Genomic DNA, 122,477 nt, shown 5'->3' with positions numbered 1-122,477 from the left:
GTTCACACAAGAATATGTTGATTCCACTACAGGAGAGACTTAATGTGCTCTGCTATTAGGTGGATGAAAAAATTAGACTTTTCTTTGGAAATCACTGCTCTGAAATGCACAAAATTCTGGAAAATGCACATTTTAAGTCGTTTCAACTAGTAACAACTTCAGCAAACAATTTGTGAAAGAAATGGAGCTCACTTTGCAGCATCGGGTACTCTGTGATGGCAAATCTGGAGCATGTGAACCCTCTTCTACAAAGTAAGTGTGGTTTTTCAACTATAACATCTCGTGCTGAACCTTACTTCATTAATGGATAATTAAATTTAAAAAAATTCCATTAGATATAAATAAACTCTTCATGGTTTAGTAATTATTTATCCAGTTGAATGAAACTTTCTCTTTGATGGTTACGGACGAGTTGATTAATCAAAGATAAGTTTATACATTAGTAATGACAGTAATCAGCACTCTGCTGATGCTCTCTAAGAGTGATGTTTAATTAAATGTTGACTTTGTGTTTCCATTTCAGAGCAGCTGCAGCTCAGCAGAAGGAATAAACGACCGGTTGTAGTAGCGAGCGTCTCGCTCAGCGCTGCACACAGGAGTGGTTGTGTTTGAAAGACAAGGAGCACAGATGAGCAGCTCTGGCACCACCTAGTGAGTTTTAATGCCTAGTTGCCTGTTCTCGTCTTGTTTTGTCCAGACCTGAAGCCTCCATGTTGAAGGTGTAACATTTTTCAGGATTAAATATTTTAGACTTTCTCCCTCAAACTCCTTCAACTCATTTTTATATATCAGTTTCTGTACAGCTTCGACTAATGAGATATGTTGTGCTGTACGGACGTGCTGGTAGGTTGGATTTGTAACCTTTGGACAGAGTGAGGCTAGTTTTCAGTCTTCATGCAGAGCTGTAGCTTAATATATAATTGTTTTAACTTTTTTACCAAACGTTCTGCCAGGAGGTTAATAAGTGTAATTTTCTCAAAATCTTTTACTTTCACCTTCAGCTGCGAAACTACAGATTCAAGTGAAATGTATTTATTGACATAAAGACGCTGATTTCTAGTTTGTAACCTGGTAATTTATAGCAAGTATCTGATTGTTCCACCGGCACAGTAGTGGGATGTAACCTTGATATGATGCAAAATACATTATACAATTGTTTTTAAAAAAGAAGAAAAAAACACCGCAAGATCTTGGCACTGATAAAATTGAGGTAAGAGGGAGGAAATGGTAGAAAAAAGTTTAATCAGTAAAAACAGGAGTGTCAGAGTCAAAGAGACAATTCTCTGTGGGGACACCAGAGTTGATATGATTGACCTGGTAGTGTTGATTCTTATGGCATCAATTCTATACATTAAATTCATATGGTTGGTAAAATGGCATCCACAAATATCACATCAACTTGAACTGAAAGTAGTAACTAAGGTAAAAGATATTTCCTCTTGAGTCTCAAGAACGATTCCTAAAAAACAGGGAAGTTTACATATTTACTTACATTTAAAGATATGTCCTCGGTTCATTTACAGGCCACTCTGTACAGTAGAAATGGATTACAGCTCAAATAGTATTACAGCACAATTTCAGATGTATTTTCGTTATTTTACAAACGACAAAAGCTCCGTAGCTAATCTATAAAATACAGCTGTTTTAGTCACTGAACTCGAATGAATGCGTTCAACGATGAAAAATGAGAGCGCTTTTAACGTCCATATAAAATGTGCCCTCAGTGATTTACAAAAACAAACAAACAAAAAAAAAAAAAGATGTATCAAAAGTCCATTTGAGTCCTTTTAAGGTCTGCACATGCAGGTTTCCCTCCTGGAAGGCTGAGCAGTGCAGAAGGCGGCGAGTCCGCTGCCTCTGGAAACTTCCTTCATGAGTGAGAAATAGCTTATACGGAGCATCCATCAGCAGGCAGGTACCGTTCTTTCTTCCTTGTTTTAAAGTTCAGAAATCCTCCGAGTCTGTGGACGACCTGCACTCGACCATTTTTGCCTCTTGGACATTTTCAGGCAATAACCTGAGTCTGAACTCCTCCGACGTCAGACTGGCACAAACACCAACAGAAATGTAAGCAGGCGTACGAGGAAGACGTCACAAAGTAGTGATGCATGAAAAAAAAAAGGAGATTCCCTGAATGTTTGCAAGTCTACAACTAAATGACCCACCCAAAAACAAAACAAAACAAAAACATGACCTCTTTATTGTTCCACAGTCTTCAAAACAAAATATATATCCTGGAACAAAAACGACACTACAAAAAATAAAATAAAAGAATCGACCACCAACGCATCCTGGTGGTAATTAAAAAAAAGTGCATTGCTTCAAGTATGTAAACAAAATGATTCTTTAAAGGGACAGTGAGACTCGTTCTGTCAGTGTGCGTGAGCCCGGGCCAGTGCAGTGACTCCTGAGGTTTGGCACACATGTATGAACTCACACACACGCACACACACATACACACTCACACAATACACACACACACTTCTTCAGAGGATCATGATGACGACAGGGAATTCCTTCTTTTTCCACATTTTGTTTTTAAAGGAGAAGTCCAGTGCTCCCAGTTTGCAGTCAGTGTTGAGGAAGGAGGCTCTATGACCTGCAAAGACACACCCCTCCGTCAGCGCGGTCACATGGTGGTGTTGCAGTGGCTGCTGGGAGAACAGGGTGGTGCATGGAGGAGGTGGCAGGTGGATTCAGGATGGATGGAGAGGAATGCAGCGCAAAACGAGAAAGAACACAAAAAGAAAAAAAATGAACAAGTGAGGCGATGAAACACTTCCACACAAACACACACAGACACACACACACAGGTGTGAGTGGTGACAGATGCTGAAATGACGCACCAATCTGAAGACAGTGATCCTGATTGTTGTGAATGAGGATCAGAGCTTCATGGGATAAAATTAAAGAATAAAAATCTATGATTTTTGGAAAGAGAGAAGGAGCAAAGAAGGTTGATTAGTTCACTACAGTTTAGAGTTTTACTGTAAATTAGACTCAAGAATCGAGCGTTGTAAAGTTTCTTTGATGAACGCCCTCATCACGAGGGACATAAATATACACGGAAATGTTTGGACCAGACGTGGTCCGGTTTGAGGCTCTGATCTCTACTTTATACTCACCGCTCATCTGCAGCAGTAACTAAGCTTTGATTTCGTAGTGCATCTGCAGCTTTTCTATAAGTGCAGCAAAAGCCTCGCTCAGAGTAAAAATAGTTCTTGCTGATCACAGATAATTCTGGTGGATATTTAAAAGATTACTCTATTTTTTATTCTTGGCAAAACAGAGGCTCTCTCTCCTCACCCTCTTGGAAACCATCAGCACTTTTTGTTGGAAAACTTTCTAAGAATCAAGAGTTGGCATCAAATATCAGATTTATCGGGCTGTTCTTGATTTGAATCAAAATGTTACCAATTTTAAACTTTCCTGTAGGCAAACAACAGCTTCTAGTCACATGATATAAATGTTTGTTAGTATATAAAATATATATTTACATTTCTCAAAGTGTTGATTGGGTATTTAATCAGAAACCTGGGCACTGTGTTTATTATTAATACAATTAATTATTATATTTCTGCTTAGAGAAGCAATAAATCGACTATACTTTCATACTATGCCCATGTGTATGTGCTTTAAAGGTACAATATGTAGTTTTGAGCAAGAAATTTGAACCAGAAGAGAAAAATCTTCATTAATGGATTCTCATGATGGAAAAACAAACTACAACATCATTTCATACTGTTTTACCGTGTGTATATTAGCAGGACGCTGCTAAGTTGCCACTTTTCTAGCTTCAAACTGCGTTCACAACAGAGCAACAGATGGACGACGTCTGTGTGCTACATGAATGAGCAGTGAGTACAAAACAGAGAAATACAGGACTGGTCCTTTAACAGAGATGGATAGAGCAGCTGTCAGTAATCCATCCAGAACTCGTACAATTCATGTTACTTTATCGATTCATTCTCAGGTCCAATTATTAAATCTGTTTAGATCCCTGCACACTGTCTGATGGCAGGATGGGCTCTGTCTTCATTTGGTTTAACACTGAAGACAATCAGGCGGATGTGAGACAGACCACAAGCAATGAAAACAACAATCAGGGAGGACAGCGGCACGAGTCGTAGTTTGACGCAGACATTTGAGGGAAACACTGAATGACTCACAGTGATACGACACTAGACGAGCTGACAGGTGGAAAAACAACACCGTCCATGCTGGTGCCTGACATTGTTCTGTGTGTGTCGTCTTGTGTTAACACTCACTCTGATCCTGATGAGTCACCGTCCACCGTCCCCGCCTTGATGCTCATGGCGACACCGTTCAGCTGATCCGGCAGGTTGGCTTTAGCCGGCGCGACTCGACTCTCGCTGGAGGAGGATCCCTGCGGAGACGCCGTGCCGGGGATGAGCTCGTTGTGGATGCGGTTGAGACCGTTCCTCTCTACAATCGGAGACAGCTGCTTCTTCTTTAGGATCCCTGCGCAGGAAGAAAACGATATGTGACGTCTTTTTGAAAAAAGAAAAAATGCAGTTATACTTGTTCCATGTTTTCGTGTCATTATCTTGAAACAACTCCTAACTGAACTTTACCTTTGTGTGGGTGGGCGTTGAGGTTTGGCAGACTGGGCAGCAGCGTCATCATGGTGTCATGCATCCTGCCGTCTGAAAATGTTCGGGGGTCACGTCCCAGACTCAGCTCTGGATTGGCCAGAGCGTCCGCCCTCAGTCTGTCTGTACCTGCGAGCTCGCTGTCACCGCTCACTGCTGTTGCATAATCCATAGGCCAGTGCATCTTACTCAAACCGTTGTCTGGTCTCTTGCCCGTATTAGATGCCAAGTTTTCCCAGCATTCCTCGGGGGGGAGTGGACCCTCCTCGTCCTCGCTGTCAGACGAGTGCGTGGAGGCGTAGGAGCCGCTCTGGTCGTCCTCTAGAGACAGGTCGCTGTCCGAGTCGCTGTCACAATCTACACACAGACAGAGGAGAGGTTGATGTCGCCGTATCGTTACAGTTAAACGTAATGAGCGAGACTGAAGAGAAATAATACCATCCAAGCGCTCTTTAGTTTCATGGAAGAGTGACGCGTGGTCGTTCAGAGCGATGTGCGCCTGACTGTTACTGAGCCCGTCGTCCCTGAAAAGATGCAAAAGATCCGTTTAAAGCTGCTCCCGTCACTCCGTCAGGTCATGCAGCATCTTCATCTTTAACCTTACCTGAGGACAAACGGCACGTAGCTCTGCTGGCTCTTTCCGCTCTGCATGGTGCCGTTCAGAGACACACTGGAGTCTCCAAAGGGAAGGTGGTACAACCGGCCGTCCATGTAGTTAGCGTTGCATTTGTAGCCCTACAGAGACGAGGAGAGCAAATATGAGCGTTTTAAGAATCAAACAACACCCGTACAGAATTAACAGTTGGAGCTGCCGATAAATAACACACACTTTGAGTAAAATGCTGAACGGATTGGTCTTATTCTATATTTCTTATCATTAATAAATCCCATAAAAACACTGTATATATATTGGAGAAGTTAAAACCTCCTGACATCCTTCTGTCTGTGGATATGAGAGCAAAGAAAGTTCATAACAATTAGAGTTTTTTAAAAAGCAAAACAATAAATAATAACAATAAATGTGAAACATTTTGCTTTAAAAAAAAACATCTATCTGATTTAATGCTGTTTAAATTTCCCTCCCAAAACTATTTTTTTTTCCTCATGTGAAGAGCGCAGCGTCGCTTATCTGAACTTTCTCTCTCGGATCACGGGATTGACAGATTCCTTTAGGCTCAATTGATTATCCTTCACAGCTTTGTGGTTCAAGTTTGAATCTTTCACCCTGAATGTTTCTGGATTCAACCAATCTAATTTGAATTGCATGTTTTTTTGTTTTTTTTTACTTTGGATCTAAAATGACAGATTCAGTCTGAACAACTTAAATTAATATTAATTAATTAATTAATTAATTCGCTAAAACAGCTTGTGTGTGTGTGTGTGTGTGTGTGTGTGTGTGTGTGTGTGTGTGTGTCAGCAGCTCCCAACATGTAACTAAAGCCGTCTGACTGAGTGAATTTTCTCAGAGTTTCCGGTGAGGGACTCACTGAGGCCTTGGATTTGATCATGTGATCCGGGCGCTTGCGGCTGCAGCAGTACTTCATGGCATTCCTCGCCTCCTTATTGAAGACAATGCGGAAGAAGAAAACAAAGGGACCCTGGACGACAGAGGAAGAGAAGAGGGTGAGAAAAAAAACACAGAAAGAACCTGTGAATACGATTTTAGAGGGGAAGTGGAGGGCTCACCTGGACACAGTTGAAGCCAGCGAACAGGTAGTGGAAGATGATCATGTCGCTGTTGACGGAGAGCAGCGCCAGAAAACATGTGACCGAAACCAGCAAGAGGACGCCACATGCGGTCTTCAGGCCCGAGCTGCAGAGTATGAATCACATGAGGGGGAACAGAGAGAAGTTATTGAGCAGCTGTCAGGACGATTTCTGCGCATTCACTGAACTGTAGATGGAGCTTAATGATAAAAGTGCACCGAAGCGGCAACATCAGCAGAAACAGAGCTGCACATTGTCTCATGAGGAGCTGTTTCCACCATCGTCTGTTATTTAGTGAATCAGTCATTTGCCAGTTACTTACATTTTAAAAAGCCACAATAAAGAATGTATAACACGGCTGCATCTTTTTTTTTTTATAATAACGATTTATTGTTTTGTTGATCAAATATCAAAAAGGATTTTGAAAACTCATGTACGACTTTGCATCGTCCACAGTGACGTCCTCAGTCTTGTTTTGTTTGAATAAAAGTCGTTTTATTCCCTTTTTAAGTTTACTTTCATATCTGATGAAGAGAAGCATTAAAAGAAGCAACTTGACAGGCTGGAAACTGAGAACGTGGTGCGTTTTTTACATTTTTTTGTTAGAAATATTTTTCTTGTGAGATGACTGACACGATTATTCGATTATCAAAAAAGCTGTTCAGCTCTAATGTTTCCTAGAAAACCCCTGGGGTGGACAAGTTTAGATGAAAAAGACTCAACGAACACTAAACAAACCCAAACTGAAGTTAAGAGTTCAGATTGTCTAGTTTGGATGTTTTTTGAGGCTTTGTTGCAAAATCTGTGGCCTAATTTTGTGCATTTTTGAGCATCAAGAAGAAACAGCTGGAACATTTTCTCATTGATGACGCCACAGATTTGTTTTGTGCTTACTCTGGTTTTATTGCTAATAAACTGTCACTCTAGTGCAGCTGCTGTAGCTTCTCAATGTTTAAAATGAAACATTTTGACGCACAAAATGGGTCACAAACAAAAGCTTTTTCCCGTTGTGTCTTTTTATATGAGCCTCTCTGTCTCAAGTAGTCCAGCAGGGACAGAGTATTGAGAGAGAAGGTTGGATCTGATATCAGTGTTATTAAATGCTAATGGGAATGTAAATATCGACATCCTTTAAATGGTAAGTCGAGTTCTTCTGGTTTATATAGAAAGTTTGAGGTTAGGATTTTTCTCCCACCTGACAAAGCCTAAAGTACTTTAACAAAATTACTCTAAAGAAAGCAGTGTGTGAACACTGAACAGTGTTTGTGCTTAATAGTTTGATGAAAACGTCGGGACACTCACACACGCGGCTCCTTCTTCTCCATGCTGTGGTGTCTCAGTGTGCAGGACGCTCTGGACGACAGGATGTACAGGAAGATGTTCATCTGTGGACACAATAAAAAAAAAAACGCATCACTGCTAACATCAAGACAGGACTTTTACTTTGCAACAGAGTACTTCTACTTAAGTATCAGATCTGAATACTTCTCCACTGTGGTTGTGTCAATATCTGTAAACCCTCAGTGCCAAACAACACAGATGCACACAGATGCTGTTAATGTGCATCTACATGAGTCGATCGCCGGGACTCACCGATGCCACCATGGCGATGGGTCCAGCAAAGCTCCAGATGAGAGTGTCGTACATTGACAGCCAACAGAAGTCTGGGTTCCCGTAGCCTTCAGGGTCCAGTCCCACCGCCAGACCTGCAGAAAGACAGGAGCACCAGAGACATGTCAGAAAGCAACTCTATTACCATGAATCCATCTGTTGTTATTATTTACCCAACTTTTATTTAATTTTTAAAATAAATTTCCCCGTTGAGAATCAAGTTGTAGCTTTTGAGGATTTAAGATACTAAAAGACAAAACCTGGATGCAGAAACTTTCCAGGCCCCTCCCCCTGTGTACCTCAGGTACTTTTCTGTGCTTTTAAGTGAAATCATGAGGGTTCAGACCTGTGATGAAGGCGGGCACTCCCCAGCCAATCAGGTAGTAGAATCTCATGGGTCCGTAGTTGATGTCTCGCACTTCGCTGATCATGCGGTAGACGTGCAGCCCCTCCAGGAAGAGCCAGGAGAACGTGCAGAGGTAGAAGAAGTGCAGCAGGATGGCGATGACCGTGCACACAAACTGAATAAAAAAACAGAGCCGGATGATTAAAGAGATAAACAAAAACATTAAAAAATAAAGTCGAACAGATGTAAAACTAAGTGAATACCGGGTTGTCTGCCTGGTTGATGCCCAGGATGAAGATGAGCTCAGAGAGGAAGAGCGCGGTTGCGCCGTTGTTGATGATACTCGTCTTGTTGCACTGCATGGCTCTCAGACAGAGGAGGAAGATGGTGGTGAGAAAGAGGAAGCTTAGCGTCACTCCCACTGTGCTCCATGTCAGGATTTTGATTGGAAGAATCTCTCCATTCTGGCACAAACGTCACGATTAGGACAGGAAGAAAAGTTTGAGTCAGAGAAGAGTGATGATACGTGTTGTTTAATAAAAAAAGTTAAGTGTTTGGTCGTCACTCACCTCCCTCCTGGAGATGTCCATGAGCACGGCGAAGCTGGTCATGTGATAACACTGACAGCTGATGTGGGTGCTGTTTCTGAAAACCACCTCGCAGCCCTTCGCCGACCAGCCGCCGTGTCCAGCACTGAAATGTATACAAGGATGAGACGACAGTGTGAGAATGACTCAACTTCATGCAGCTTCATCATCAGCTTTGGGTGTGTGTGTGTGTGTGTGTGTGTGTGTGCGCGCGCTGCTCACAGTATGGAGTGGTTCCAGAAGACACAGATGGGTTTAGAGCGCTCCTCAGTGGTGACCAGGCGGAACTGCACAGTGATGGGCTTGTCCAGCGTGTGCTGCAGCAGCTCGTCATTGTCGTGGACGGTGATACTGACCACCGGCGTGTTGATGACCGGACGCTTCGGCACCCTGATGACAACAAAGAAAGTAAAACCACAGGATTAAAGGCATGAATTCAGGGAACAGTTTTAATTCTGTTGCTCTTGGCGTGAGTGAACATTATTTATATTCCCTTTAAAAATTCAAATAAAAGTAAATATGTAAGTGAATAAAAGTCGATTTATTTGGACATTGACAGATAATCATGTCCCTGCCATCATTTTGTGTCTGTTTCTGTACTATCAATCAAAAAATGGCCTGAAAAAAAGAAAGATTTAACTACTAAATCACAGAACATCTTGTTAGTTTTATTATTCGTTCTCACCGCAGACTCCTCTTGTCGGGATCGTAGCTCTCTGGTAGCAGCGAGGCCAGGCTGTGGAAGATGATCACACTGGCGATGGCGTCCTGCTGGCTGTCATCAGGGTGGCGTCTCTTCCTGTTGGCAGAGCGGTTCCTCATCGAGGTCTCTGGGAAGACGTCCAGGTGCCTGTGGCCCTTTGTGTCCACAGGTGGTTGGAAGACAGAATCGGGCAGCGTGACAGCCGTCTCCAGGTCAGCAGGACGCGGGCCCCTCAGGGACTGGTACCGCGGGAGTTTGGCTCCGGCGAAATTCATCTTTTTCAGACGATCCACAGAGATGACTGAGGAGAAAAACACACGCAGAGTCAGAGGTGTAGAAGAAGAAACCCGCTTTAATCAGATCACTGCAGGATTATTCTGTAGCTCACCATGATCTCTGACTTTTACACAGTTTATTTTTCATCAAACTGTTGAATTAAACTGTATTTTGGTAAATGTTATCTCTCTACAACTGGTCTGAATGCTGTTTCAGAGACTTCTTCACACTAGAATGAGTTTATTTTTTGGTAGAAAATAATAAACTCCTTTACTTTATTTTAATTTGATCATATTTAATACTATGCTGTGCAGAAAAGTATCAGTAAATATCTGTGATTTAAGGAGTGTTTGACAAACAATGCCCAATTCTGCTGAACGGGTTTAAATTAATGACAGCATTCCCTCTCTGTGATTTTCTTTGTGTAGGGATTTGTAAGTTTTCCCTTAGTAATTTCCCCCTAGTAATTGATCCCTAATAAAAATGATCTGTAGCTTTTAACGCACCACATTAAGGTAAACCTCTCACCTATGTGTGGTGTGACGATGGTGAAGGGGCTCAGGTAGGTCTTCCTCATGTTCTGTGCCACTGTGTTTGCGTATTCCTCGTAGTGGCGCAGCAGCGCCGCCGTGCCGCCTTCCGAGTGCTGGATCAGCTCCCAGTGCAGCCGTGTGTCTGGAGACAGGATGGCGCTGCCCACACGGACCAGATTCTGTGAGGAAACAGTGAGAGTTCAGTGTGACAGGATGCCACAGCGGAGAGTGAAATGAAGTGTGATGTGCTCCCTGCAGATACAGCATGAAGTCCCGCCAGGCAGGACTGGCTTCCTGTTTGTACACCATTTTGTTTACTGGAAAAACTGCAACTTTTTTTTGCTTTTATTTCGTTTCACGCTGTGTTGTGAAGTCTCCGGTGGAGATATACTGAACGTATGTGGCTGTTCACCTCAGTGAAGTGGACGTCCTGTGTGGCTGTGAGGTTGAAGCCCTGCTGGTTGCTCTCGTGCTGCAGCAGACTCTGCGTGAGCCGATATGCTACTTTCACATCGCTGCCGTAGAACTTCTCTGTGTGCAACGTGGCGTTGGCCAAAATGGCTGCCGTCTGCTGGACTTGTCCAGAGTCCAGGAGCGACGCGTTACGGTAAAACTTGTCAGACTGGAGAAAGAGAAGAAAAACACATGCATTTAGTAACTGAAACATATTGTTCACCATGCTAATGTTGTGGCTCTGGGGATGGATGTCTGTTGGTCAGTTCAGACTGAACATATCAGGTTAAAACATATCTTTCTTTAGGACCATCAGTGTCAAATTAACGTGAATTTATAAAGTTACAATTTACAGTTTTTAAAGTGTTTTACTTCTCGAGCTTCATGTAATCATTTGGTATGTTTACGCTCAGTTAGGAAGTTGATATTTGTTATTCATCTTTATCTCATGTGATGATTGTGATTGGTTGTAGCCACTCCTTATTTAAGATGTCCTCTCTTTTTTAACAAACGGTTTGTCTGATGAAGGTCTAGTAACGAAACATTGCAACACAGTCACACAGTGTGCAGGAGTTTGCTTGCAACTTCTGATCCATTCCCCCACATCCTTCCCAGTTGTAGGAGTTGTGATTTCAACGTGACAGTGAGTGAAGCTACACACCAGAGCTTTCAGCTTGCTGAAGGTGACGGAGGTACAGTTGAAGAGATTGGGAGGCAGCCAGCCCTTGTGCTCATCACAATGTCGAATGGCTGTGCCTGAGAAGGAGGAGAGAGAAAGAGAGAGGTGAGGAACAGACTGCAGCTGAGAGACGGCTTGAGGCGAGTTTCATATATTGCCATTATTATATGGTAATTAGATGAGCTGCCTGAAAAACCATCATACCGAGCGTTCCCTTGGGACAGGGAACTGCTGCAGGGAGACCAAACTTCGTCCTGGGCCACCAGATCCCAGCCTCGATGGCCTGAGGGCAGCTGTCATAGATTACTGAGGGAGATGGAGCAAGAGGGAGAGGAGAGAGACGGAGGGAGGTGATGAGGATAAAAATGGAAAGTTATTTAATATATTTGTCACCATAATGAAACAGGGATTATAAATAAAGCATTACAGTGACTAGATAATATGACATGTCCTGACCTTCGCAGCCGTTAGGAGAGACCTCAGCGAAGGGGTTGTCACAGCGGTCACACTGGCGTCCGATGACTCCGGGTTTACACTGACACTGGCCGCTCTCTCGGTCACACGCTCTGGAGAAGGAGCCGACAGGGTAGCAGTCGCAGAGCAGGCAGGTGTCGCTGCCTTCAGGACGGTAGTGGTTGTCCTGGAAACGGGAGCGAGGAGAGGGAAGTGCTGATTAACAATTTCTTTTGTTATCAATGTTTCCACACATATTCCCACCTGAAGGGTTTGACAAGCTGCAGCTGCCTGTTCGGGAACATCTGGCTGCTCATTTATGTTCCACACCTGAGTTCTCCTAGTGAGGCTTCGGCTGTGTCACAGCGACATACTACACACCAGACAGCAGGTTTTAAATGTGTTCACAGTGACACCGTCAAGTTTACTCCAGAAAGTCAGTTTGCAGAATTTGCTCATTATTCTCCCACAATACAGCGCAAAAACTCAAATCCTGCCAGGGATACTTCCTCATGAAAATAAGACATGACCACCTTTGAGGTAATATTAAAATGAGATATAGGTATTTGTTTTATGATCATTTTCACTTGTTCCATTGACAGATTGATTTTTCTCAATACAAGCATGAAACACCTGTGTCATTTTTTCCAGTGAAGGAAAGGCAGGAGCTGCCGATCGCTGTGAAACAGTGCTGAAATGTTAAATCAAATATTAAGATAATTGAGGATCAGAAGGTCCCATATTGTCTATTTGTGCGAGGACATCCTTCCACTTTTAAAGATCAAATCCATCATCGCTCACTGAAAAGGTTCATACGACCATTCTACCACCATCAAAGGCCACTGTAAAATGTGCAGTTTTATTATACAGCACAAAGCTACAGATGTCGCCAATTCTGTGCAAAACGAGGCAGTGTGAAGGGTTTTCATGCTCATCTTATGCTATTTTCTTCTTGTTGTGTCTGTCACGTTCACACTCTCTTTAAGTAAATAAAGTATTTTAATCTCTGGAAAATATTTGTCTTTCTTCTCTTTCTGAAATTTAATCTTTTGATTAAGTTCTATTACTCTGAGTGTCGCCTCATTTTCAAAACAGCCCAGCACATTTCTTGTAAACTACTGTACTACCGACTGTATGTTATTAGCATGCTGACGTGGTTTAAGACTTTCATTTCCTACATCATGCACGGTGATGAATGTCATGGATCAAAGCCACAGGTCTCACCTTGCACCGACACTCTCCACTCGTCTTGTTGCAGTCCGAGTCGAAGCCCTTATCCGTCTGACAGTTACAGGGGCCGCAGGTCTTGTGGCCCCACCAGCCTCTGGGACACGGCAGGTCAGTCCTACACAAACACAATAGATTACATCATGCTGCAGAGGAATAAAGCCCATAACACACAAACAGAGTGTGACATAAATGTCAGAACCGTACTTTTTCTCGCAGTAATAGCCGAAGTAGTTGTTGGGACAGTCACAGGAGTAACCACGAGAGGTGCTCAGCTTCCTGGTGCAGGTCGACTCGTGCTCACAGGGGTTCAATGAGCAAACATCAGTGCAGTTGGCGCCATAGTAGCCTGTGAATTTAAGAGAAACAGATGTGAACAAGCTGCTGTGCCCTCGCAACATGACCAGTAAACTGTAGTAAGCAGGGATACAGACAAACATGATTTTAAATAGGCTGAATATACATTTACAAGATGATGATTGAACAGCTTTGACATTTTTATGTGCCTTTCCAGCCTGTAAAATGTTACGTTCATGTACGCAGACTGACCAGCGAGGCAGGTGCAGGAGTGGCTGTCCCAGTCGTCGCTGCAGTAGCTGTTGACAGGACAGGGGCTGGAGCTGCAGGGGTCGGGCACGCTGCAGCCAGGCTCCACGTTCACCTTCCTCGCCTGAGACAGACTCAGAGCGCCGCCCACACGCAGACCCTGCAGGCAAACAACCAAACACGTGTACAACTCCATGGAAGCCCTTTATGCATTATTCATTTTCAGATATTACAGGCAAATCTGCAATTTCTACAGGCCTCTCAGGTGCTGTGTTTGTGTTTTATAAGTGAAATGTGCAAAATACGTGAAAAATGCCCCACTATGTGCTGCAAACACAGAAGTTGCTTTTAAAACACTTTGAGGTACTTGTCTTTGTAGCTTTCATGCTGCAGATGTCAACCTGCACTCCATCACCAGCTCAGGAAGTTAAAGCTTTTTTCAAACACGCTGAGTGAGCATGACTCAAGTCAAAATGAAAGTATTTGTGTTAAAGTAGGTCAAAGAGTGTTTTCACATATATATATGTATACACACACACACACACACACACACACACACACACACACACACACACACACACACACACACACACACACACACACACACACACACACACACACACACACTTGCTGTGTCTGAGTATGGGCAAATTTATCAGAATAATTAAAAAAAGCCAGTCAAAATGTAGTGTTGGATGAATTTTTCTCTGCATCTGGCCTTTTCTAAGCAAGTTACAGCTGTAGGTTTCTTTGACAAATCAATGCTGCAAAACATGATGGTGTGATCATGTTTACTACAAAGCCCCTGAAAGCCCAAACAAGATGTGAAGGTTATTAAATGTTCCAGAACAATTACTATTTGTAGCCGGCAGTGGGTGTCTCATTCTTTGAGTGTAAATATCGCTATTATAATCTCTGACTATTATTTCACCCTTGTTTGTCTTTTTTAAATTTTTGTATAATGTCAAATTAATTGTTTTTCCTCTGTCTGTCCATCCACATTACCCCTGTTTATCACTCTTACATTATTAAAGTCACCAATGTTTTGTTTTTGCACCAATAAATAAAAAAAGACATGTTCATGAAAGCTGATATGAATAGAAACTGCAGTAGGGACCGACCTGTATACAGCCACGGAAGCCATGCTGGATTTTCCCATCAGGCCTCGCCAAACCACCAATGCTCACAGTCTTCAGCTTGGAGTCCCGCAGCTTCCCGTCCACCTCCATACTAGCCTGAAAACATGCACGACACAGACTTTTATGGCTGCAACACTACAAGAATAAATTCATGGTGATTGAAAGTAACTTGGATACAACAACTCACAAGGTAGAGCCCCTGATCTAAAGATAACACTGCTTTGTGCTGGCTCGCCACTCCCCCCAGACTGCTGATATCCAGCTGCAGATGATGCCAGTCTCCGTCGTTCACCAGCACCTCCTCCACGCGGGAGAGAGTGGAGTCTTCCCCTCTGTGCAGCCCCATCAGCACACTCCCCCCGCGCAGCTACGAAGGCAGGACGAGAAAGAGTGGAGGGAAAGAGAGGAGACAGCAGGAGGGAGATTGAATCGATGTTCAGTAACAGAAGAGATAAAAGACCACCGAGAATCAGCACTGTATCACACGATGAAGAGAAACATCCCGCTCTGACAGTCTGTTGTCAAAGTTCAAACCTTGAACTACGTGTGCAGGGCTGGAAATAGATTAGCAGACAATTATGTAACATCAAAGAGGCATCAGTCTAGATGGGCGCAGAAAGCAGCCGAAGACTGGGCTGAAAACGCCTCAGATGTTACAGTGAGTGTCTGATCAGCAGGGTTTTCTGTCAATGTCCTCTGTTGTTCAGTGACATTGCTGCGATGCAGATGGCCAACAGGTGGAGCCTCAATCCTACAATGTTTTATCTGTTTGAAACTTCAGGTGAGGGCTGCTGTCGTGCTCCCGCTGGACCTTTGCTCGTCAGATTAATTGACAAATAACCGAGAATTTCTTCAAAATGTTTCTTTTTCTTCCCCTTGAGGATAAAGTGACATTTCTGTGCATTGACTAAAACTGCAGAATCGAGACCTGAATGAAGCGACAAGGCGCGTTTGTGTGCATCGATGTTACCTGCAGTGTGAGGTTGTGCTGCAGGCCGGAGGAGATGTGCAGCAGTGTAGCGCTGGCCTGACGTGTGCGGAACATCAGCTCTACATGCCAGGGGACGGAGCCCGCCGCCGCCGCCATGTTGTTCCACTGCAACAGACTGTTGCCCAGGAAACGCTGCGGACTCGCCATAACTACAGCAAAAAGAGGTTAAAGAGCAGATGAAATGTAAGGAGACAGTGAGAGGTCCAGTTTGTTCTCTGATCAAATCCAAGTTATTGCAGCTAAATGAAATCTCAGTTTATCAACATAACGATGCTTTACTTCATCATCTGCATGCACAACTGCACTGGAAACTCAGACGAATAAGATACAAGGATATCGAGGTAAAAATTTAAAACAGCATATGTTTTAAGTCTCCCTCCAGTCAAGAAAGTGTTTTCCATCGCGTTCGATGTTTGAGCTTCACTGTGCAGAATGATGTACATGCAGATTTTCACATTCGTCTGCAGTAGAGGGAAAAACATATCAGACATGAATTATTATTCAAAGCAGAGTATCTTTATATGACTTGAAACATGTCTTGTGGGCGTCTTTGAAAACCCCAGTGACTTCTCTGTTAGTGCAGCAGAGAAATTTTAATTTAAAATAATTTCAAATGTAGTTTCACTCGTGTTTGTGTGCACTCGTGCACCACCACCGACTCTGAGGTCTGAGAGAAGCTTTCTGGCTCTTTCACACGTCGAAAGTGACACGAAAGGACACCCTGCCTGATGTGAGACAGTTTCGCTCTCATTACTCCGTCTCTGTACAAAGTGAAGAAAAGCGGCCGATCGAAATGATTGATTAAGGACGGCAACTGAACTCGATGTACTGCGGATGTTGTTGTCGGATGGTGAGAGGAGAGAGATGCAAAAAGAGAAACTGCAGCACAGTTTCAGACGCACTGTTTTGACATTTACACAAGAATATAAAGTTTAAAGAGTAAAATTCAAGCACTTTCAAAGACCAAAGCCAAAAATGCCTAGACACGACAATATATACAGTATATTGTCATGTTCTAACCCTTTTACCAGGGTTTTGTTTTAACTGTGATTGTAGGTTTTCATCATGATTATTTAACGCTGTGTTACTCGGTGTGAAACGGCAGGTGACAACAAACAAATATGACGACGGGAGTGTTTCATTTTAAATATTGATTTTGGTTTATATGTAAGTGTGGCCAGAAGACAAAAAAAGATCAATATTTGTGGTGCCACATTTTACATACACACATCATACTACACGTACCACTAATGGTTGTTTTCATTATCGCTTCAGTCGAATTAATGTCCGAAAATAATGTAAAATTCTCATCAAGCTGAAAGTGAAAGATTGAAATAACTTATCATGTCCAACTTAAAGTCTAAAATCCCAAAAGAGTTTATGATCATTTAAGACAAAGGAGAAGCAGCTGCAAACACTCAGTTTGTGTCATCTTTGCTTAAAAACTTTTAACTGGTTATTATCAAAATAGACGGCTCTTTATCTTTTGTTGAGTCACTAATCAGCTCGGCACCATTCCTCTGCACATATATACATAAACAAGTACATTTTAAAAAGGTGTCTCTAACTGTGTTAATGATTGTTCAAGACTGTTGTTGATTATAACACATTCAAGCTATCAAAGCTCATTAAATTACGTTTTAAGATCAGGAACATGAGATCACATTCTCATTCAGCCTTTTCCCGCAGACTGATGTGCTCTAAGCGACACATCTGTCCTCATTTCAATACTCCAGAGCAACTTCTAATCTTCAATTGTATAGCTGATATGCCTGAATTATGCTCTCTTAAATAAATCTTTTTTCGATGTCAAACATAAAAAAAAGCTTTGCAATTTTGCCACAGTCATTTACATTCCTTCTCGTCTCTTCTCAAACTGCTGTAAACCATAAATCAGCACAGACGACAGCTGCAGAGGATCAGATGTAACAAATCCAGACACTGGAGAACATGACAGAAACATAAGAAACATGCTGTATGTCTTCAAAAGTCAAAAAGCAGTTAATCTTAAATGGTTCAACATCATCTAAACCAGAGGAAATTCAACCTTGAGCAGCTTGATTCTCACAACTGAAACTGAATCCGTCATAAATTCGGCATTAAAACTAGTCATCAAAAGGCTTTTTATGACTATGAATGTCTGACATCAAGTCAGGAGCATCACCACTTACAGCACTGCACATAATGGATGTTCCACCTGTTATTTTCAAATGCAAATGCAGCAGTTTCTGCAGCAGTGCGTCTGTTTCTGTTTCCACTCTGCTTATTTTAACCTGACGGACGACAGCTTCACGCTCAGTGATAAGTTCAGTCTCAGGTCTCGGGTCAAAACTGCAGACAAATCCGTGTCAGGTCTCGTCTTTCCGCCCTGATGCCCCGCACTCTTTCCACTTGACTCACTCACCTCTTTGGCAGTTTTGCCCTCCGTATCCGAGCGGGCAATCGCAGCTGAAGGAGCCCCACAGGTTCACACAGGTTCCTCCGTTCAGACACGGGTTGGTGTTACAGAAATGTCTTTTTGCAGAGCATCCTGTAAGGGTGAGGGAATAAGAGGTTGATCTATCTGTTTGATCTGCTCTACCTCATTATTCCATCAAAGTAGCAAAGAGTTAGAGGGTAATAAAGTATTCATAGCAGGTACAACGATCATTTCCCACTGACTCTACTTCCCGCTGTGCTCATTATACTCATTGTTATTTTCTTTCCTCTGCCAGTCTCTCTCACTTGGCTGCTCGAACAATAAAACACTGTTTGACTGCAGAACAGTGACAGGTTTAAGAGATTAAGTAAAGGATAAGCTGTGGATGCCAAACAGCAGGTCAAATCGTACCTGGCAGAGTGCCGTTGTTAGCGATGAAGCTGGCCATGTCTATGTGCTGGTTGTCGATACGCAGGTTCTTCATGCAGCCCACGAACTGCCGGTTGCGTACGGGGAAGTCCTCTGGGAGTTTGGGGACTCCTCCGAGGAGCAGCGGGCCGGTCAGGTCCAGTGATCTACAAAACATAGAACCCATGAACATTTACACACCCAGGGTTTTAGCTCTTCCTTTACATCATCAACACTAATAGGAGGAATGCATGAAAAATTCATCACAGAGAGAGTTTTGCAGTGTTATTTCTCCCCCTGGAGATGAAAACAGAAAAAAAAGATAAACATCCCGATAAAGGAAAACAGCAAAGCAATAGCTAACACCCTGGAGATGTTGAACTTCATTTCAAAACAAGTTTACTCTCTCTCTTAATGAGCCAGCTACGAAGAAAGTAATCAAGTAAATTACTGAAGTCAATACAGGAGTAAAGAGGGGATAAAGTATTTGCAAAGAGTGAAAGGTTATTTATGAAATTCCTGCAGCAAAAATAAGATTTTTCTTCCACATCTTCATGAGAGAACTCTGCTGATGCACACTTACTTTTTGGACCCTGATTGGCTGCCCTGAGCAGAGCAGGTGTAGTTTCCGATCACGTGACCGAACCTGAGGGCCACGGAGGTGTCGCAGTTGTCCACCGTCACTACGACGACCTTCTGGTCCGAGGGGCCCTGTGGCAGGCCAGCCTGGTTTAAGATCGGCTGTGGAGGGAGAGACAAACTCATGAATAGAAAGATAAATTATGGAGCGCCGTCCTTATGTTTCTGGGGAGGCTTCGGACAAAACAATGAGATTAAGAATGCACAATGCCTCACTGAAGTCTTTGTGCGCACTTGAGAATCTGGAGAAATGTTTGTGGCTCCTTGGTTAAGTTTTTTTTTATTTCATCCAACGGAGAATTAACAATGCAATCTATGTTTTTTTGTGCTTTTGTAATTGAGAGAAAATTCAGTATATTATCAGTTTTATCTTGATGTTTTTTATCTGTATGCACAAGGATTTGTATTAGTTTTGTGCAGCGCAGCAAAAGTATTAAAATAGCTTGATTTAGATGGACAGATAAGAGAAGTTATCATCCTCCTATAGTATTATATTAATTTGACAATTCCTAAAAAAAGGTTTGTCAGCATAAAGATAACGAAGCAGTGGAGGGAAAAAAAGAAAAGGGAAGAAGAAACAGACGTATCGTGCTGCTATTTTTAAGGTGCTGAAGTATTTTGGTCACCCAGGATTTATTAATAGGACTCAGGAATAGGTTGTTTTCTGCTGAATTTAACAAAGAATGAATCCATAAAGCGGTACAGAAACTTGTGGGACTCTCAGCCAGTGCTTAGCTGTATGAAACTTTCATGAGGCAGATTAAAAACTGGAGCTTTAAAAGTGAAAAAAACAACAACCACATAAATGATCTTTTGCATCTTGCTCAGTTCAAGCCCCGTTCATCGTTAGCTCGCTGTTGTTGAGTATTTTAATAATTCATATCATAACAGCTAGAGCTGAAGGCAACGGCTGGCAAACGCACACACACACACACACACACACACACACACACACACACACACACACACACACACACACACACACTCACAGACACACACAGGAGAAGAGCTCTCTCTCTGCAGGACATCGTCCTTGTCCACAAAGGATCTTCTTCATTGTCTGAGAAATCAATGCAGGGAGCAACAAAAGGAGGAGGGGTCTGCGGGGGTTAGAATGATGATCCTGTCAATAAAGGTCACAACCTCTTTTCAAACCGTCCAGTTTCTCTGAGGTCACGTAGAGCTCATATTAACCCGAGTGTAGGTTCAAGCTGGTGTCGCGAGCGGTGACCGGCTTCACTCGGGGCCGCCTGCAGGCGAGGACAGGCCGCTGAGCTGTCAGCTGGTCAGACAGGATTTAGGCAGGATTTAGCTGGTCTACATGAGCAGAGATGATATGAAGAGTTGGCTCATTGCTGATGTCTTGACGGCAGACATTAAGCGCTGTATTGTCTGGCTGTTCAGCTCTCTGTGAGGTTAAACTAAAATAGATCCTCATGAGCCTCAGGAATGATAATTTCCTGACTGCTCTGCTGATATGAAGCCTTGTCTGCGCTGTCTGATCCCGTCATTTAAAAGCTCAGAAAAACAACACCCAGTACAGATACAGTGTCGTTTTCATCGGCTGGTACAATGTATTTAGCAGCTCTATCACAGGAAATCCATTAAGACAAAACACACTTCATCCAGTAATACAGTCATGACAAATATGATTCAAGCCCAAGGCACAGCTGCAGTTAAATTTCCCTCACATGGTTTTCACATAGAGTAGATTAGATGAAATCTCCATGAGCCTCTAATAACATGACTCTGTAACGGAGAGGCTGCAGTTAGTTACATTCCTGCGCTAACTTCGTGTCTTGTGATCACAGTGTGTGCTGAGTGTTAGCGATGTGAATGAGATGAGACCGATAATAACCGTCTCGCTGCAATGTTATCAAAACACCTCACCTGAGTCACTTGAACATTCTTGGGCAAACAGAGATGTCAGAAATATGTGCAGGGTGCAACATTAACTTTTTTGTCTACAATCCAAAATGCAGAGTGAATGATCAAATTCTGGCAGCTATTCAGTAGATAATCATTGTTTTTCTGGCTGGTGAGTGAAGCATATCTACCAGGCACTTGCATATTTTAACACTAATTTTCAGCCATGAAAATGTATGATGCAGAATAGAAGGATAGAATAAAGCTTTATCTCACCAAAACATAAAAGCAGCACAAGAACATGTAATTTATATAAAAAAAAGAGCGTAACAAAACACTGTCAAAAGTGCTAGTAAACAATGACTCAAAGTCTACAGCCATGCCAGATTGTCAACTAATCGGAGGGTCAGTGGTTCGATCCTCAGCTACTGCTGCGTGTTGAAGTGTCCCTGCGCAAGACTGAAAACTAATTTGCTCCCTACCTGTGTGTGAATGTCTGACGATCATAGAAATGTCATTGGACAGTTTGCTTAGCAAGTGTGTATCACTGCTGATGAGCAGGTCAACGCCTGCATATATGTTATGTGAGTGGGTAAATGTATTGTGAATTGTGAGTTTTATAGTTAGCACCTACGTTATGTCTGACAAATTGTCAGACAACGGTGGTGTTGCACTCTGTGTGGGGCACCAAATCACACAAAGTGCCAATGTTTACATAAAATTGCTTTAAGTGATGAGCAAAGTTTTTTTTATCCAAAAGCTGTCAACACATTACAAACAAAATTAAAAATGTCCTAGTGGCACTAAAGGAAAAGTCAGAGATCATGAAAGTCAGTTGGATTCAGTGTTTGAGAATCATGAGTGTCTGTGCCAAATTTTGTGCCAATCCATCACCTAGATCTTAAGATATTTCACAAAATAAGTGAGAACTTATGGATCAGCAACGTCATCCTCTGGGGACCACGAATGTCTTTACAAAATTTAATGACAATCCATCCAATATTTCTCAAGATATACAAATAAAGTGCTTCAAACTAGAGCTTCACAATATGGTAAAAGAAAATCATAGTGCAATTATTTTTGTCCATATTGCGACTTCAATCAATTGTGCAGCCCTCCTTAAAACAAAGCATAAACCTGTTAAATTTAGAATAAAACAAATCAAATGTGATGTGTGGCCATCGGCATCTTAAAATGTCTGCTATGTTAGCCACATTCCTCCTCAGTCTGCAGTTCAGGTGAATGATTTCTTCCTCTACAACAGGCCCTGTTATCAAGCTCTGTTCCCACAGGAAGTCTCACCACTCACTGCTCAACACTGAAATGTTAAGTAGATGGAAACAGACACTAATAGTCGCTTTTGCTTTTCAGTTGATGCTTCAATTTGTTACAAATTTGTTGATGATGAAACAAGTAAACATGCAGTGTGAACTGCCAAAGGTGAAATCATCCGACATGCTTTTTTCCACGGTTTTCCCGTCGCTGTGAAAGCTCTGAAACAGGCAGCGCTCCAGATTGGACGCTCCTTTCACTGACCTCTGCTGTCATCAGTCATGGCTGTTGACTCTCCAATAATGACTCTCTGTCAGGACGTCTTTCTGCGGCACAAAACCCTGTCCTGTCAGCGCTGATTGGAACGCACATATTTACCCAAGGCCACATTAAACACTGCTCTCACTCGCCGCTACAGGGGATTATGGGAATATGAGTTCCCTGTCACAGAGGGTGACAGGGGTTGCGCAGGAGGAGCATGGCAGCAAGCAACACAAATATGGGATCTAAGATTGACTGGAAAAACCATAGCAACAAGAGGGGTCGGCCCTGAAGCGCAGCGTCCCCGTTCAAAGCCCGAGTCAATACTTCTCTCGGCTTTTCTTTACCCTCCTTTCGCTCCTCTCCTGCTCCGCTTTTCTGTCCTCGCTAGAGAACAGAGAGTGAGGGGCACCTTCCCCGGGGCCGCATCATTCACTGCCCATGGTCCCAAAGGAAGCAGAGCCAAACACAAAGGCAGCGGTCATTGCCATTCTCCACAGTCCCCCGCCATCCTGAAAGCCACATTTCAATCTAAAATGCCCCCTCCCCGCCTCACCCTGCCCCACCCCCTGCGGACAGGGACGGGTCAGAGTGGGCCACCATGGGATACCTCCAGAGGGAGGAGCCATGTTTCTACCTCAGCGACTCACAGGATGTGGAACATGAGAGGAGGATTAGTTCAGCTAGAGCTGGGGGCTAGACCCCGGAAACTTGTGCTCATGTTTAATACTAAAAGTATGCCATGTATTCAAAATAATGAACGCACTGGTCAGGGACACAAATCATGAATTCCTGTTGCTCTCTATTTAGAAATAATCAAGTAACTATGAGTTTTTAATGTTATCAGTTACTGTTTCATGGGTCATCAATTAATAAAAGTTAATTCACAGCTATGTTTATTTATATTCCACCAAATCCAGCTCCACAGAAAAGTGTGTTTCAGTCCAGTGCAACAAAGCAGAACCTGTTCTCATAGAAGTATGAAGCTGTTTTATCAAACTGGTAGTCAGATGATGAACATCTACATGTTGAGATGAGATTAGTTAAGACATGATAAGATAGAGGAAAAGGAAAGGAAAGATAGGATAAGATTTGATAATATACAATAAGTTGCGATACAGTAAGATGAGAAAAGATACTCTAAACTACGATAATATATAATAACACTTGTGCCAGAAATTGTAAGTTTTATAAATGGGATTAACCCTCTAAAAGTAGGAGTTTGACTTTTTCCCACTTCTAGTTTGCCTGGAAACAAAGTTTTTTTTCCTTGTGTGTTGCATTTGTGATGACACAAAAGTAAGGAACAGTAGAAAGCAGCAGATCATATACCTCATCAGACTACATCTAGAAGATGTTAAAACTAGTTTTAAAATGTCTTAATAATTAAAATTCTAAATAAGACCCATTGTTTTTTTTTCTGAACTGATAACGGAAGTTTCAAGGGAGTGAGACATTTTGTGCACATTCATGTAGTAAGACGAGTGTAGTGTTTTTTTTGTCCAGCGTGAAAGGGGTATAAGTGATTCCAGTATGCTATGTCAGGATTTTAAGCATAGTTTAATGATTATGGGCATATAATCATGAAGTGGAAAAAATGTTGGCCTGAAAATCACAACATGAAATGTTCAGACTTTCTCATGCCTACATCTGATATTAAAAAAGTAGGATTGCAAATAATATTTGGAAGTGAAAAGTAAAACTTCACTGTCAGAAATCTACTCCAGAGCTCGCTCTGCACCTGCAAACCTTAACAGATCATCTTCAAACATGCAGCACACACACAGATGTGAAACGATCAGGTCAGGACACCAACAAAAGTTTTTTGGTGTCATTTGATTTTAGGGTTTTGTACCAAAGTGATTAATGAGCCTATAATGTGTTCATGGCAAAGAAAAAACTAGTTTTCATCCAAAAGTTGACAAAATTCCCCCCCTTCATCACTTCTTCTGGCTAAAATCTGACACGGACGCGTTATCATAGACACTGAATAGAAAATCTGAACAGCAGGGGTGTTGCCTGGCAACATCTTTATGATGCAAAGTGACTTCCTCAATAGCCTAAAATGTGACATCCTGTGTTGTTGGTCCTGGCTGGGAAAGTAGTGAGAGACAACAGCTCCATACATTCATCCACTGATTGAGTTGTTGTGATGTTCTTATAGAGAAATGTATTAATCAGAACATATTTAGTCCAGTCTGAACATGTCTGGAGAAACACTGCCTTGCTACTCTCTAGCTTTCATTCATTCACCCTCTCCTCCCTCCCCTCTCTCGTCTGAGTTTCTCCCTCCATCAGTGTCTAGTTGGCACGTTGGCTCTTTTCCAGATCATCAGCCTGTCAGCAGCGATTCTTTAGTCTGACAGCGCAGCAGCACTAAAGAGGCAGAACGACAAACTTACACAGCTCAGGGTTTCCTGTCTGCACTCTGGTTTACACCCACTACAGTTATGGACGTCCTAAAGACGAAGCTTTTTGTCGAGAAAGCGCGTGAGCTGCCAGTCATCGCTGCAGTCTGCAGAGCAATAAAACTACACTGTCTGTCGTCTGCGGCGGCTCAAACCTGTGACCTGATTTCACTCTGAATATCTTCTGTAACTATGTCTGGTATTGTGCTGCCACACCTGATGAGAGGAGCAGTAGCTGACAGACTTAACCAAAGGTATGTCAGCTAATGTTTGGTAATTAAAGATGGAAAACCAAATCACAACATAGTGGTGGTTTAACATGCACACTCTGATTAAATAAAAACAGTTTGACATTTTGGGAAATACCCTTTTTTGCAGAAAGAAACCACTGTCATGAATGTACAGAAACTATGACGCTACAGCCAGCAGCCGGTAAGCTTAGTTTAAGACTAGAAACAGGGGGAAACCGGAAGCCTGGCTCTGTCCAGAGGTAACAAAATCCAAACAAAACCTTCTGTAAAACCACAATGGGTTGTTTTTACACGTGTCAGTTTAAACAAATCAGATATAATGTGCTAATTTGTGAGTTTTAGTGTCGCTGGTGGATGGATTTTGTTGTCTTTGGACAGAGCCATGCTAGCTGTTGGCTGGAAAGATAGTACTTGCATCAAATTGGGTTGTTTGTGCATCAGAAAGATGCAAATATTTTTGAAATCGGTGCAACATGGCCAGAGAAAACACAGCAATGCAACATGAATGAAACACGCCGCACCGGAGATAATAAACGCTCCCACTGATGAGTGATGTACTATGTGCAGTGATGGTTTCGGCTCCGAGCTCATTTTGAAACAGTAAACAGTAAAGCAGCCAGCTTGTCACAAACAGTGTTGTATTACATGTAAACAGCACACTAAAATATGTTTTTGAAAACATTTTAGATGAGAAATAGACAATGAACACTGTCTTGTTTTACAGTTTGATCAGAGTTTGACAAGTCTGAGAGATGCCCCTCAATCAAAATGAGAAAGAGACTGAGGGATGGCTGTCTCGATCTGACTACACTCTGTGTCTATCGATGCGTGCATACAAAATCTGGAACAACAATCTGTAGTTGATACAACAGCCGTCAATGCGTCATCTGTCACTAAACACCTCGTCTGTTTTCACTGGCATAAAAGGCTCTGGGTGCAGGCAAAATGGAGAGAAGTTTAACACTGTTCATTGCATTTACTACCAATGTTATAGATATACAAAGCTGGTTTAAGAAGTCCCAATTTAAGCTAACCATGTGCTGGCTGTAGTTTCATATTTACTATACAAATATGAGAGTGGTATCAATCTTGACATCTCACTCTCTGGAAGAAGGCTAGTCAGTGTATTTCCCAATATGTCAAACTTTTTATTTAAACCAGAAATATTGTCAATGTCTTAATAGAAGTAAAATTAAGAGCTCTCACTTGTTATTACTTATATGGGAACACTTTATTTATAGCACTTTGCATAAGACTGACATGTCACCTGTCATGGACATGAAGAAGTCTTGGTGAATGTTAATGACTGTCATTATTAAGTGTCATTAAGAGTCATGCAGTCAATTAATGTCATTTCTGATGGGGTAAGGGTCAGGGTTAATTGAGCAAAAGACACTTAATGACAACAGTCAAACCATAATCGAGATTCCTTCATGTTCATGACAGGTGTCATGGCAGTATTACAAGAAAGCAAATAATTGTTGAGACAATGCCCATATCAGATGCAAGCTCCACACTGAAACGTTATTTAGCCGAAACGTTTACACTCGTTACGCTTCTAACAGTGAAGAAAAATATGAGCTCTACAAGATTTGAAAACATAATCATGATCCAGCCTCTGTAGATAAATGGTGTTTATGGGGTTTCTGTTCATTTATTCTGGATCATACCTTGTTGTAGTAGTGCACCTCGACCACGTGCCACTGGCCGTCGCTGACTCCTCCGGGGATGTACGGTGAAACTGTTGTTTTGGTCTCACCTGCAAAACAGTCAGAGGTGAAAAACCGTAACACACTCAAGACAAAAACGACATAAAACCAAAAAAATAATCTTTGCAGTAAATCATGATAAAGAGCAAATAAACCAACAACTGTTCTACCTGCAGAGAAGGTGAGCTGTATCTGCTCATTGATGATTTCCATGGCGATGAAGTCGTGTTTCTCATTGAAGCGTCCATTGTAGAGTAACAAACCGTTGGGCTCCTTAGTAGCAAATCTGTAGAAAACAGACAACATTTTAATTTAATTACATTTGACACGCAACAATCCTTTTACTGTTTTGTTCATGTATTTATCTCATCCATATGAATCAAAGGTTGGGGCAAGATTATTTTCCCTTGGAGTTAAAGCCTAATGTTCACCTCAGCTCCAGACATGATTAAAAACACATCAGTGAGCCAAACTGTTGCACCGGGTGACTTATTCATCAATAATGATGAACCAGGACCTTATTATATATTTATTTCAACTCAATCTCACATACACTGCTGCTGTAAAAATACACACACGAGCACTAAATGTGTATTAATCCACGGCAGGAAATAGTCCCAAATGAATGCACTATTTACTCAAGTTTGAGTAATGTTTGCTAAAAACTAACAGTGCTGCGAGTCTTAAAAAGAAACCATACATTTGTAACCTGATGTCTTTACTTTACCTGATGCCACAAACAGAAAAACAGCCAAAATATAGTTTAACAGCAGCCTATACACATAACAACACCAAATGACATGATTCCCAATGTGTGCTGTAACAGAGCACATGCTGTCGGCCGTGCCTGCACTCCACGTTAACAAATAAAAGAAGAGAGAAAGGAAGGAGGGCAGTGGTCGGGTTTGACCTATTTAAATATATCTATACCATCCCCTCACATTCACCTTGCTTCCCTTCAACACTGAAGTGCTCGTGTTTCACACACTAACACAGCGTGACGTGCAGCTTACTGTGGTGAAGATGAGATGCAGAGGTTTCACAAAGATCACTGAACAGATAATGAGGTTAATTATGAACACAAGGCCGAGTCAGAGGGAGAATAAGTGAAGGAATACAGAATCTGCGTGCCATGAATAGATATCACAGAGGCACATTAAACGACACACTACAAGACAGAGAAAGAAAACTAGGGCAATGTCAAAGCAGCAGGGTGGGGGAAACGCATTACCGCAAGTAGGAAACACAGGAAGACAGTTCGGAATAACAACAAGACAGTTTCAATATATATTTTCTCATGGAGGGGAACACAGACAGCCGCCAGTGCTGCAAGCGCAGCTTCAAATTCAGATGTCTGAAACCAGATCGCCCAATGTTGTATGAACCTCGGGTACTGAAGCACATTTCGATATATCTGCGCACACGTGGTTGAAACTCTGAGACCAGACGGCCGACGGTGCCTCGCACTGGGATCAAAGCATGTGGTGGAGCACATGGTTTAAAAATATCACGCTTTACCTGTCAGCTGTGGTCTGCGGTCGTAAATCTGTCCCGTGGAAATGGGTCGCAGTGATGTGTGAAAGTGTGTTACAATAAAACAGAAGAAAATCCAGGACTAACTAACAGATTTATTCATTATCCCTCCCACAGGGGACCCAACAATGAGTCTCCTGTGCACATCTGCCAGCTGTGAGGCCTGTGTGACTTATTGGCATCTGTATTCATTGGTCATTAAAAGGATTAAAAAAGAGGCTCTGAAAACCACAAAGTTAGACAGATTTTCTTCGTTTTTAAAACCAGACAGAGCTGCCGTCTTGATCTCTTTGAGTGGAAGGATGTCATTCAAGCATCCAAATATCTATACATGCTCTCAGACGACATGAGCAGCCGCCCACCCGCCCCCCCCTCCTTCTTCAGGGATCATGGTTTGAGGGTATCCTGTAAATGATGCTGTTCGTGCAGTATTCTTGAGCTGGAGAAGAGCCAGGGGGCACGGCACCGCTGACCTGCTTACTGAGAAAAACGATAATCATGACCTCAGAGGAAAGAGGATGCCGATGCTCCAGCTGATAACAACAGCAGAGACAGAGTGCAGACAGAGCAGGCTTCAACATATCCAGTAAAAAATACTGAATGCCACCTAGAATCACGATCCAGAGTCTATTACTCCTCCTCATTAGGCTTTAAGTCTGTGATGGATCGATTTAAAAGGCTTCCCCTCATTGCCCCCCTGAGCCCTCTGAACTATGAGAGTAATCAAGCGGAGCTAAATACTGATTCAGCTGGCATCACTGCGTGTCACATTAGGCACCCATCAGTAAAAATAACAACCAGTCTGCCCTTATGTAGGGAACCGTGTCACGCTATGCTAACATGCTGCAATGTGTGCAGTGAGGAGGAAAAAATAAAAAAGAGGCCATCATTGGTATTTTCCAGCCTATATGTGTGAAAAAAAGATAGAAAAATCTATGTCAGATGATATTTCAGAGGATCTGCTTGAAAAGATGAAGGCAGAGTTATATTATTAATACTTTAATAATATAACTTTAGCTCGAGAGATGTTTGTGTTAGTGTTATTCACAACCTCGGTCCAGACTGAAATATCTCAAACACTATTAGATGGTTTCAGATTAAATTTTGTTTATTCTACTGACCTTGGTGATACTCTGTGTTCCTCTATGACCACCACAGGACTGACATTTTAGTTTTTTAGTGAAAGGTCTTATATGTTGGATAGATGCCATTATATTTGGTACAATCATTCATCTTTGTCAGTGTGTGAATCTACAATACTTTTCCTCTAGACTTTTTAATCCCCCTGTTTTTCAGCACGATTCACACATGAAAAACTAACGAAGTAACACGAAAATAACAAAAAAAAAAGTCAAACTATAACAAAAAGCTTTTCACGCGAGCTGATATAGAAAAGTTTGTACAGTGGAAACAGATTTAGAGAATTAATTATGACATACTTGAAGCGTGTGACTTCACATTACAACATCAAACAAACATAAATTCCATATTTCCATCATTGTTTAGCCATCCTAGCAAAGTAAATATCACACTTTATACCTGCTTAGCATCAGAATGTTAGCATTATCACTGTGAGCCTGTTAGCCCCACAGAAAGCATGGTCAGTCTTCTTGAACATATGCTCTTATATGAGTTGATGTGGTTTGTGCTGATCCAATAACTCTCTGTAGTTTTTAGTGAAATCTCAGCCTTAGCTTCAGAGCTCAACAGGCAGAGCTGTGACAAATGAAACCTAAAATTAGCCATCACTCTGAGTGAACAAGATCCACATCCTGGGCCGTTCATCATAACAGAAGCTCTCCCTGAGCGAACCTGATCCGTGCTGGCTCAGGTAACAAAGTCATTTGTTGACCTCACCTGCCTCAAGCTCTCAGCATCGGCACTTTTTACACAGCAGCTACTTCACAGCTTCTGTGACCTGCCAGTGAAACGCAGACCACTTTCAAAACTGGTTTGAGCAGTTCTCCATCAAAAAAGACTGTCATCTGAACCTCGCTTAAAGAAGGGCCGAGTCCATAAAGCTCACAAGGTGGGATATTATTTCCACGGGCAGCCATTGTGAGGGGTCAGCCCCTGCCAAACACGTCTAAGGTGACATGTTTCACAATGGGTGAAGCAAAATGGCAGAACACATTCCCTGTGATACCACCCGAGAGGTGATACTTGTTGTCATTTGTTGTGACAGATATCAAACAGAACGGGCTGCTTTTATCGTTGATTACATTTCATCACATGGTGAATTCATGCTGATTGGAGGTCCTGCTGTCTTTGCATGTGTTCAGTGTTCACAGCTCATCTGCTCATTTGTAAAACACCTCCCCCTCCGCACACCAACTCCAAATGATCAACTACACACATTAAACGCCTCAGCTTCAAACTGCTACACCTGCGTCACAACGATCCTGACACAAGTTCAGTGGAAAAAGAGAAAAATGCTCATCTGTGTGGAAACACCTTCACATTTACATTCATAATGACTAGAACTATGATTTTATTATGAGGCACTGCCACAAGGTGAAATAAAAGCAGAAATGAGACCTTGCAAAAAGGAAAACTGAACTTAAACTCTCTACTTCTAAAACTAATGTTATAAATTCTACATGAGGCCTTTGCAGTTTTTTGCACTTCTTCTATTTGTGCTATGTAGGAAGAAGAAGGAACCTTGGGCTCAAATCTTTGATATTTTTCATAAAATGCTAATGATGGCTCACGTAATAAAGTTCTGCCTGAAAATAGTCTGAACGGAGAATTGTTCTCAGTCCATTAATGTTTTCTTCAGAAGTAATATGAAATCATGTTGTCCCTATTTTGACGAGGTAGTTGAAGGAATAGTGTACGAGCTTACTCACTTTTGCCAAAGTTAGCCAAGGAGATCAATACCACTCACATGTCTGTACATTAAATATGAAGCTACAGCTGGTTAGCTTAGCTTAGCTTAGCATAAAGGCTGTAAATAGGGGGAAACAGTTTGCCTGGCTCCATCTGACGGCAACAAAATCCACTTACCAGCATCTGTAAAAAAAAACTACACTGATAACTCGCCTGCAGCTCGCATCAACATTATTAAAGAATAACTAGGTCTCCAAAACTACAATAACAACGTTGCAGACATACATAATGGCTGCACAGTCATCCAAAGACGGCCTCTGTCAGGCTTCACCTTGCAGAGTAAGACTGTATGGAAATAGGCCAAGCGCTGACTCACGGCTCAAAGTGACCAGTGACACTGACTGTAATAAGATCAGACTCACTCTTGGCTGCAGGATTAACATCTTCATGTTATGCAAGTCTCCTCTTCAAAAACGCAGCACCTTCTGCTCACCTTCTGTCCAGCTTTAATGCCACAGCTGCACTTCAGTACAGTATACACACCTCTGATGCACACTATGTTGGAGCAGTGGTTCTGTATTTATAGCACAGGAGCTATAATCTGACACCAAAGTGGCTCTAGAGAAGATGGCTGTTGTTCAGTGAGCCCATTGCTGCTATTCAACACCATTATGTTACATAAATGTGAGGGAGAGGAGGCACTTTAACTGGAGTAGGGTGTGGGGGCGGATGAAGAGTGAATCACAGATTACAGGTGGTTCAGGTGAGCTGCAGCTTGTTGCAGGGGAGGCGGAGGTGCTTACGTGAGAGAGAGGGTGAAGTGAAAGCGCTGGCGGAGGCCCTTGAAGGTCAGGAAGGAGTGCGGGGGGAAGTTGCGAGTGGTCATCTCGCAGTAGGGCTTCTCGTAGCCGCCCGGTGGACACTCGCACTTGAAGCCGCCGACCAGCAGGTTGACACAGGAGCCGCCATTCTTGCAGACTCCCGGAGCACAGCGGCCCGAGCGGGACGACAGCTCGCAGCGTTCGCCTGGACACAGAGAGAAATGATGATTTATATTGTTTGTGACAAGTAGCATCACCTCAGTCCTCGCTGTGGCTTCCACCGCAGGGACTCAACACTGCTATTTGTGGTGTTACAGAGGTGCAACATTATCCAGCTAAAATACACAGCTGTACTGCTTCAAACACACAGGAGTGGATGATAAATAAATTAAGACGTTTTCAACAAAGTGTATTAGAGGACAGTTTTCTCTTCGACTGCATCTGCAGTTTCTCTCTCCTTTGTGTCACACCCAGCATGACTCCCCTCCTCCCTCTGGGGATTTGTTTGCAGTTTGTGCTGCATTTATATTCAGTGGGACACTGAGTTGGAAGTGTTTATGCATTCAGACTCCAAAGCTGTCAACAAAATTATTGCGGTTTCTGCAGACCGTGGTGGCTCATGATGATTACTTTCAGCTTTTTCACACTGAACTGACATTTGAGGGGTTCAACTGAATATCATTGGGTTTTGGACGTCTGAAGACCATTTCCTGACATTTTATAGGCAAAACAATTGATTTACAGAGAAAACAATCAACAGATAATCAGTGATGTAAAAAATTGTTTGCAGAGATGGGTCTAAGCTGTGAAGGGTAGAATGTGACAGACGACTGCAGGCCAACAAAGCAAACAGTGATCAATCTGAAGGGTTAGACCAGTACAGCAGTGTGCCAGACATCCACAGACAATGAGACTGTGTCCCTGTTGGACCTTCATCCTTCATCCTCCTTCCTCCTTCCTCCTCCTCGGCCTGCAGTCTGGCTCACATGTGCTATTTGTCTGGATCCTCCGGATGGGAGGCTGCAGCAGCTCAGGCGAGACTGCACACTCTCCCATGCGTGAGCTGGAATTTGTGTCAGGGCCACTCAGTCAGCAGCGTGCAAGACTTCCGCTGCGTACCACAGCTCTACTGTAACACTGACACACAACCCACATCTTCATCCAACACCACTCACACACAGGCCTTTTATTTACTCTCTGACTGTTAATCACTCTATTCACAGTCTGCTGAAGGCAAGTTTCTTTGTCTTATTACTGTTGTTGGGGTCTATTCAGGCAAAGTAAACTCAAGACATGCTGGATGAGACGCTAAAGTTGTTGATAATGGCAGTTAACATTTTTTAATTTACAGAGATTATTTGGAGCCGAAGAGACAAAGAACTTCATTTAGAAAACGAGTGATTAAACTTTCAGTTGCAGTTTACAAGAAGGCAACAAATTACGACAAATTTTAAACAGTGACTTCATGTTTAGACATGATTAATAATCGCTTTACAGTTTAGTAATAACATGTTGTAACACTTTAAGGGTAATTGATGGACTCATTATGGACAGAAATTATTACCTTTTAATCCCACACATTCTCATTTTATCATTTTCAAAACCTGGCGCCTAAATTACCCACAATGCAATTTAGCCACTGAGTGACATCACCACGTGAAATTTATCAGATTACACTCAGCTTCCTCTGGAGCCATAAAAAAGGTTTACCCTTCTTTTGTTCCACATATGCAGCAGTACTCCACAAGACCTGTAAATACACTTTAATGTGTAAGATCGGTGGAGTTACCCTTTAAATGAAAATGTTTGGGTTGCCAGGTTGTGGGCCAACACAACCTGGCAACATTAGCTGGTTTACATGTTTGTGGTTTACAGTTCCTCCTGTGAACTGTTGACCTCCCAGAAGAAAGCTGCAGAGCATCCAGGTTAAAGATTAACTGACATTTATAACGGCAGCATCGACTGCTTATTGTAAAGCCAGAAAACTCTCAACCTTTTATCAACAAAGCTTTTTTAATGGAGGTTTCTTCAACTTGTATGTATCCCAAATTGAGTTATTCTTTATAATGATTTACTGATCTGTAGCAACAAATTGTCTTTTAACTTAAAGCCATCACTGACAACTATAAGTATTCTGAAGTGGTATTAAACCTCGTAGCATATCTCAAAGCCGCTCTGTTTCAGAAGCTACAAAATGGAAAATAATAGCCGCTCTCCTCCCAGGACAATTTGCTGTTATGTTCTTACTGATGCGTCCTGATGATAAACAGCCACTGCTGGCCAGTCAGCTGGAAAATAAAGCCTTTCTGTTACAGTGCTGTCTGCCTCGTTATTAATTCAGCAACTCGCTGTTGGCAATAAACTACTTGTGTTTCTTTAAGCAGTCGCGGTGGTCAAACATTGCATCAGCAAACATAGCTGTATTAAACAGAGACGCTCAGATGGTGTCACAATGACACCGAGATCTGCTTTATACTTATCTAACAGTACATTATGGTACAAATGTATTCCAGTCTACGTCACCGATACCTTTTCAGTGTTCAGTGCATCCCTGTGGGGCGTCTCCACCACAGCAGCTTTACGTTGCCAGGTGAGCAGCACAGCGGGGCGGAGATGGGATCACAGTCACAAACCTACAGTATATCCTGATCAATAATTCAAACACGTCTCCACTGCTCTGTGTACGCCCCTCTGTTAGTCCATCCAAGTGCCCACACACTGTGTCTGCTGCCAGCATGAATCATCAAGGCAGCAAATCAAAAACAAAGGTCCTGTTTTCATTAAGACAGGAGGAGACGCTTCAGCTGGAGTTGATTAATCGTACACTGACAGACAGTCCATATATACAAATACATGAACTGTGCATGAGCATTTGTGGTCAAATTAAGGCGCGGAGACATATTCAAAACCACTTTGCAACCACCACTTTGTAAAACTGAATTAAAAGCTTCTCCAGGCATCAAATAAAATCACATCATGTAATTAACTCGTCTACCAACACATTAGCTAAAATATTCATGTTTTTCTCAAACATACAATCCAAAAAGCAGGTGATAATTTATCTGTAAAATGGATTTGAAGCATTTAATAGCTCTTCCAGTTCATCATTAAATGATCCAAGAGGACCTTTACACACACACACACACACACACACACACACACACACACACAGCATAATGTGACAAATAAGCCTAATAAGTATGTGGTTTTCTGAATGAACAACTTCCTGAAATTCAAGCCATTGCTGCAGATATTCACACTCAAAGCTCTTATTTATCTAAGACCAGTAAACAATCTAAAGTAGTCTTGCAGCATTTACTGTGCACCACCTGTGTGTGCAAACTGCTCCTGCAGAGGAAGTTCCCTCAGAGAGCTTAAACCTGACCAGGTGTGTTTGGGCTGCTAGGTAACAGATGAACACCATCGAGTGGGTGGATCTCTCCAGACACACCAAAGATAACAAGCTCGAGGAGGCTGGGAGCAGGATCCACCTTCATGACTGCAGAGACTCGACCACTCAGGATTACAAGGGTGAATAATGAGAAAAGGTGATCAATAACAGAATAGATACATGACCTCAAGCTGTATCTGTGATCGCATCTTCTCATCACATTGCACGTCCTCCACATTCACACGGGAAAAGCAAATACTGCAGCAGTTATGAGACACAGCAGCCTGCATCTCCCTTCTCTGTTTGCTGTCATCACTTTACTGTCTACTATTAATAAAGGTATTAAATCCTCAAAAAGTACTTCAAAATGAATAACACTTCAAAAAAGACAGAAACTGTAACAGTGAGATGATTGTCTGACTTGTCCTTACAAAGATCAGGTATCAGATGTGACTGATACACATTAAACAGCTGATCCACATTTGGGTACATTAAACGTCATCACGCTGAACAGAGACTCATCTACTCACTAGTCCGTCTTTACAGGCCGACTTTAGATCTAACTATTCTACCTCGAACTTCACAACTTTTAGATTCACTGAGCGCTGATCTGATAGTGGATGAGGTTATGTGAAGTTTGGAAACAGAAGTAAGAGCACATTAAATACCACAATATCTACCATACACCTGACACTTAATTTTGGATGCCTGTAGGCTCGATCTCAATCTTAAAATCATCATACCTCCCACCCTTATAGTGAAGTATGAAGATTTTAACTTTGAGAACAAGACAACTCTGGTAGTAGTTCAGGAATCAGTATTTGCTGATACCCTGATGGACCTTCTCATGAGATAAAACGTTGCTTTGGTGCATCCGAACACAACAACAGCCTGCAAATATTCTGATTTTAAAAGCAGTCCATGTGTCTGGCACCATTTTGTTTCATCCATGCCATCTCTCAGAGACTAATTCTCGTGGCATTCAGTGTTTGGCAGGTGTTGATTTCAAACGCTGGTGTGAGGTGAAAAATCGGGAGTGTTAACATTCCCCAGCGTTTGTTCCAAAAGCTTGTCTGCACATTAAAACACAACCCGACTGCATTCTCGATTACTGAATGAATTACCAGAAAAAAAAACAAACAGACTTTCTCATCACAGACAGACGGAGGTCACGATTCACTCATTTTCACACAGACGTTTTTCTTTTTTGAGCCTTTAAAGCGAAGAAAGGGAGAAAAAAAAAACCTCCTTACGCCGTGTGTTTGAAGAGAAACGTGTGTGAGATGTAAAGGAGGATAACAACCTGTTGTTCAGCATCTGCAGAATGACTCAGTCGGGCCAAATCATTCACTCGCTCCTTCTGAAGAACGCCAAAGATGATGGCTGTTATATTTTTTTCATTTTATTTCCCGCTACCATCTGGCAACGCCTACGGTCCAACAGTTACACACAAGCACGCACACACACGGACACATGCACGCACGCACACACACACACACACACACACACACACACACACACACACACACACACACACACACACACACACACACACACACACACACACACACACACACACACACACACACACACACACACACACACACACACTCCCTCCTTGCACCATTAACACATAAACATACCACAGATTGTCCATCCAACTTTCTTACACACATAATAGCTGCTATTCAGCACTTAGCTACCCACCCGAATCACATAGAGTGAGCAATTTAGCTCTCTCTCTCTCTCTCTCACACACACACACACACACACACAGCTCCCCAGCCTCACCACAGTGTGCGACTCAATGCTCGCTGAAGCAGAACAGTGGGAGTTGTGTATCACAACGAAAAAAACATTGAATAAAACCTGCCTGAACGACCCTGTTTGATCAGACAGTCTAACAGCGTTATTCAAACATCTTAAATCACCAACTTAACAACCGTAATCAACTCTCAAGATAACTTGACAAGTCCTGCATTGCTGGGTCTAACAGCACCTGGGTCTAAACCCCCCGCTGATGGTGATTAATGTAGTTGACGGGGGTCTATGCTGCTTTCAGTGTAAGCAAGTCAAAAATACGCCCACTTCACCCACTCACGCATTCGCTCTCCGTCTCTGCCGATTCACGTTAAAAGCACCCGGGGTTCAACTCCACCACCCACAGCTGTGCATAAGAATATGTAAGTGCCACTCAACCTGGACTCTGAGTGACTGAGCCCACACGTTCAAAAATGCCGACACTATTTCAGGCTCTATAAACAGCAGCATAAATAGGTGAAAAAAGCTTTTAATGTTTGATGAGGAATAATGGAAGTGGGGCCATTACTGTGAGCACTAAAACAACAAGAATGTGAGCATCGACAGTTTAGATTTTTTTTGTGAACCGGAGACCTTTTGTTTTGGAAGCAAATGTGATCTGTAGTTTAAGTTAAAGTCATCACGTTTCATGTGAAAATCAGATCGAGAAAAGGAGAAAGTGAAGTGCTCCTACAGCAACTTCAAGTGCACACAGCTGCTGAACATCTGCAAATACATATAACGTTACTGAAGTATCACCTTAAACAACGACTTCAGAATAAATATGTAACCCTGTCTATATCACTTTATTTCAACCTCCCATATTAGCATCTACAGTTTGTGCTTTATATTAAGTCATAAATAGTGTAAAATGTGCTACACTTAAGTTTAAAGCTGATTTAAGGCCATTTTCAAGTGTTTATTAATGTATTTGTCAACAACTGTAACTCCTTGTGTGGAGCATTTATAATTTGTGTGTAAACCCTTATTGAATGATTGGCATCATAATATAACAGTTATAATCATTTGCGTAAGTCTCTTTATGTTTGATTTTAATATGCATTATGTAGCATTATAAAGTATTTATTTAAAAAACACTCAAAATACTTCCTCTTGAGACTCTCTCTGCTCAAGAGGGCTAAAAGATGCATCTGAACGCTACGTAAAGGTACTTGACTAAAGTTACTCTTTCCAAGGTTAGGAGGGAAACTTCATGTTTATAAGTTGTGACACAATTAAAAACATTTATAAACCTGACTATGAATGGCTTCTACATTTCTAAATATTTATAGCACATTTAGTTTTGATACGGTTCGTTATAAAATATGCTTACAGCTAGGTTACACACTGTTATCACAGTGTTTATAAGCACTTTCAAATATTTCGTAGCAGAAGTTATAACTGTTGACAATTACATAAACACTTCAGAATAAAACACAAAACAGTTCAGAATAATCTGTTAACATCCATAAACGTCTTGTCAAGTTTGACTTGAGTACAATGACAAAAGAGTTAACAGCAAAACATATTAAAAGTACCAAAAGTACAAGTACTCATTTTGTAGAATCCCCCTATTTCTGAATATTACACATAAAACTAAACAGATTATAATTCTTAATTCATAAGCATCACTTTAATGTTGCAGCTGGTAAATAATTTTAACTACTTTATATAATGCTGGGTATCTTAATCTACTTTGGCAGGTGTTTGTTTACTGTGGCTGTTTTTGTTCCTGTGAGCTTTTTATACCATATCTCTATATTTATGTGTCCTTCCTGTACTGCACTGTTAAGGAGTAGCGCTGTATTCTGTACAATCACAATAAAAGCTTTCTATTCTAATATATCAGAACTTATTTGTTGCTTATATCTCATCTTAAAAATCTGTAAAATAAGTGTTGTGTGTATACTGTACGTAATTGTGAGAACTTAAACTGACAGATTAATCTAGTGGCGTCAAAAGAACCATAAGAGTATCAAGTATCATATTATTGAAATACAATAGTAAAGTTCCAGTTCCCCAAAATGGTACAGAAGTACAGGTACTTACGTAAATCTATTTAGTTACTTTACACCACTGCGTATAATAAACCAACGAGCATGGTGCTTCAAAGACAAGATGAAACTCTGAACCACATTAAAAAGTCAGGGTTTGACCCACTTAACCTCTCAACTAAAAGATGGGGCAACTACCCTAATATTCATGCTGTATAAATTATCATAACTAATTCACTTCCTTTTTTCCCCTCTTTTTCAAAGTCTTCCCTTAACCATAAAATGAGTGAAACCGTATTTAACCCTTTGAGGATGTGAATAATTTTTGGAGCAGAGACTGAATAACAAATCCTGCAACTGGTTAGCAATTCTGCTGCCAACAGTAATAAATTAGTTCTTCATTATCGCTGAAAAATAGAAGCTTCTGTCCTCTCACTGTCTGCTTTGTGATGTGTTTTTTTTATCTAAGGTATATTAACCACGGGGCATTTTACAACCAGGGGACACTCTCCATCTGTAGCCATCTATAATTGATAATTTCCTTCCATTATTCCACTCAGGGATGTGACTCTTGACGGAAAAAACATACTTGTTTTCTTTCTGCAAAACATTCAACACAAAGTAAAGATTTCTCTGCAAATCCCCAATCTTTAAATAGACATCAGCGAGGTAACAGAGGTTGTTATATCATCATTCATCCTGTTCTTTGAATGTTGGCTTTGAGACCAGTCCACTCCTACAGCTCAGGATGAAGTTATGAGTGTAGGTGTGAATATCTATGGAGGTATACAGGTTATTCAATGGCAGTAAGAAGCATAAATAGATATTGATTTTGATCAAAAATGCAGCAAAATGAAGCGTAAACAAATATTTTCATCATTCAGAGACAAAAAGCCACTCCAACATGAATAAAGAACAAACAACAAAACGCGTAACTACTGTTTATAGGCTCATGTTTGTTTGTTCACTTCCTCTGTGGCTGACTGCAAGGGATCCTCAAATCAATAACTCATCACTAAGTCTTTGTCTGCAGAGCGGCGGTCATCAGTGTACAGGACAGTCTGCGTCTATAAAGAGCCAGGTTCAATAGAGAGCTGAAGAGGGGAGTGGAGGGGACAGATGCAGACATTAAAGCCCCCATGGGATCTTTGTGAAGGAGCAGAAATTAACATTTTGAAGGCTGCATGTGGACAGCACTGTGACCTTTGACCTTTTGGTGGCAACACATTTGATGAAAGGAAAATTATTCAGTGGAACAGATTTGTAAATCCCTTCTGCCCCAAACAGTGACTGTCCAATTATAGCTTAGCAGACGTAGGCTAACTACGCTGCATGGTGCAGCAGTAGGGGCGATACTTTTTATCTTAAGAGACTGTTTTTTTATTTTCCTATTAAATGTAAATGTTTAGTAAGGAAGGAATGGAGGCTAACTAGCTTACTACCTTCAGCAGCTAACGTTAGCAGCTCTGGCCTGCTTTTTATTTGTTTTGATTTGGGGAAGTTGACACTACAGCAACCCCAAACAAACCTGTTACCATGCCTAACTCATTGGTTAGTCATCATCATCCTTAAAGTCTTTTCTCTTAAAAAAAATACAAAAAATAATGTATGAATCTAATGCTTAGCTAAGCATCCAAACAAGCTTGTAACAGTCTGAATTTACATTGTTCGTTGTCATACTCATACTAATAATACAAGGATTAACATTAACTGGCTACACACTGCAAAACATAAACATGCTTTGTGTCTTTGTGTCTTTCTCTGTCAGCCTTAGCGCCAATCTTTTAGCACAATCATGTATCATGTAGCTGCAGCTGTAAGTGCTTCTCATTTCAAAACAAATCAGCTGGAGATTAGCTTTCTAGCCATTTGAGGTTAGCAGTGATTAGCTAGCTAGCTACAGCTAGTAGCATCTGCTAGTTATAGTTGTAGGCTAACAAGCAACTTTTTGTAATAAGCAAATCATCTTGCAACTTTTGTAATAGGCTACTTGTTTATTCTTTTTAAAAATATTTTTCCTTGTGAAAAAACTACTTGGCAATTAACCTGAATGTGACTCTGATTGTTATTTCATCCAGCAAATCTGACATTTTTCCACTAGAAATACCTCCATGTGTAAAATCAGAGATCTATCTTTTTTCAAAATGTACGTCTGAGTAGTAAATCTATCACTGTTATGATTGTTAACTCCATCATATGCTGTGTGAGAATGGAAAAATTAAGAGGCGCTGCAACAGTAACAAAAGGAGGTCAATTGGTTAATGAGGCCAAGAGAAAAAAAACAGCGTTGCTTCATCAGTAATTAAGTCTATATAAAATGAGGGCTCTCACCTGTGTAGTCCTCGAAGCACTCGCAGGTGTAGCCTCCCTCTCTGCTGCGACACACACCGTGGGCTCCGCAGGGTTTCGAGTAGCAGAGGTCAATCTCCGTCTCACAGTAGTCTCCTGTGAAGCCGGTGGGACAGCGGCAGCGCAGCCCGGCGATGGGGTGGATGGGTCTGAACAGGATGGTGTCTGATGCAACAAACGGCGCCAGGCTGTCGAACTTCAGCACGGACACACACTTCATGTAGTTCTCACATGGCTCACGGAGGCAGATGTTGTCATCGAAGGGAAGAACTTCCTGTGAGGAAATCTTAGCGAGAAGGCTGCGGTTCAGGTACAGCCTCTCCTGGAGTTCCTCCGAGCCAAAAAACTCTCCACCTCCACTTTCAACCCCTCTCCCAGGCCGGTCCCCTTCTTGGCTGAGCCCTCCAGGCCGCTGGTGCGTCTCAGCCAACACGGGCACGGCCACAGACAGGCTGACGTTGAGGATTCGAGCGCTGACGTCGGTGTCGTCCTGGATGTTAAAGATAACCACGTCTTCGGGGGCAGCAGAAAGGACGCGGGCCACACCATCCAGGAACTGGGCAAGCAGCAGGGAGAGGAAGTGCTCCTGGGAGGTATTGGCCAGCCTCAGTGTGATGCTGTTGGACAGCATTTCATCAGTGATGATGGTGACTTGGAGAAGGCACTGGGCCGAGACTGAGTGGACACCATCTGAAAAACACAGGAGGAAAAGGAAAAGAGTGATTAACTTCAGACTAATGGAACTTTTGATTTGTTGGAGGTTGTGTTTTTAGCACGTGACTTAGTCTTTTCTATAAAATCAGTGAGAATCATTGATGATCGAGTTGGATGAAGATGGCTAAATGTACTCCAGGTTTTATGCTGTGTTGTCACCTGATGTATATTGTTTAATGTTTGCTTGCATGGTGAGTTCAAGCATTGTTTTTACATATTTTGATCACCTTTTATGCATTTTATTATGTTTTATGTATCCTATGTTCAAGTGTACATGTTTGTTCCATATTTCAGCGGCTGCATGACAAATTTCCCCTCAGGGAGAGCAGAGCTAAGCTGAAGAATGATTCTTAAACACATTCTGACCAGGAGCGAAACCACTGACTAAACTGACTCGCAACCACATCACATGGTGTTCAACCGCTGACAAATCTGTTAACGTCAGAGCGCAGCAGCAGGCATGATTTCATCCACAGCACTTGCTTAAAAAAAACTTAAATCAAACTCAATCTGCTGATGAAGTCTGTGTTATACGATTAAAAATTCCTGAAATAGTTAGTAAGTGAACTAGATAGTTAAAGGTGCAATACGTAAGAATTGGGCACCTTTTGAACTCATAGCATATCAGCAGAGGGCTGATAACTACCGCTAACTGTAGCTTTCAGAAAATGTTACCCAGACATGAGTAAATACTGTATCTTTTGGGGACTATTTTTAAACGCAGATTAATAAACATTTGTTACTCTAGCCTAGTGAGTATTTACAGCGGTATGGTGGTGTTTGTTGGATAAACAGTGCCCATGTTCACATTAATGAAGGAAACGCCATCCAGTATAATGGTGCGGCTCATTAATGTGTTTTCAATAGTTTTTAGACAACAATGACCCTCTGTGGCACAGAGAAACAAGATATATCAGGCTCTGGACACATACAATACTTGTTTGTGGACTGAGTGCACTCTTGGTTTTGGTCTTTTCATGGGTTTTGTTGACAATAACAAACAAACCTATCCTTTAAACGACAAGATGTTTTCATCCTTTTTATTTGATCTTGTGTTGAAAACCAAAGTTGCCAGCAGATGAAGTAATAACACACGGAGCAGCTAATACAACAGGAATGCAGGATGGATGCAGGTACAAGCATGGTGGAGGAATTACAGTATACAACAGCTGCTCCAATGTCACTGGGTTCAAGTATTTACAGACTGAGTAACAACATAGTTGTTATGTAAAATCAAAACCAGATGACAATGAAGGACTCACAAGCACAAATTGTATATAAATTCACACTTTGATGGACACCAACGCTTGTTTTTTACTCATATTCTTGGCTCAGACGAGTGTTTTTTTCCCCTCAAGTGCCAGGACAGATAACAGACGTATGCCAAGACTAAAGAGAGAACAAGTGTATGTTTTCTTTCAATACATTCCAAGTTTCTAATCAGCAATTTCACGCCTGTATTCACAACTAACGCTTTGTTTCCTTTGTCCGGAAGCAGAGATGCTACTGCATTATACATGCCATACTGAGAGCCTAAAGTCTCAAATTCACCGGTTACAGCATTTTCTCAGCTCAGCAGATCTCTTTTATCTTGTTTTGATAGCAGATCCTGTTCATGTTTTATCTTCTATACATTCAATTCTTCGGCTTTGACTGTAGACATGTAGTGCTTTGTCTGCTATTATACAGTAGGCTTGACTGTACAATACATTAATGTCCGTGTTAAGTAGTATTGTAATGTAGATGTTGCTGTTGGTGAATTAAACATAAATGATTCTGTTTCATTATGTTGCTTTGCACGACAAACCTACTTTAGCCAATGTACTCCGTTTACAATGACTTATGTCTCCATTAAATTTATTTTCTTGCTTGTTTTTCTTCTGCTTTTCAGCAGAAAGTCACTGTCTGGAGAACTCAGGGCTCTGTTCACTGAGGAGTAAAATTATAATGAAAACAGTCTCGATACTAAACCATCCAATAAACAACAAAGAACACAACGGGAACTCCTGTATGTTGCTAACAAGCACAAAAAGGATGGATCTGAGTCATTTACAGCTTCAAGGCTGCTCTTCATCCAGCAGATCAAATAAGTGCAACAAGCATAAAACTGAACCGGGATCATTGAGTTTCTGCCCAGTGACAAGACGTTAAAGTCGTCTCATAGTCGTACGACAAACGTCATCCGTCTAAACTTGCTCTTCCCATTACCTGAAATCATATCCATTTTTTTGTAAATCAAGTTTAAGATAATATCATGATTAATAATATGATTATATGATCGTCTGCAGGTGGAGCTTTTAATGACTGGAGGGAGGAATGATTTTCATTTAGTAAATGTTGTGTTTTTAAATGTTTAATTAAACATATATATCTAACTAAAGTTTGCTAACATTAGCTGCATTAAGCTACTGGTCACACCAGACCAAGTAAGCCTGAGGCAGTAAATCCCCGATTGTATTGAACTGAGCGATGGTGCGTTTAATTGCTTATGAATTAAGCTTTTCACTTGTAAGTGGAAGATTATGCCATTTTGTCTCTAAAAAGTCTCTCTGAGGTCACGGAGAGAGGCCACTATCATTTTGTCCTTCTCACCGCTGGAAACTTCAGGTTTCTGTACCCTCAAGAGCAACAAAACAGGCTTAATCAAATCAAATGTGTCATGAAAACAAGCCTCTGCCTCTCCCTCCAAAATAATCAATGGGACGCTTTGTTTGGGATGTCTGGACGCCGGCCAGAGAGCAGAACCTGCAGCAGAACTCACACAAACAAACAGCGCTGCCCAAAGTTACCAGATCCCTGTTTTGGCAGTGGGCGAGTTTAAACACATAGTGCCAAGGGAGGGGAGAGGAAAGGGAGGAGGAGGAGGGAGGGTCATAGAGGAAGTGAGACAGAGAAGCATGTTTGACACGGCTTTAATCCTTCTGCTTTCAGTCAAGCGCTTCCAGCACAGTAATAATACAGGGCCTTAGCAGAGGAAGTGGGGAAAAATCAAAGGACGCAGACAAGCAGGATCGCTCCTCCGATTCACACTTTACTGTAAACACACTCACACTCACACACACACCTGTGTACACAAGCAAACACTTGGAAACACACGTAACAGGGAGCCGTGACAAAGGCAGAACAGCTCATAGTTTGGGATCTACACTTTTCCAAGAGAGAGGGCAAATTTACATACAGAGATGCTCCTGATGATCGTTTTTATTATCAGCTAATCTGCTGATTATTCTCATAATCCACTGATTGATCCTTTAAGATAGCTGGCGGTCAAGAAACTACCAAATGGTTGCGAGATAATCAACAGGATGAGGAAGAAGGAGAAAAAACTGCTTCACAAAATAATATTTTTCTGACTTTACTTTCTCTAATGAAATGCTGGATGGTGTAAGCTCACCAAGTTCTCTAAAAATTATCCAATTAAAACAATCTGATGAAGGAAAATCACTCTTTTGTGTAACTGCTCACATTTCATTGACATAATGTGTGACCAGGGCTGACAAGTACTGTAGACAGACTTTGTTTTAAAGGTTCTTGGGGTAAAAAGATAATCACCAATGTAGATTAAAATTGTGAAATATGCCCATCATAATTAAACACAGCCCGAGGTGTTGTCTTCAAAAAACGTGTTTTGTCCAACAGTCTGACACTCTAATGTCTGGCACTTAAAAGGTACAATATATAAACAATAACAACAAATATAGCAGAATATGAAGAAATAACAGTTTTGACATTGTGTCAAAGACGTGTATGTATTGTGTAGCTCTAGGCAGTTTTGCTTGTAAAGAGGCTTAAAAGATTGATCAGTTATTGAAATTTTCTTTTCTGGCAAATGGCTAATCAGTTTTGCTCCAGTTTTTGGAACAAAACTATTACCACACAGGTTTCAACAGTGGTCTTCATCTCCTCAAGATGTTTATAGCAAAGGTCTTTAAAAAATCCTGATTCCTCAACTGTCACTCAAATACTACAGCTCAAAATATACACACACACACACACACACACACACACACACACACACACACACATTAATGTGACAAATAAGAGCTTTTTGATATGAAGGTGAGTGCTCGTGAGCTCTTACAATTCATCAGTCAAAATCTGACAGTTGTATTCATTATGATTCCAGGTCAGAGGAGTCCTTCAACTGCCTCATGAGAAACAGACATAATATTTGGTACTGTACAGTAAAGCAGAGGAGCTATTACACTTTCACTATTGTGAGGGCAACATTTTACTGAATGTTCTTGAGCTCCATTCTAACAGAAACCCAGCGACCAAACAATCTACTTTCTACCGCAGCCAAACACAGAGTAACAGTTTTCTCTTCATCCATTCAAGTCATATTATAACTGATACTGTGCTGCAACAGTAGCCAGAGAAACACAGCTCTCAGTGAACAGAAGCTCTTAAAGGTTAGGCCACATATAAGGACAGACATCGCCTTAATTATTTCCTCTGCCAATTCACATTCTTGGATGGGAGCTCGGGCAGAGATCCAGACGTAGACGCAGCGCTGGGAAACTTAGCGCGAGGAGAATCTCCCCTGAAAAGAACCAGACCATCCTTCAAAGAGGTCATTCTCCACGGAAGGATCCTTCGCTCAGGAACGAAGGGTAAGCGGGGCATTTTTTGGGGCCAGAAAGGAGGAAAAGAGGGATGGTAACGAGACGAGGTGCCAGCTCTGAAGTGTGACACTGCTTTCAGCGCAGAGTTCGACCCCCTCTGGGCCTCTGGGTGCCAGGAATGCTCTCAGCTAGGAAGTGGCGCCAGGGAAAAGATTAAACACACACTGTGGCTGCAGGACTGCCAAGGCTGTGTACGGCATTGTGTGTTTGTGTATTTGTGTGCGAGTGTGTGTGCATGTGAGTGGGTGTAGGAGATCCATACGTCAATACAAGCAGAGCAGAGAGTGTACATTGAAGGAGTGGAGGTTTAGTTATCAGAGAATCACTGAAGGGAGGACAAGAGCTTCATGACATCAACATTTTAAAAAGTCTGTATTAAAAACATCATAACTCACTGACTCTGGAGTATCGCATTTTTAAATTTAAATATTGGTCAATGCCTCACCAAATACACAAAAACAAAGATGTTTTAACGTATTAAAGGCTGTGGGGTCGACTTTTCAACCCTAAAGGCACTCTTTGTTACACTCAAAACATCAGCATGTAAGCAAAATATTCTGAAGGTTATTTGCTCATTTTCCAGATATAAAAACAGATAAACAGAGCAGAGAAATCCTACAGGACATTGCTGAAAGCTAACTGAGCCATGTATGCAAGTTGACTCATTACGATTAACAGAGAAGCGTCTCTCAGAGACACAAAGGCCACGTTTGACTGCAGGTCGAGGCCTCCGCACGGAGAACATAAATTATCAGCCAGAAGGTTTGTAGAGGGGAGGTGTACGGCTTTTTATCTCTGAAATATTAATGATGCCCAGTTTGAACTGTCAGAAAAATTATGGACGACAAATACTCCACTGACACAGTGCTGTATAAACACAGGGGGACGTTAGGATGGAGTGTTTGCTATGATCGAGCAAGGATATATGGACCACTCGGGATCTTAGTTTTGGTGATTATAGACCGCTGAGAGAGAGACAGAGACAAAGACAGAAAGAACAAATCGGTGAGACTGGCCTAATTAGACCACAAAGTTGCCTCTCAGTTGAATCCCAGAAAATGTCAACAAAGTCATGGTGGATAAAGATCAGAAGGACTGTGTGACCAAATTACTAAGAACAGAGACATCACCCATGACAGTAACCCCGACCCTCTCCCTCAGAGCTTCAGCTGCTGAGTTTATCAGTTATTTATGCTCCTATCTCTCTTTTTAAAGAGTAAGTTTTTGTCTGTGTATAAGACAGAATTAAGGACAGACAGCAGAGAGAACGTAAAGCAACTCTGATATGAAAAACTGGACTATGTGGACACATAAGCAACCAAAGGAAACACTGTATGAAGGTATGACCTTCAGAGGACTGAAGGTTAGTGGGCTGAACCTGAACCGCCTCCAGATACAGTCTACAAAGGATCATTAAAGTGGTCCTCATCAACCTATACCAGAAATCTGTATTCAAATGACTGAAAGTGGTTGGAAAAGCAGCAGGAAATCTAACTGCTATGACACCCAGTTTATCAGTTGTCACGTAAACAAGCTAATGCTAATCTTAAATGTACAGTAGGCAACCTACAGTACAGTAATAGTGCCTGTTCAATTTGATTTTACATGATGTAACCTGACTTTACACGATGACAAAGATCACCGAAATGCACCATTGAGTGCACATGGTGGGATAACGATACATCCCGTGTGTCCTAAATATTTAGGCAAAAGAAGGCGGCTGCACCACATTTAGACGAGCCTTTGTAATAGAAGAGAACCTTGTTGGTCCATTATTATCTCCACCAAGGAGGTAATATTTCCATCCATGTCCGTTTCTTGGTTGGTCAGTCAGCAGGATTAGACAAAAACTACTGAACAGATTCCACGACACTTGGATGGAGGATGGGTCTCAGCCCAGAATAGACCCCATTAACTTTTGGTGCAAATCCAGATAAAGAAACGGATCCAGGATTTTCTTCTCACTTTCGCTGACATTGCAAGATAGGGGGAGCTTAAATTATGGTTAAGCTATAACGGGTGGTTTAAGATTCAGAGCCATACAGGGCTAGTGAGTTTGGTATTGGATTTTGCTTGATTGAATAAAAAGGGCCTTGGTGGAGGTATGCACTCTACTGTACAGTGTGCCATTCCAGTTACATATGTGGAAATTCAGACTTTGAAATTGAACAAAGACATTGAGTATCTGAGCCTACGGAGGCACAGAGAAACACCATGGTTTTATTTAGCCCTTACTAATTTCAAAAAGTTAGCATGTTTGTATGCTGACATTATAAACAATGATGGTAAACAAAGTAAACATTATACCTGATAAACATCAGCATTTCAGCACTGTCATTGTGAGCATTTAGCTTTAAAGCACTGTTGTTCCTAACTAGCGTTATTTTTTTCCAACTCTACTCTGCCTCTGATTTGGTTAATTACCCCCCTTACCCTAACAAACCAAACCAATGAAGGCAATGAACACTAGCCAATCAGAGGCAGAGTAAGTCGTCTTCATGGAAGATCATGCGCCTGAGTACAGCTTCACAGCTTCATGGCTGCAGACTTGTTCTTTAACACTACTCAACGTGAACAGCTGCAGACAATCCTGTGAGAGTAAAATCTAATGTCACTATCATGTTGAGGTCTGTGAAATATTAGCTCATCTTACACTTGTGAGAAACAACTTGTGAAAAATGCAATCTGTTTAAAAACGGTCGATGTTAAAAGAGAAGCTGTGAAAACTGTGCAGACCGTGAACTTAAGATAGCTTTTCCCTGCAGGTTTGTGGACCAATCAGATACAATCTTTAGGTGACGAACAAGTAGCAAAGTTAGTGCAAAAAGGCCCTTATTGTCAACTAAACTACTTCCCCAAGATCACCTCGTCCAGCAGGTTAAAAGACAGAAAAGATATTCACATTATATCAATACACTAGCTGTTATTGATTAAGTGTCTTTCTCAGAGAGGCCAGAGACCTCAAACGTGGCTGCTCCACCTCCTAAAGTGCAGGTTAAACACTGAGCCAATGAAAACACCGCTTCCTTTTTGTGGGGAGGGGAAACACATTAGAGACACTATAAAAATACCATTTATCATCGAGACAGTGCAGAGCCGATAAATAATCGCACTTGAGCAGCTCTCTCTAGCAGCCATTCATCACATGTCTCATGGTACCACGTTAAAAACACCACAACCAAACGAAAGCACGTTAATTCTGTGATCCGGAGCGGCCGATTCTCTCTCACAGGCGATTGTGTGTTTCTCTGCAGAAGTGTGTCATGATGAGGGGAACCTCCGGGTAAGAAGGTAATGAGGTTGAGCAGAGCCTGTCTTAGTTGTTCAGCATCAGTACACTACTGTATGTGCAGCACGCACCGAGTACTCACTACATCAAAGAGCGCAAAGCCAGGGTCCCATTTCCAAGATCAATAGGGAGATCATAAATTAAAAATCATTTTGGAGGGATAAGGGCTCTGCATGTCTTTGCATTTCACCGCTTTTACAGCTCGAACCAACGAGCCGCTCCGCAAACTTACAAGCTTTTAATGAGTTTATGATTTGGAAATGAGCATGCAGAGTGTTACTTTCTGTTTGGTTGTTTGTTTGAGGACTGAACAGTTAGATCTTGGCTCATATTTATCAAACTTCTAAAACTTCTAAAAGTTGCACTGAAAAATGCTCTAATGAGACATAAAAAGAAATTATATGCTGAAAGTGAAGAATTAGACACATTTATCAGCTGACAAACTCCTACTTACAGCGACAAGCAAGCGTAACCTTTAAGAGCAGCTTTGAAGTGATCAATCAATTAAGGTACTTTAAAACCCTTAACGACTGATTACTGCAATTTGTATCAACTACTTAGAGTCAAAATTAAAATCTGAACACACAGATAGGATTAACATATTTTTAAGTTACATTTATACTTCTATACTCTTTCATTGAAAATAAATGTCCACAAATTGGCCCAAAAAAGAGGGTCCTGAACTCCTTAAAGAAGAATCAAGTTTTTACGTTTTCTTACGTATCAAAGTAATCCAGTGGTAGTTGTCTGTACATTCATGAGTAGATTGCAAACAGGAACTGCCTATAGCTCATTCGGCATACTTTCAAAATAAAAAATAAAACTAAGTTGGAGCATGGAAGAAATTCTGCTGCTTGGTAATGATGTAGTGAAGAGAATGCAGAAAATGCAGCTTTATTTTTATTGTTTGTAAACTGGGGGAACACGGGGTAACATCCTATCAAATGCTGACATCCTATGCAAATGGTAAGCTAAAACGACCTTATCTTGAATAGAGTATACATATAGCTTCACTTCATGTTTTATTCATCTAGATATAGAAATTGTATTTTGTACTCCAGAGCACTCCAGAACATGTCTCAGAAGATGTCCATCTCAGTTTCTGTACTGCCGACTAAGGAAACCTCTGAAAGCTCTGTTTAATAAACAGCTCTGGAAATGTAAGAGCAATTTATGACGTAAGAAATTTGATAAATAGCCTTTATTCCTGTGTTTTAGAGTGGGAGTAAAGACTATTTTTACTTTCATCTCTCACTTCAAACCAAAATCTCCTTCTTAAAGTAGTTTAATAGATGCAGGACTCGGCTCTGAAATTGAAAGAGCAGCTGTGTCTGCCAGGCCTCGACAGTAGGTATTAATGGTAAATTAAAACATTTTTAAAAGACTGTTGACAAGATAACACAGTGTGAAGCTCTTGTCAAAAGTGTCACGTTTGCATGTTGCTGACAAACACAAAACCACACAGGGTCACAGAGAGGCGACACATCCATACCACACAGCGACCAAACAAACCACAGAGCACTGACCTGAGTACAGTCCCTGTGGGGCCACAACAGGACACAGTTTAATTGAATTAGAATTAAATACTCTGCCCTTGGAACAGCCTTGAATCACACACATTAATTACTGAGACTCTGCTGCTGTATGTGTGTATGCGTGTGTGACCCTGACTAATTCATTACATTTCACTTGTTCCTTCCGGAGCGCTTTCCCTCCACACTCACACAGATGAGTTGTGTCGTCACCTTGACACGTTTATGGCTGGTGTGAGACTTAACCTTACAGGTGCTGGGTCCCGTCAACATGGGGCCCACTGGACTGTAAATCTAGCCAAGAGTGAAATCAGACGAAGCCGAAACACTTGTTTAAAACTACAGAAGACAACTGGAGCCACAACTGTTCGGACACACACTGTAACTGAGAGGCCCAGACACCCTAAACTAACTAGGGCAACTGTTGCGCTGCCTCATGCCTCGGCCAAAAAGCTGCTCTTGAACACACCGCAAAAGCTACTGTGGGTGGCTAACTAGCTCGTACGTTCTGCCATTCAGAAAGGGAAAATGGTAGACATGGCCCTAAAGTAAATAAAGTGTAGTTTATTTAATCTTTTGTGAAATTGTCAAAATACGATTATAATTGACTAACGTGCCAAGTGTTTTATTTATTTTTATTTTTTATTAATTCATGGCAATGGACCTTAAGTGGACATACAGGAACAGAAAGCACCCAGCAGGACAACATGCTTAATCCTCACCTTCATACCAGTCAGCACGCTGAGGTTCAATTAACACCCCCATTAAGAAGAGAGAAAAAAAACAGTCCTGGACAGACACTAATGCGTGCTGATGAGGGTTAAAGACCGAATGAGCAGGAGTTTATCATGATGCTGGAGCTCTGTGGCTCAGTGCTCTGGCAGTGTTTAGAAAAGTCTTATATCTGTTAGATCAAGCTTATCAGATGTCTCCTTCATTAAAACCAAGTGCCCTCTGTTCAGTGTCGATTTAATTTAAAAGCTGGAATCTCAAGATCCGGTGATCAAAAGGGATGCAGTAAAATGCGGCCTGCTTGAATTAACCGGGGCTGAAAGGTGAAACACACTCAACTGCTGCTTGAATGGGGCCTGATGACTGGTTGGGGGGTGGGGGCTATGCATTGCTATGCGACGCCTGCCAGGGCCTCCGTGCACCTACAGCAACTCACATCACCATCGAGCCAACAGGAATCAAGAGGAGCTTTTCAACAAAGACCACAGCGGGCTGGTCCATGGCCACAGCCAGGAAGAGTCCAAATTCTAACCCACCTGCTCATTTTTGACTCAATATAAACGCATTTGGGTAAAATTCTCAAAAGATTTGAAAAAAGAATCACATAATTTCTCGTTTTATTCATTTTCTAATCAGATTGTTACAAAGCCATGTCTAGAAGCTTGTAATCCTGGTAGAAAAAAATCATGTTTTTAATAGTTTTTCACTTAAATCAGTTCATTTCTAGATATTTAATCCAGTCACTCAGTTTCTGTTTTCATTTTGTTATTCTTGACATTTTTTTTATAAGATTCAATTTTACTGTTTTTATTCTTTTGTTTTCACGTTAGAAATAAAAAATAACAATCAATCAAAAAACACACACATCTTTAACAATTAACTGGGACAATACATTTCAACTTGAAATTGTTATTTTTTATTTCATTTTGTCTAAAATAACACAAAATACACTACTCTGCCATTATCCAATCTAATTTAAACACTATTATGATTGGTGAGTACTAAATTGCCGAGCTTTAGAAGTCAAGAAATTGGTAGCCTGGAGGGTAAAACGTGCCATCAGGGCTGAGAACGTTAAAGCTCCTCTAATCACACAAAACACTCTTGAACAACCGTCGCTTGGGAAATTTTCAGCTCACATTGACAGCAGACCGAAGTGGATTTGTGGTAGGTCTGGGATAAAAAGCTCCTCACCTCCACCAGGCTGAAAACTGTATTAACGGTTCCATTGTTGGGAGAAGGCTGAACCACAAAATCAAACACATCTGAACGCCAACAGATCATGCACAACAGAAAACCTACTTGCAAATCACACTCTCAGAGGAGGGAACGGACAGCATGCTCAGACTCCTACGCAGCAGATTTGCTGTTATCTGAGCAATGTCGAGGCCGTTACATCAGGCAACACAAATTACAACGAACATCATAATATGCAATTATCAATTCCACTGTGTGCAAGTATGTGCATGAATGTCTGTTTGTGTTATTTTGCTTTAGAACAGAAAAATATACGGGTTAAATAAATATTCATACATCCCTGACCTTGTTTTTGAAATGATTAGAAAACCCAGATGAACTGTAATTTGCTGTTTTATGTTCTCTGCAGATAAATTAAGCTTAAGCAGTTAGAAAAAAGAAAGATCAGCTGTAATGATAAACACAACACAAAAACACCTAATTCCTGCAGTGCCTGTGAAGTCAATAATGAAAACTGCTTGTGCAGCTCAATGTCAGCCCAAGGATTTCAATCCAGAGGATTGAGTGCAAACCCACAATCCCTCTACTGATTTCTCCATTCAGGAGGAAAGCTGACTATGTTGGAAAGAGGCCATTCGTACTCATTTGCGGACCCTGCCACAGCATCCCCTGATGACACTTTTCTGCTCTATCTGAAAACCACGAGAAGAGGACATTCCACAGATTCTTCCTCTATGGTGAAGCGGCTTTAGAGCCACAGAAAAGGATCTGAACTCTTCCAATCAGAGCATTTGCATATCAAAGGAAAACGGCTGTCAGCGCTGTAGTAAAGAGACATTAGCATGCAGGGACGTGACATGACCAGAGGCTGTTATTCAAACGTACCAATAGTGATTTGAAAGATATTGGATACTTAGCATCCAGCAGCACAATCATGACTTTGCCTTTATTAGGAAGCTTTCAAACAGAGCAGGCAGCAGCTCAAAGTTATATACCAGGTTTGATACCAGCGCGAAAAAAATAAACAAGCTATTATATTAACTTATCCTGACAGTTTAATGTCTGAAGTAAATTATTTTTGGAAAGACAAACTGGAAGACAGTCTGCTCAGATCAGCAAATATAAAAAAAAAAACTTAAAAAGAATCCACCTGCACCTCCTCAGTAAACGGTATAAATAGTCACTCTCACTCAATCAGTGCCACCAAACTGTGAAAGCACAATCATACCACTGCAGTATATCACGAGGAAACCATCTGTTTTGTCAGCCTGATGCCCTCCTGTCAGTGTTAATATAAATTAGACGGTGATGTAACATCTAAAACTCCTGCAAGGTACGGTTCACCACCTCTACCAGTCACACCTCTTACCCTCGTGTCTTAACAGCCTAACATTGGCAGTTTGCACGGCACAGTTGAAGCGTATGAAACCAGGTCACTGTGAATTCTCTGGTTAGGTTCAATGCTAAATGAGCGCAATGTAGCATAAAGGTAACGGCCTGTTAAACAAACACAATCTGTCACGTTAACTGTGTGAAAAACATGTACTCTCTGTACGGAGGTCTGAAATTGTTTTTCCTACACAGAAGAAAAATACTTTGTCTCGTGTACCAGAACAGGAGTTACCAAACATGAACTCAGGAACCTCTTCATCAGCACCACCCATCATGTTCAAAATGTGTTCAATTAAAATGATTTGAGGTACATAAAAGTGGATATTGTGAAAAATACTTGCTTTATTTTAATTTAACTGTCAAAGTGAAGCAAAGTCTGTTTATGTTTATATTCGTACTGAATATGGAGGGGCAGAAGAAGAACACTTTAAACATTCATAGATATTTATCCACTGCTTCTAACAATGCCAACCATTTATTCATTAGTTTTAACTATATCAACCATTTATATTTGACTTGATTGAATACTTTTATATAATTCAACTATTTATCTAATAATTTTAGCTATCTATCTAACATTTTTATACTACTTTAAGCTAGCCATTTAGTTTTCTTTTATCACTTGTGTAACTTGTTTTCAATCTCTGTAGTGTTTCAGCTAACTGAAACTAGCCCCTTAAACAATTAGCTCTGGATCTGAATCACTGTACTGGAGCTTTATTATACTGTACATGCTCAGTCAGAAGGGACATTCTTTTTCCTACATCAGACTGTACAGTAAATAGGATAATTCATGGATGAACAATAGGCCCGGTGAAACTGTCGTGAAGACAGCAGCACCGGGGCAAACAAGTGGACACAAAGACAGATGGAGGGGGGGAAGCCCCAGACAGAGCAAACTCCTATTGTCTGCTGGGATAGCGAGGACAATGCAGGACAACGCTGAGATATATGCAAGCACCACAAGGTCCTCACCCCAGCGATGCACTAGCCCTAATCCCAAACGCGATTTCCCCTCCTGACACATCTAGATGATGTCATCCCCTCTCCTCATCCGCACCCTCACCCCACCTCAGCTCCTCCGGACCTTGAATGCAACCAAGCGTAGCGGAGAAGAGCCCACAGCAGGATGTTCTGCTGCTGAGAAACAAGCAGGCAGCAAGAAATCGGATACCCTTTTGAGCGCATCTGTGTCACAATTCAAAGAGCTTAGAGACAACACTATCATATCACCGCGAGCTTTGCACTCGCGGGGGCCTCTGAAGTCTGTCACACGCAAGACTAAACTTTATCCTTCAAAAACACAGCAGATGGAAAGTTTATGTCTGAAGTCAGGTGTCGGCTGACTTGCTGCATGTCCTGTAAAAAATGCTTACAGAGTGAAAGCAGGACAGGTCAGTGTGTCCCGGAGCATTACAGGTCCAAAGAAAGCCTTACATGCTTCACTGGAAAGAGGGAGAGGGGGACAGTTGCTCTTTAGAACTTTATGTGCCTCCCCTCCCCCCCATCTTCACTCCACAAAAGGGACCTTACCCCTCGTCCCCACCCACAAGGAATTTCTCAGGCATTGCTGGGTTCACCATGACAACTGGGTGCTTAACAAAGCATTTCTCTTAGGCATTCTTCCTTTCACAGGGGAGAGAGGGGGGGACAACAGTCAAAGGAGGGAGAGACAGAAGAGAGAGAGGAGGAGGGGGGGTTAAGAGGGAGGGTGGAGGAGCTTGAAATGATGGGAGGGAACAGTGGAGGTTGCAGGGGTGAGAGCTATAGACCCGGCTAGATAGGAGAAAAATGGGGAACGGTGACAGGCAAACAAAAAGAGGGAAAGAGAAACAGGATCAAGGTGATAGGTGATGTTAAAGGGAGAAAAAGAAGAGAAACAGTGCTACAAACATTCCAAGCAAGCCTGCAAGTGTGACTAACGCCGACCAGGGAAGCACGGAGAATGAAAGGAGCGCATTACGGATGACTCCAGTCGCACAAAACACGGGCCGAGCGTTTGCAAGCTGTGACTTTGAGTCCTATGAATCAACCGTAAGGAAAACAATAATGCATCAAGCATGAAGAGCACAGAAATACAAGGTACACTCCGCTTGGGTGAAATAATTACATGAAGTGGCGAAGAGAAAAGCAATCAGAGTGGTCCAGCTGTTGGAGGCCACACGCACCCACATACACACACAGAAATATACCAGATTTGTACAGCTTGATGGGCTAGTGTTACAGGAGACAACCCCCTGAGAAAGTCCCTCCACAGACAGCTTAAAGGTTTAATAGATTATAATGAAATTACGCCGGCTGTGAATGTCTTGGCTCTTACTTATACAGTAATGCCACTTCGCTGTCAAACTTGTCTGAGCCAGACCTAAAGAGAGTTTTCTACATTAATATTCCAGTCATGTAGCATAATCTTATGCAAGAATGGTGAAAGGCAGGGGTAGAAGGGCTCTAAGACAACATAAAAATATATCCAACGACATGGGATGATTTGAAGAAATTATCCCACAAGGAAAACTAAGAATCTAAATGTCTACAGGAGACATATTATGCTCATTTTCAGGTTCATAATTTTATTTTGGATCACTACTAGAACAGGTTTACATGCATTAGTGCACAAAAACATTTTCTCAAACTGTATCTCCGTCTGAAACATTCTGTTTTAGCTCGTCTCTTTAAAGGTCCCCCTACCTGAATAACCCAGTCTGCTCTGATTGGTCAGCTCACACACGCCTGAGCAAGCATTGCTAACAACAGAGCAACTGTGCTAAATATATTCTTACATGCCAAACTAGCTGCTAGGCAGAAGTTATGCAAATGTTGGCGACGTTGTGAGATGTCACAAAGTCACTGAATTAAAGGAGGGACTACTGACGAGGTGTTTCAGGAGCTGTGTTTTCTGTTGGAGAGAGAAGCTTCTGTTGGTGCGGACTTTGACCTTTTTAACTTTCAAGACATTTTACATGCACAACAACATATAAAAACACTGAAGGAAGGAAAAAAATGAAAAAGCATAATAGGTGTCCTTTAAAACTAACTATAAAAGGACCAAATAACCTTTGAGAAACCAAACAACTTGAAACACAAGCCTATAGATTGTTTGCTGAATGTGGCCGAATGCCAGCGAGCAGGCTCACACGAGTTTGACAGTGAAGTGCCTTAACCTTGGAGCATCCACGGCCACTTCACACTCACACTTAAAGGGTCTCTTCTCCCGACGGTGAGCAGAGAGAGAAAATATATCTGCTGTCCGTCCACCATGTAATTTGAGCATCTGTACAACCTGCAGTGTGATGTGAGCTGAATCGAACTGCCATCATTAGTCGTGGAGGCGTGTTTGTCTGTTAAATCTCTGCATTGGCTTTTGCTAAGTGAGCATGGGGGTTGATATTGGCTTGGACTCAGAATTTGATTAAAACAAGGACAAAGTGTCCTAATGGCATAGTTGTGATAATGTATACATTGTATATCTGCCACACAGGAGCTTCATATTTAAGCGTGTAACTCCTACAGAGGCGCTTCTTAGTGCAAGAAATGTATAGAAATTGACACATGAAAATAATAGTGACAAAACTACAACAGAAACAACAAATTGGCCTCATATTCAAACTACCCGGCATAATAAGGTGTTGAAGATTGAAGGATAATGAAGGATTAGCTACACTTTCCACATGGAAATTAAAGAGGGTTTTAAGAATGAAAAAAAGCAGGGGGAAAATCTTTGCCATCAAATGCAAACACCTATTTATGCAGGCTCACGCTTGCCTGGGAACAGTAGATCAGCCCCGGAGTATGTCAACACTGGTCTGACAGATCCCAGGATGCAGCAAATCTAATCCCACAGACGACAACCAGCCTCTCGCTCTGCAGTGTGACCACAATACAGAAGTGACACATGGCGAATTATATCATCACATATGTCAGTTTTATCTTCAATGTGGCAGAGATGTGAGCTAGCATTCAACAGATCCGTGAAATCTGAAATAAGTTTCAGTACACTAATTAATTCACACACAGCCCTAATATGACTCTATCCTTTTCCATTCATTTAGTACGGAGGAAGGCCCAATGCCCACGCACCACTGCTGGAAATCTGACTCTTTCACTAACATAATTAAATAGTTATAGGCACTAATTTATGCCAGAGCACACAGCCAATGCACAACAAGGCAGCAGGATGATCAGGTTATGTGGCTGTTGGATGAGTTTTTAAGTGCCTGCTTGTGGTTTTAATGACAAAAGAGTCAACCTGAAATCTAAAGAGCAACACTCTCTGTTGAGAAGATCAGTCAAACTATTGAGCTTGTTTGGAGGAAAAAAAGGTATTTCTTTTAAATAACTTTAACATAAAAAAGGTGATTTTCGTGTTTCTCAACAGGCTTTGTTGCTAGGATCAATAGGTTTTTTAGTGACCAGCAAATCATAAAGAAATCGATGAGCATATTGAACCCACCCGACCATGTCTGTAAAACTGTTATTTCAAGCCATTTATCCATCTTGAGCCATCTTCTCAATTCTTTATAGGTAATTTTCATGCTTTGCAATGGTTTCTGAGTTACTTTAAGTGTTTTTTATAGGGCAGGAATGTAAATGGGGGATTTCTTGCATATTATTGAAGTATTTATGACCATTTCACACAGTTTACCTGCCTGTGTTTTTTTTCCTTCTATTTCTTTTAAGTGCATTTGTTCAACTGGGTGGCAAACTGCTGCCTTTGCAGGGATGATAAAACCACATTAAATTGAAATGAAATTACTCAGGCTGTTTCTTTAAATATAGTTCACTACACACCACTTAACTCTGTTTTATTTTCACCTCAGGTAGCACGACGGTCGCAATTATCTTTATGGTGCATTTTTATATAAGTAAAGAGGAGAACTCCTGAACAGTTCAGCATGAAGTGCACATTGAGAAGCTTTCAAGATAATGAAAAAAATCAAATGATACTTCATATAAAACACTTATAAATCATATTTATGGAAAGTGAAATTTGCCAGTTAGACACTCATGTCACTGCCAGACTATCAATAATCTGACATTTCGGCCTTTAAATGCACAATATATAATTTCTGCTGCTAGAGGTCTCTCACTCATAACAAACTAAAAGATGTAAGTAGTGTGGGGTCATGGCAGTCTTCATTTGTTAAACAATATTGTATATACCTCAACTCCTCCATACAATATTGTATAATATTGTGATTAATTAAATGTTTTTTTTATTAATGTAACGTGACCACAAAATTGATCATTTAAAGACTACACTGGAGTTAATTACATCATAAATTTAAACATTTAAAGCCAGAGTGAGGTCCAGTTTTTTCAGAAAGTAATTACTGTACCTCAGGGAGTTGGGTCAATGTAAAGGATTATATTCCTGAATTCAACTTTAAGAAGATCATCCTAATCTGTGGATTATTCAAAGGTTACCTTCCCAAAGCAACTGCATAGGAGACACTCTAAACTTGAAGCAAAGTGTAGCTACATTAGGGCTGTTACATCCATGTCAGTCTGAAGAGCGGTGCTCAGAAACGATGTTAATCACAGTCCAACAACATACAAAAGAAGCCCATCAAAAATCGTCCATCATATGGGGCCTCTTAAACGACAGAATAAAGAGAGAGATAATGGGAAGACTTGGGAGGTCCCTGGAGGGAGAAGCCTTGGAAAATTGGGGTCAGCAGCATCCATTGGAGGAGCTCATCTTCCTACCTCATCTCCTCCTCAGACAGCCCCTGTCTAATGACTTTCCTGCTCTGTTACAGTACGACTGTATTTTCAAACATGTTCCCAGTTTATACAACCGCAACTTAACCCCTCCTTCCCTTCCCCCCTCCGTCCTCCTGCCTCCCTCCATGTCCCTCTGTCTCCTGCAGGGGTGCTGACACATAAACCCCAGCAGGTGCTGGACGCGGTGGGGAGACCCAGCCTCTAATTGGTCCATGTTGGAGTCACAGCTGTTGCCCCCAACCACAGCCTGGTATGAGCTCTAGCGCCTGCCCCTGAATCGACAGCTCACTATTGTTCTCCAGAGAGGTAATGCTCAGCTTCAATCCATTATAACGACTGCCCACTCCAACCATACAGTATCTGCTATTTGGTCTCAACTCATCAACAAACAGGAAAGGCTGCCAGTCACTCAATTGACACCGTCTTCAGAAATCCCAAGGTCCCTCTCACTGTTATTGTTAAGTGTCTGATTTCATCTTTAACCTTGACGTCCATTTTTTTAATAATGCTCCTTGGTTCTGTTTCCTTTTCTCTTAGGTTGTGCCAAGGTCAAAGAGAAGGCAGATTTACAGCAGATCACACTGCGTCAAATAAGCTCCAACAGAGGTTTACAACAACACCCCCCACCTCTCTCTCTCTGTGAAAAGCAAGTTCAGTCACATTTCTGGAGCAAATAAAACTCTGCAATTTGTGCAGGCATGCAAAATTAACGGTGAATGGAAACACAAGCGGCTTAAGACACGCAGGTTAAGGAAGGCAACACAAGCAGTAAAATGAACACTAAAGAAGTGTCAGGCTGGTTTTGGATCTATATCACCCTTCTCATCAAGTCCAAACCAATTGACCAAATACTGATTTACTGGTAAAAATACTGATTTTGATCCGTCTAACACATCAACAAACCAGCATCCTCTTTTTGTCAAATTAGAGCAAGAAATACAAGCCAGCAAAACAATACAACACTTAAAAAACATCAACTCTTTAACCTGACTCTACACAAGCTATAGAAATAGACTATAATCGAATTAGGTCTTTCTTTCTATGTGGGAGAGGAGGGGGGTGTGGTGGGCAATTATGGGGCATGATCAGTCTGCCCACTGGAGTGTGGATCCCACAGGATACAGACATGCTCAGACAAACAGCTATTTAAATCTCCACAATAGACAGAGCTAAATCAGGCCGCTGTACACAGGAAAGCTCCTTAATGAGGGGTCCAAAAAATTACAGAACCCAGAAATTAAAACAATCCACCTCGAAGAATTTCAATTCTTCAATGCATCTTTTGTGACTTGGTAATCTGAATGTTTTTTGATGTGGGTGGAGTGGCTTATAAATATCTTTCAGTGAATATTAATCCTCCTTCATGAATATTTCTATTATGGAGAACTCACTGTGGAACACTGAAGCCAAGAAAGACATACTTAAGTCATCATCACTTCCATTATCTGGTGAAGTGAAGCGAAAATGTAAATGAGGAGACAGGACATGCTGGTGGAAATAGAGCGGGAATACACCTCAGTGAGTCTATTTTTTTACCTCACTGGGTGGAGTATGCAATTACAAAGAGTTATCTAAGATTCTCACCTGACACTGAGATCCTCATGGAGGCCTCCAGGGGACGGTTGTTATCCAGAGCCTGGCTCAGCTGGATCTCCCCCGTGCTTTGGTTCAGGAGGACTAGGTTGAGCTCATTTCCCACCTCAAAGCTGTAATGGAGCTGATCTGAGACATCGGGGTCATGCGCGGGGATGCGTCCGATCACTCCGGTGGGGAAGCTGCTCGATTTGTCGGTCACGTAGTTGTTGAAGATGATCTGGAAGTTTTTGAGCACAGGCACGTTGTCGTTCTTGTCGACAAGTTTGATGTGGATGGTGGCACGGCTGACCAGAGGGGCGGACGTGGCCTGGACCACGATGACGTACTCAGATCTTAACTCATAGTCCAGGTCTATCAGTGCAGTCAGTTCTCCAGAGAAGATGTCCAGCTGGAACACCTCTGGGATGTTCCCCTCCACTATCTGGTACATAATCTGTGCATTACTGCCTTCATCTGGATCTGTGGCAGAAATATGAGCAACTACGAGGCCTATAGGGCTGTTTTCCTCCACCATAATGTCAAACTCATCCTTCTCAAACACAGGGGGGTTGTCGTTCACATCTAGGATTGTAACATGGATGTTTACTGGTGTTTTCAGAGCAGGAACGCCTTTATCTACAGCGAAAGCCTGCAGGGTGTAAACGGGTACATTTTCTCTGTCTAATCTGCGAAGTGTGCGAACAATCCCAGAAGTGGATTCAATTATGAAATCTCCATCGCCGTCCTCCCCACCTTGGAAGGTGTAAAAGACGCGGCCGTTGAGTCCAGAGTCTCTATCGGTGGCAGAAACCTGGACCACGCTGGTGAACACCGGAACATCCTCCATAACAGAGCCCACGTATTGGTCTCTGAGGAAACGGGGGGAGTTGTCGTTCACGTCGTTCACCAGTATCTCCAGGTAGGTGGTGTCAGACTTTTGTGGGATGCCGTTATCCCGAGCAGTGATGGCCAATGTGTAGGAAACCTGGTCCTCGTAATCCAGCTCCATCTGTGTGGTGACAGCTCCTGTGTCTGAGTCGATGTTGAACTGAGGGATGCTGTCGTCCATAATGTAGGTGATGCGTGCGTTCTCACCTGTATCTTCATCTGTGGCACTTATCACAACAACAGTGGTGCTTACAGGCCTGTCCTCGTTGATGTTGACGGTGTAATGTGAGCTCTGAAACACAGGTCGGTGTGTGTTGGCGTCGGTGACGTTAACAAACACTTTAGCCGTGTCAAAGAGTGTTCCATCGCTTGCAGTGACAGTGAGGACGTACTGGCGTTCTAGTTTGTAGTCTAAAGGCAGCGCCAGGGTGATGAGCCCCCCTCCACTCTGACTTGTGATGGAGAACCTGTTGCGGGTGTTTCCGCTGGATATCTGATAGGTCACCACACTGTTGATGTCCTGGTCCACAGCTGACACTGTCACCACGCTGGTCCCCACGGCTGCATCCTCATTCAGTCGCATGTAATACGCCTTCTGAGTGAACTCTGGGTTGTTGTCGTTGACGTCCAGAATAGTCATGCTAATGCTGGCTGAGGAGGACATGACAGGGTAGCCATGGTCACGAGCCTCCACTCCAAAGTTGTAAAAATCTACACTCTCCCTGTCCAACTCGGCTGCCACTACAATCCACCCCGTGCTGTTGTTGATGCTGAAGGGGAAGTTTGGCGTGGTTTCAGTGAGGCGATACTCCAGCCTGGAGTTGTCCCCAGAGTCTGCGTCCACTGCCTGGATGTGAATGATGGAGTAGCCCAGGGGCACGTTCTCCAGCACAGTGGCCTGGAACGGAGTGCTGACAAAAATGGGGGCATTGTCGTTAACATCCAGCACCTGCACTGTAACCAGACCGCTGATGTTGGACAGCGGAGGGCGTCCTCCATCCTGAGCTCTGATTCTTAGAGTGTACTCTTTATTCGCCTCGTAATCCAGGTGACTCACCACGTCCATTTTACCTGTCTGAGCATCAATATAAAACTGTCCCCTGGTGTTTCCGCTCATGATGCTGAAGTGAACGACAGCGTTGCTTCCTCTGTCCTGATCTGTGGCGGTCACCTGCAGGATCTCTGTGTTGGGGTTCATGTCCTCTGGCACCTGGACCACATAGCGTTTCTCACTGAACTGCGGAGCGTTATCGTTGTCATCCTCAACCACAATGTGAACTGTAGCTGTGGCGCTGCGGGGCGCGGGGTCACGACCTTGGTCATTTGCCTCTACTAAGAGCATATAGGCCTCCACCTCCTCTCGGTCTACCAGACCTCTGGTGCGGATTACACCAGACCTGGAATCAATCTCAAACACATTATTGGACCCGTTACTGTTGATGATACGGTAAAGGATGTTTCCATTAACAGGTGCGTCCCCATCTGTGGCCCTCACAGTCAACACCTCATAGCCTATTTCTAGATTCTCCCTGATGCTTTCCTTGTAGTCCTCCTGCTCAAAAACAGGGTCATGATCATTGGTGTCACGGACTGTGATAGTGAGGGTGGCCATGGCTGTACGTCGAGGCGTGCCATGGTCGACGGCGGTCACACGGAACACATGGGTGTCTTTAGTCTCCCGGTCCAGCACCTCTACTGTGGACACAGCACCGTTGGCCGGGTCCACAGCAAAGAGGTTGTTGGAGCGGCTATCAAAGAGAGCCTCTATGAAATACTCCAGCCTGCCTGCCTCACCCTCATCCGCATCCACTGCTTTTAAAACAACAACAGCCGTCCCAACTGGCTTATTCTCTGCCACAGACACTTGATACATGGGAGGCTGGAACTGGGGGCTGCTGTTGACGCTTCTCCTCCTCCTGCTCACAATCCCTGAATCAGACTGAGCTGCCTTTTCTAACAGCTTCTCTATGTGGCCCTGCCTGAAGGGGCCCTGCCCCACACGCCAGTGGACAGTAACAGGTTTGACTTTAGCACTCAATCCATTTCCTGTGAGCACATCACAGAGCAGGTCTAACTCCAGGAGCGTGTCCAGCCTCCAGCACAGCGTCTCAGACACAAACAAGTGCCCCTCAGAGAAGTAAAAGTTACGGCTGTTGGCGACTTTGCAGCGGATCGGGGCTCCTGGTAGCAGACCCCCCACTGAAAATAAAGCAGAGCCTGCTTGGTGGCACTCTGAGCGGTGTTGGCTGTGGCTGCTAAACAAACTGAGGACCTCCATGTCCCACTGAGGTTTTCTTTTACGCTTGTTTGAACAGTTCCTACCGTGAACATGCACCTCGTACTGGCTGGTGACGAGGTGCCTGTAGCCGGAGTCCGTGCAGTCAGATACAGTGTACAGGGTGAAGGGGTTGGAGCGCAGCGAGGGGCACTTTATAGAGTCCGAAACAAACACAATGCCCGCAGCCGCGTCCGTCTCCACAAACCGCTCCGTGAATTTTGGAGCGAGGACCTGATCCAAAGCGCACCGTGCGCCCCGCTCCACGCCGGCCACCACTGTCCTTGTCCCCGCATCCTCACTGATGTGAACGGTGTAACAACGCGCCAGCGAAACCAGTTTACACCACCAGAAAAATAACAACAAATCCCATTTTACGAAGTGCATCGCTCCTCAGTTAGTGTTCAGCCGGCTATCCGAGTGGGAATGTCTTCAGCTCCGTATTCCTTTAAACTTTCCGCCTGTGAGTTTCCCTTTGTTGCAGAGGAGCCATGCTCTCAGCGGGCGCACTTCTCTCCGGTCACTCCGGCTGGTTTGAAGAGGTAAACCCGCAGTAGTCTTGTCCGGAGCGGCTCACACACCATTCACACGCGCCGGCAGCAACAACAGCAGCAGCAGCAGATGCAGCACCTCCGCTCCGTCCGCGCAACTCCGCTTGAATGGTGGAAAAATGGCTCCTGCCCCCCCCCCCCCTGCGCCTTGAGGCTCCTCATTATCATAAACCTGTGTGTGTGCGTGTGTGTGTGTGTGTGTGTGTGAGAGAGAGAGAGAGAGAGAGAGAGAGAGAACAGCTCTGTTAGGGGTCTGAGCACTTGACAAAAACCCTGCCACTGGAGATAAATGGAAACTTCCTAAAAGCTTCATTTATTAACTGAAAACAAAAACTTTCATTAGATATCATTAGTTAGTTTACTTGACAACATGTTATTAATTATCTTTTTTGTTTTTGTTGTTGCCAAGATTGAATGCTACTTACACAACCACCACTGACATTTAAAGCACCTCAGCTTGTGTTATCTTAACATTGATTCTTTTAATAAAAGTTTTTGTTTGTTTAAGAATAAAACACTTCAAATGTCAAAGAGAGATATCTTGTAGATTAAGCCGTGGTAGCACATACACAACCCCAAACTTCTATTACTTCATCGGTGACAAACATATATGTTCAATCCACCACTCCTCTCCAAAATGGGTTTACTTATTAACAGGCACACATTCCTCAAACTTCAAGTGTTTCAAGTGTTTCAACCCAAAACAGTGAGAGTGTTGAAGTTGCTCTTTCACTGGCTGCACATTGTTCAGAAATCTGCCAACAGAGGATCATTTTAATTCAGTTTAGAATCAAACCAGTTTGAATTCATTTGCATTCATCAGTTGATTTCAGATCAAACACTCGATGTGTTTCTTGTAGTTAAATGTGATCTCTACAATACACATTGGTGGAAGACGCTTTTCCACCTATACACTTAGGGGACGCAGGAATAAAACATATGAATGAATTTGGACTGAGTACAGACCAGTAAAATCTTTGATGAAATAAATAAATTAATAAATAAAAAGTGTAAAACAGTTGAGAAAGTACTAATGTGCTGAATGTCAGTGACACCTAGTGGACAAACTGCAGTCTCGCAGTCTCCACCAGCACAGACATTATTCATGCCTGTCACAGTGTTTCCATGATGACATTTGCATCTGAACAAATGCAAATGTCATCATGTTGTGCTGAATGAATGAATGAATGGGGCTCTTCCTCAGCCCCTGTTACAAGTAAATCTGCGAGGCAGTTTTCACGCGCTACACCCGGTCTTATTATGAAAAAAGCACTGAGATAACAATTTCACTACAAGGTCAAGCTGTCCTGGAGCTGTCAGTCATCTCATATCATCTTCATTAGCGGATGGATTTTGCCTAGTTGTCAAGGATAGATGTCAGATTTCTCATTTTTTCCTAAGCACTTTAAGGACTTTATCACCATCTTGGCATAAAAGCTGAGGTTCAGTCTTGAGCTTGGAAACAGGATATTTCAAGGAGATAGAAAAATCAGCTGGCTGTCAGTGAAACCCCCCCAGGGCGTCAAGAAAATGAAAATGTTAAATAAATTATAGTGAAGACGTGACTAAAATGAAAAAATCATCAAAGTGACAGATAGATGTGGCTGATTCCATCATTTAAAGATTATTTTACACAGATTAATTTATGCTTAAATTCGTGGTCTTTATATATAGCCTTCATATTTTGCATAGGACATAAAAATATCATTTTTCCCACTTTAATTTGTTTTAATAGTATCAGCCGCTTTTCCCTAGTATAGAAGTCATTTTCAATCTCATCAAAATGTAATAGAGACGGATAATTTATTCAACAGCGGCTTCTCACTCAAAGTTCAGATGATATCTAATTATGAGAGTTTAGAGATGATAGAAAAATTAATCTTTAAGAAGCAGAAGATGATATTTTGGTTGACTGCACCTTTAAAGACACTGCAAATAAGAACTTTACTACAACAAAAATGGGTCATTTTTAAATTGAAGCAAATCAGTGCATGGAGATATGCAGTTTTTGTCAGCAACATGAGTAAAATGTTGCTCCAAAAAAGCTAAAATATGTCACCTGTTGCAGGTGATTTGGTCAAGAGGATGGGAACTTATATAACATTTAAAGGAAGGAGCCTCAAAAAGTTGAAACCATCGTGGAGATGGAGAGATAGACAGATCAACCAGCTGGGCTGATACTCCATCAGAGGTGGCAAAATTAGGCTTAATTAAAATCAAAATATCACAGTGTAAAAATACTGATAGAAATACATTTGTTCTGTACAAGTAGGCTTTACGACTTAAAAATGTATTGGGTAAGAGGACATAAGTACAGTCATTAGGTGTATACCATAACATAAAGTGACCAAAAATCCGTTTTAAGGACCAAGACTAAAGGCACTGATTAAGCAAAATAGCGCCATTAAGCATAATATAAGTATAATAAGTGCAGCATTTGATTATAGGCTAATTATTGATCCATTTTTGTGTGTATCATTTAAATGTTGCAGCTGGTAAGTTTATCTTTAATCTATATCAATGCATCATAATTTATTTGATTATTTATTGTATTATTCATCTGAATCAGTAACTAAAGTTATCATATAAATGTCGTTAAGTAAAAAGTGCAATATTTGTCCCTAAATTGAAGAAGTAACATTAACATAGCTGGAAGAAAGTTAACATTATATGCAACGTTAGCTACTTTAGTCAAGTCAGAACTGTACAGAACTGAGTAAATAAGTCATTTATTTACATTACTGTCTATTAGCTACAGAGTTTGTTAACAATAGTCTGAGCACTGAAATATTTATTTTACAACTGTGAAAAAAATAGCAAACATTAGCATGCTGAACTATGATAGTGACCGTTGTAAACATTTTACCTGCTAAACACATTAGCGTTGTCATTGCGTCCATGTTGTGAGGCTAGTATTAGCATTTAGCTCCCTCAGCCGTTACAGACTCACAGTGTCGACATCTTGTTTTAACTCTTATCAGCCAGTCTCAAAAAATTAGTATCGGTCAGATTATAACAGACAAAATAAAGAGGAAGTTGACAAATGCTGCTCACTAGCATATAAGCGTCCGTTAGCTACCACTTTACTTTCAACTCCCACTCTTCAACACTGACAGGCAGCAAAAACGTTTAAGCTAGTAAATATTAATTCAAATCAAAAAACTTTATTTGTCCCTGGGGGGCAATTAAAGACAATTATAATTAGCCTACTTTCTATAGGCTGCTTGGTAGCCTGTGAATTTCACTAAGGCATTGATAAAGTTTATCCTTTATCTATATCAATGCATCATAATTTTTTGATTATATATTGTATTATTAATCTCTATCCCCCAAATATAAACATAGTAAAACAGCATGAAGCTGTGTTGTCCTGTGCAGCAAAGGGTCACAGGTCAGACTTGAGCCCTGGGGTGCAGCAGCGACGACCCAGCCTCTTTACATGGGGCACACACTACCAACTGAGCTACTGTGGAGCCCCACAAATACACAAATCTGATCACAGCTGCATCAAAGTGCGTTATAAGCAACTTATAAAATGTTTATACAGCCTATAAATGCTTAATGGGTGTACTCAAAGTGAAGTGTTGCCCTCCTGCAGTGTTTTGCTAGTTTGTTATTTTGCCCTCTGCCTGCATGGTGCGGCACATCAATAAGAAATGAAGAATAAGACCCAGAGTAGCTTTTTACTGTTTTTATTGTTGCTGGAGGCTCTAATACAATATGAATCATAAGCTTTACAAAATAAAAACAAAACAAAAATACAACAAAAGATTCCCCTCCAAAAAAATGGAAACAGTTAAAGGTTTCCACTGAGACACAAAGACAAACTGTGACCCCCAACAAAGACATAGTAGGTGAGGAGAGAGAAGAGTTGAGTAAGCAGAACAGAGGGAGAGGCAAACTGTCATGTTATACAACGTGTAGGAGGCTGGGGTTGACGACGTGGGTGTAATCATCACCCAGTGATTATAACAGTCCATCCCCATGTTTGATAAGTCTTAATTTCCACTTTCTGCAGCCCCATGCTCCCACACAGGCTCACATGCATGTGGAGTGGAATAAAGAGTTAAAACCTTCCAACACAAACCGAAGGCCGCCCTCGTGTTCACACCGTTTACATCGCCCAGAATAATGACAGCTATACACGGACAGTAATAATTTTATACAAATATATTCGGGGGGTGTTGTAGACAAAAATAGGTGCAAGAAATAAATTTGATGTCCATAATAATGACAGCCCCGCCGAGCCTACACCGCCTAAAGCACAGTCTGTGTCCGTTTCCTCGTCACGGAGGAAGAGCGGGGCCAAGGTCGCTCGTTTGACACCGACTGAGGACACGTCAGCTGTGAGAACATCAGGGATTATTAACTACAATGACCCTCACACTGTAAGATTATCATTAACCGTGGTAATACTATCATAATATTGGTAACATGGGAAAGAAGAGAGAAGAGAGGGGTGAAGAGAGACAGAGGGAGCGTGAGTGAATGGCTTCATGGCAGATGAGATGCATGAAAACAAAAACCTGACAGTAAACAATAAACAAAACCAAAAAACAAATAAAAAGCTAAGCATTTTCTCCTTTTTTGTTTTTCCACAAATAAACGAGTGCAGCACTGAAACAGGCATGGAGGGAGAGACGTAAAGAAACAGAGAAAAGATGGCAGAGATGAGGCGCGAGAGAGAGAGTGAGAGACAGAAGAAAAAAAACAACAGTAGCATCTCTAGCCGTTATGTTTGCGTTTGAGTGCATCCACCAGGTCGTTCCTCAGAGCCTCCTGCTTTGACTTGTCAGCCAGGGTCGTAACACTCCTGTTTGAGACACAAAGAGAGGAGACTGTCAGTGAGTACGAGGTCAAATATGAAAACAGCAAGAGAGACGGGGAAAGTTTCTCCAGCAAGACGGAAACAGGCTGTAAGTTCAAGAGAAAAACTTGAAAGTCTTAGTATTAGTAATGTAAACATCACAGTACATTCTCCTTCTCTGTGGGGAGAAACGTGTATTATTACTAAATGTTTACACACTGCACACATGGAGCATTAATGTCAGGCAAGTTTAACCAACAGTTACATAATGTCATGCAGTTCAGTTGTGTGTTCACCATCCTTTACATTTTGCACTTTGTTGAACTATAACTATGTTGAACGACTCCTTTTGATGGGGTTTTAAGAGTTAAATATACAGCTGGAAATAGGAAAAAGTATTTCTAGTGCAAATATATATATAAAAAAAACATACATAATGAAATGAAACCAAAAAAACAGACATGAAAATGGAAATTTAAAAACTCTTTACAGTTATGTGTACAGAGGTAGCTGCCACCACTTTCTCTTCTGCTTTCGCCAAAAAGAGAAAATAATTTGTCTGTTTACCCGTCTTTTCGCTGAAATCCAAAATATTTCCATGCAGCTGATCTATTCCCGAGAGGAGAGTATATATCCGAATAGTCTTTTTCTGGGTTGCTTGCCATTATCTGCTTGGCACTAGCACCGTTTGAATGTTTAGGAAGGAGGGGGATTTCAAAATAAAGCCGATCCTAAATTCGATGATATTTTTTCACTTCGCCTAGATGGTATTGGATCATTAACCATTAAATTAAGATATTGATCCCTGAACACTGAAGTTACTTAAGATCCATAATAAATTAAAGCAAATATACAATAAAATAAAGGAAATCTTTACTCGGTTTGCTTTAATAACAGAAAAAGGGGTGAATACTCAATGCTAGTAAGATTTTTCTGTTGTTTTCATTTCAATGCTGTGCTTTCACACATACACTTCCACAAATGTGGTTTCTTCGATAGGACGTGCCCAGAATAAACACACTATCTTGGCAAACCTTATTAGGGCAACGAACCTCAAAACATGAGGGTCTGTGACTGCTTTGAATAATCTGACATGGTTAGTTTGTCACTCCCTCACAGAGATCATCTGTTAGACTCAAAGGTAAACAAAACCTGCACAACATGCCCACACAGCTGCTCAGTGTTCAACACTCTGAGGAGCATGCAAATATGTTCATGTAGCATAGAGTCAGTCACACACACACACACACGCACAGCCACCCACACCTGGGAGCCTGAACCCTGACGAGCACGAAAACCTTTTCAAAATACTTTTTTCCTATTTGTATCATTTGCTTCTTTGCTGTAACAGCTGTATCTCAGCTAATAACTGTTGCATTACATGAACAGCACAAGACACATAACAAGACATTTAAGAAATTGCAGTATGCAAAGATATGTCTGAAGTATTTTCGCAATTCAGAAACTATGTCTCCATTAGATAATTTGTCCTGTATATCAGTACATATTCTATAAAAACAAATCGAAGGGATCTTTACCAAAAAATGTGTTGATATTTTAAAAAATGTTTTAGCAAAAATTTTTGTTATTAGACTTTGTAAAATTCTTAAATGTCAATATCAGTATGAGCACCCAAAATCCAGTATCTGTTAGTCTTTGTAGACTTTACTTCTTGTATCAAACATGTTATTTTAAAGAAAAGGTCTTTCCGGTGCACTTTTATGCTGTTATCCACATAAAATGGAAAAGTACTGCATGTTGCAGGTCATCCTCAACTATCCTAGACTATGAAAGTACTTTTAATTTTTCAAACAGAAGCAGGCAAACAAACTCTGCATTTTCACTTGTTCATTTTCTGCTTACACATAAACACAGACATACAGTACACAAGCAAACACACACACACACACACTCAAAGCCCCATGCCAGGATATACCTCTGACCCTAGTCAATGAAGATCTGACGCTGGGTGAGGACCTGCGACAGCTCCTTCTGGAGCTGCCGGTACTTTTGGTTATCAGGCAAAGACTCAATAGATCTGGAGCGCAGAGGAGAGGCAGCAGGGGAGGAGAGGTGACGGGGGGATTGACAGGAGAACAGAACGTGAGAAGAATGGCAGCAGAAATGTGCGAGGACAGGCAATAACAAAAAAATAAGATCGGTAGGAGAGGTTGAAGAGAGGTATAAGGGGAGGAGAGGGTGAAGTGAATACAGAGTAATACAACTGAATTGAGGAGCAGCAAAGGTGTAAAATATGAGACAAGAAATGACAGAAATTGACAGAAGAGGCAAGAAAACATCTGCGGAGCAACAGATGGAGAAACAAAAGTAAACACACTATGATCCAAGTAAGACTGGTACAATGGAAAAAAAGAGTTTCTGCAGACCCCTCCGACAGGAAGTGCTGTTAAAGGAAAGAGGGTGGTCAAAGTCATCCAGACAACTCATGTAGCGTTACCTTAGACCGTTGACAATGTCCTTCGTCTTGCCAAAGTAGATTTCATTCAGTGTGGAGCGAATCTTGTTCTCCATATCCTGGAACAAGAATCAAGACATTCTTAACTCTTAGAATGATTCCCACGTCTATCCTCAATTTGCCAACGACGACTAGAATTGGAGATGTGCTAATCATGACAAATGTGGATGACTGTAGGACATGTACAGATGAATCTGGGTTCTAAGTAGAAAGTAGACAAGCTATGTGATGGCTGTGGTCAACACACAGGTCTCTTGCTACCTGCTCTTTGCACACTGGCCTCGATTCCACTCTTGAATTCCATGCAGCTGTTTCTGTTATTTGGTCTACGTTTGTTGATGTAAATGAGGTGGAAAAAACAACAGAGACACCTGCCACTGTACTGCAATACAATTCACTACACCACTCCCTCCAACTCTGTCCTCCAAAATGAACATGAGGTTGAACACCTCTCCAAAACTGATTGTGATAACCTTAATGAAGGGAGGCTTTATTGAAGGACTGTTTTATTAGACTGCATTAGTTTTAGGTATGTGTAAACTGAATGCATTACATTTGATCACAATGAAAGAAATTTACGTTATGTTTCCCACTAGTGTTTGAAGACTACACTGGCTGACTTTATCTTTGGGAGAGTGCGACTACCAACCTTCTGAGCCCAAACATCCATTCTTTCACTGTGTTCAGCTTGACTGATGACTAATAATGGCCTCACTGCTGAAGACTATGACCCATAAATCAGTCATCAGATCTCTCTACATATGACACTTTTAAATATCATCAGAATATTGTGTAGGAGACCCAGTCATGTCATTTTATGGCTTTAGCTTGGCAGTTAAAAAGGTTAAATGAGAACGATCATCATCATTATCATCCGTCATACTCACTTCGACAAGGCGGCCGATGTTGGCGATGTGGGGTGCGGACTCTCCAACTGACTCATCCCTTTCCATCTGTGAAAAGACAAAACAACTTGAGTTCACAGATGACATAAGAAAGGTTGCACATATCAGCAGTTGTCTTCTGTTCAGTTTGACAGCGTACCTGTCTTGTAAGGCTGCCACCCAGGTTCATGGTACCAGAGCCGGTCTTGGTTGTCTGGAGCCACAGCATGACGGTGGAGGTGAGTTTGTAGTGAGCAGTACGACCGCTGGTCTTCTCCTGCTCGCACAGCAGACACAACAAGCAATGAGACAACTGGAAAGTTTTACTCTGGATCAATGTCTACGGATTTATGGTGGTGCATCTCCTACATGTCCCGATGTGATGTAAACAATCACCTGTACAGTTTTATCTTTGAAATAAAGAATAAAGAAATGAAGAGAAAACAGAAACACTGTGTAGGAACAAGTTCAATTTCATATCAGCTGCTTCTCACCTGCACCTCCACCACATGGATGGAGTCCCAACACCCTTTGATCTTCTTGGATCCATCCCCGGCCTTCTTGATGAGAATAACTCCAGCAAAGCCATGATCCAAGTCCCAGAGGTACACAGAGGACACACCACCCTCAAAGTACCTTAGAAACACAGATATGAGAGGTCACAAGAGGGCATCACTGGACGTTTATTAAAAACTCCAGGTGAGGCTGCTGGTCTCTGGTACTCACAGGTCTCTGTACTGGTCGAAGGCATTATTGGCTTCAACCTCGAGTTTCCTCAGGCGAGATGAAGGCATTGCACCATCTTCAATGGGAGGGTCATACTTATTACTCCACGGGGATCTGATGGATTAAAGAGGACAACAGAATTCAGTATTAACATCATATATATCTAACTAAATGTTTAGAAATGTCTCGACACCCACTGAACTGGTTGTTAACCTTTCTGAAACTTTTAAAGAAGTTTAATATTTTCCCCTTTTCAGACACAGATTAACATTGCTGGCTTCATCGATCAGTTAAAGTAATGGGTGTTTGTTATGCAGACATGGGTTTCTTCGAGGCTTCACTCAGATATAAAAGGACATTTACAGAAAAAGGCTGCAATATTCCATCACCTAATATGTTTGAGGAAATTGTGCTACAGCTTGAGTATAGTACCGTGACAGATGTGAGGAGGTGGGAAATATTTCTATCACTTATCATGTGGACAACAGTTCTTAATGTAGTTAATGTTCCTTGTATATGACTGAGGCGCAGTTATAAACTCGACCTGTAGGAGTCGCCGTCTCTGTTATAATCGCAGAGCAGATAGTCTTTCCCCACAGCCTTGTCACGGGCAATCTTCAGGGGCTGGTCCACAGAGGAGAGGAGGTCCTCACACAGGCTGGGCACCTGGATGCAAACACAGAAAAAAGCTCAATGCATGTACTAAACATTTTCTACAGCACAGATACTTGAACGCGCTCAGAGATGGAAACTTCTGCAAAGTTTGAAACACATCTCAACTCCTCGGAGACCTTATTGAAAGTATTCTTTTTGACTTGAGGGACAGAAGAACATGCTGTGTGAACAAGCAGATGGCACCTTAAAAACAAACTAACAAACAAACAAACAAAAACAAAAGTAGCCGTGTATTTGAAGCTCATTTTAGGTCAAAAGTAAACTGAAAGTTCTTGTTTTGTCTCTCACTTCAACTTCCCTCAATAAGCAGAGGTTACTGAGCGGAGCTGGAATAAAATATCAATGGGAAACATAATATCAGGAGGATAAGAGGGTACAAATTACTTCTCACAGACTGACATGGACGCCCCTCTCTATGTCCTCCTACATCAGAGCATAGATACAAAGGAGGCCCTGTTTTCCTGAAAAAGCCCCGAACTCACACACACCTGGCAACTCGGGGGGGAGAGTGTGGGAGGGGAGAAATGGAGAACAGAGTGGAGGAGATCCGGGGCAAACAGGAAATAAAGAGGTGATTTCAGGTGATGATGAACTAAATTAAAACAGGGAGAGTCGGAGCATAGATGATGGAGCCAAGAAGTGCCGGCAGTGACTGACAGCTGCGATAATAATCACTAACAACCAGACACAATGAAACTGGTGAGGAGAGAGCCAATTCCCGGGGGGAGAGAGGTTAAAGGTGAGGGAAGAGGAAGGTGAGCAGGTGGGGGTCTGGCTGGAAAGGAACTCTTACACCCACAAATCAAGGTGCCGTGGAAACACTGGTAAAAGTGTGATTTGATTCGTGTCTGATTTAGTGTGTCTTAAACTGGCAGACTCAGCTGGCACCGCTCTGTTAAAAGAGCTTAGAATTTCAAAATAAAAGTCCTTCTTTTACTGAAAACTAGAAAGAAAACAAATAATTAATTTATAGGCAGCATTTTTAGCTGTTTAACTTTTGCACCGAGGATTAAGAAATAAAAATAGTCACTTCGACACTTTGCTCAAAAATAACACTGAAATATTAGATGCTGAAAATAGCTTCAGTTACCCAGATGACACAGTGATATGCAGCAACTGTCACACTTACATAGTTTGGAACAACTAACGCTCACACACCAGCGAAACCACAGTGACCACCCACCCATTCACACACAGGCGCACACAGACACACACTTTTCATGTTACCAACCACACTATTGAAGTAAAACAAGGGCCCCAAGAAAATGCAGTTGCAATTTAAGTGTAATTGTGTTTTATGACTTGATATATTCTTGCATTTGGGAAAAAAATAACCCCAAAATATGATCAAACATGAATGATTTAAAATAAATACTGTCTACTGTGTGTGGCAGCATCTTAGCCATGTCTACTGTCATTATCACATTCTATTTTTTTCCCTTTCAAGGTAACTTTTAAGACTCAACCAATAAAGGAAAACTCTGGAGCATAACGGCTTCAGTGTGAGTTTTTCATCAAAAGTTCCCGCTGGACTGCTCTGTCATGTTAGAAAATGTTTATTAACAGTACTATAGAGGGACTGACGTTTTTGTTTATTATTCAGAATAAACAAAAACTGAATTTTATTTACATGCTCCTCCACTCGGAAATGTGTAAATTCCTGAGGTGATATCCGTTTTCAAAAGCTTGTTACCATCGTAGTGTGGAGTTTCGAGTTCGCTTCAATTAATGCCACATTGCAGTTAATTCAGTGTAAAGTTATGCAGACTTAAATTATTCCAAATGAAAGATTAACAAAATGTATCCAAATGTATCTGATATTTGTGTAAGATGCAACATATCAAAGGGCACTCCAGGTCATACTTTCTGGTTTTGTTCTTATTTGGCAGGATCCTTGAACCTGCTGCCTTGTTTGGTTGTTCTGAAGCTTCTCTTATACTGACATGTACTGTACAGCAGTAAACACTAAACACTCTTATGTTTGGTATGTTAGTAGCAGGGTAGGGTAATTCTCAAGCAATGGAAAGCAACAGGCGCTGCTCGTTTCTCCAGATGGGATACATTCCAATTACTAAGACACCTTGACTCTCAACATTCTCACCTTAAGTCCCTGCTGCGCGAAATCCAATTTTACTTTTCTTAGCCACATTGCTTTCCTTTCTTACCTTAGGCTGATATAGGCTGAAACACTGTTGTATTTATCTCTCTCTGTGGTTGTTCTCTTTTTGGATTTTTGTTCCGTTTTTGAATAGGGGGCTTTTTACAAGAAGAATATTTTTGTATTCTTCAAACATGTCTGAAGGGCACATAGCCAACACTGTATGTGTGTTTGATCTGTAAGGAAATCACACATGATAACGAGATGAAGACAGTAACTCACCAGGTCAATGAGGTCGCTGAGGTTCTTCTCGATCTGCTGAGGAGGCAGACGCCTCATCAGGTCCAGAGCACAGTCCAGCTGCTGGTCACTCTGAAAGAGAGACGACACTTATTAAACTGTGCTCTTCGATTATAGTGACAAAAATCAGTTCAAAAGCTTCGAAAACACAGTTGTACGTTACTGTATACTGATATGGTAATGAAAGTATGTTAGTTTTCAATATGCAGTTTGACAAAAAGACAATAAAAACAAAACAAAAATCTTACTATTTAACTGTGTTGAAGAAAAAACCTCCCAAGATAATCCACGTTTTTAGTTTTATAAATCTTAACATAAAAATGATCTCAGCGATGAGTGCAACTACATCTGTAACACACTGTTCTGGTAAACTTTTGACTGCTTAGGCCAAATATTGATTATTATATAAATGACAACACTTTGCTTTTATCTTGTGCTGTGTTTCCCACTACAGCTGAGGTACAAAGCCAACAGACTCGGCTGTAATTGTGTAAGACAACAATATAAACTTTTCATCATAATTACAAATTGGATTCATCTTTAAGTGGATTCTTATGAACTGAATACAGCTGCTCTCAACAAGTGTTTACACTTTGGAGCACATTTTAATATTAACTGTTCATTAACAATCATTTTTTACATGTTCAGGAAGAGGTACTGCTGAAACTTCAGTAATATGTTCATGCTGACGGTCAGAGAGCTCTCCACTGAAATTTCTCTATCCATGGACTTTATGTCCAGTAGAGCAGGTGTCTCCTAAAGGGTCCTGAGGCTCTTTTTTATCTGAATGTAATATGAGGCTTTAGCTGCTGGTAAAATCAAGTGGCAAGTTTCCTTGGCACAGCCTTTTTAGTACAAAATATCCTCCTTCAGTAACTGTCCCTCCACTGCAGCTCAACAAGTAAAGACAGTCCAGTAAAACACAAACTTCAAGGCTTCAACTCTAAGAGGCATTCATTGATTTGACAACCTCAAATTGCTGAAGCTTTCTTCAACTTGGAAATTAATTTCTGCACAGAATGAGGACTGAGGATTTGGCACCACATTGAAAGCCCATCAAGAGGGGATCTCTTCATGGCCAGAATGATTAAAGCAAGTAAAATCTGCTTCACCGTTCATGTTGATTGATTGTTTAAATTCAGATATTAAAAACTGTGAACCAATCCTTTAAAGAAAAGCCAGGCTGCTATGCTAATGAAGGGAATATTTAGCAAGCATAATTTTCAAACTTGAATTGGCTCTCTAGTTTTAAAGCAGGCTTACTTTAAGAGTGCACTGAGCAGCTGTATAATGTAGGAAAATATATGCAAGTGTTGGATCACGACAATTGGCAGGACCTCTCCAAACTACTTCACGTCTCCAAAAGAGAACAATGATAAAGGCTGGCAACATTCTGTATGAGGGCATGAGAGGAGTTGCTGTGCAGGAAATATTCACACCCTTGCGGGCGAACACTGCTCTCTCACTGTGAGAGTACAGACACAACATTTCCAGCTAATTTCCAGCTCTGTAGACTGAACAGCACTCATGATATGTCATGTGAGAATTTGCAGACAAAAGATCTGTTAGAAATTAAAGAGACTGAACCCCAAGAACTCAAAAGTAAGAAGAAATTGAATCGTTCAAGTGAACAAAACTGTTCCAAGGGTAAAACAAATATGTGATAGGTTTGACAATATCCAAATCAGTGAGGTCAGTGCAGATGTCATCTATCAGCTGTCAAAGGGTGCGCCTCATTTTGCTGTGGCAGTGTGACGTCTGTTTTATGAGGAGGAGTTGTACTGTGGTGAACCACAACAGGTAAATATTAGGTGCAACACAACCAAACTCTGATTTTATCTTACGAGAGGTTTTGCATGTTGGCAGGGCTGACAGTAAAGCACACAAAACTGTCTACTAAAAGGCAATGCATGGCACATGCTATTCAAGTTCGCCACTTAAACCTGTGTAGAAACTTTGCCCTCTGTGCTGAAAGGGTTGTGAAGCGAGCAAAATACATCCGTTCAGACATCACCGGGTGGGTTGTGGCCATAAAAGTGAAACATGTTTGAAAGTTTCATCTTGTCATATTTTTTATTTTGCAAGTACAAGAACAAGCTGAATAGATACGGAGCCTAATAAATGAATCAAACAAAAGGCTGCTGGGAAGGTATGAGATCCAGAGGTCCTCATAGAAAATGATTATCAAACTAACTTCATCCTGACGTCTGTCCTCACACATCAGCATCTGATCAGGTCTTCTGGGGTTATCTCTACTTTCTTGACAAAACTGAGAAGGTTTTCTGTTTCCTCCAACATATCTGGTTAATTAATTGCAAAGCAGATTGTACTATGTGTTCCAGAAATACACATAAATGCTCAGCTGAATCAAACAGATCCTGATGCATCTCATCTCTCTATCAGTGTAATTATTAGATGAGGGCTAGGTGCTCTTTGTTCTAGGTGAGACTGGGCAAATCTGTCATGCAGAATAAATCGATATAGCAAGTAAAGGTAGGTTGTGTAGAGGTGTTGTCAAAAATATTGATGTATCGATACATATTAAAACGGAATATTTGTAACAGTTTCAATACTCAGTCTCTAAAGTATCAATACCAGCTGCACTTTCTTACTTTTCCTCTCCACTACAGCAATTTGTGATATTTAACGTTTGCTATTCTTTGCTGCCATACGTGACAAGTTGTATCTCGTCGTCATGGTATAACATTATTATATATTACCTTTAAAAATGTCCCCATTTTCCCCGTTGTATCCAAAATGGTATTTAATATTTTCCAAGGTATTGACTTAAGATTAGAAATTCCAGTAATGTGAGAAAACCCATTTTGTAAACTGGTCAGAAATACTGTGAAGTATGTGTGTTTTTCAATTAAAACAATCAAAACTGCACTGTCATCACAGTCAACAACAATGATCCCAAAGTCAATTCAGAGTCTTTAAGCAGTGTGAGACTAACTGAAACTAATTCCTTTTATGGTTACTGTTTGAACTGTTTACTGAGGCTTGTTTGCTTATGTACTTAGTCACTCAACATATGTTTGATAATGTGGTCCCAATAAACTACAGTTTGTGAGGCAGCAGGCCTGGTCTTTTCACAACATTCCTGTAAGATGTATCCAGTAAGTAACATTCCTTAAAGGAAAAGTATTTTACTGTGATGGTCTCTTTGTTGTGCAGCAGATTAGGGGTAATTAAATGTAAATATTAGTATTCCTTAAGTAGGGAAGACAAATTAGACTACAGGGTTTCTACATCTTTCCAATAGGCAATTTGCCCGAGGAAAAGATGTTGGAAAATAGGAACTCTTCAAGCATTTTTAAGTGACATTTTAAAGCTTTTAGCACTTTGCAGCTGTGGTAAATTACGGTGTATATACACCCAAAATGATTATTTCACATTTAATCAGATGTGTTTGTGCTATAAACAACCAACATTTTGTTTCCTGGTTGCACTCCACTGCAGGATGACATAATAAGGGAAAGCAAAAAAGTTTCCTGTTTCAAAATGTGTCACCTGTCTGTAAGTATTGTAGACTTTCCATCCTATAGCCTGGCTGAGCCAATACAAAGCCATTTAAGCAGTTTCAAGCTCTTTATCTGAAATCCAAGCACTTTTCAATCCTTGAAAAGACCACACCAAAATGAAAAACTTTTCATAATGACAACCGTAGAAGACACAGAACAGGCTGGACTGCATAGCCTAGCCTTCCCTCAAGGGGTTTCTCTCCCTTAAAAATGCAGCGAGTGAGCAGCGGGATATTAGTGAGTATGGGAGGACAGACCAGCCACAACATGAAACTCTGGGGAATGTGTTAGGAGATGTATGTAGGCGTGTAATAGTAGAGGGACAAAACCTGTCTCTCAGTTGACTCAAGGAGGAAACTGGCTACTCCACAATCATTTCTTTAACTGGTCATCACCAGATAGTACTGTTAAAGACACAATGCACTAACGTCTACCAAACAAACAGAAAGGCCGTCCCAATATCGTGCAGCCCTACAAATAATTCTGATTCATACGCATTATGATTCGTAGCAATATGTTTTTGCATTGCCACATTAATTGTTTTGTTTACCTATTTAATCCACCTCCATTTTAGATGTCAACGTAACCATCCATCTTGGCTTACATATGAAGTAACTCCTCTTAAGTGAATAAGCCTAAAACAGTATACTTATACAGCTTCTTGCTGGTCAAAGGACAAAGACGTGTTATAAAGTAGAGACCCCTCTTTCCATAAACATTTTCCTTAAGGCTGACCCTGACCATAACAGAAGTTTCGAGGCAGTGTCTCCCATGCGGATTCCCCTCCTTCTGCCTGTTTTAAAAATCTCTCTCAGCTGATGAATCAGCCTGCTCCATCAGACACCTGCGCTCCTTGACGCTGTGTTTACCAGTGCTCCTGTCTCCGTGTAAACACTAGCTCAGACCAACAACCCGCGGGGTCAGGGGAGAGCAGCGGGGCTGAGCCAGCAGGATGGATGAGGTGAGGCCGAGGAGAGTGGGCGACTGTGGAGGAAAACCAGCTGCTCTTCCCAACTCAGGCATAACACTATAGGTCATGTGAATGCACTACAAAAGCACACTTTTATAAACAGTGGGAGAGCACATGATGGTGCTCGGTTATGTTGGAAGAGTTCAAATCAAATACTAGTTTCAGGCATAAATAAATGACCAATTACTGGGGGAGTGGCAGGGAAATGTTCAAAACAAGCAATATGTAAACAATACACTGGTACTATTTGTTTGGATGGTAATCTGGCAGGTAAAACATAAAGTCACGACTCAAACTCGCAAGGCAGGAAAAACTCAGCAGAGGAGGCTGACAGCTTGTCATGGTTGGGAATAGGAGGAGCAAGCAGTCTTATTTTAGCTACAGGCAACCCGGCGCTTGACTATTTTAGCCAGGGTGTGTGCGTGTGAAGTGCACGACTGGTGAACTATGTGTGTGTGTTATATTAGGACACCTCACTTATACTATTCACGAACTTGTGTCAAATCCAAAACATCCTGTGCTAACTTTATGCATACGGGGCACCTAGCTTGGCTAACAGCTAGCTGCTAGCCGACTAGATGAAAGAAACAGTTGCTAACTTAGCCGCGAAGCTAATTCATTTGGTATCCGACATGCAGAAGTTTGGCAAACAGAGCCATTTAGATAAGCATCGGTGATTTATACACTTGGATCCCCTGCTGCTGCTCTCAGGTTACCAGTCAACACCTCCAAGCTAGCGCTAGCCTAGCTTAGCACCCCTAGCCGTTAACGCTTAGTTAGCAGTAGCCAGCAGCCCCACCAAAACCCTGTTACCCCGTCCCCATCTCTCCCAACAGCTCCACCGCGGCCCTTACCATGTCTGCGGCGGTCTGCGGCGGTCTCAGCGGGGGCAGGGGAGCACGATTTCACCGATGGCTGTAGAGCTTAGCTTTACGGTGGTTGAACAAGTCGCTCCTCTCGGCTCTTGTTGTTTTTTTGACTTAAGATGTTTTGTTCGCCTCTCCCTCACTGAACCCAGCCCTGTCAGCGAAATTCACTTCCTCAACCGGGCTACAGGAAGGAGGCTGCGCTCACAAAACAGGCCCCGGTTGCATGTCCGGGTCACTCCGGGCTTTCTCTGCAGCAGCCAATCGCGAAGGAGCAAGAAAGGCATTGCCAAGTATGGAAAGAGAGGAGTGGTGCAGTAAGCGTGCAGTCAGAGAGGGCAGCAGATAGACACACACACTGATGGAGCTCTGCTAAATCCTCGCTTTATCACTCATTACTGGACCTTATTTTCCTCTGAGAACAGCTGGTTTATTAAGTTATGGAAAAATATATATTTCAGAGTTTGTATTACTACCTCATTAATATTGTGAATATTAAAATTCTGAGTTTGACTCACATCGTGCCCCTTCAACATTTACTATTTCCAACTTTATTTTCTCTTCTCATTCTGTTCACAGAAACATCTTCAATGAGAAGAGTGATTATCATTTGTTGATTAAATTAGTGTTAGTCATAATATAACTGTTATTTGCTTTTTATTCTCTATCTTTAATTCTACTTAATGCTGGCAGTGTCCATAATTAATATGTTTTTATTCAGAGCACTCCCTGAGGTTTAGTTTTATTGTTTTTTGCGAACTTGAATTGAATATGAAAATTCCCTCGTTTGCCTTACAGTGGATGATGAAACTATACAAGTAGACATAATAAATGTGTATAAAATCATAAATTTCCTTAACTGACTGAGATTATAAAAATAATTAGGGATACATATTAAATAGCATTTTACCTCACATAAAATAAAGGGACACAGTCATTATGATATTTTCTAAAGGTGCAATATATAAAAAAATTTGGTTGAAAACATTCAATACTTAATTCAAATTATAAGGAGAGTGTAGAGGAATAATTGTTTTGACATTACGATGTCTATGTATTGTGTTGCAATGTTTAACATGCTAACCAGCTAGCCCTGGTCCATCGCAGAGTAAATACCAACCGGGCTCCCAGCCCAGACTGTTAACTGCACGGCTAACTGAGCTAACTGGCTAACGGCAGCTGCAGTTGGCAGTAGTTAGAGGTAACTCTTGTCATATGCTGCCCCTATTTGTTATGGCTATGAATTCAACAAGTGGCCAATTATTACATATTGATTAAAAAAAATAATTCTCTAGAAACATCTGGCCAAATGGTGATCCACTGGCCACAGTGTGGGCAGCTCTGGTATCGATGATAATTCAGTATAAAAGTGGTGTTCTGGGAATTTAGCAAATCCTGTGGTGACAGGTGGTTTATTTGTGCATGTTTTAATTTAAACTGAATTAAATGAGTCCCTGTAATGTAAAATGTTGTCTTGTACTGTCAATCACACTGATAATCAACCTGCTGTTCTGACTATTTAAGCTCTCTCAGGATGAACTTTCACTTTAATGACCTGAGTCTGTAAATCTACATCTTTTATGATTTCCATGGGGAAAATGATATGAATAAGGCTTTTAATGTTTAACAGCTCTGCATTACATACGCTTATGGACTATAATTTCTACCCACTTCCAAAAGTCTGGTTTAATGTTTTTACTTTGATTATAGCTGCCATTTCTCAGGGGTTAACTAGTGTGAAGTGTGTCATGAAAAACTTGGTCAAATGACCCATACATGTGTACTTCCAAATATTTAATTTTTTTATTATTTATAAATATTTGTCATTTATTTCTCAACATCTCAGTATCAAAGCTATCATGACATTGTATGAATGTACTCTGCCTTGAAGCTGCGTGTGCATCCTGGACTGTTTGTAAATGTGAAACCTGCTTGTAAACCTTACAAACATCTGTATATTATTGACTGTGTGTCACCACTTTAGCTTCCAGCATCTAGTCTGCTGGATGTTTATAAGAGGAGAACAAATTCAGCAAAGATCTCCAAACAATTAGTGGTGCTACGTGCTAATGAATCATGTGTTTTTGAAAAAACTAGGTGAGGCTCATTTTCTTCCTCAAAATATGCCACATCTAGATTAGCTTCGGCCAAAACATATCCTAAGAAAGAAAGATAGTATTGCCAAACACAATATTCCTCCCTCTTTAAAATGGGAACTGCTTGTTTTCTGTAGTAGCAGATGTGCAACACGTTGTGCATGCATGCATCATTTCCTGTGCATATAGTATGCATATGGGCGGGATGGGGAACACTTCTACCAGCAGTGAAAACTAACAAGAAGTTGTGATAAACAGAAGAACTTTTATCACATAATGTCAGATGTAGGCCTGATGAAATTAGTGCAATAAAAGTTATTAAATTAGTTTTGAACAGTCTATCAAATCCATTAACACTTTAAAATACATATTATTTCAGGAGCTGAATAACTGTATGGCAAAAAAACTACAAAGTGTATTTATCATAAATAATCTGGGTATAATGAGTGGAGGAGATGACTTCAGTGCTGGTGGGGGTGAGTTCATGTGACTTCATATTTCTCTCGCGAGATTTCGTTGAGCTTCCTGACAGCAGAAAACATGGCGGACGAACACGGACGGAAATGGGACCGCTGTCTTGCTGATACAGCCGTGAAAACAGGTTAATGTCATTTCATAAATGTATTATATTTATTCAACATTATCGTGAAGCATGCTGCAGCATATTTAACCCGGTAAATAAGCTTCCCTACGGGTCAGAGGCTGCAGTCAAGGTCCTTATCTACGGGACATCTGTATGACCATGCCAGTTTACTGAGGTCAAGTGTGCACTTGTCCGCTGAATGGATACAACTAACGTTACCTGTTTCTTATTTGGGGGGAACATTATGATTAAAGAAGACAACATAGTCTTTGGATACAAGCTAGAGTGTGTTTTGTATAACAGCCTGGGCAGTTATTGATCAAAGTCAGTTGTGGAGGGACAGCATGGAGGGTCCAGCCTACATTTATCAAAACTGTAAAGGACAATTGTGTCCACTTCCAGCCTTTCTCCCCAAACTTCACTCACATTTTCAATCTATATTTTACAGTTCAATGCCAGCAACAGGCAACAGTCCTTCACTTGAGTTTGCAATGTCCTAGCCCTTAATCTCTTAAAGGACTTTGCAAAGGTAAACATACAAAGTACAAAGTACCAGAAACATCTGTTTTGTTGAGACAGAGTCATCTCAGACCACCACATCCATATTAGAACGCATAAACCACTGGAGAACTGACAAATCTTTCAGTCAGAAGCACTGTTTTATTTTATTTAACCTTTATTTTACCAGAAATATTCCCACTGAGATTTAAAGCCTATTTTGCGAGGGAGTTCTGGCCACAACAGCAGCATTAAAAATTTCACATAAAAGAAACAAGCGGCTGTACAATTAGTCTGCTCAGTCTCAGCTCATTGTGTCCCCTCCTACTCTATGTGTATATTATGTTTTAATATAGCTGAATTAAGTCTAGGCGAGTGTCAATATTATATTGTTTTTTGTGATTTGAGACCATTGTCTTAGATTTTGGACATCGTTATATCCTTACATGGCCTTAGTGTTGTCTTTTCCTGGTTTTATAGGCTGCATTACAGTATATCCACATACTGATGATTATTTATAAATCATTTCAGTGTGTTAATGTTTTGTGAAAGTAACAATAGTCATTCAATATTCAATATTGATATCGAGGTATTCAGTAAACATATGATATGTGATTGTGTAACCCAGTCGGAGCATTTATGAAGTACTTTTTAAGAAGAGATTTCAAAATCAAGATGTTTATTGCGTATTGCGATATGACCTATATATATTGTGATATCATTTTAAGGCTATATTGCCCACCTTTAAGTTGAAGTCACAAATGAGTTGTACTATTGCACTATTTCTGTTGTCAGACTGAATGAGCATAAAATGGTGATTTAATCCTGTCTCATCAGTTTGCTGTGTGGTTGGCTGTGTGATAGTGTCGCAGGGATGGGCGATCTAACGATTTTTAGAGCGAGAGCAATCTTGAAAGCGTCCATGACTGACTTTTCAGGTAAATCAGAGAGATCGCAGTATTTAATGGCCTCTAGTTTGCTAGGTTGATTGGATGAATTACTTCATGTGGCTCTTCCTTAGGTGACCTATGTAAACAGTGCCACAAGTGGCAACATAGCAGATGAGGAGCTTGTGCTAAAAGATTTAATGGTACATCTGGAGAAATTCATAGACTATTTCAAGTAAAAGCAATTAAATAGTCAGTGATATTATTTTTTTGCCCTACCCTAGCAAATAGCATGAAGCCAGTGTTGGTGATGGTCTACTGGTGAGCAGTGTTCCTATTTGACAAAGCACTTTTACGATTTTGTTTGGCAACTGATGCTCCAGCAGTTCAGGCACCAACTGGAGAAGTAGAAACAAAATGTAACACCAACACATTAGCATGAAGTGAATTTGAAATTATATTTGAAATATTTAGTTAAATATGGCCTGTTATCAGAAGGAGGTAGAGGTAGTGAAAGAAGAGAGCAAACTGACCAGTATTTCTAAAAGTCTCTCTTCTGTCTGTTATACTGTCACCTCACAATGAAAACATGTAATAACATTTACTTTAATTTCAATCTACACTCATAAACTTTATAGCAAAAGAATAATACACAGTCCTAAGAAGTTCACACCAGACACATTTGAATTCACTGCCAAAACCATCTGGAATTGTATTTAAGACCATAATATCATAATTAGTGATGAAAGAATGTTTTGTTTCCTTCATCGACTCTGGCCTTCACTTAACCAGTCAGAGTCGATTGAACACACTGTGTTACAGTTTTTAGCAGATCACCATGGGGTCTTTATGGAGGAGTTATCTGTGGTATTTGAAACCGTGTTGGGCCATCATTAAAATTCTTAAAGTGGAACTCAATCTATTCTGAAAGACACTAAGTGACGCCAACTTCAGCACAGTAAAATATGTTTCATGCTGGGAGGAGAAACATCTGCATTGTGGCATTTCTTTGAGCTCACTGTGTGTAGCAAACTGCCAGCTGTGCCAATGCGTCTCAAGTAGCCAGAGAAACTCTGCAGCATACTGTATGCTGGACAATGATAAAAGTAAAATGACCAAGAGAGATGTCAAATCAAACTAAAGGGAGAGAAAAAACAGCTGCATGTGCACTAATCCGCAATATCCTCTTCATAAAAATAGATAACAGTGTTATGTGTAGGAACATGGTATTTAATTTGAGGAACTTGTAAACGGTAGAGTGGAAGAGGCCAGTACTAGTCTAATAATAGAGTAATGATGGAAGCAATATATCAACGTACAAGGTAAATTTATTGTCATTTTTAAATCACAAGGGTTTAAAAAACAAAACAAATGATTGAGTCCTGCTACATCTATTTTGGAAAATAGTGTTGATGATGAATTGAGGAATGTCGCAGCCTGGGTAATGAAGCTGCTCTTTACTCTGGTGGTCCGGCAGCGGTTACTTCTGTATCTTTTGCCAGATGGCAGCAGGGTGAACAGACTGTTATTGGGGTGGGTGTTGAGTTTTTGTATCCTTTGGGCTCTGTGCAGAAATCTCACCTCACCCATGTCACTGATGCTCTGTAGATGTGTACCCGTGAAGTTCTGGGTGGTTTTAATCAGCCGCTGTAGAACCTGCCCTGGGCCGTGCACGAACCATGCTAGTTTGTGATTTTTCCAGTCAGGATGCTTTCTGTCGCTCCTCTGTAAAACTTGACCAGAATCTGGCTCGGGAATTTAGCCAAAAAACACACATGTCAACCTTATGATGGCACTAGAGGAAAAGTCTGTTCAAAATGTAACAGCAGTTCATCCAATAGTAGGAGTGGGAATCACAGAGTAACTCACGATATGATTCACAATATGTTGCCCACACTAATGATAGTATCCTAAAATGGCAAAGTGCAGGTATAAATTCACTACATCGTCGGTTTCACTGAATTTGATGCTAACTGAGATGAAACAATGTATTAAAAACTGCATAGAGTCTTAGCTTGGTGCCTCTTTATCACACTCACTGACTGCAACTTGTCCGTTTGTTGTCTGCCATCATTACAATGTAAAATAGCCAAGAACTGGCAAAATACCAGAAAACAGAGCAGTTCTGGAGTTAAAATGTTTAAAGAAAGGACACAACTATGGCTCACTGAATTCTTTTCAATCTGTGTAAATAAAGTTTAAAGAAGTTTACACCACAAGGAGTCATGAAATAATGACTGTGGTAAGTCAAATTGTCAGGAGAATCTGTTTAGCGTTTTCAGTCAGGACCAAAGTGGTCGACCAACTGTCAGACTGACTTTGCCATCCCTAGAACCATACCGCCAGCCAGCACGGCTAAAAACGGGAAATGAAAATGGTTGCAAGTCATAAAAGAAAATTATTTATATTACTTCACAGTAATGGCTGCCACCCAGTCTTGTTAGGTAAGATTATTTATTTCATTCCAGCTGTGCAAATCGTAAGCTGTGTCCCCTCCAACACACAGAAAATTAATAGTTCCTACACAAAACATCTGCTGTCACAAACATCGCAAAAGCCATGTGCCAGAATCAAGTTGCAATTTTATCTAAATTCACAAAATGACAATGATTGAAAATGAACGTCTTCATTGATGTCATTTCAAGAGAGTACTTGAAATAATGAACAGATGAATAACAAAACAATTACCAGCTCTTGACTTTATTTTCTGGCAAAACCTACTGTGTGTTTTCTGGCCTGTGGGTTCAATATTTCATTCTGCTCCAGCACAAATGTTTTTGTTCTAATCTATCCCACTGGGAGATGTCAAGACAAAGAGAAAGAATTTCCAAAATGAGATGTTGATCTGCCCTCATATTTTTTGCCAACGTTTTTACTGTTACTACTGTCAGTGGAAAATCAGAGGTTTCAGAATGCGCTGGCTGAAGAGCAAAGAAAGACAGAGGCTGCAACAGACGGAGAGCCTTAAATTTAACTGAATCTTTGCTTGAAATGGACACAGAGGACAATGATTTACTGTTGATCTGTACTGATAATGATAGTGTTTGGGATCTTTTGTGGTCTTGTTGGACATTTGTAAGTTGTGTAATAGAGAACAGTTTGAGGGTTCTGGTTCAGGCGAATCGGTCATGCTGCATAGCTCTCTGAATCCAATTAAGAGTCGGAGGGGCCCAAATGGCTGTTTTTATGTGTTTTGTGTGCTGGCTGGCCTTCTGTTGGGTGTGGTGTGGCCTGCAGCGAGGTGAAGCTAAGCGCACAAACACATTCCTCCTCAAGATCCTACTCCAGTCTGAGCACTTCAAACAACTCAGCCAACTTCTGTGCCACTGACAAACCTTCTGCGTGACCATACTGCGTCCAGATATCCTTACCTTCACTCTTGCGAGGTGCACTCATTGACCCATCACCTCTCCTGCCCTCGGCCTCATAGACACTGTCGTTTCCCCCTCTCCTGCACCCCTTTTACGGTTTTCTCTCTTTCTTGGAAGTTCTTGTGGCTTTTCTCTCCCTCTCTTTTCCTAATGAGCAATGTCTTGCAAACTTGTGCTATTTACCAGCTCTTGCATCAAACATAATAGCGGCACCCCGCTGACCTCATTACGACAGATTTACATCTACGCCAGCCGTTTTTATACTGGATCAGACATGATCACATTACCTCAGCAACTTGAGTCATTTAAATGTGTAGTTTAATCACTCATACTTTCTTTTCTTCTTTGCAGTAACTGGCCTCGGTGTGGGCATCGTGTTCTCCGTCCTTTTCTTTAAACGTAAGTGCTCTTTCTTAAAGGGACAGTTCACCTTAAGATCACAAGTACATATTTTTCCACTTAACTGTACTGCTATATTTTTTTTCCATCTAGATTGTTATGGTGTGAGTTGAGAGTTATGGAGATATCTGCAGTAAAGATGTCTGTCTTCTCTCTAATATAATGGAACTAGATGGCGCATGGCTTGTGGCGCTTGAAAGCGCCAAAAAATACATTTGAAAAACTCAACAGCAATGTCTCCTTCCAAAATTATGACCCAGTTACTCAAGATTATTCACAGACCTTGTTGTGTTCAGTTTCATGTTGGAACTATTTTCTTTCTAGCAAACAACACCCCCCCAACTGTATCACCACACAGAAGGAAGTGGTCATCTATGCATGGACCAGAGGCCTGTGCTTGTGGCTGAGCAGGATGAAAACATTAACGCCGTCCTCCTCGACTGAGCTGTAACGTTAGCTAGCTTATACCCCAAAAGCACACTTACGACTGCTAACATCTGGCTATTGTGTGCAATGTGTACAATCAGGATTTGGTCCCAGGTCATTTGACCCTGCAGTAGTTAGGTTATTAATCGGCTCTGGCTCCTCTCAGTTGTGATGTAGTCAGGCAAACACGGCAATTTACTCTCCTGTTCCGGCGCAATGCTGTGACATGTTGAAGTTAAGGCCGTTGGCTTGTTAATATCTTTCCATCTCTTGTAAAGCAGTGCTTGAACATCATCCGGTCTGCGCTGAGTTTTAAAGAGAGACTGATGTTAAGATATTAAAAAGGTAATCGTTGTTTGTGGCCTCCATGTGATCTGAGTCATCTGCCCGATCAGAGATGAGAAGGAGGCAAGATGTCTCACTCCCCAGAAACTCCTGTTATTAGCTCCTTGTCCACTGCCAGTTGTAAAAGACCCAGTTGTCTATTTTAGCCAGTTTACCTGCCATTTAAAAAAAAAATGTGTATACGCACTAATTTGGGCGTAAAAGTGGTATTAATTAGCTAGTCTCTCGTCCACGAGTAGATTCGCGCTTCGATTTGTGCAGTGATGCAGTTGACAGGTGTAGTTCAGTAGAAAGAAAATAGTTCGGACATGCTCACAACAAGGTCTATGGATTATCTTGACCAACCGCGTCATGATTTGTTGAAAGAGACATGGCTGATGATATTTTCAAATGTAGCCACACAAGCACCTCAAGCTGAATGCTATCTAGCTCCATTACATTCGAGGGACGGGAGACATCTCTACTAGATCTCGCACCAAAACAATCTAGATGGATAAATAGCACTACAGGTAAGAGGAAAAATTTGTATATCTCATTTTGGAGTTCATGTGAACTTTTTTTGTAAGCACATACTTTAAATATATTTAAATATGTGTCTCCCGCAGGTCGCACGTGGCCCGTCTCATTCGGTTCAGGTTTGGGACTGGGTATGGGTTACGCCAACTGCCAGCATGACTTCAGGTCACCATACCTGATTCATGGCCGCATGGTGAAGGTGAGTACAGAAGGTGAAGATGTGTTGTGTGTCAGAGGTTTGTGACACACTAACACACCATAACACATGTTTTTTTTTTGTCTGTGTTCATTTACAGGACCAGTAGTGAAGGACTGAAGACTATAAGGATTTGCCATGAAGTTTATCATCTGTTTTTGTCTCGTCCTCTGTTATTTTGCTGACCATTTCTGTCCTAGCACTAATGTCCAATGATGCCCACATTGTGTTTATCAAAGGCCTATGAGTGTATATTTAATAAAGTGATAATGGAAAAACCCCTCTTTCTCTCTCTGCTTTTCTCTGTGCATGTTAAAGAAGAATGAAATGTGGTTTGGGGGCGGGACGTAATTTTGTGTGTTAATGAGCTGGGAGACTCGGACTCCTGCTGTTTTGGAATGAGGGCCAGGTTCAGCATCTGCAGCCCTGTTAGAGAGTGGGAGGAAGGAAGGAAAGTTGCACACAATGATGGAATAAAGAAAATGCAGTTGGTGGAAAACTAATGCTAGTGTTGGAAAAGAGAAGGAACAATATGTTAACGTGTATGTTTTACACACAGTGACAGCAAACCATTTTCTTATTCACAGATGTAGGTTTCTCTGAACACCATGAATGGGTAGACTCCTTTTCTACAGACCTAGTCTGGTCTTCACTCATGCCAGACGAAGCATTTGCACAGTATTTCATGCCTTATAGTCCTGATTCCAGTTGCGTGCGCTGGAGTTTTTGCTGTGACTGACTGTTTTCGTCACAGGGAGTTGAAAAAGCACATTTCTTCATATCAGGAGGAATCTTACGTCTCGTGTATTCATTGGCCGCGTGTCCATTTGGCGAGATTGTTTTGAGTGTGATTGATCACTTATGTGTGGTTGCATGGGCCTGCGAGGCGAGGAGAGGAGAGGGATTGTTTGTGTGAGCGTGTGCACGAGCACACATTTATCCAGCCCCCTGGTGAAGCAGAATCCGTGGAATGCAGAGGAATGCCATTTCTGGACTGGAGCTCGGTCTTATTACAAACAGGTGAGTTCTGCACTTTGCACTCCGAACATAACACATGGTTTACACTTTCACATCAAAGAAAACAGTGCTGCACGCACCCTCTCTATCACAGACACACACACTATCCATCACGGCAAAAATTTTCTCATGTCAGAAATTAAGCCATGTCACTCGTCCCCGGTCCATTAAAATATTTGTTTGCAAGTGAAGCGTGAAACAGATAGGGGTGCTTATGGACACAGACCAGGCTGAACACCTGTAAGCAAGGCTGCACTGGTAGGATGAAGTGCAGGAATGAGGTGTGTGTGTGCGGGAGGGTGAGTGATACCACCACCGACACAGCTGAGGTGTAACAGGGCAGCCAAAACCCCTCGGCCTTACCTGTCTCTGCCTGTCTGAACACTTCTCTATGATGAGTCATAGTACCAGACTAATAATGCTACTTAATCACATTTGTTCATCTAATGGCTCGTAACTGTTCAGTCAGGGTTGGTGAATGTCTGGCATGAAAAATAAGACCAGACATGCCATGTGTGCTGCCGCAGGACTGCAGGTTGGAGCTGCTGCTGCTGCTACTGATGTTGTTGCCTTAAAAAGCCAAAGAGCCTGGAATTAAAATAAGCTGATTCAGTGAAGTACTCTGCTTGAGGACAATTTTGAGGCACGTGAACTCTACATTTCGTTGTGTGTGTGTACAAAAATTTCAGATGAACATATTGTACTTTTTGCTCCACTACAGCACATTTATTGTTACTACTTTCTCGCATGGGCAAAACCCTGATGTCAACTTTGAATGGGGCAATTACATGAAATTTTCCAAGAGTAATTCTCGAGGGCACCAAAAGTAGTGCTGTAAAATAAATACTGTCATTGCCAACCTCTCAGATTGACCCAAATTCAAACAGCTTGCAGACACAGGTTGATGTGACTGTGGCTAGCTAGTAAACGATAAAGATTGGTGACAGCTATAAATGTGTTTGATTGGTGATAGTGGTAGAAATGTCAAACATATCTTTATATACATGTATATATATTCCTTTTTATGCTATATCTTGGGGAGAGGGCAGGCGGTGCTGATCAAACCAATATGAGGCAAAAGGCAAAAGTTGCGCACTATTAAACCTTAAAAATTTGCTATTTTAATTATTATATAAAATTACATTTTCATGTTAACAGTGATATGTTGGGAGGGACAAATCATACAGACCTCATAGACCGGTCACAAAGAGTAGAGGAGGAGTTATTCAGATCTTTTACTTACTAAAAATACTCAAGCACATGTAAAGTTCCTGTAGTGAAAGTGTTATTTTAAAGTATAATCAGCAAAATGTACTTACAGGTATTAAAAGTAAAAGCTCTGCAGAAGAAACCTCCCTGTGATTGTTATACTGTTACATGATCAGATTATTATTACTGATGTTTTAATGTGTGTGAACACTTTTACTGTAGTCAGTCGAGGTGGAGCTAATTTTAACAAGACCTTCATATACTGTCCGGTAGTTTGATGTATAAAAATGCACCATATTTTAAAATCTGTAAAATCTTGATTTAGTATAATATATTTAGTATATAAATAATTGAGAAAGAAAATACCATGTAGTGCTAGAAGTATATGAGAACATAAAATGAAAATGCTTAATTAAAGTACAAGGATTTTGAGTTTGTACTCAAGTGCAGCACTGGAGTAGATGTACCTACACACACGTCTGCTTAATACTAACAAGTACATTAAATACTTTTTAGCTTTTTAATACTTTTGGGCAGATCTTATATGGGAGTATAATTTAACATTGTTGTATGTGTGTTGGCTTTTCCTTGAGGATATGAATACTTCTTACATACACTACTCAAAGTTAGTTAGGGATAATGGGATATGGATATGCAGTAAATGTCAAATAAAAATTAATACATGTCACAGAATAAGCAATCAAGTGAAAAACTAAAATATCCAAATATACCTAACTAATTTTGAGTAGTGTTCTTCCAATTTAAATAGGATTTTAAAGAAGCACACCGACAGGTCAGCCAAACCAGGAATAATTGAGCCTTCCAGCAGGGCTGTCAGTGCGGACATTGAGTGTCTCACTGCAGACATTGAGGGCCCTTAATGAGATGGAGTTGTCATGAGTTTACGGTTAAAGTAATGTGCAATTCATAGACTTTCAGCTGCTTGAGGGAAGTGTTTAAGAAAAGGTATGTTCACATCTGTTCTCCAGTTGTTCATTTCATCAGGACAGGCTATCATACCGTGTTAAAAGTGATATAATTTTATCTAAAAAACACACGTAAGTGGTGCCAGATGCAAAGCTGACGCGTGACTGTAAATCCCCCCTCCTGTTTGTGTAATCTTGTTATATTTGCATTTTTGCCCTGTAAATCTGATCTGCGCTCTCGCCTCGCTCCTACTTGGGGAAACATTTGAAACCTTTCCCAGCAGTTCCCCTCCCTCCCCGCTTTCTCTCGTCCAGAAACGGCACAGCAGGACCCCTGTCTGAGGGCTCAACCGCGCCTAACCCCGGCTTCAGAGGGTTTTTTTTTTTTTTTTTTACGACAAAAGGCAACAACTTGGAAAGTGTCCTTCAGAGGAGTTACGGGGGGATTTAGCCGTGCACGGGAGGAGAACAAAGGGGAGGGGACGGTCTGAGCTGATGGACTCGGAGATGAGATAGCGTTCATAACCGACCCCATCTCCCCATCCTTCCCCGGCGGACGGACGGCTCTGTTTCTTTCCGGATGATGTAACTGTTTTATGACAGACTGGGCTCGGGTTTTATCCTCGCCGTTCACGAAGTGCTCATTCTTTCCCTTAATTATCAGCGCACGGCGAGCCGCATCCTCCGGTTTTTAGGAGCCCGTGTCCAGGTTTCGGTGAGGGGGCTCAGCTCAGCGGGACGTTGCGCAGTGCTCGACTGGCTGTTCCCAGGGGTCGGAGAGCGGCGGTAAGTGTGACAACTACGACCGCTGTTGGGGCTACTCAGAAAGTACCGTGCTCCTCGTTACTAGCCTGAAAAGTAACGTTATCAGTACTCCTGTAATTGTAGTTACCCCCCTGAGAGATGCTTTCCAGCACATTATGCTACTTTTTATTCTTGCTAGCCTCCTTTTTCAGCCGTTGGTTAGCTTGCTTCACATTTTTAAAAGTGACGGTTTGAACTTTTACCGGTTACGTTACGTTACGTTACGTTAACAGAAACCAGATTGAGATTCAACTTTAATTATTTTGCCACTTTTTGAAATGCCTGGGACAGATAACCACTTTTTAGTCGTGACATACTGCATTTGAAACAGTAACTAAAGTAATTCGTTACTGTAACGCGTTACTACTTTAACAGTCACATCCACAGGGTGCTCAGACTGTACAGCGTGCTGCGTTTAAAGGCAGTCACGTAAAGTCCTGATGTATGTCTGAAGGTGTTTGTTATATAAAGTTCTTCTTCTTTAACACTGGGGGAAAAAAAGAGCCAGCAGCCTCTTCACCTTCAGATCTCTATTGATTCTTGATGACAAGGCTGTGATTGTGTCAGAGACATATGGAAGTGCTGCAAAGTGTGTAAAGGAGTCGACGTGGGTGACCGCTGGGCCGTCTTTTTATAAGCAGCAGGAGAAAACCATTTTGTAGGTTGTAAATGACGTGACTCCTTGAGGTATTTTTTAAAGAAGAGGGTGAAAGAGAGCAGACTTGAAGTCAGGTGGTTTGGAGCAGACATTTGCCACCCTCCCCCATTTTATTGTCTCTTTTGGGACAATATAAACCCAGTATGATGTTCTCTACGCAACTGGTGACTCACATAATGAAGAAGTTGTGTCTATTAATTATTCCAATAAGTTAAATATGAAGCCCAGGGTCATCTGGATTTCAAGCTGCTTAATCACCAGGAAGTTGTCAATCCACATCTGCAGGGATATGCAAAGTTCAAATTTAGGATTAACTGTTAAAACCATCCGAAAACGTCAAGGGATTTTGTCTACTCTCTTGTGTGTGTTTTTGTGTGGAACAAGGGTGGTAACACGCTGTGGTTTTCTGCCCCTTTAGGTGCAGTCATGTGGCAGAGGATTCAGATTTGCTGCGCACTGTTTGCACTGTATTCAGCAGCACCGCCTGCACACATCAACCGCCTGGCGCTGTTCCCTGACAAGAGCGCCTGGTGCGAAGCCAAGAACATCACACAGATAGTCGGGCACACGGGATGTCAGCCTCGCTCTATTCAAAACAGGTCAGGATGAAGGCCCTCTCTGTCTCTCTCTCTGTCCGTCTGGCTGACAATCTGTTGGTGCAGCAGAAAAAAGTGAATCATCCGGAAATGTCTAGATGTCACTAAGTTGCATCCTCAGTTGTCTCATTCATAGTAGATCACACTGGTGTTGGTGTATCAAAGGTATCATGGTACTTTAACTTATTGTAGCACACCATATGGGTTTCTTTGTTATAGTCAGTTTACTACAAACATGTATTGTTTGTTTTATTTTGTTCTATTTGTTTTATTAATTTGTGTATATTTTTACCTTTAGGAAGTTATTGGTTCCCATTAAATTCAGTTAAAGCTGCTGTAAGTGACATTTATTCCAACAGTTATCACTGTTATAGAGTGTTTGGTCAGTGACCCATGTCCCCTGCAGTAAAAAAGAAAATACTTTTCTGGTATCCCTGCCGACTTTATCCAATCAGGACAGAGAACTCCATAAAGAGGCGGTCCTGTGTGCTAGTGAACACGCAGAGAGCACGGCCCTCCTGTTTGCTGCTATGTCTGGCGATTACCGCTGCACGTTCAAGGGGTGACGTAGAGAGGAGGGAGGGGATTGCACTTGCAGCAGCTTTAAGTATAAAAATCAACTTGCAGAGACTTGAAACTTGTATGTTACACTTGTTTGTGCTCTACAACCTTTAAACGATTGGAGATTTTCATGCTTTTTATTGTCAACAAATTCCATGAAAAGACTAATGCCGACAATGTGTTCATCTGTCTTTCAGTAGTTTGTGACTTCACTATCTGTGGCGTCCAGCCGACTGAAGTTGTAAATCTTTAAAAAACTTGCTATGAATATATTCCTTTATTTGAAAGAAATGCTATATAAAACAACAAAACTAAAACAGCAGTAACACTTTATGATAACTATCACTGTTAACAAACAATCAAAATGCCTTATATACCATTCATTAAGCAAGTGTCTATTGTAAAGTTGCAGCTGATGTTTATGTTTTGTAAATGGTTAATAGATATTCTGTAGTTCATCTATAAACATTATTTGGATGAGCATTATTGAGTTGCAACTGATGTATATAAACCTTTACGAAGGCTTAATAAGTGGTTTATAAAGCATTTAATTTTTTGTTAACAGTGAAATAGCTATTAACTTAAGTTGAATTAACAATAATTTAAGTGTGACCAGCCAGTTTAGTACATTGACGTATATTTTGTTTTATTACTAACCATTGGAAAAGAATTTCAGCAGTATTTTCCAGGTGTGTATCTTTCTGCCTTTAGCAAGTTTTTTAGTTCCCACAAATCAGTCAAGTATGACTGAAAATCAACATGCAGAGACTTGACACTAATCAGTTCATTACACTTGTTTGTGTGCTACAATCTCAAAAGTAAGAAGAGGAAGGAAATAACCTCCTGGAAAGTCTCAACTCTGCTTGTTGATTTCCGTACAGACATCTTTGTACGAAAATCAGCGTCTGCCTGCCTGGTTTGATAATTGAATTTAAAAACCAGAGATGAATTGGAAAACTGCAGGCACTTTGGAGATATTCATGTTTCTCAGCAAATCTTTTTGTCAGCAAATCCCATGAAAAGACTAAAAACCGACAATGTGTTCATCTGTCTTGCAGTAGTTTCTGTCTCTCCTAACCTATTTATGGCATTTAGCCGACTGACGACATAAATGTTTAAAAACTTGTCAGGATTATTTACTATTATATATAAAAAAAGACTATTAAAATGTTTCAGCAAACAATACTCAAACAGAAGTAATTACTGCATTTCTTGAGGACTATATTATGCTGTTTATTTGTTGCTCTAGTGAGTAATTACAGCGGCAGGACAGTGTCTGTGGGACTGAAAATAAATTACAAAGCCCATGATTATTTTAACAAGGGAACATGTCACCCAGTGCAGCGCTTGTGGCTCAGTCGTGTGTTTTAGTAGTTTTTGGAAACAGTGAAGAAAAACGCTATTTCAGGCTTTGGCTGACACAGAGAGGATAGATCACTTCATTGTTTGTTTTGTTCTTTTAATGGTATTTGTTGACAGTAAGAAAAAAAAACAAAAGAGCACCAGACTTGTTTTTTATTTAAGTGTCTGATCTGTTGTCAGTAGACAAAACATGCAAGTATAACTCTCTATGCTGCCTTCAAGTTATTTGATTGTAATATAGTTGGGTTGAAGTTCATTAGTTATTCTACTAGAGGGTAACTTTACTACATTTATATGAATTCTTCCCTGTGACATAAGTAGAAGTGTTGCACACTACTCCCCATGTTTAACACAATAGTATTTGGGGAATTCAACATTTTAATCATGATTTACATTTATAATCTGAAGTTGACCAGTGCTTCACCTTACATTTGTAAATAAATCTCTATTGTGTGATCATATGTTTGGCCCGAGGGTACCAGACATCCATAGCTCTTCCTTACACAGGCATGACGACGTGTCTGTAGGAACAATGAAATTAATGCGTTCTGTCCTCCTCACAGAGCTTGTCTGGGCCAGTGTTTCAGTTACAGCGTCCCCAACACGTTCCCACAGTCGACCGAGTCTCTGGTGCACTGTGACTCCTGCATGCCTGCCCAGACACAGTGGGAAGTGGTAAGAGTTATTGCACATTAGCTCATGTAGCAAGCACACACCAACACTGACTCGTCAAACTCACACACAGACCGCAAGTTTCCAACATAAAAGATGGCAATCACTGCTCACCAGTGAACACATACCAGAAGAAAATAAAACCATAAATGGAGGTTTTTGAATAGATCTCTGTCACATTTTCTGCGGTTCCCCATGAACCATCAGCCTGTATTTTATTTTCATCTGAAGCTCATTGTCCCTCTCAGCCAGAAGGAATCCAGTCTTGTGACAACAAAGGCTTTGTAGTGAGGTGTATGTAGTTTGGAAAGCTGCCAGGTAGGCTCGGCGGGTGGGACCGCAGGTGAAGTCGCCTCATATTTCACTGGAAAATATTGTATCTTTTGGAGTGCCCTGCTGTTACCTGATAGATTCATTACTTTTCTTAGTATTTTTGTTGCATGAGAAAGGCCAGAGAAAGTGCATTTACGCTCTCACCTTACTTCTAATTATCTGGAAATGAATGTTTATGTCTGTGGTTATGATTGTTGTTGCAGGACTTTAAACAAAATTCAGTTTGAAACAACAACGTCAGCTCTCATGAAAGAGGAGACTGCTCCATGCTGCTTTGGCACTTGTGGTTGATCTTGATAAAACAGCTGAATGATCACTTTCAGTGGGTAATGATAACAGTGAGGGGAAGTTGCGTGAGGTCTGGAGAGCTACAAGAGCTTGTGCAATGCTGTGGATTATAGGGGGTTTATATTTTCTGTTTATTTTATATGACGTTTCTTTCAGTATTTCTTTAGTCCGTGGACAATACAGTCATGATGCAATCAGTTTCTCAGAATGAAAATAAGACTGTCTTGAACAAAGCAAAACACAACACTGAGGAGTAAGAAGTTGATGGCAGGTCTACAGGAAACAGGATGTACATATTGTAAAAATTTGATTTCCCAAGAAGGAAGATAGAGCTGTAACAATTAGTCGATAAATCAATTAGTTGATTGAAAGAAAATTAGTAGCCAACTATTTTGATCATCAATTAATTGTTTCAGTCGGTTTTCGAGGAAAATTGTCAAACACTTGCTGGTTCCAACTGCCTGAATGAGAGGATGTGCTGCTTTTCTTTGTCCTTTATGACCGTAAATGAAGAGTCGTTCAGTTATGGACTGTTGGACAATTTGACGTCACTTTGGCATCTGGAAAATTGTTTAGTATTTAAATTATTTTGACATTATATAGACTAAACTATTAATGGATTAACGTGAAAATAATTGGCAAATGCATCGATTATGAAAATAATCGTTAGTTGCAGCCTTAGTGGAAAAGACAAAAACAAAATGTCTCGTTGAATACGAGCAAATTACTGTACAAGTCATCAAATACAAATGAACACAATAAGTAAAAATGGAAAATCTAGTCTAGACTAGGGGTGCCCAAACTTTGTCCCTTCGAGGGCCTGAAGCTAAAAGATAATATATTGTAAATGATGATGCAAAAATGGTACTAAGATCTGAAGTTCCTTTAATTGAATGAATTCCTGCATTTTTCCCCCGGGCCCCATTTTGGGCAGCCCTCATCTAAACCCTCTCAGTTAAAGAGCCACCTCAATTTATATATTTCTTTTATTGAGAATATTTCTTTCAATTAAGTTTATAAAGGAGATAATTTAGTTATCTCAGCTTTGTTTTATTTCTCTGTTTTGTAGGGCAGGAAAGTAAGCACAGTATTACACACGCACACACATATATATAGGATACAGTAGTTACTAAAAAAAAAAAAGATTTAGCAGTAAGTAGTAAAAATAGAATATTAAGAAATTAATATACCTATATATATATATATGTTTATTAAAATAGCAGCAGATTCAAATGTACTCCGAGCAACTTTTAACTGGTTATGAAACAGTCTCAATGTAATGCTGATCCCTCTACATGACCCACAGAAGCAAACAAGACCATCAGCGAGAAGATTGGCTTTTCTGAATAACTCTTTTAGTGTTTTTTAAATGTCTGTCACCAGGTCGGATTTCAATTTATCCAGGATGGATAAGTCATAAAACTAAAACTGCTTTTTATGGCACAGTTATGAGGATATAGTGGCTTTGAATACAGAACCAAACAAGGTTCAGTTAGGATGAAGTGCAAGTGTGTAGCAGGTCACTGAGAGTGCATTTGTGTATGTGAACAGGTGACTCTGGATTGCCCCGGCAGTGAAGAGTCTCCTCATGTGGATAAGCTGGTGGAGAGGATCTTCCACTGCAGCTGCCAGTCCTGCAGTAAGGAAGGAGCCCAGGAGGGGGCGGTGATGCAGCTGTATCCGGCAGACAACGTGGTGGACGCTCCGTCTTTATCTGACACCCTGAGCGGCGCCCAGGCCCACCCTCTGCCCCCTTCAGACACACACTCTAAAAAGCACGCTCACGCACACACAGACCATCACACACTACCACACACATCAGACGGAGGGTAGCTCCGTCATTTGACTCCTTTTGTCACTTTGCTCATCTCTTCCACCCTCTCTACTCTCCTCCACACCGCATCCTTTGTACCAATCTGTAGTTTTGTAAAGGCACTTTGAAATAAGGCTTCACTTTGTGTTAAAACATTTCCCTGTGTTAAAAGGGACACACACACACACACGCGCGCGCACACACACACACACACAGTCATGCTATCAGATTACACTCCATTGTATATAAACTCGTACAAACACAGCAGCCTGTGCACTCTTTTTGTTTGCTGATTAAACATGCATATGTGTGCATCCAGACATGACTATAGTCTGTTAATAAGCTGTAGTCTCATTATTTTTAATCTGCTTTAATGCAATAAATTCTATTGTTGTGGTAACTGCCCTTTTGTCTTTTGTTGTTCTTAGCTCTCTCCTTCTCTGTCACAGTGAGTATCACATTAAATGGAGTTAGAGAAAGTGTCTTTGTGTTGAACGAAAGAAATACTCACAGCTTCCCCTCACTGTCTCCAAAACTGAAGCTGTGCCTTTACTTTCATGACACATGGTGTTGTTTTCTCTGATCAACAAAACTCCAGTCATGGACAAACATTTAATAGATGTTGGTGCCACTCACTGGAGCACAGAAGAGCTGCATGATCGGAGAAGATCCTGCTGTTCGCTGCTTCATTGGCCTGAATCTGATGTCACTGCGCCAGGAAGTTTAATGAGATGCTGTGATGGAAAGCCGCAGAGAAAGTTTTACCCAGATATTTTCACTTGTTTATGGATGTGAAAAATGTCTTTTAAAGTTGAGTTGAAGCTATTATCATGTGGGTGTCTTACAAAGTTGCAATCTGTCAGTTACTGGCAAGATTGTGACTTTGGAAGATATCTGCTCCATTTGGCGAACTGATTTTGTCCCCTATCATGGACATTAGAGTCATGCTAGGATGGAGAGAAATTCACATCGCAACCATAAAAACTTTAAATGTACATATGAATCAATCCCACGAAGTACAATGTTGATTTAAAGAGGAAAAACTTCACAACAGAGGGCCAGCGGAAGAATTTAAGAGAGTCAGTTCTTTTAATTAAGGTTCAGAATGAGATAATAATTGGCACCAAAAATAATTTGGCCAATGTTTTGTTTTACAAGCTTTGTAGTATCAAGTAAACACAATATAACACCCACAATGAAAGTATCTTTCTACACTTTTACAACTCTTTTATGGCTGTTATTTCTAATTTAATCTCCTTCACAAAGTATTCTGGAAAGAAGTGTGCAGTCTGGAACAGAATAAAGAGCTGGCCTGATGCGCTTTCAAATAGTTCATTTTAATTAAAATGGCAACCGACAACTTTTCCCTGTTAGCGTTTCCAAGTGGTACTATGAGTGCGCTGCTGTTGCAAAGACAACCAAATAAAAACAACGCATGCAGGACAAAACAAGTTTATTCAATCATTTAGCCTAAAATAGAAATGGATTGCCAGTTAATCTTCCTTTTCCTGGGTTGCCTCGTGCAGACAACATTGTATAGTGATAGTGAGGTTTATAGGGAACCAGTGTAAACACTGATGGTTTCATTATTTTGCTTCCATGATATTCAGCAATCAACACTAACTTCTTAATGATTCGTTGAAGCAGAAAACTAGTCTATTGCCAGTTTTAACAGTAATATAACTTAGAGTCTCAGTGAACAGCAGGTCAGCTTAATATGCAGGAAAATATATATACAGACAAGCATACAATTCAACATATAGCAAGTACATTACATTATGTATTCATGAGTGAATAATAGATTAAAACATTTCTGGATTTTCTCGGGTCTTCAAACAAGCCTTTTCTTCCAAAGCAATCTTTATTTCTCTCTTTATTTAGTCCTGAATTGCAAAGCTGTCTGCAGGAACACAAATCCACTTCTGTGTTGTAGCAGTAGTACCACAGGACTTTGATTTTGTCACACTGAGACTAAAGAGGGACCCAAATACAGGAGACGGCAGCCAGGGATATCAATGTATGAGGTTTTAGTCAGGATCACGACAGAACGCCAGGAATGGGAAAACACAACAACAGGCTCAGGGAAACTCAACACATGTCTTGACAAAGACTGAACTAAAAGGCTGGACTTAAATACAAACTGAACTAACGAAGGGATGAGGTGCAGGTGGAGTGAGGCGGAGAAACACAGGTGAGGGTAACAAGTGCAGGGAACAAGAGAGCAGGGAAAGAGCTGATAGACTAGAAAGTAGAAGGAGATGCAGTGCATGTGTAGAGGGAGAGCAGACTGGGGAGGAGCACAGGAACACAGAAGGGAAACAAGACTTGAAACAGGGCAAAAACACCACAAAACACAAATATAAGAAGACAGAACTGACATGATGATAAATAATATAAACTTTAATACCATTATAAATATTTCATAGCACAGATAAGTCCCTGAGCTAAAGACGAGGCTGTTGAAATCATGAACTCATTACATCTAATAGCTGTCAGTATTAGATGGATGATCTCCTTCTCACAGGGTTCACAGTCGGTGTTCGTGTGCTGCTCGTTGGCCTGAAATGCCAGAAGATGTCAGTCTGCGTGATGCTGCTCAGTAAATGGATGGTGTGTGACCTCGTGCGTGGCTTGAGGCAGAGAGAGTCAGACAGTATCAGAGACGCTACACAAAGAGAAAATGTTCGGTTCACGGTCTGCTGGCTCAGGGTAATAAAGAAAGGCTGGAGGACATAACTGAAGAAAGAAGTGGCTGCAAAAAAGTGTCTGTTACAATTCTTTTTTAAAAGTTCACAGACAGCCCAGCAGATGTCAGCAGATGTTACAGGTTATTATTTACTGTAAGACTGAACTTTTCAACCTCTCCAAACCAGACAGCAAACAAACAGAGCTAAAACATCTTCCACCCGAGACTCTGCAGCAACTCTCCTCTCCTTCATCAATCACTCCCTCATCTCTACGTGCAGGCAGCGTCTATTCCACCGTTTCTCGTCAGCGCTGTCCCATATCCTCCCATCTTTTTTCTCTTGTTCTGTGTAATTAAATTTGAACGGCAAAAGGTTGACTGTCTGTCTGAGCTGCAAAACAAATCGATCATTCTCTTATCTCACAGCCACACAGCTGACAAAGCTCTGAGACTGGTGAAAGACTGCAGGCAGAGAAACTCAGAGAGACAATTCTGAACTTGTCACAGCATATTATCACATATTAACTTGTTTATGTGCTTTGATTTGGTTTTGTTCTCACACAGGCAGACTTATCTTTCATTTGGCACAACACATTCATCACTTCTTTTGTTTTTTGATACAGATTGGGTGATTTTAATATCATTTTCATCTCTGAGTGCATAACAGGTGTACACTCTTTACGCCGTGTGTCCTTTATCAGTATAAGTGCAGCCTAATCTCATTCTGCTGAGATGTTATCTGATTATCCGACTCAACTGAATTGCATTTACTTGTGTAAACCTTAGCAAAGGTCACCTGATTGTACAGATGACAAGATGAACAGTCTAGGATACGAGCAGTCGATGTTTACATGTATTAATCACTTTTTTATTGGCCACATGTGAGCGGCTCGTCAGACTGTTGAAGTTGTTTGATGCTGCTGGACTGTGGTTCACCTTCGTGAAAACCTGGGGTTGGATTTTCCGTGACAGTCCAAAGGATGCGACACCTTCAGTAGTCGTCAGCACCTACGTTACGTTACAGACCTGGGACTTGTGTTTACGACAGTGGTGTTGCACTCAGAAACTGTGGGGGGCGCCAAATCGCACAAAATGCCCATTTCCACATAATGTTGCTTTAAAGCATTTTTACAACGAGAATCCATCCAGTTTGCATTTGTTTATTCTTAATAACGTTGAGGTAAGTTGGTAAATCCATTGATAAATTGATTCTAAGAAGTTTTCACCCAACCTGGCAACCCAAAAGTTTTTTCCCCTGTATATCTATAAATGAAGCCAGCAGCTGAACTCCACCCCTCTGGTCATTCATGGGGAGAGGCTGTGTGCATGTCTGCAAAATCCAACAAAAATACTCCAGTAACAAATTGCTGTTTTGTGTGTCACACTTGAAAATGCACCTGATGTGCGGCCGCGTGAGCGCGCACTTCACGGTAGTGCGCGTGGCCCGGAGCGGCTCGCGCCCTCAGACGCACAAAGGCTCCTCACAGCATCAGCAGCAGCAGCACAGGGTCCCACTGACTGCTGCCTCTGTCCGCTGCTCTACAAACAAATAAGTGTTCATCTCGTTGTGTGGTGAGATTAGGAGCTGCGGGTCGATCTGCGGGAGAAGAATTCAGCAAGGGATTAACGAGATTTGTACTTGGAGGTAGGAACTAAAATCCTCATTTACAGCGGGTTGTTTAAAGACGCTTTATTAAAGGATGCATAGTGCTGCTCCATCACATGCGTGACTGTTTTGAACACTGTGGTTTAACAGTTTCCTGTCAGAAAGAGCAGAGTCAACTAAAGTACAAACAGAGACTATAATGTTTTATCAATCCAAGGTAAAAGATCAGGACACCTCACATAAAACAAACGTGTTCAGGTCATGCTGAAGCTGCTTAAACTGATCTGAGAGCAGCAGATCATGTGTCCTGTCCGGTGTGATGCTGAACAGCCCTGGTTCGTGTCTGCAGCTCAGCAGGAAGCTGCCCAGGTTAAAAGATTCAGACTGATCTGTTTCAGATGGATCATATTGGCATACAGTCTGGGCTCTACTGGCAGAGGGCTGATCGATGACATCGACGAAGGAGATAAAGTGTGTGTGCATGTGTGTGTGTGTGTAAAATCAAAGCAGGCTATAGGTCCCTCATTTACATAGACTAATTAGTTATTGGCTGCCTGGATGGAAGACAGAAGAGGGCAGTGAGGGAGCAGGGCGGTGCCTCACTACTCTTATTTTTGGTTTTAAAGTTCAGTGTGTATGCAAAAATGACATGCAGCTGAATCAAACAGCATCCAGCCTGGGAAGGAAACATAAAATTCAGGTGTTTTTGTGTGTGGTTCACATGAAAGTGATTACAAGCTAAGAAATGGCCAATAAATAAGTTTGTTTTTCATTTATTTAGCACAGATGTACAATTTAAAGCACCTCACCTTTGTACAATTGTTACATCTAACAGTCTGAATCAGAACACTTCACCCTGCTCTCTCTTTCTCCCTCAGGATGTGTGGTATGGACGTGGACCTGGACGATGGCGGTTCAGGCGAGGAGGAGAAAGAGGAGGAGTTCTGGGTTGGGGAGGGAGTGAAGATGCTGCCCCCTCCGGTGGCCCACAGCGGGGGCAGCGCGTGGGGCAGCCGCAGGGGCAGGTGCGGCTGCGTGGCCTGCGGGGCGGCGCTCATCGTCTGGAACCTGTGTGTGGTGTTAGTCAGCGCTTTGCTCCTGGCCCTGGTCTTCTCTGTGGTGCTGCTGCCTGCAATGCTGCTGCTGTACGTCGGCTTCCTCTGCCACTCCAGGGTGAGTCGTGTGCAGCAGCGAGGTCTCAAGTTGATATTAATCCGTGTGTTATTGTGTTTGTGTAGAAGCAGCGGAAAGTTTACTGTGCATCTAGTGGACAGCTGGTGCGATTTGAGCTCCAAAATTTAGGTTGTAAAGTTGAATCTCAGCTAATCCTGCTGCTCTGGATGATTAGTCAGTGGATACTTGGCTGGGGTGGACACAGACTATAGTATCAGACACTGTTTACCAAGAATCACCAAGAGCCCCAGGATACAATATGTGCACAATGTGAAATCATTGCCATCTAATAAGATAGTTAGTTCTTTTACCTTTTGCAACAAATTATGCTCCCAAAGTCTGTTTTATGTAACCAAGTTTCCACTTACTTACTTTGCTGCAAATGTCCTTTCGTGCAGACAGAGCGAAACAGCCTGCTGTCATGCAAATTAAACCACAATACATTATAATTGAACTGTCTGTATAAATCTCTACAATGCCCTGACTCTTTGGAAGCAAACAAAAAGATGCAGTTTTAAAAATGATAATAACCCAGAGAAAAAGTATGCTTTGTGTCCTGCCAAGTACAACATTGATTCCTTGCACTGTCCCCTCTGTTTGTTGCTCAATAATCTCCCAAAGTTTTGATTTGATTTCCCATGGCAACCGTATTTTGACAACTAATCACCATGCTGGACGTGTCCTTAAAAGCCTTGTGATTGTCCAGACGGGGGTCCATAACACAAACCCTGTCATTTCAATGTCGATATTAGGTTCGACTCTCTTCCTCTTTTCCCTCATGTTTCAAGTGTCCGACATAAAAGCACAAAAAAATTATTTGAAAGAAGAAAAAGTAAATGTTGGGAGGGTGTGAATAACTTTCGTGTACCTGTTCTACAATCAATATTTTTGTAATAAAAAAGGGTGAATTAAAGGATGAATTATATGAATTATATTATATTAAATGATTATACAATGTGAAAGGCGTTGCTCGTAGTAACAAAACCACAGATAATCATTACCTGACTGTAGCTGCCGTCAGTGTTTTAGCAGCTTTCAGCTCATTGTTTTTGTTTTAGTTTAAGTTTTAAGATTTATGCTTCTGCGTTGAATCTATGCCGTAGCCTAACATGCACCTCGCCAGATATCTAACGCGCATTGCAGCAACACAGACCACAACGACTGTCATTGTTAGTATTGCGGCAGTGCTAATACAGGGGATTGTGACCTGTAGTCTCCCCGGTAAACACATCAACCTCTTCGGCTGTTGCAGGCAATCCTGACTGGCTCTTCATGGGTTATACCCAGATTGTCTCTGGGTTAGAGAGCGAACAGGCTGGATATCCAAAGGGCCGGAGGCCCCTCAAATAGCAGCCTGGAGACAAACGCTGCCCTTGCTGAAACAAAGTAACGTTCAAGCTGTGTATAGAGGGGCAGCTCACCCTGTGGACACTCGACCTGTCCACTTTGCCTAACCAAGAGACACAGTCACGAGCCGCAGGGGTCAGTGTGTTTACTGGGGAAAGTACTGCCGGCAATGCAGTCACGCCAGCGCACGTGTATAAGTGCTCCCAACGGTCAAGGCCACTTGCGTAGGTTCTGCGTAGAGCCTTCTTGCAACTATAAATGAACGTTAAGGATAGCACAGTGGTGCGGTGGTTACCACTGTTGCCTTACAGCAACAGCTCTCGGAGTTTGCATTTTCTCCTCATATCTGTTTAGGCTTCTTCAAACAGTTCAAAGACATTCAAATTAGATAAATTGGTGACTCTAAGTTGCCCGTAGGTGTGAATTTTCCTGACCTGTCCAGGCCCAATGTTAGCTGGAACCAGCTGCACCCCCCCTTTGACCCTACAAAGGATAAGCGGTGACAGATAATGGGTGAAGCTGTTGTTTTCAGCTAAAAGAACCCTCACTGCCCATCACCAAATGACAGACAGGCACAGAGAGCAGCTAAAGAGCTAGATGTTTTTTCTCCGGAGTTGATAAAGAGCACAACAGAGCTAAAAGGAGAGTGAGTACTGCACTTAAAGTCATTATGTGGACAAAAACATGACTGCAGGTGACTCATAATGTGGCTCCATAACTGCTGGCAACTGTTTGCTAATAAATTCAGCAAATCAACTTAGAATGTGATAATATGTCGATGTTGTGTTGACAGCTGGTTTCTGCTGCCAACAAGTAGCTAAAAAAAGATGGTGCTCTGTGCCAAGCTGACAAGATGTTAACAAATCACTTCCAGTGAGGAGTCTGCACCCAGTCTCCTTCCGCTTGCCTGGAAGTTTAGGCAAGTAAGCCCATGTCAATTACTGAAAGTGGGAGCGTTACCTCTTGTGAAGACTGGCACTGGCACCTGGAGTCAGAGAGGTAGACAAGACAACCACCGCCTTCGGGCAAAGTGTTTTTGGCAGCATAAGTTAGATGCCGATAACTGATGCCACAAATGTGTCCAGGCTTTCTATGTTGGAAGTTGAGCCCGTCAGTGATTCTTGTTTTGAGGTGAGGAGAAGGGCGCGGCTTGTTTTTTATGAGTCACAAAGGGGGCAGACGGGTAATAAGTAAAATATGGTGAGCATGAAGCCAAATCATGCTGTGAAGATCTTCAGCGCTGTCCTTGACTCACCCAACAGGTCATAACATCACATCCCACCTCAGATTCAGTTGCCAGGTTGCCTCGGTTGCGAGCGATTTTGCGCGTGACGGAGCAGATAAATTGACATGCAAAGTCTGTGCATGCGACAAGACTGTAATTGTGATTAGGCCGGAGAAAATGTCCCTTCAGAGTGAACAAGTACAGACAGTGTCAGAGTTGTGGAGACAGACTGAACATGGCGAGAGGGGACCCACTGAGAGGACCGTCTGATTTGGTGCCGGCACCAGCTGTGCACAGACACAGCGACAGCACGATGAGGAGGAAAATGTACTTGGTGAAAGCACAGTGTGCACTTGACAGAGGTTTTCTCATGTGTGAGTGTTGAACACTGCTGTTGCTAGGGTACATTTGTAGGAGGCAAAGTACATTTAGACAGAGCTCACAATGGGAAATTGTTGAAAAGAGGCTTCAGATGTAACCAAATTGTTCCGAGTGTGTCTGGATTTGACGGAGAAAAGGAGATAATGTGCTTGTTCTTTCTGCGTGTCGTGTGTGAATGAACCTTATGTGCACTCTGATCTCATCCATTCAATGTTTTGTTCACTTCCTGCCTCTTTTGCATCCTTTTGCTAGTTTCCGTCTCTCTCTCTCTCTCTCTCTCTGGCCTGTGTCACATGTGATTGACAGCTCAGAGGGTTACAGACAGTTTCTTCTCCTTATCTGAACTGTAGAGGAAGGCTGGGAGAGACTCTGTCACAGCTCACTACTCACACAGTCCCACGTCTGCACCCTGAGCATATGCAAACACACTCATGCACACAGTAATCATACCAAGCCGACGACAAATCCTAGAGAAGCTGCTGAAGCCAAAATGTTCATTGTGTCCTCTGGAGCCCCTCTGTCTACTCTTATGATCCCCTCTGTGTTTGTCCTTGTAGGTCCTCGACGCCCCTTCTGCCATCTGCCGTTACCTTGACGACAACAGCTGCTCCGCCCTCATCATCCTGGGTTTTGTGATGATGTCGCCGCTCGTGGTCGTGGCGGCCGCCATCTTCTGCGGGCTGCTCCGAAGGTTTCGACTCCTGCTTTTCATTCAGCCGATCACGCGTGCCTGGTACCGAGGGCGGCTGCTGGACTGGGCGGGCGGCGTCCACGCCTGGGTCTGATCTGGACGAAACAGGAGGCGCTTCAGGGGCAGATATGCTAACAGTCAGAGGGGGTCAGAAAGTTACATCAGTGTTAAATCAACCAGAGAAATACAGGAGATACATTACTGAAGAAACACTTGAGATTATTTCAAAGAAATGATGACTCAACTAGATGCTACGTTTAAAAGAAATTGTCATTTTAGGAAATACCTTTATTCAATTAGAGAGTTTGATGAGATCGATGCCACTATTGTGTTAGTACAATAAAAATTAAACTGGTTCGCTTAGCTTAGCACAAAAAACTTTCAGTGGGGGAAACAGCTTTCCAAGGTTCAGAAATCTGCCCAACACCTTAAAAACTCACCAATTAACACCTTTTATCTCATTAGTGTAAAAAAAAAAAAAAACAGTTCAGTCAAGCAACTCATGTTTGAAATGCTTATAATAGCAGCAAAACATGGTTAGAGATTGGCGCCAGGCTCCAACCTCATTAGCAAAGCATCTTGAACCCCTGAGCTGGATCCTGCAGGTGGATGCTTGGATGTCGGTCTGGCTGAAAGAGGCTAACAGGCAGTGGTGGGGAGAGGTGAGAGATTTTGAATCGATTAGTTTGAATAGATCGCCAAATTGTGAGGGTGTGTTTGGTAGATGATTGTAGAAAGTGCGGCATGTTACATGTGTATAACAGTGCAGCTCGAGTAGTCTGCGCGAATGCAGCCATCGCTCCATTTGTGGTTTTACTGTGGATACGTTATAGAAACTGGATACTGGACTTAAAGGATAAGTACCGTTTTTTACAACCTGGACCTTATTTCTGGCAAAAGATATGGTCATTTACTCACCCAGATAACTTTGGTGTCATTCGGCGTCGTTCGGACGAAATTAGATCCAGTGTAGCGGCGTTATATCCATATAATGGGAGAGACGGGGCAGCGACACACAGCCTCTATATAACGCATTATCTGCCACGAAACTAGTTAATTTCATCAATATTTTGTTACGATATGCTAGCGCTATTAGCCTCTGAGTCCGGGCTCGTCCGTTATCAACATCCGGGGTCAAACTAGCAGCAGCAGCTACAGGTAAACAAGGCGCGCTGTCGCGGGTGCGCGCGCAGCTCAGAGACGACATCTTCCAGGTCAGAGGTAGTAGATCAGCCTACAGACCCCGGATGTTGACAATAGACGAGCCCGGACTCAGAGGCTAATAGCGCTAGCATTTCATAACAAAATATTGATGAAATGAACTAGTTTCGTGGCAGATAATGTGTTATATAGAGGCTGTGTGTCGATGCCCCGTTACTCCCATTATATGGATATATCGCCGCTACACTGGATCTAATTTCGTCCGAACGACGCCGAATGACACCAAAGTTATCTGGGTGAGTAAATGACCATATCTTTTGCCAGAAATAAGGTCCAGGTTGTAAAAAACGGTACTTATCCTTTAAAGATGGCACATAATCACTGAACAAGTGCCTCACAACATTGTAGCTTCCAGGTTTGCTTCTACATTGTGCAACTCACTGCACTTCCTGCTCAGCCTATAGTCTGTTTTTTTAACAGAAAGATGAAAGGGGTAGATGAGAATACATCTGCAGGAACTGAAGCAAACAAACAAACAAACAAGCAGAAAAGACAACAGAAAAAAAAACACAAATAAAACAAAAAAGGAAAACAAAAAAAAAAATCGACTTTGCATTGAGATGTCGTCACGCAAAGAGAAACACTTTTTGAAGCTCTGTGAAAATTTGACATATGTAAATCCATCATTGGATTAAAAAGTCATCATAGAACGAGTTATAATCGATCTCGCGTGTAGTCGGAGATGTCCTTTCAATACGTGTCCTTTATAAAGGCCACCAAGGCTGCAGTGTATCCGGCTCTCTTAAAACATCCCTGGGTTTTACAGACTACTTTTGGTTGGCCATAATAACTTCCTGTGCATTTCTCTGGCTGGCTCCATGGACGTATAAAAAGTGGACGGAGCTTCCAGGTCTGAAAAGTGAAGCCAGTGTGGCGGTGCCTTAAACCTGCATTCTGTCTAATGACCAGCAGGGGGCGACTCCACTGGTTTCAAAAAGAAGTCAGATTGAAAGTAAGTTTATGAGAAAATCACCCCACTTCTCACTTGATTTATTGTCTCAGTATCTCAGAGGTGCTGGTAAGCTGTTTCCCTCTGTTTCTGGTCTTTATGCTAAGCTAAGCTAATCACCTCCTTTTTCTATCCTTATTTTTAACTGGCAGAGAGTTTTATGGCTCTTCTCATTTTACTCTCAGAGAGAAAGCAAATAACTGTATTTTCTGAAATGTCTAACTATTAACTTCAAGGCCGAGTTTTGAGGTGTTGTTGTACTGGGTTGTGCATCAAAAGTTGTCCCCATTATTTTGACTAACCCCCTACATGCAAGGTCATTTTATGATTTGTTGAGAACAAGAAAATACGATTGTGCTTATTAACTCCATCGAAGCAATCTCCAGCTCAGTCTTATTTCTCTTCGATTCAGAAACAACTGTTCTCAGTGATTTTTGGATTGACGTCATTGTACGTAAGATCACAAAAAACATATTCTGCACTCACTTGATCTGAAGGAACAGATACAAAAAATGCTATTAAGATAGTGTTTTGTCGAAATGAAGGAAAGTATCATTTGTTTGAATGAGTAGCTTGAAGAGGGGAACGCGTCACATTTATTAGAGTAGTGTTCAGTTAGAATTTGTGAATGAAGCTAATATTTTTGTCATTTTGTATTGCCTGTTTGCTAACTATGTTGACATGGTTACATGTGGGCCTTTCTCAAAAATATGTTGCTGTAAAGTTTTTGTTGTTGCACATTAGAGGTCAAAACATACTCGCAATCAATTGATTCGCTGATCTGCTTTGAGTTGGTCCAGTATGTTGGTCTAATTCTCGGGGACCTCGAGCACCCTGAAAAACAGGATGAACATACGAGGATTTAAATATCGTCTGTGAGGTGAATTAAATTTACAAAAATGTCTGTACTCAAACGAGTTTATCTGATGTAGCATAGCAGTCATGTCTCGTGGGAAGGAGGGCAGTTTATAAAACATATTTCATTTAAGTGCCATAAGAAAACACATCCTTCATTATACAGACATCAGTCGCTGACAGTACAACAAGGTAATGGTTGTTTAGTGGGAGCCAGGTGTTGAACAGGGATTTGAATCATTAGATCAGGAGCTCGCTCTGCTGCCCTCTTTGCATTCTGGTCATTTAAATTCATCAGTGACACACACACGCAGCACATCCTTTTTATCTGTGTGTCACCGCTTTGTAATTTAGTGTTCAGCTCTGAGGTTCATCATTTCTAAGAAGGGCGCCTTGAATCATTTTCTGAGGAGCAGTTATTACTTGTCCTGTGCCATTTTTATCACACTGAAATGTATTTATTTTCTATTTAAAACATATTTATTAGTGTATTTTGTCTGTCTGTTGTGTAGGTGTGGTTATTGATCCTTCATTGTATGTAAATTGTTTACAATAATGATGTCCTGTTTGATCCAGTGTTTCAGAGAACTGAACAGGAAAAAGAAAAGGTGAAATGTGCTTCTTTTTATTACTGCTGTGTTGTATGCTGGTAAATACCACATCTGAAATAATGAATTGGAATGAATACAGTCGCTACAGCTTGTTGTCAATAAGACAGCAACACACTGTCATGTTAAGACCTTCTGTCAATAAAAGGAGGGCTTTGTTTTCAGTCTGTCTCTTTCGTGATGTGACCTGTTCATAAAGGTTTCAGAGGTTGGAGGATGATGACTTGACATTCAACACACTAAAAGGGTATTCTGACCTCAATTTCAAAAGAAAACAACATGACAAAGTCTCTGATACGCCCCCCCTCACCCTCAGTTCACCTCCTGTCACACTGCTCACAGTAAATAATCAGATTGAAGTAAAAATGTCGCCTCTGTTGACGTTCAGTCTGTCCAGATGATGTATGAAGTCCATTAAACCAGCACTATATAGACAGATACATGATCCTTCTGTTCAGACAGCCTGCAGGTGTTGACATGCGACGGCTCTCAGTATCAGCCACAGTGGGATCGTTCAGCAATTTGCGTCTGCTGTTCACAATGTCTGCCTCCCAGAAGCATTTGTTTCTGCCTGCCCGACAAGGTGATGACCAGGGCTGGGTGTCATATCTTATTATACCTTTTGGTGCAGAGAGCATTGAATGCCGGGTCAGAATCGTGTTGACTTATTCGTCAACTGTAATTGTGTTTGTACAATATCTATCATGTTTGGCCTCTTTGCTAAAAGACGACTACAATCCTTTTCAATTTTTACAAGCAGTCGTGGTTGAAATCTCCCCCTATGAAATTGGACAACCCAATGTGAAGCCAGTCCCAACACACCCCTTCAACTTAGCCCCACCACTCTGTTTTGTGTGTTCAAGGCTAGGGGTCAACATCTTAGTTTAGCCTGTTAGCATGCTTACATTTGCTAAGTAGCAGCACCGGACATAAAGTACAGTTGAGGCTGATGGTGATAGTTATAGTTCTGCAGGCATTTGATCCAACAGCCCGTCTTTTAAAATCCAATTTCACGCCTCCTGTTGTCAAACACAACACGTCTGTGTTTGTGTCTGCAACAAACTCACTTTATTGAAACTGGGCAGCTGGTGCAGTAATGCCAGTTTACCTCCCAGATATGCAATCAAGGGCGTCACTTTGTGTTGAAAAGTGTTGAGGACATAAGGGCTCGGATGAAAAAACATTGAGGGGAAACGTTCGCAAGAATTCAACCAATCATGACTGATTTAAGGCGACAGGTTATTCCATCCTGGAAAAGTAAAATAGTTAAAAGTGATGGGGACAAAATCAGCCATTTTAATGTCTTCAGTGTCCACATTGTAAATGACACTTATGCATGCAATGCTTCTGGTCAGCAGAAGCACTTTGTGGTGTCTCTTCATTAGTACCTGTACGCTTTGAAGTCATCCTCTGCATGTTTACTGTTTACTGAACATGTGTCTGAGGCAGAGGGAGGAGAACCAAACTGGATTTCTTTTTTAGATAAAAGGGAAAATTGTCTCATCGTGTGGATCAGTCACTTGTAGCACTGCTGTTAAGTGGTTGACAATTAGAATAGATGCAGAGTATGGAGGAGGAAATTGCAGGAGTATTGACCAGACGATGAGCTCTGAGTGGCAGAGTGAGCACTGGGCCATTAGTATCGATGCCCTTCAAAACCACATTATAATAATGCCTCTTTAAATTATAATGACAGATGATAAAATCCCTGTATCACCCCTTGAAAATGCTCCAAATTTCCTTTCATTAATGTTGCCTGTTCATCATTATGCATCAGCTCCCATCACGCATCCAGTCTAATGTTCAGCGTTTGAACCTTGGATTATTTCCACTTGTTCTCATTGTGTGAATGTGAAAACAGCACGAAACAAAACAAAATTAACTCCACCAGGTTCTACACGATTCACACAACAGGTTCAATTCTACAAAAAACCATGTGACATTAAGGACGCCCACTGCTAAATGTCTTAATTAAAAAAAAAAAACAACAGGTGCAGGACTTACTAAACTGTTAAAATTGAGATAAACTGCAGTGTAAAATTGCTGTTGTTCGCTCTCCGTCCCGCTGCTCAACACTCATTTGAAACCACTTGAAGGTGGAGCTCGAACTTTTTCACTTTCTATCAGGTACGTTGTGTTCGAGTTGAGTTGTTTTGAACGCACCAGTCATCCCAGATATTTGTTTAATCATCTTAGTTTATGGCCTTTTCGTGCAGAATGTGAACCTGCTTTCAGTCGTGCTATCTTTTGTTGGCTATTCTGTATTGTAGGCAGTTTTGTAAAATTATGCACTACGACTGGCGTACTGGTAATTTCTCCCAAAGTGTGATAACGTTGAGCATCTGGTAATGATGATCCTAATCTTGGTTGAGTGTGACGGTATGCTAAGATTAGCTAATTAGCACTAAACATAGTGAATATAGTGAATGTGCCAACAAATGTCATGACAATCCCTCATGTAGTTGTTGAGATATTTAAATCTGGACTCAAGTGGTCGGCTGACTGATCAACACTGCCATCGCTGGCTCCAGATCGCGAGCAGAGCTTAAAATACTGTAGCAAGGTCAAAGCGTAGATTTTTTTGTGACAGTTGCAGCTGACTCGATCAACATATAAATATTCTTTAAAACCTTACAGACTTGAATCCATTAGGATATGAGTCCTTCCAGCTGCTCTCACCAGGCCCACATTTTTTCCACCAGCTGGTTTTTGCTGTTCTGTCTCAAAGCGGACTCTATAATGGATACGCCTGCGAGTCTGAGTGCTGCTTTAAAAAAAAAACAAAATCCTATTATTTCAAAATGAGGTGAATGTGTGTAAAGTGCTGACTGGGATGTTTTTCAGTTTACTGTTCAAACGCCACAAATGAAAAGCCTAAAAAGCACAGGGAAGCAAATTATATCAGAGGGAACGCTGATTAATTTATAACTCTGGGAGCAACAGTGTGCCTGACGATGTGTTTGTGTGCGTGTGTGTGAAACTATTTCTTGCCACTACTTCATGGAGCCAGGAGGCATTTGTGTAATAAAGATGCCACAGTGAACTGCAGGATGAAAAAAGAAGAAGGAACGGTCAGCCTGCCAAAAGATGCACAATGCAAAACAAACATAACATCCACACATGAGAAATTGAAACACAGTGTGGAAACAGTTAATATTCGATATGTTCTCTCCACACAGTGCTGTCAGAGGAGTGTATTTCATTGTTTTGGTTCTGTGGTCCAGCTCAGTGGATTTGTAAAGACATGATGACTCTCAGCTTTGAGGGTGTTGGAGGGTGCTCTGGTTTATATTGGGCGAACAGTGAGGCTCGTTTCTCATACACTGTCCTCCAATGACCACAAACAAAACAGTGCAAACTTTCATCAACTACTGTCATATGCACTGGCCAGACAAATTAGCTATTGTCATGGTCTTTTGTTTTGTTTTAGTTTTGTGATTTTCTGTTTAATGTTGAAAGTACCCATGTGTGCCAGGTTTTACTTTCCACTTCCTGTCTTTGTCTGTTTTCCCGCTCTTTCTTCCTGCTCACCTGTCCTCCATTTGTTAATCACACCCTGTGTGTTAAGTCTGGGTTTTCCTATCACACTGTCAGTTCTTCTGTTTTTTTTCTTGCATCTCCTGCGTCCCATGTCACTTCCCCGGTCCTGTTTTCTCCTTGTGTTTTACCAGTGATCTACCTGCTCCTCGTGTCATTCTGGTTTGTAGTTTGTGCTACTTTTGCTGCTTTTTTATTACGTCTTTGTGCCTCTATGTTTGCAATTGGGTCCTTTGATGAATTTTGACAGCAATTATTATATCCTACCAACTGCAGACAAAACTAAAGATAACCTCATTACAGAATCTCCAGACAGACATCAAGAGGCTGGGACACACCTGGTATCAGCAAATGACCAATAACTCTGGAGGTCCCTTGTCGATGGCCTATACTCCAGGAGGGGCGTTGAGCATAAGTAAGAATGTACTTCCGTGCTGGTATAGGATTGATAGGACAGTTTTTTAAACTTTAGACAAAGTTAGGCTAGCTGTTTCTCCCTGTTCCCAGTCTTTATGCTAAGCTAAGCTAATTAACTCCCACTCTGTATTCACCAAAAGTTTGCGCTATTCCTTTCAGTCAGTGCCACCATGACCCGATGTGTCATTTCAGGTCCACTATGATGAATATGAAGCCAAAACAATGAAAAGCACATTGCTGTCCTCACACATCCTGACTGCACTGAAGTATCCTCCACAGATTAACGTAATCACATGAAAAAACACAACAACCTCTGGAACATTTCTATCAAAACCACTTCGTTAATGAAAATGCCAACAAGCAAAGTGGGTTTCTGAACTCAGTCCAAAGCAAACAAATGAACGTCGATGATTACAAACGGTCAACAAACTAATCTGCGGGACTATAAAAGCCAAAACACTGATCCTGTTTTAACACGAAGACTAAACATTAGCTTCATCTCACACAGCCGGATTAGATGAGGATGATATCAGCTGCCGGCGGTGCTGTGGGCTGCAGCAGTGTATGTACTCATGTGGCAGTGAGTGTGTTTGTGACCCTCCTCCCTCTGCATTCCCTCATCCTGCCATTTTCTTCTCAATTATCCTTGCCCCTAAATGCTTCTTCCAACCCGCCTGTATCATCGCCTCTATTCAAACAAGGCTAAATAAAAACCTTGCTGTTTTTCTGAAGGTTAAAACATATTCAAAGTGGCTGCAGAATGGGCACTTCATGTAATCTGTCTCTATGACAGCAGGTGTTCGAGGTATATGTGTTTAATAATGCGTATTAATAAGTGGTGTCCTCTTTCAAAGCGTGCTGAGTGCATCAGTGTGTATGTATGCTGTTTGTTTTTGTGCCTACACTGTGAGCGTCTGTTGTGGACACGAGTGGCCGAGCAAATAACCGCTGTGTTAGTACACAGATGTTCACCAGCACCAACGAGTAAACAAATCCAGACTCACTCACATGCTGAGGCGGCCAACTGCTGGTGATAAAGCACAGGAATACGGAGGGATAATTACCAACAGGCAGCGAGGCGCGGTGCCTACAGCAGGCTGTCAGAGCTGACAACCCTTCCAGGGCGGGGCTGGGGCGTGGAGACGGGAAGGCTTTTAATTGGCGTAATGAACCTTTTGTCATATAGGGTTCATTATACACACTCATCCAATTAGCCGCTGACATGTAGGTGGTATGGAAATCCTCCAGGGGTCTGCAGGAGAAGTAGGATGAGGTGTGAAGAGCTGGAGATGGCAGCGTCGAAGCTCTCAGTGCTCATTGATGCAGGAAAATGCAAAGTTTTACATTACAGTTGATCCTAAAACCCTGATTCAAAAAAATGGGACCTGGTGTAAAAAAAAATTGTACATAGAATGCAATCAATTGCAAACCAATATTTACTACTGATAATAATATGATATGAGAAGCAAAATCTACCTTTGATAGTGTTTCATTGGGATTTTTTGCAGTATCTCAATGACTTTAAAGGAATAGCTCAGCATTTTTCAATTTACACTTAATATGAAACTACAGCCAAGCACCATTTAGCTTAATTTAACACAAGGACTGAAAATGGGAAAACAACTTGTCTGGCTCTGCCCAAATGTAAGAAAATATGCCCACCAGCACATCTTCTTACTAATTAACAAGTCCATAATTCAGTTTTTGACTGAAGTAAGCAAATAAAATATGATGTGTTAATTAGGTTCACGATGTGGCAGGTAGTTTGTGGATATCCTATGTAATTATTTATATTAAAGCATCAGCATGATGATGTTAACAGTTGTGTGGCTCCTTGGCGCCAAATGAAGCCTTGTTATATTACTGAAGCTACCAAGCTAGCTGAGGCTAACAAACTAGCTGTGTTCACACAGAAAGTAACGTGAATCACCTCGCTTTGTTCACGTGTTTCATCACAGGAAAATGGCTGTTATTCATTCGAGTTACTCACTCAAGTTTTCCTGTTGGTTTCTCCTCCCAAGCAGCCAGAATAGCCATCTGTTCCAATATGCAATTTATTTTTTTTAAAAATCGAAGAAGTTTCACTCGTCTAAGCTCTCAGAAAGATGTCGCTTATACCTTTTTCCGATTCTGAATTTCCTGATGTACAACTCTTGTGGTTTATATGTAAAATCTGTAAAATGGCTCAGCGTCAAAGAGGATTACATCGTCTCCAGGCTTCCTGTTCATGGCTGGTTGTTGGGTACTGAGCGTGTGTGATTTTTAGCAGCTGGTCTGTAGAATACAAAGCGCTCTCTTCCTGCTGGTTATAATGACAGAGCCGTATTATCCATTTTTAGTTTACAGAGGTAATCACGGCTAATCACGCTCAGTGCTTAGAATCAGTGAAATCTGTATCATAAATTGTGCTCACAATCACAGGCAATCATGAGAGAGTTTTCACAGCATCCGTTGTCATATTCGGCTGGAGCTCTGTCTGCTTAAACTGCAAGAAATACAAATGTGGCTTTTTAAATAGAGAGAAGCTTCGACATTTGAAAAATCACTAGCATTACAGGATAACACAATCAAAGGTATTAAAAAACAAACAT

At 41.5% G+C, this 122,477-nt stretch overlaps 5 protein-coding genes across 9 annotated transcripts; 3 read left to right on the top strand and 2 right to left on the bottom strand.

Annotated features, from left to right (window-relative positions):
* Window positions 1-1,225: 1,225 nt before the first annotated feature.
* Window positions 1,226-69,450, bottom strand: celsr2 (cadherin, EGF LAG seven-pass G-type receptor 2). 2 transcript variants are annotated; one of them, XM_084346243.1, is made up of 34 exons: window positions 69,175-69,450; window positions 62,604-66,480; window positions 41,797-42,504; window positions 32,263-32,485; window positions 27,268-27,383; window positions 27,059-27,147; window positions 19,275-19,432; window positions 18,695-18,858; window positions 18,269-18,394; window positions 15,844-16,013; window positions 15,061-15,240; window positions 14,856-14,969; window positions 13,738-13,894; window positions 13,396-13,537; window positions 13,186-13,306; window positions 11,965-12,148; window positions 11,713-11,814; window positions 11,491-11,585; window positions 10,789-10,998; window positions 10,372-10,555; window positions 9,550-9,868; window positions 9,087-9,254; window positions 8,847-8,970; window positions 8,541-8,741; window positions 8,278-8,452; window positions 7,914-8,026; window positions 7,623-7,705; window positions 6,300-6,426; window positions 6,101-6,211; window positions 5,218-5,348; window positions 5,052-5,137; window positions 4,596-4,970; window positions 4,269-4,482; window positions 1,226-2,654 (listed from the first exon to the last, which is right to left on the bottom strand). In XM_084346243.1, exons 2-34 carry the CDS (start codon window positions 66,142-66,144, stop codon window positions 2,630-2,632), a joined length of 9,036 nt encoding a protein of 3,011 aa, XP_084202369.1. In that variant the 5' UTR covers window positions 66,145-66,480; window positions 69,175-69,450; the 3' UTR covers window positions 1,226-2,629. The 2 variants fall into 2 exon arrangements, with proteins under 2 accessions (XP_084202369.1, XP_084202370.1); XM_084346244.1 differs by having other exon boundaries at window positions 1,226-2,651.
* A 534-nt stretch (window positions 69,451-69,984) lies between these two features.
* capzb (capping actin protein of muscle Z-line subunit beta) lies at window positions 69,985-83,871 on the bottom strand. Of its 3 annotated transcripts, none has more exons than XM_084347964.1 (10): window positions 83,623-83,871; window positions 78,257-78,346; window positions 75,746-75,867; window positions 75,202-75,315; window positions 74,970-75,111; window positions 74,636-74,752; window positions 74,479-74,544; window positions 73,574-73,650; window positions 73,052-73,153; window positions 69,985-71,121 (listed from the first exon to the last, which is right to left on the bottom strand). In XM_084347964.1, the coding sequence occupies exons 1-9, from the start codon at window positions 83,623-83,625 to the stop codon at window positions 73,060-73,062; spliced, it is 825 nt and encodes a 274-aa protein (XP_084204090.1). In that variant the 5' UTR covers window positions 83,626-83,871; the 3' UTR covers window positions 69,985-71,121; window positions 73,052-73,059. The 3 variants fall into 3 exon arrangements, with proteins under 3 accessions (XP_084204090.1, XP_084204091.1, XP_084204092.1); XM_084347965.1 differs by having other exon boundaries at window positions 73,059-73,153; XM_084347966.1 differs by lacking the exon at window positions 73,052-73,153 and having other exon boundaries at window positions 83,623-83,869.
* Window positions 83,872-86,222: 2,351 nt separating this feature from the next.
* LOC311254477 (MICOS complex subunit Mic10-like) lies at window positions 86,223-93,231 on the top strand. Its single transcript, XM_084348259.1, has 4 exons — window positions 86,223-86,331; window positions 91,421-91,468; window positions 92,845-92,954; window positions 93,052-93,231. The coding sequence occupies exons 1-4, from the start codon at window positions 86,271-86,273 to the stop codon at window positions 93,058-93,060; spliced, it is 228 nt and encodes a 75-aa protein (XP_084204385.1). The 5' UTR covers window positions 86,223-86,270; the 3' UTR covers window positions 93,061-93,231.
* A 2,807-nt stretch (window positions 93,232-96,038) lies between these two features.
* On the top strand, window positions 96,039-103,595 carry nbl1 (NBL1, DAN family BMP antagonist). Of its 2 annotated transcripts, none has more exons than XM_084348231.1 (4): window positions 96,039-96,143; window positions 97,984-98,164; window positions 100,648-100,759; window positions 102,929-103,595. In XM_084348231.1, exons 2-4 carry the CDS (start codon window positions 97,992-97,994, stop codon window positions 103,208-103,210), a joined length of 567 nt encoding a protein of 188 aa, XP_084204357.1. In that variant the 5' UTR covers window positions 96,039-96,143; window positions 97,984-97,991; the 3' UTR covers window positions 103,211-103,595. The 2 variants fall into 2 exon arrangements, with proteins under 2 accessions (XP_084204357.1, XP_084204356.1); XM_084348230.1 differs by lacking the exon at window positions 96,039-96,143 and adding an exon at window positions 96,388-96,889.
* Window positions 103,596-107,355: 3,760 nt separating this feature from the next.
* On the top strand, window positions 107,356-113,148 carry tmem88bl (transmembrane protein 88b-like). The gene is made up of 3 exons (XM_084348568.1): window positions 107,356-107,521; window positions 108,361-108,655; window positions 112,166-113,148. Exons 2-3 carry the CDS (start codon window positions 108,362-108,364, stop codon window positions 112,391-112,393), a joined length of 522 nt encoding a protein of 173 aa, XP_084204694.1. The 5' UTR covers window positions 107,356-107,521; window position 108,361; the 3' UTR covers window positions 112,394-113,148.
* Window positions 113,149-122,477: the final 9,329 nt, after the last annotated feature.

Source organism: Pagrus pagrus (genome assembly GCF_965226575.1).
Source record: "Pagrus pagrus genome assembly, chromosome: 3".
Lineage (NCBI taxonomy): Eukaryota > Metazoa > Chordata > Actinopteri > Spariformes > Sparidae > Pagrus > Pagrus pagrus.
The sequence above is the reverse complement of the archived record's forward strand: the minus strand, read 5'-3'. Positions and strand labels throughout refer to the sequence as shown.

Bases quoted from the DNA above. Each gene is read 5' to 3' on its own strand.
- celsr2 (XM_084346243.1), bottom strand. From the start codon at position 66,144: ATGCACTTCGTAAAATGGGATTTGTTGTTATTTTTCTGGTGGTGTAAA. The intron at 13,895-14,855 runs GTCGGTCCCTAC...GTTTGCCTGCAG, and splicing joins GCTTCCGTGGCTGTATACAG to GGTCTGCGTGTGGGCGGCGC. The intron at 4,971-5,051 runs GTATTATTTCTC...GTCTGTGTGTAG, and splicing joins AACTAAAGAGCGCTTGGATG to ATTGTGACAGCGACTCGGAC.
- capzb (XM_084347964.1), bottom strand. The intron at 75,112-75,201 runs GTGAGTACCAGA...TGTGTTTCTAAG, and splicing joins TTCGACCAGTACAGAGACCT to GTACTTTGAGGGTGGTGTGT. The intron at 74,753-74,969 runs GTGAGAAGCAGC...CTGTGCGAGCAG, and splicing joins TCCATGTGGTGGAGGTGCAG to GAGAAGACCAGCGGTCGTAC.
- LOC311254477 (XM_084348259.1), top strand. From the start codon at position 86,271: ATGGCGGACGAACACGGACGGAAATGGGACCGCTGTCTTGCTGATACA. The intron at 86,332-91,420 runs GTTAATGTCATT...TCTTCTTTGCAG, and splicing joins TGATACAGCCGTGAAAACAG to TAACTGGCCTCGGTGTGGGC. The intron at 91,469-92,844 runs GTAAGTGCTCTT...TGTCTCCCGCAG, and splicing joins CTCCGTCCTTTTCTTTAAAC to GTCGCACGTGGCCCGTCTCA.
- nbl1 (XM_084348231.1), top strand. From the start codon at position 97,992: ATGTGGCAGAGGATTCAGATTTGCTGCGCACTGTTTGCACTGTATTCA. The intron at 98,165-100,647 runs GTCAGGATGAAG...TCCTCCTCACAG, and splicing joins CCTCGCTCTATTCAAAACAG to AGCTTGTCTGGGCCAGTGTT. The intron at 100,760-102,928 runs GTAAGAGTTATT...GTATGTGAACAG, and splicing joins CCCAGACACAGTGGGAAGTG to GTGACTCTGGATTGCCCCGG.
- tmem88bl (XM_084348568.1), top strand. From the start codon at position 108,362: ATGTGTGGTATGGACGTGGACCTGGACGATGGCGGTTCAGGCGAGGAG. The intron at 108,656-112,165 runs GTGAGTCGTGTG...TTGTCCTTGTAG, and splicing joins GCTTCCTCTGCCACTCCAGG to GTCCTCGACGCCCCTTCTGC.